Below are 138,889 nucleotides of genomic sequence, written 5' to 3'. Positions count from 1 at the left end.
GTAAGGACTCCAGGAATTCGATGATCTTGGGCTCGTTGGATTCGTCTCGTCGAGCCGTTCGATTCGAGTATAAGCTCGTCAAAATCGGAGACCGTTTGGTTACTCAAATTGCGGTTTGAATCTTCCAACAACGCTTTGAACCCTTGATTCGGACTCATTTGGGCTCGGATTGGGTTGATCTTGGTGTCGTTGGGTTCGTATTTCCAAGACGCTCAGTTTGACTGTAAGCTCGCTGAAATCGGAGTTCGTATGCTCCCGAAATTAATTTTTGAAGTTTCCAACTAGTTTTTGCCTCGAGATTCGTGCCCGATCAAGATGATTTTGTGATGACGTATCAGCTTTCAAAAAATTTTGTACTAAAAAGTTATTTTATAAAATAATAAAAAAATTATCCCTGTTGCGGGCTAGAATATACACGGAGATAGAGTTAGTAAATTTCCATCTCAGCGTTGCACGAATATTCAGCACACAAACATAAGATAAAATAACACTAGGGATTTCTACGTGGAAAACCCTAAAAAGGGGACAAACCACGAGGCCACGCCCAGTTGAAAAAGTTTCACTAGTGTTTGCTTGGAATACAAGAGACTAACTCGTCCTTAAAACTTAGGACGATCAGATTACAAAAAATCTTTTCAGGATTGAAAATCAGTTACAACATCGGACAGAATTACGGCGTCGTTCCGAAGTTGAGCAGAATTTCGGTGTTGTTTGAAAGTCTGGAAGAATTCTGGCGTCGAGCAGAATTCTGGCGTCAGTTGGGAAGAATTCCGGCGTCACTCGGGCGTCCGGCCAAATTCCGGCATTACACAGGCGTCGGGCAGAACTCCGACGGTGGTCGTGAAGGAGTTATTCCCACCTATAATTCTCTTCTTTTCTTCTCTTCTTCTCTTCTTCTTGCTTCTAGCTTCTTGCTTAGGTCCTCTCTCATGAGAAATGAGTGGTCTATTTATAGATTTCATGGAGTGGCATAGCTTGTAAATAGATATGAGATCAGGGGCAAATAGGGAGTGGTCGAATGGACGGCTGATATTGAATCCTTTGATCGTGAACCGTTCATCAGACATTTGAAGGTCTTAATAATGTCGGAATTTGGCAATCTTGGGCTCGTTAGATTCGTCTCGCCGAGCCTCTCGATTCAACTATAAGCTCGTTAAGTTCAGAGACCGTTTGACAACTCAAATTGTGGTACGAACGTTCCAACAGCACATCGGGCCCTTGATTTGGACTCATTTGTGCTCGGATTGAGTTGAATTTGGTGTCGTTGGGTTCATATTTTCAAGACGCTCAGTTTGACTATAAGTTTGCTGAAATCGAAGTTCAGATGCTCCCGGATTTAATTCTTGAAGTTTTCGGTTCGATTTTGTCTCAAGATTCGTGCCCGATCAAGATAATTTTTGAGAATATATCAATCCCAAATGAAATCTCATGATCCCAAACGTTGCAGTCATCCCAAATAGACTATCAATTTTAATTTCATTAAATTTTGAATAATAATCTTATGAGTTTTTAGCAAAAAAATAAAAAACTGGGGAAAAATTGGGTAAAATATCCCAATTAAAATGTATTTTTAAATAAGTGCAGTGTAAGATTTAATTGATTATTTATATATTTTACTCATTTTATAAATTTAATATTCACCACAAATGCATTAAATTTTAGTTTTTTCCCCAATCAACAACCCACAAATGCATTAAATTTGTTGCAAAACATAAAGCAATTTAGAGCAACTAAAGTAAATACGAATTAAGCTAAAAATTTATAGAATAATTTTAAGTTTAATGATACCCACATATTTTATTGGATTCAATTTTTTAAATAAATCTAAAAATGAAAAACTCAAAAGTGGAAAGGAAACCGAACGTGTTGACATTTTCTCTTCTTCAAATAAAAATAAAAAAGGAAATATTTATTAATAAAAAACTCACGTGCTGAATTGCTGAGGTTTCATTTAATTTTTAAATAATAGTTTTGGTCTTTTGGGCTTTTTTTTCAATGATTTGTTATAATAAATATTTGTCTCAACCTGCATACCATTTTTTAAAAATATTATAAAAAAATAATCTGCCTCATCTTATCAATTATTAGTACTAATTCATCAAAATTATTATATATTAATATAAAAAAAATCCTCCTCAATCTTTTTAAATTTTGTCCTTATGCTAACTTCATTTTATATTCTTTTAGAAAATATAATTATTATTTTTTATATGTGATCACGGGAGTAAAACTAACATATTTTTTGAGGGAGAGATTATTACGTGCGGAGTTCGGACATAAAGAATCATTTGTTTTTGTGACTGTGAATAGTTTAAGAGCAGTAAAGCCCAGTGGTGAACAACAACTGCGTTTTTAATGTTCACAGTCACATAATCGAACCGTTCTTTGCATCCGGACTCCGCACGTAATAATCTCTCCTTTTAAAGATGGATAAAATAAGATTGTGAAATGTAGAATATTCTATAAAAAATAGAAAAGTAATTTTTTTTTTAGAATTTGATTAAATGCATTTATTGAAAAAGGGTTAAGACTATTTATTTATTAATAATTTAATTTTTTAATTCTTTATGATCATTTTATTTTTTTATTTGAGGGGCGTTATCTTAATAATTAATATCAGAATTCTATCTTTTAAAAAATGAAAGGCCTTATAATATTTATTAGTAGAGAGGCCCAATTAGAAGTTGGGCTTATGGGCCAATGAGCCCCCATTTCAGCTTGGTCGCTCTTAGGTGAGTACAAAAATTATTTTGTGTGGATACGGACACCGTCCGGAGACAATCTAGAGCACGCCACATAACTTTTTTGCTGTGTACCCCAAATGTGTACTGTTGTGTACCTGGTGACGTGGCGCATTCTGATTCGTCTTCGAACGATCCGGTGTCCGCACAGAATAATTTCTCGTTGTCAGAAGGAGAACAATATGTTGTCCTTTTTCAAAATAAATAAATAAAATCAACTGAGGAGTGAAGAATAGACTTTTAATTTTATAAATTTGTTTAAAATATACTTCTTTCAAATTTCTTGGAGTTAATGAGAGCACAGATAGGTAAGTTCTTCATTTTATTAATTGACTTTCATAATTGAATTATTTATGAAAAGGACTGCTAATTTGACTTGAAATGTAAAAATAGTTTAAGTATTAGTTTAATATTATTTTTTTCCTGATGTAAATAACTAGTTGGTCAATAAGTTATGAGGGTCAAACTAAGTATGGATGAGATCTGCCTATACTCAATCTAAGTAGTTGAATATATGTTATGAGAGTCAATAAAGGATCTGAATGATGTAGACCCAATTCAAAAAATTCAGATTCTGATTAAATTGTTAAGAGAGAAGGTCATGTTCAAGTCCAAAATTTAAACCCGTTTAATTAGTGGTTGAATTCAGGTTAGGTATGTCAAAACGGGTCAATGTGTCAGATTAGGGTCCAACCCGGCCCAACCTATGTCTAAATGGGTCAACCTAATCCCGACCAGATTTTGCAAACAAGTTAGATTTATTAACCCATACTAGAGCTACAGCGTTGGTGATCGAAAATCAGTATGGATAGACCAGACTTGAGCCATGAAGCACTGAGGCGAACACAGACCCAATCCCAGACGAACTTGAGGACGGTGAGGAGAATTCAGGTTTCCAGGTCAACCCGAACTCAACCCCATTTTATAAACGTGTCGGAAAACGGAACCCAAACCCGAGCCGTATGGTAAACGGGTTGAACCGAACACTAACCCGAAATTTTCCTGGTCGGATCCAAGTCGGGTTTTGGTCAGGTCAATTTTTGACACCTCTAATTCATGTTTACCCACGTACCAAATCGTAACTCGATTTTGGCTTGACGGCTAGTAATAATTTGCCTTGCAAATGTTAAATATGATTTATTTTTTGCATTTGAATCTTCAACCATTTGTTGCTATTGTCATGATGTAACAAACATATTAAAATCTATTGTCAAATGGCTACATAAATTTTTCCTTAGTGCGTTACCAAATGAATTTTGGTCACAAGATTGATTGAGAACTTGTTGAGCAAGTTAGGTTAAAATCTTAGCAACCTGATCGGACATCTATTTTGCATAACTTAAATTCTCTTTGATAGTATATTTGTTTAGAACTTTTGTTTTATTTTAATATTTTTTTTAAAAAAAAAAATATATGAAGAGGTTTTACTATGCATGAACTTTTATTCATAACTTTACAACTCTTTGCTACACAATTGCATAATAATTAATTCATCCCTTAAATAAAAAAATTTATGTTTTCCAAGCTTATTTTCATAACACCTAATAGCTAAAAAATGTGATAAATCATTACTATAATTACATCACTAATTGCTGAATTTAATATCATACAAAGTATGTGTTGAAAAAAAAAGAGAAAATAATTTTATAAGATTTATTTTCAATTTTTTTCATTATTTAATTCATCATTTTTTATAATGAATAATATGCATCTTATAATTTAATTAAAACATATATTTTATCATAATAAGTTGGCCATTAAATAGAGGACTTGCTATAGCCTATAGTAACAGTTGATTGGGCTAGCATCTACTGTGTTGAGTTAGCAACAAATTATCCAATAAACCGATGATTTTTTCTAATTTTAAAATTTTCTTTTATAATACTTAATTACATAATTAAATTTTTAATCATGCCTACTTTAAAATTTATCCTTTTTCATATGACATTAATGTGATTGATTAGTCAAAAGTTGAATCCATGCATGCATGGAAATATGTGTTTTTTTAGAAAATAATGAAAATATGTGTGATGAGTTACAATGGAAAGAACACAGATATAATTTAATATTAATATGAGCGTATGAATAAATCACATTTTTAGATTTTTAAAAAGTAATTATGAAATTAAGGCTTCATTTAGAATAGTTTTAGTATCGTCTTATAAAACAATTTTTTAGCTTTTAATATAATTTTTTTAAAAAAAAATATTAAAAATTATTTTAAAAAATAATAAAAAAAATGTTTCAAATGAAAATTTAAGTGTAAAAATATTATGATAATTAAGCAGACATATTGAATGGTACACAGAATCTCTCGATAAACTAGATTGGAATGACAAAATAATATTTAATTTTAGTGGCATCAAACCCAATCTATTGTATCAATGACTATGATGACTCACATGGAAGCTGTGAAATTTGACTAAAATTTCAGATTTTATTATTATTATTTTAAAAAAATTTAGCGAATTAAATCTTAAATTTATACATTGTACATACAAATCTTAAATTCATAATATTTTGATTGCAAATCTAAATTAAAATGGTTGCTCGAAAATTTAAAATTAGAATTATCAAATACAAAATAATATTATTGTACAGAATATATTAAAATAATAATAATAAAAAAAAAAAAACATTTAGACACTTTTCATCAAAAAAATATATCATTCCAAAGATTTCTTTCACCAAAAGTGGAATATTTAATCATTTAAAGTGGAAATATAGCATGCATAACTTTTAGCTTATTTCAAAGCTATTTTTTAATATATAAAATAAAAAAATACGAATATATAAAAAAAATCATAACTTTTTTGCATGATTTAATTATGTATCAAATATGAAAATATAGCATCCTATTTGAATATAAAAAATGCTCATATAATAAAAACCTATTCAATTCAGGAGAAACTATTCGGTGCGGAATATGAACGGGAAAAACCGTTCGGACATGCTTCCCATCCAAACATGTAAGTGTACACAATGTTTACATTTTTATACACTATGTATCAAATTTTTATACATATTATTTGTACATAACGTGTACATTCACAGTCCGAACGATTCTTCTAATTTCTCTCAATTCAAATAATTTCTGTGAGCATTCAATGATATTGACTAAAAAGAGATTATTTTGGAGAGGTAAAAACAATCATTTCAATTGTTCATAAAATTGGATTAATGATGATACATAATTGAAAATCAGGAGATAGCTATTTGTTTAATCTACTTTAAATATTAATGTTTTAGATAAATGATGACAAATCTTTGAAAATAAAATAATTTATTTTCAAATGAAAAATAATCAAATTCCCTTTCCCTGTAGAACACTAAGAAAAGCTTTACATGTAAAGCACTAAGATCTAAGAAACATAAGAACAAAATTATGTTTCTAGCTTACTTTACATGGAACTCTCTTTGAGTTCGAGCACTATAGCTTGCAATTATTTTGCATGCAATCATTGCATTGACGAATTTGCATCAGATTTTATTGATCCCACCTTTCCTGCCCATTTAGATTTCGTTTGCAACTAATTTCTTACTATTTCTTAAAACGGCTTTCAAGTACAAAAATAAAAAATTTTTATACTAAGAAATTTCTTTAAGAAACAGAAAGAAAACCGTCCCAAACAAAAACTTAGATTTCGTTTGGAACAACTTTCTTACTGTTTATGAAACAAGTTTATAGTACAAGAATTTCAAATTAAAAAAAAAAATTGTATTTAAAAACTATTTTATAAAACAATAAAAAAATTATCCCAAACAAAACCCTAGTCCATAAATTAATCCCCTTAGTAATTATGGGCCGCATGTGTTCATGATGCAGGTTCAAGTGATGCTACAATAAATGTAAAAGTAAATCTAAGAAAAAAATAGTTTGTTTTTATCATGGGTTTTCTGTTGTTGGTTGTTACGGGGATGGTCATATGTTTGCTGGTGGTAAGCTTGGTGTTGGTGCTTGGTCCGAGTTTATTTTTGGATGGGGGGATTTGTTTAGACTTGGCTTTAGGTTTTGGGGACTCTTGTTTTATAGGTTTGACGGCTTTCCAAACTATAATGAAACAATTCTACATTCCTCGGGTTGGCTTTGCATTGCTGGCAAATTTGGTGGTAAGTTCCTAACTAGTGGTTCTTCATTGACTTGTGGGTTGTTGCTTATTTCTTTTGAGAGCCTCGATTGGTTGTTTGGTGGCTTCCTACCTCCAATGGATGGTTCGTCCTTAACTGCTCGGTGGTTGCAAGATTGACATTATTGAGTCCGTCTGGATTGTAGCTTTCGTTATTTCTTGGGTTCATTTATACTGTTTTTATCATTTTAGCTCGTCCTTTGGAGTTTAGGCTCTCCATGTTTATTATTGTATTTTGGTTTGCTTTGGTCATTATATTTTTCTTTTTATTGAATAAAATTTGAGCTACTCCCTTTCACGTAAAAAAAAAAAACAAAAATTCCCTTAGTAATTATCATATTATATATCATTTTTCTTATTTGAAAGAAACAATTAATCTATAACAAATCTTTATTTCTGATGAATATTTCTCACAAAATTATTACTTTATAAACATTTATCATAATTTTTTTAAAAGCTGAACTACACAAGTAAATGAATACATGCATGGAATAATTAACAAACTCCTTTTAGAAATGTATAACAGATATTATATTAAATATGATTAAAAAAAAATGAATATTCGATTAATATATTTCAATGCTGGATCAGATCCATATCAATCTGGGCCAAGCTTGCCGCTTAAAGGTCCAATTCCTGATTCAAACTTTGTCTTATTGGGCGGCCCTTTTATATGGCCGTAGACTAAAAAAAAATTAGCAAATGAGGATGCCCTAATTTAAATTACACAAATGAACTCAATTGAGTTAATCATGAGGAGAAAATCCAAAATTAAGAAGCAAATAATCTGAAGCCCTCGAGAATAGAGCTGAGACTTGATGGTAGATGATTGCAGTAGAAAAGAAGAGAAAAACAAACAAGCTAAGCATAGAGCTCACATGCCCACAGTTCCTCTCTCTTTCTCTCTCCTCCATTAACCACAATTACAGTCATAAACTCACAGATCCTATAATTATATGTTAGTTTGAATGCTTGACCTTGAAGTGGTTTAATCATTTTTATTATAAAATTGAAATCGTAATTGAGCTTTAATGTATCATAAATAATTACATATGATATAAATTATTAAACATATAATCCTATTGCAAAACATAAATAATTTATGGAACTAGAAATGTTAGGGTTGTCAAAATCGGATTTTGGGTCGAATATGAATTTGACTCGACACTTTTTAACACAACTCAAATCCGACCCGCTTTTACAAACGAGTCAATTTTTCGGACCCAAACCCGACTTGTTTTGGGTATGTTTTACTAAAATATTTTAATTTAATTTAATTTATTTAAAGCTAAATCGAATTACGATAAAATTTACTTCAATCAATTTAAAATAAACTAAGCTTAATTCAGTTTGAGCAACATGGTTTATTATTTTTTGAAAATAGTATTTACTTATTTCATAACAACTTTCTAAAATCCTCCTAAATCAATTAAAAATGGGTCAAACAAGATTGATTTCGGATTTCGGGGTCAACCTGAACTCAACCCGGTTTTAAAAACGAGTCGAAATCCCAAACCCAAACTCAACCCGGTTACAATTCGGGTCAAGTTTTCGGATTGTGTCAATTATGAAGCCCAAATGTTAATATCAATTTATTAATTTAATCAATTATTTATATTCTAATGACATTTATATATTTATTAACATACCCTTCATAAGTGAATAAAAAATGTTCATACTGTTTCCATATATATATAATACTACTTCCAAAATACACTCCAAACACTTGCCTTCTTAAATAGCTCACCTTTGTCTCCTTTCTTGCACGTGGCATTCCTTTCTTCTCCTCTCTTATTAAAAACCAGCCACCCCTCACTCAGAAGCATCAAATTTTACTTTCTTCTGCTGTGTTCAACACTGAGAAGAGATAAAAAATGGCATTGGAAGCCGTGGTCTTCCCACATAATCTCCTAGGCTGCAATCTAAAGGACTTATATGAAGAAGAGCAGGCGTTCTATGGGAATTGGGACGTTTCTTACAGTTCTATGAAGCAGGGATTTGAGGAATGGAATACACATTCTTTGAATTTATCGCCACCGACGCATGAAATTGAATGTGCAGTGGAGGTGGCGGCTGCCGGAAAAAAGGATGAGTTGGTGGCCGGAGTTGAAGAAGAAGAAGGGAGTGGAAGAAAGAAGAGGAGAAGGAGCAAGGCCATGAAGAATAAGGAGGAAGTAGAGAGCCAGAGAATGACCCACATTGCCGTGGAAAGAAACCGGCGCAAGCAGATGAATTACTATCTTGCTCTGTTGCGATCTCTCATGCCTTCTTCCTATGTCCAAAGGGTCTCTCTCTCTCTCTATCTCTCTCTCTCTCTCTCTCTCTCTCTCTCTCTCTCTCTATCTCTATGCTTTATGAAACAGTTTCAAAAAAAGATCTTTACCAACCAAATTTCTCCAAAGAAAGTTGTTCTTCTAATTCAAGTTTCGTTCCGGACAGCTTTCATACTGCTTTGAGAAGCATTTAGAAAGCCGTCCCAAACGAAAGCTCTGGCTAGAAGCATCAGTTTTGTTCAACATTAAACTAGTTAAGAAGCCCTATCCAACAAACCTTTTAAGTGCTTTCAATGATGCAAGAACAATTTCATTCTGCAATCCCATTCAAAAACTTTTTTTTGCTACTTACTTTTGTTCAGGGTGATCAAGCTTCCATCATAAGCGGTGCTATAAACTTTGTGAAAGAGCTAGAACAGTTCCTCCAGTTCCTGGAAGTCCAAAAACAGCTCAAGCAACAAATAAAATCAGAAGAACAAACCTTCTCTTCCAAAACCAATCCACTGGCTTGTTTCTTAACCTCTCCCCAGTATTCTTCGCCGCCATCGATAGCCAACATCGAAGTTGGAATTGTGGAGAGCCATGCCAACCTCAAGATGCTATCATGCCGGCGGCCGAAGCAACTCCTGAAGCTGGTAATGGGGCTTCAGAATCTTCAGCTCACCATATTACACCTCAATGTTACTTCTGTTGAACCTATGGTCTTATATTCCTTCAACCTCAAGGTAATTATAAAGAAGTTTCAGAGCTCATTAGCCTATTGTAGTTAGATTGATGGTTTGATTGTGTTATGAATCGTAGGTAGAAGATGACTGTCAGCTGAATTCAGTGGATGAAATTGCAGCCGCCGTTCATGAAATTGTGTTGAAGAACCAAGAAGAGGCAGAGATTTTGCTGAGATAATCTTATTCGATTGTATTGTAATTGTACTTTCTGTTCTTCTCATAGTGCTGATAAGTCATTCAAGCTGCTATCTACTTTAGATGGATCTGTAAATAATGTGTTCAGAGTTAATAAAAGCTTAGATTAGAGTAACCATATGTTTAAAGATAGCTTCACTTTTCATGTCATTTATTATATGAGTAATTTGTTATTCTACATGAACTTATAAATATATAATTTTTACCAATACCATTAAACAAGTAACCAAATAAAATATGATGATGATATAAAGATAATTATACAAAAGAGAGAGTGGTATGCTAGTTAAGCATAATGATTTTATTCACTCAAGAACTTAATATAAAAATCATTAATTAAGTAAATCACCACATGAGCATGAAGACATAGAAGTGACAAGTAAATGTGTAATTAAACTATAGAACAATTGAAGACAATCAACTTGGCATTAGGATCCCCACTAAAGCTTGCTATTACAAACTACTCTCCTTCAATCTATAAGTAGAAGTAACCTTTTTATACCAATTTCTTTCTTAATGGGTAATGCAGACACCCTATAGTTCCACCGCAAGGCAGGAAGCAAGTGACTCCTAGTTCTCCCCAGTCGAAGTATTAATTAGTCAAGACGAGGAACCTAGTACTCCTAGTCCTCTACATTAAATTATAATATTCCTACTTCAAAGTGAAGAACCTACCACCCCTAGTACAACTCAGTAGGTAATAAAAAATATTTTTAAACCAAAATAATTTTACTTAAGCCTTGGAGGTGACTCAATGGATATCACCTATGACTATAATTTATACAATCCCTTAAAAAATTTGATTGCAAGATGTTCACAATAAGAGCAATCAAATACAATTAGACTTTTAAAAGATTTGAGTAAGAAATGCAAGGGCCAAAGGAGATTTTGATTAGAAGATGAACAATTTGAAGTTCTCTCCAAATTTTCTCCAAATGATCTCATAATATAAGCTCATTTTTTCTTATTTTTTGCATTACTTAAATTTTTTTAATGAAACTTTTAGGTCATATATAACAATTAACACTATTAAAAATATGCTTAACTGGCATATAAATATCAAGTCCACCTAATTAAGTATTATTACCAGTTATATTTACTGAATCATTCATAATAAAAAGTTCAGTAGATTGCACAATCTGATACACATTGTATTGTACGATTTACATATGTTAATATTTTGATTTTATACATTGAAAAAACTAGTTTAACAACTAATTTGAACTAGATCGTACTATATGATTATGAATCATATATTATTATTATTATCATTTATACGATCCATATAGTGTCATACGATTTATATAGTACTATAGGATCTATAAATCATACTATACAAACCATATAGCATCATTGATTATCCAATGCTCATAATCCATAGAAACATGTTTTGTAGCTCTCAATATATTTCAATAATCAAGTTATCATTTTTAATGATATTCTAAAATAATTTTAGCAATATAGATAGCATAAATGATATTAAAAAATAATTTTAATTTATAGTGTTCATCTCTCCTTAAAATGCTCTATAAATAAACTTAATATTTATACACAAGACTTGGCACTTTACACTTTGCACTTGAGGCTTGCAATCAATTAAATTTTATATTATACTTATTATAATAAATATAATATTTTTTAGATCCATCATAATTAAAATTTGGTCAAGATATTCTAATCTCTTTTTTTATAATTTATATCTCATTCATAGACTATATGTTCAATCAATTAAATTTAGATTTCACTATCTAAAAGTGAGAAAAAAGATGCAGGATGCCCCTGCTTAATTATTTTTCAAACAATTTTTGAAACCTAAAGTTCCGTTATAAAAAGCTTTCTATCACTACCAATCACAAGAGCTACACACAAAGTTTCTTCTACTTGATTTATGGAAGTCACGAAATTAGCAAAAGTACTTACTATTTAGATCAAAAAAATTATTGAAATGTTTCCTACTTCCTAGTGGCAGATCATCTACTGTAAAAAGTTTCTTCGAGCTTGTATTTATAAACAACATATTTAGTTGTCAAAGAACAAACTACATTTGACAAATTACACATAACAACGAAAAGATGAACAGAATCCCTGAACCACATGCATCACGGATGCTTCACACAATATTCTTCACGTCAATAATATTCTCTTGCTTGACGGGTTTTTACGTAAAATCCAAAAAAAATAGGGGAAAAAAAAAACCATTGGCCTAATGGGACCCCTAACAGCCCATTATACCGTTGGTCCCATGGACAAAATAATTGATAAGGATGGCGGCATTTAAAAGTAAGCTAAAATTAGGTATTTAAATGAAGGCGTGAAACATTTTTATAAATAATAACATTTTGATGGTTTCAAATTCAAAATAACAATCTTATTTGAAGACCTTATACTGTTTTATGTTTGATTTAACATATCAAAGTATATTTATATGTTTTCTATGGTTGATTTAACAGAATTGGAGGAAATGCAATTGCATGTTCATCACTTCACACTTTATATTTGGTTTTGATTCCAATATATTAAATGATAGTTTAGTTTATCTAAATGACTTGATTAGAAAGTATTAGAAATGATTTTTCTTTATTAGATTTAAATGAGAATTTGACTCTTAAAAGGACACAGTGAATAAAAAAAAACAAAAGATTCATGTAACCGATCCCACATAGTGAGATAAAGACTTGATGTTGTTGTTGTTGTTATTATGTTTATCTAAATATATTAATGGACAAATACATTATGTTAATTGACAATATTCACTTCATTTGATAATATAGTACTGTACTTAAAAATATCAAATGCAAGCTGATATGGTAGGTATTTGTATAATGTTCTCTGCAAAAAAAAGACTAAAGTATTCTAACGCCACCCAGTAGAACAACACATGGCATGATAATATGATATAGTCCAATAACTTCATGGCCAAAAACAATGATGATAAATTATATTTAGCAGGTGTAAGAAAAAACTCAGAACCTATCAGAATATTAGAAGTTAGATATTATACTCTATTGATGAAAATTTTGCTAGATCCAACTGCACATATCTAACTATTCTTTCTGATGGAGCTCTGTTAAAAAGAGAAGTGAAAACAAACAAAGGAATCTTGCAGAGGTTTTGATTTATTTACCTGACAGCTATTCTCCATGTCATGAAAAGCTCTCCAAGTACAGATGAAAACTGCTCTGCCCAGATGGATTAATTACTTTATCGGGCACATTGGGAAGATTAAAGAGGCATCACAAAAGTTAAAATTGAAAACAATTGCATCCTGCAAATTTCAGACAGAAATCAAGTATTTCAGAAGTTATTACGAAGGAACCAATGAAAGATATACTGTTAATAAAATAAAATAAAATAAAAAAATATCATCTACCAGGATTAGAAGACTGTTGGAGTTCTTCACAAGTAAAATCAGAATACATAGCTATTCACATGTGATGTACTTCTTTTCAAGTTCCGTGAGAGATTTGTCATGCTAGAGCATGTGAAGTTTAAGAACGAATTATCAGTTTGTATATTGTCAGATAACAGAACACCATAGCATGAGATTTCAAACAAGAAGTGATGCAAGATCCAGCTACAGTTTTTCCAAAGCAATAACGTTTTTTCTGTAAACTTCTGAGTAATGCTATAAAATATATATAAAACACAACGGTGGCTACTCACCTTCGTCTAAAAATCCACATGATTTTCATTATGGTTTAGGATTAATATTCATTGATATTCATATAAGGACTTTTTTGTTGCAAGTATTTGAAAATCAATTATTTTCTAAATAAGTATAACAACAAACAACAATAATAACAACAACAACAAATCTTTATCATACTTTGTGGGGTTGACTATATCCTAAATATAATGTAAAGCAAAATTAATAAATTTGAAATTATTTGTGATGTTTAGTTGCTTGCCAATAAAATTTCAAGAATTTAGTTTTTGTTCGCAATTAGAATCATTTTTTTTTTAATGTTAGAGCACAATTACAGGTTGAGCAGAGCGGAGTCAGGTCTGATGGTAGGTTTGGTGATGGGGTGACCTGGTGGGTCGATGAGGATGGGTAAGCTAACAACGTTGTTCATGACAAGCTTCAAAATGGCGATGGTCGATCACGACAATCTTCAAAACGTTAGTGTAAAAGATGGCCAAAACAACAAAGGTTATGGGTTTACAAGGCAAGCAATGTTGGTTAGATCAATCAGGGTCAGAAACAATGTTGGTATCAAGAACAATGTGGAGTTCGTAATGTGGGTTTCAAGCCCTAGGTCATGAGCAAATAGGGAAATGCAGTGTATTTAGAAATCTACTTATTCCGGTGATTTCATAATATGCAAAAAATGAACTAAGAATTGAAATTCAAATTCCTCAAATAATACCTTTGTTTTTTACTTTACTCTCAATCAAACACAGAATAACTCAAAACCCTTGTATTTAAAATGCGTACACTTAAAATCCCTCTAATCAAACATCCCCTTAATTTCAAATCGAAGAAAGCATGATATTGTCATCCTCATTTTGTGATACCATTTTATTTAGTTTTGGTAACTGTAACCCAGGCAACATAGTTTAAACTAAAAACAAAGGTTTTTTTTTAGATTTTGTTGGCATTGATCCTGTTAACATGAAATGCACCACCGAATATAAAATTTTCTACGTTTTCTAGTTTTTTGGTTATTGGACCTAATCGACATGGACTAAACCAATAATAATAATAATAATAATAATAATAAATCGGAAATCAAGAACCAATCAAAATGAACTGATTGGCTCATTTAAGACTTCCTACAGGTTTTTTTTTTGTTTTGTTTCATTAATCCAAATCTATTAATCATGGACTAAACCAGGCGGCACAAGACTTAATAAAGGGTATTATAGATTTTGATAGCCCAGACCCAAACGACATGGACTAAAACAACTGATATAATACTTAATAATTTTTTTTTATATATTTTGGTAACATGAAGCCGATCGTTATGTATTAAACCGGCTCACATCAACAAGTACAAGACATAGAAAACTAAATTTTTTTAAGGATTTCAAGCAAATAATGTTGTTCGCCTCTTCATTTGATTAGCTTTCTTTCACGATCAACACATAAGAGTGTTAAAAATCCAACAAGGAAAGCCATCTTATGCCAAATTGGTGTTCAAATCTGAAAGAGAAGTTTCTATTTGGCATTGAATCAAGCCACGAAATTTCCCATTTATGTTCTGTTAATAATCCAAAAAAAAAAATCACTGGCATGGAAAAAAAGACCTACAAAAATCAAAATATGCAATAAATAGATGTGAAATGAAAATAAAGTCGGTACATAATTGAAACAGCAATCTGGGCATAGGAACAGAGAAGGACAAAAATAGATGCCTTAAAGTAGTTCAACTTGAAACGCCAATGCTGAACATCATCAACATCCTCAAATATTTGCAAGGCAAGCTAAACGTGGTCCCCTGTAATATTACAAATATAAAAAGAGACGCTTGTCCCAAGTTTTGTGCCTTATGCATCCCCCCCTCCTAAGTTAATCCAATTACTATTAAATGATTAGTTCAATCAAAGAAACCAACAAGTTTTTGAAGGACCACAAAAGTCAAGCTTAATTGGGGGTATTAGCTACAATTCAAGAGAGATGTCCGCAAATTTGTTAAACAAGCATTGCATTTCAATATTGGAAGCCCCACTAGAAAAATGTGATAGCTATGTTAGTGGTAGAATTTGATTACCAGCATTTTCTTGAACTAATTCGTTCAAATATTGGCCCCTTAACCTCCACGATGATATTGACAACTGTAGTGTGATAACCTAAGAGCTCTGTATATTACATACAGGACGTGTCTATGTTAACGATTAAGATATCTTAAGCGGATGTCCTACTAAAAAAATCCATCATAAAACTTTCATAACAACAAAGCTAAATCAGTGTTAGTCACCACTTCCTACCTTAAATCAAGAAATAAGAAACAAAAAAAAAGGTATCTACACGTAGGAAACACATTAATCAATCATCAAGAAATTACAAAAGAAGGGCAAAAGGTAATGAACTGCAACTTGAAGTTCTGTTGTAGAACATACCAAATGTGACAATACCAAATATTTCCATTAATTATTCTTTGTTTTTGGGTCAATCTGTGTGTATGTAAGTTTGACAGGTTCTGCAAAAGGTCTCAACGGTTTTCAGTACTCACTTCACTATTTTCAGCATTAATGCCTAAAGAAGATGACTTATTTCTAAATATGTTGGGAATACAAACTAAAAGAATAGATGATGGGGACATCAGAGCATGGAAAGTTTACCAGAGGCGTGGTCGTTGATCTAAGACCACGATCGCGCCAATATATTTTTGAGTCCTCATATGTACTTGTTTTTATTTATTTGCTTTTGTATTCGTTTTAGTTATTTTTCTCTTTTTACCCCTTACTTAAGGGTGGTCATGTGTAAGCCCAATGGACTAAGTCGTCTTTTTATTTTCTCGTCCAATGTATGAGGCTATCTATAGCCCTTATGTTTTCTTTTGAAAGTTAATGAATGAATAAATTATAAAATTTTCTGCATATTGAGTTCTTGTAAGAGCTTGACAGGTTTTAGAAAGAGATCCCTTGGAGAGGGAAGTGAATTACCCACCAACCTTGGAAGGATCCGGGTTCGTGGTTAGTTTTATCTTTTTCTTTTCTACTCTTCCTCCCTTCTTTCTTACTCCATCCCACGGTTCACCTAGCTCCAACCGTCGGCCCTCCAAACCCGTCGGTTTCATCCCACCACCACCACACCACCAGCCACTACCAATCCGCCGTTTCCCCCATAGCCACCGGCCTAACACCACCATGCAATCAATCATCCTTCTCCCCACCTAGCCGTCAGTCCCACACCCAAATCCCTAGCCTAACCACCGGCCCTAGCCCTTCTCCTTGCTTCCAATTCCAAAATTCCCCATTAATACTTTCCATATTTCACCCTACCTCAATTGGAAGGCTTTGGGCCCCAATTATTCAGTGAAATTTTGAATTTTAAAAAACTTTCCAAACATAAGAATCTATTTTATGAAAGTTTTCAAATTCAGCCCCTTTTTGAATTTCAAATTAAATGGGAGTTAATTAAACCCTTCCTAATTTAATAATCCAAATCAAGAAGGCTTGATTTATTTTCCAAAACCCCTCCCTCTCTCTCCCTATGCCGCCGTGCCCCACCCCCCCTAGGTCCCCACCTCTTAAAATACTTTCTAACTTCAAGCCCTCCCCCTTAGGGAAGAATTCAAAACTCCCCACCCTCTCTCCTAGCCCTCCCCCCCGCCCATCCCTTCCCCTTTTAATTCTTTACAAAATTAAGAATTAATTAGGAAAACAAATTCCTAAATTTCCCTCCATCCCACCTTCCAAAATCTGAGCATATTTCTTCCCTAAGCCCCATCTTTGGGCCGGCCACCTCTCTCCCTCTTCTCCACTTGAATCCTTGAGAGAAACTTCTTTTTCTCTCAAGAAGAGTTCTTAAGGGAAGCGAAGACCTTCGTCGCCAACACTTCATCCTTACGGAATCGATGAATGGCCGATCCCGATCTTGACTCCGGCTTCGTCTACAACAATCAAGGAAACGTCGACATCCTCTGGTCAACATTCTTCGACGTCAACCTTGAAATAGACAATTCCGCCGAAAAATATCTGGATCGTATCATCTTTACCTTGGCCGAAGCAATCGAAGAGCAGCTTGCCAATGTTCAGTGGCAAAATCACTTCCGTTCCACGACAAGGGTGAACCTTTTCCCCTATTCAAATTCTCTTCTAATCCGCTGCTCTTGTAGGTTGTGATTCAAGCACAAGGAGTCGTGCCAAGCTCTCTGCCTTTGCTTAGTAAATGTAGGATTTGAGTTTTGATTTTATATGCTTTCTAATCTCATTGTTAACCTGGAGATTCTATTGAACATCTACTTAATGTGCATCTGTTGAAAATTCTAATTACTTTGGTGATTCTCGCTCTTAGCATGTGATTTGGCCTAAGCGAAGCCTCCCCTCTTTTGTTTTCTATTGTCGTTTAGTGGCTAACGTTTGAAATGAGCATATACGTGAAAAGGTTGGAGTAGCTCCAGTGAAAGATAAGATTAGAGAGAGTCGTCTTAGATGGTTTGGTTACATTAAATGAAGGCCTCCCGATGACCCGGTTAAGAAAGTTGAGATATTAGATTTGACTTATGTTAAGAAAGGTAGAGGTAGACCTAAAAAGACTTGGTTAGAAAATATTAGAAATGATCTTTTTTATTAGATTTAAATGAGAATTTGACTTTTAACCGGACACGATGACGAAAAAGGATTCATGTAGCCGACCCCACATAGTGGGACAAAGGCTTGATGTTGTTGTTGTTGTTGTCTTATTCAAATACGTGCAAGTTCTTAACGCATTCATTTCAATCATACTTAGTCCTGCATCAATAGAATAAATCAAAAAGAAAAAAACTTGCTCTTGGACCAAGCAATAACCTTGAAAACACCATCAAAATTTCTGAACCAGATTAATTAGAAAGTATCCGAATTCCACTAGCATCTGCAATGCATATTTTATCCAACCAGAGTAACCAGTCCCTAACAAAAGGAAGTTAAATCACCAATTACTAAATCCTTGAAGAGGTTAACTGGATTTTTTTCCTACGTCCAACAAACACATTCCTTTAACGCTTTCACAAGGTTTAGCTAGAGCATCCATTACATACATCACATGAAATAATGCAACTCATAAAAATTAGTGAAATGCACACTGCTATGACAGCTCCCTTTGCAAGAGACCGCCATCGTGATCACTATACCAATAAGCCCTTACCAAACAACAAATGTTGTGCCCCTCTTTAATGTGAAATCCATTTAGCAAATCCTCATTTTTCAAATAGAAGAGTTTGAAACAAATATAAAAGTAGAACGTGAAAAGATTTCATATAGTATCGTAAGGAACTGAAAAGAAACAAGCAGCCCATCCATTCACCGTTTTTTTCCCCTCATGGTTTAGACTATCTAACCTTAGTTATGCAACAGCGCACCTAGTTCCATGACCTAGCAGCCCATTCAAAGCATTCCTCAGCCCAAGACATTATTCAAAGCTTAGTCCTCTATTATTTTATTTCTCTCTCAAATTTGTTATTTACTTTTAGATTGTTATGCCCTTTTTTTCCAAAAGAACATTCAAACTGTTCTTGTTAGAAGAGTCTTTTACAAAACTTGATGAGAAGAGCATAGGGATAAATATTTGCAGCTGTAATTTTCCAAAAAAAAAATAGTGAAGGAACTCTTCAATTTTTATGCTCCATTGAAGGTCAGGATCCTCTACGATTCACCTAAATAGTGCCTCCGACTTCTCAATACACCAAAATTGTGTTAGAGTTGGAATGCCTGAGCAATTGCTAATGGAGGCAAATAAAGTCACCGCATAAAGACGTAGATATGGACATGCAAGCTCATTGGGCATTCCTCACAGCACTATAGTAGAGGTTCAACAACCTTTCTTTGGACATGTAGAGGATCAAAGTTGTTGTAGGTAGAGGAACAAGCATCATTAATTAACTTGGGGTTGGGAAAATTGAATCGAGTAATCAAGAACAACCACCACATGAAGTTCTATAATCATCCACAAGGAGAGCTCGATTCAATAGATAGCCTCATAGACAAATTTATTGATGATTCCGCCAGTTCCAAGCTTGATGCTTCTTCATGGAAACCTCAAAGATAGGAAATGTCTGAATCTGACACAGTAGGAGAAGTGGGGACAAGGGTTTTTAACAAACCATGGTTTGTCGTCACCAGCTAGTGGGAGCAGCTATAGACCCATTGACGAAGTAAGAGCAAACAACTTATTCACTCTTGGTCCTGGATGCAAAAATTATTGAAGGAACAATCCCTACTTAGTACTTATCGATTATGACTAGCTTCTAGACAAAGAAAAATTAATTTTCACAAGTAGGGGTGCTTGCTTGGTGAATGTACCAAACAATTTTATAGGCACAATGCTCAGATTGATCTAACTGAGGTAGAAAGGCACCATGTTCATTACCATAGAAAATTAAAAGACTCCATAAGTGACCAGTTAACCCTCCAATCTATTTGGAAGTTATCAGAGGCAATGAACATATATTCCAAAGAAAAGAGCAATACATCTTAAAATTCCAATAGGTGTTCCTCCAACCACAGGGGTCAGTATAACACTAATAGCTATGCTTTCCAATAGTGTGAGAAGAAAATTGTCCTCCCATCTCTTAAGCCTAAACCTGGTTAATAACAAGTCAATGCTCTACACACCATTTCAACTCCTAAGTTTTGTGCTAAAATAAACAAAGTGAAGTTATTATAATTTTGATTGCTAACACACCACAAAACTCCAGTGTCTTTCGTCTAAGAATGATGGCTTACTGAATGAACTCTTCTCAAGTATGGCTCAACAATTCTGATCCTGCTCTTACTCTTCTCAATTTTGAGCATGTTTTTGAAGTTGAAGTTGATGCTTGTATGATTGGAAATTTGAAATTCAAGTTATTTCATGAAGGCCAACTCATTAAGTTTTTAGTGAAAAATTTTAATGAAGCCAGGAAAAATGGACAATACTAAGAGTTGCATGCTTTTATGAGAGCCGCACACCACTAGGAACATTATCTTATATAAAAGGAGTTTATTATGTATATTGATCACCAAACTCTAAAATACATGAATTAAAAAAAAGTGTCGTATGCATGCTCGATGGATCTGCATTTTTCAAAAGTTAACTTCCCACATCAAACATTATGTGGGTCGCTTCAACCGAGTGACTGGAGCTTTAAGCAGGAAGGTCACCCTCTTTATTACTATCCAAATTGTGCCCATGGAATTTGAATCACTAAAGTACTTATATGTCGACGATGTAGATTTCAATGACATGGTTAAAATGCCTTCAACATGTAAATACTAATGACTTTCATTAAAAAAAAAAATTGTTCAGAGGAAGGCCAACTAAGTCAATATGAGAACTAATAATACAAGAGATATATTATGGTGGACTAGCATACATATGGGACGTGAACCAACCATTGAAAACTATTTTTGCCATGAATGTGGAGAGGCATAGCCAACTTCATGCAAAGGTGGGAAATATGACAAACAACTGAAGGACAAGCTCAAAATACTTTCCTTTATACTCCATTGCCCGTCCGAAATGATATCTAGGAAGACAAAGCATGGATTTTGTATCCCGGGACTGCTAATGGCATAACTAAAGAAGGACTCGGTGTTTGTTTTAGTTTTAGATTCTCAAACTTGACTTATTTTATAGCATGTTGAAATACTACTGATGCCATCAACATATATAATCATTTCTTTCAAGAGATTGTTCAACTACATTGGATACTCAAGTTCATCACCTCTAAATGTAATGTTAAGTTTGTGAACCACTTTTGGCAAGTGTTGAGGAAGAAATTTGACAACAACATATGAGCAAGCAAAGGTCATCAACTGCACCCTGGGCTCCAATATCTATAGCATCTCAACTAAAATGTGGGATCAAGCACATGCTCAAGCCAAATTTGCCTTTAATAACAATATTATTTTACCAAAGCAATGGCCACACTTATTCATTTTCCACACTAAGGTAACTAATTGCATAGTTGATCCATTGAGCTGCCCAAGAAATATGCAAACAGGAATGTTGAAGTTTTTTTTTTTTTGGAGAATGTTATTGGTAAGGTCTAAAAGAGTGACATGAAGTTTTTTTTCAAAATTTGGAGAACACTATTGATGTGCATTGATAAGTAGATAACCTCCATCACTTAAATTTTGAGTTCCATGGTTAGCAAACCATGCACATTTATTTAAACATCAAAATAGAATTAATAAATTTAACTAGCAAAAGACTTGGCAAACTCAAAAGAGTGATAGTGAGCTGAAATTCAAACAAGCTCAATAGGTTTGCAAGTGAATATGGCCTGGATAATCTGAAAAAAAAAAGACTTTCAATCGGTCTTACTAATGGATTTATTAGAGGCAAACTCATTATAATATCCATCAATATATATGATAAATTTCAATAATTTTGAAAATGATGCATGAAAATTTAATCTTGTGCTTGAAGGTTTCTAATTTTGATTACATTATAACATCCATCAATACGAATGTCACAAATTTTCACAATTTTGAAAATGATGAATGGACATTTGATCTTGTGTTCTACTAGGAATTTAAGGAGAAAAGGCATTCTCCTTCAAGGAGGAAAATCACTACCCTTTTTCTGATGTGTATTTTTGTCTTCTCCTTCATGTGGGAAATTCACTACCATTTTTTATTTTTTATGTGCATTTTTATCTTCTCCTTCATGCAGGAAAGTAACTACCCTTTTCTGAAGTGCGTTTTTGTCCACACACACAAACTCATACAATGAATTATAAAAAAGGAAGTGATCACATATTTTCCTTAATCTTCTTTCTAAGCTTAAATGCCATTGATCTAACTATCTTATACTCAACACTTCCTCTAGGAATAAAATTTCTGTCAGCTTCCATGACTTATGCCATCCCACACACAAGAACTCCAATGCATGGGATGAAGATCACTGCTCACTATTTTCCAATAAAACAGTTAGAAATAGCGCCATCATTAAAAAGAAACCTAGTAAAGCAATCAAACAAACGGCATCATCAATATAAGGATTTATAGCACATAAAAACTCACTCATCTCTCACAAGGTTAATTTAGCTAGCTTGGCACCTTCTTGTAATTTAGACCAACCAAAGAGAAGCACATTCCGAATACTTCAATTGAAGTGATGAAATTATGTTAAATCTATCTATGAACTTATAATTTCCATTGGGGAAAATCAATCAAATAAACATTCCGACTCAATGTCTTATAAAACTTCATTTCAATCATTAACCCATTATAAGAATTACGAAAAAAAATGGCAAACAAAAAAGAAAGTAATAATCAGGATACGCCCAAAACAAAAGGTTGGTAATACCAACATTTTTTGCTCAAAATCCTAAACAGTGCAACATTTGTAAGTTTAAATGACAGGATCCATGTACAAGTACAGAAGAAAGAAAGGAAAGGAGAGGGTAAACCGTTATTTCCAATTTAACAAATGAAGTACCAAAGCGTTTGCTCGATCTCAAATTTTTGGATTGAGAGCCTAAGCCTTACATTATCCCCGCAATTATGGAGTGAATTACATAACAGATAACATAAAAATTCTAAACTATAACCAGGGCATAGAATAGATCTCAAGCTAACCTCATCGCAACTCTTTCTAGATGAATTATTCGCATCAGCTAATTTTAGAAACCATAGAAAACCACAACCTTCGCTAATCTCAACTTCTTCATAACAATTATATGAAAGAAGTTCATTATCCTCAGCTGCAAACAAGAGATAAAGTATCAATTCTCAATCACACTGGAAGGACTGAGCTACTGCGCGATCTCCCATATCTTGAAAAGAAGAAAATTCTTCCACTTGCAGAGTTAGACCCTCCTCCAACATCCAGTGCTTTTTTTTGTTGACTTTCCTCGCTAAAACTACTGCCCTGCTTTGACCTATTCAGATTAACCCCATCTTCAGATCTCCCTTCACGATCCATTCTTAAAGATAAATCACTTGCCCGAAATGAATCCATAGAGTTGGACATCCACTCCTGCCCTAATACATTTTCTGGCAAACCACCTCGATCTCGAAGCGTGGAGCTCTCGATGCAATCCAAAGCAGTATCAGTAACAACCATATCTTCATCCTCTTCTAGCTCTTCCAAAACCCTAGAAGCAGAGCCGAAATCATCTCCTTCTGAGGCGACAGTAACGACGGAGTCGATGATTTTAGCCCGGCAAAGAGGGCAGCTAATATGAGATCGTAGCCAAGTATCGATGCATAAGACATGGAAAGCATGACCGCAGGCGGGGAGAAAACGAACAAGTTCGCCCTCGCAGAAATCACCGAGGCAAACCGAGCAATCTGCGGCAGTACCAACGCCGGATACGTAGGGTTTCGCGGAGATGGCATTGATTGTAGACTCATCAAGCCCGACGGTGCGAATGCGCCAAACAGGGTAATCGGCCTCACCTTCTTGCGATTCGGAGATACCAACGTTGCCGACTGAGGGGAGTTCACCTTCGCAGCGGCGACGGCGTGCGAGCACGGTATAGTAGGTAAGTACGAGGAATATGATGGCGGAGGCGACGGAGACGATGGGGATGATGACGTTGGCAATGAGATGGTGACCGGAAGAGGAGTCGTCGGAGGAAAGTGGAGAGGGAAGCGAATGTTGGGGTGACGGAAAGGCGTAGCAATCGTGCGTGCAACCGCTGGAGTTCTCCGATTTGTTGAAGATCAGAATCTGACGGCGAAGGGCCATAGGCGCGGGAGATCGCAGAGACGAAAGTGGCAGAGAGGAGAGGTGAGGTGAGGATTATGAAGAAGCAATGTGAACGGTGTAGGATGACGTGTCAGCTGGTGATTGGAAGGATGGGCTTCTGTTCGTATAATGACAATAATGTGGAAGTTGGGGCGGAGACTCTGATGTGGACCACATAAGTGAACCAAATAGAATAGTATTGCCACGTTTGATACGTTAGGGAGATGAGGAAGTCAACGAGCGTAGCTGGGTTGACTTTATTTGAGAGTGCGATTTTTTTTTAGGAAATGAGAGTGCGAAGCTAAGATACGTTTTCAATGGTATTGATTGAACAAGCGTGCTAATAATTAATAAAATATATTTATGTGCTCATTATTTAAAAAAGTATAAAATTTTAAAGTATGTATAATTCAAAATTAAATTATATGATTAAATATTAAAAAAATAAAATAGATAAAGTCATATGTCAAATGAACGACTTACTGCAAATTTAGATATGTTGAATCAATTATGATAGAAGCAAATTGCTTGGGGGGAGGGGGAAAAACCCTTTTTCAAGCTTTGATCATGGATATTTATTATTTAAATATTAATGCATTATTTGAATGATTATATATATATATATTAGTTATCAAAATTTTAATATAGTTCAATTTATTATATGGTATAATACAAGATACATTAATACATGTAAATTATCCTGTCTAACTTATTAAAGCAACATGCCAGAATAATTTTTAAAAATAAATTATTTTCAAAATCTAAAAGAAATTATTATAATTTAAGGAATTTGAATTAATATATCAGTAATATGAAAATTTATAATAATGTTAACTTATTTTTATTATAAAATTTCAATTAAATTCATTATTTTATTCAAAGATAAAATTGTATCATCTTATATTTTATTTATCTTATAACGTTAATAGAATTGAAATTTTTAAGTCAAAATATTCTAAATAAATTTTCATATTTACGAATATATCATCTAATTATTTATAATTATTTCTAGTATATCACCCATTTGAATATTTTTTTTTTTTACTTATTTTGTATGTCAACATCTAATTATTATGATATATAAGTCAAAAAAATTAATAGAATGGGATGGTTATTTTTAATTATAAACAAGGTTGTGAAAATCAGACTGAACAATGAACCGGATGAAGGATAAGTTCATGATTCCATTGGCCAAACTGGGGACTGGGGACGAACCAAATGATGTTTGAAATAATAATATTATTAAAAGTTAATAAAATTAACATAATAATATGACTATCTAACATTGATTTTAACAAATATTAAACTTAATCTCAGCACATTTGATTGATTTTAGTAAAACACAAATACAATTTGCATAGAAGATGTGCCTTTTTCTTTTTGAAATATAGAAGCAACTTTATTCCAAGCTTTTGGAAATGGTGCTTGGGCGAAATAGGGCATCGGCTGCTACAAAATTACCTAAAATATCCCTAACATAATTAATTAATATATTAAAATTTTGAGTGTGGGCAATTTCCTGAATGATTTAAACTCTCATGGTGCTCTTGTTAATGTACACTTACATTTATAAATCGACGATGCAAATTAATCATAATCTTCTAACTGAAAAATGTGATGTAGGCAAAAATTTCAAATGAGTATTTATTGGTGGGTTTTTTTCTTCTATTAAGCTTGGCCCATTTATCCTTGGCTGCTTGGTATTTGGAGTTATCAGCTGTTGGTTTTTTTGTCTGGTCGTGCCTCTCCTTGGTGGATGTTCGACTGTTGGATGCTCGATTCCTGAGCTGGCCGTGCTTTTTCTTGGTGTCTGTTGGGTGTTATGGCTGTTGGTTCTTGGGCTGACTGTTGGGAAGCTGGGCTGCTCAGTTCATGGGATGGCCGTGCCTTGTTCTTTGGGTTTTTTCCCTGTTTTGATTGGGTGAATGGGTGGCACTTTGTGGGAGGTTGTTTGGTTTCCGTTTTTTCCTATTGAAGGGGTTGTTTGCTGCTTTTTTAGAGTGTTATGTGATGATTTTTGGAATGAAATATTTGGGTTTTCAATTGCTCGAGAGCTATCCTCTTCGACTTCCATGTCTTCTTAAACTTCGTCTCAGATTTCTACCTACTTCTTCTCTCTACGGATTTGTATCTTTCTTATCTTTAAAAAATTATAAGTTGCAAAGTAGTTATGTTGTGTATTGTCCTATTGTAATGGCTTCTAAAAGTAGTTAGAAGCTTTGTTCTATCTTATTTAGTGTATGTTTTGTCATTTGGAAGGAATACAAAGTTTTTTTTTTTTTTTTTTTTTTTATTTTATATTTCCTAAATGAGGACGAAGGAAAATACAGCCATCTTGGCGTGAGTAATAAAAGTATTAGGTTGTAGTGGATTTTTCTTTCTTTGAGTCTTTAATAAAAAATGGAAAAATCATGATATAATAGAATCTATTTTTGACAAAAATCAGCCAAGTGATTTTGAAGTCTAAATTCCAACAAGCAAATGAGTCACATCCCAAGGAAACTCTACCAATTCACTCCAGAACAAGTTTTATAAAATTCAATTTTTTTTTTTTTTTTGTGCTGAAAAATCTGAGAGTAAGAAGCATTTACTTTTAGCCTAGTTTAATCGAGAAAAAGAGATGATCGTAAAGAAATATGTTGCTTTGATTTGGGAGTTGAATTTGGCTCAGTCTGCGCTTGATGGAGGTTCTAAAGTCATCTCATCAGGAGATGAGATTTCTCCATCAAGAGAGAATTGATGTAGGCAAAAATTTCAAATGGGTACTTATTTGTGGGCTTTTTTTCTCTTATTGGGCTTGGCTCATTTGTCCTTGGTTGCTTGGTGATTGGAGTTCTCAGCTAGCTGTTGTTTTTTTTGGCTCATCGTGCCTCTCCTTGGTGGCTGTTCGGTTGTTGGTTGCTTGGTTCTTGGACTGGCTATGCTTTTCCTTGGTGTCTGTTGGGTTTCCTAATTGTTTGGTTCTTGGGCTGACTGTTGGGAAGCTGGGTTGCTCGGTTCCTAGGTTGACCATGCTTTGTTATTTGGGTTTTTTTCCCTATTTTGATTTGGTGAATGGGTGGCACTTGTGGTAGGTTGTTTGGTTTCCATGTTTCTTATTTAAGCGGATGTTTGCTGTTTTTTTAGAGAGTTAAGTGATGATTTTTGGAATGAAACATTTGGGTTTTCAATAGCTCGTGAGCTATCCTCTTCGACTTCCCTATCTTCTTAAACTTCGTCTCAGACTTAAAAGCTTCTTTCTTCTCTCTATGGTAACTCTTTTATTTGTATCTTTTTTCTCTTTAAAAATTTGTAAGTTGCAAGGTAGTTGCGTAGTGTATTGTCCTAATATAATGGCTTCTAAAAGTAGTTAAAAGCTTTGTTGTGTCTTGTTTAGTGTGTATTTTGTCATTTGGAAAGAGGACAATTTTTTTTTTTGTTGCAATCTTAATTTTGTTTTTTTTTTATTGCATCAAAATGGTACATGGATTGCCAATAGAGACAAAAAAAAAAAAAACTCTTTTTTGATACAATTCATAGAATAGAAGAGAATATTAACAAACAGAAATGCTATGAATAATTTTTTTCTCAACTCATCTTACCAAGAAATCATTGTAATTTATCCACGTTTAATGTTTAGCATTAAGTACATAAGCAAAAATAAAATCTCTGTTATGCCAAACCTCATGCTTCATATTGAAAAAAAAAAAAAAAAACGTCAAAGAGATTTCAAATGGAAATGCCAAGGGTTGAGAGCGAGCGAAGATGGCTTCAAAAAATACCTCCAGGTCGGTCATTACTCAAATGCCGAAGATGAGGGCTTTAAATTGTAGAAAAATACTGATGAAGGTTTCGAAATGCTGAAGTTGAAGGGAAGATTAGAAGAACAAATGAGGAACAACCGAACGACTGAACGCGCGTCTGCTTCCTTTAGGGCAAGCTATACAACGATCCTTTTGACCTTCATCGATCGTTATACAACGATCCTTCTAAACTATATCGCTCGCTGACTACGGTCCTTCCGACCTCTGTCACCCGTCGACTATGGTTCTTCCGACCTACATCGCTCGCCGACTATGGTTCTGCTGCCCAAACAAACATGTCAACATTGATTTTTCCAACTCCCACTGTGTAATATACTATGTATGATGTATATTTGCCACATCAAGCTAAGACCTTCTTCTTAAGGAAGGGCCTTATTTTGTAATGGACATGGATTCATTCAAACTGGGTCAGACCCCCTGGTTTTTCTCACTTTTAGGGGTTTTCACGTAAAAACTCTGGTGTTTCTTATGATCGTTACACCCTCTGTTTCATCTGCTTGTGTGCTGGATATGGGTGTAAACGAGTCGATTTTTAGCATTATCAAGCTCAGCTAATTACTCGGAAAACGAGCTCGAACTCGAGCTCCTCAAACTATAAGCTCGATTTCTCATGCATCCGATTTTTTATTTTTCCCGTCCACTTCTTAATTTTCTGCGTGGCATCCCTCCAAATGGAGTTTTTATTTTTTTTCCCACCTAGGAATGGCTGCCAACTTTTTTTTTTTTTTGGAAATGAATGTCATCTGAAAATGTTGTCATAATGACAAGCTGCAAAGGACACTTTGCATTAATAAAAAGCAGAGCTTGGTATTTGGAGTTATCAGCTGTTGGTTTTTTTTTTCTAGTCGTGCCTCTCATTGGTGGATGTTCGGCTGTTGGTTGCTCGGTTCCTGAGTTGGCCGTGCTTTTTCTTGGTGTCTGTTGTTTTTTCTGGCTGTTGGTTCTTGCGCTAATTGTTGAGAAGTTGGGCTTCTCAGTTCATGGGATGGTCGTACCTTGTTCTTTGGGTTTTTTCCCTATTTTGATTGTGTGCTGGATAGGGGTGTAAAGGAGTCGATTTTTCATCACTTTTAGGGGTTTACACGTAAAAACTATGGCGTCTCTTATGAATGTTACACCCTCTCTTTCATCTGCTTGTGTGCTGGATAGGGGTGTAAATGAGTCGATTTTTAGCATTATCGAGCTCAGCTCATTACTCAGAAAACGAGCTCGAGTTGAGCTCAGAAAACGAGCTCGAACTCAATCTTGTCAAACTATAAGCTCGGTTTCTCATCCATCCGATTTTTTATTTTTCCCGTCCACTTCTTAATTTTCCGTCCCTTCAAATGGAGTTTTTATTTTTTTCCCACCTAGGAATGGCTGCCATCTTTTTTTTTTTTTTTGGAAGTTAATGCCATCTTAAAATGTTGTCATAATGACAAGCTGCAAAGGACACTTTGCATTAATAAAAATCTGCCTTCACTTGAAACGATGCAATGAAATTATATGAATTAACATTAAGAGCAAGAGACAACTCACCTTGGCATGTTGGTTGAGAGCTTATGCTTCAAACTAAGAGGTCTTGGGTTCGAGTCTTTGTGTATGCGTTGTGTGTGTGTGTGTGTTTGTCTTAAATGACCTAAATGTCCAAAAAAAAAAAAACATTAAAAGCAACGTTTGAATATAATATATAAGCCGACTGCCATTAGTTTCTTTAAAATACCCTAAATATTATCATTTCAAGCCGGCTCGCGAGCTCACGAGCCGAGCCTCATCAAGCTCGAACTCGAGCTCGAGTTTGAGCTCTCGATAAGCTCGGCTCACTTACAACCGTAGTGCTGAATCTTCGTACAATGCTAAGATGTTAAACTTTATCACTCTCTACCGCCGCGAATATTCGAGGACATAACAATCATTAAAATAAGGAATTTTTAAAGCTTCAATGTTTAAAGCAAAACACAAACAACTTCAAGAATTACAAGGTGATGTAGCACCCAACACAAACTCTTAGCTTTTAGACAAGTGTAACAACACAAAATTTTTTTTTCCATTTTTTTTATTGGGTCACATTATTGAGTAAACCAAGAAAAATAAAGACAAAAAACTAATCAAGCATAAATATATAAAAAAAAACATCTATGAAAAATATTTCCAATTAATTCAACTAGGCCTAATGGACGAATTAAATAATCTAAAAGAAACCTTAAAGCTGTATAAAGCTATTTACTCTATTTTAAAAATTAGGTCAGGTACGGGTTGACCTGGAAATTCGGGAATGACCCGCGTTGACCATGCCTGACCGAAGCTACTCGCACCGCTTCCCGAGGCAGCGAGGCCAATCTGCATCCCCACTGTCCCGGGTCGCGTCCGCGTTGGTCTGCCTGTCGCTCTGACCTGCCTGACCGCTGTTGACGCGTCGCATCTCGTCGTCCCCACTGTCCCAAGTGACGATGCTTGACAGATGCCACTGCGTTAGTAGTCGGCCCGCCACTTCCAACACGCCGCTGTCGGCGTTGTCGTGTCCCTGGGTCTAGTTGGAATTGGGTCTGAAAAACTGACCCATTTGCAAAAATAGTTCGGGTTGACCCGAATAGTGTCGATTCAGTTCCGAGCTTAAGATCTTGAGATCTACAAATATAAAAGTATTTCATAGAAGACAATTGAATTTTTATGTGAAGAACCCTCAAGGAAAAAGACCATAAAATGGCACGAATTGTTTCACTAGATTATAATTTTTTTTTTTAACATTGAAATATATTAATGATCTCAAGATCTTAAGCTCATTATATTTCTATCATCAAGTTGCTCATTTTTATCATAAGAATACATATATTAGATATTATTTGTATCGTTAAGCTTCTTAACATACTTCAAGTACCTAATTTAAGCTCATTAGATTTCTATCATCAAGTTGCTTACTGAAACTTCCAGTTTGACTATAAGTTTTGTTGAATCAAAGTTCGGATGATCTTGAATTTAATTTTTGTAAGTTTTAAATCTAAATATTGCATTGATATTTGTGCTTTATCAAACTAATTTTTTTTAGCGATTTATCATTTGCCCCCATATTTTAGAATATAAAAGTCAATGCTGTTGAAATCATAAATTAGGCCGTTAAAATTTTTTTTGGTGCAAAATTGTAATTTCGAAAAATTCTAAAGCATGAACAATTCTCAAATGTCAAGATGGACCTTCCATATGGGTAGAGTTCTCTCCAATTTCAAGTCTAGCTTTATATCCAAAACTTCTAGCTTCCACTCTAAATTCAAGATCAAACACCACCCTTCCTATAGAGATTGTGAGTAACATTTTCATCAGTCTAGCAAAATTTTCAAGGTACTCCTTCGGATGATCCGTATTTATTATTTCAATTATAGAACATTTTTTTAGTAATTAAGTGTCTTAATGATCTCAAAATTGAGTGATCTTAGGCTCATTGAATTCTTCAGGTCGAACTACTTGTTATAATCTTAAGCACACAAATATAGTTGAATTTTAAGTATTCTCTAGAAGTTTTCAACCACATTTTAAGTACCTAATTTGGGCTCATTTAAACTCAGATTAAATCGTTTTTGCTGTCAGTGAATTCTTCTAATCGAGACATTCAATTGGACTATAAGCTTTGTTAAAATCAAAAGTTTAGATAATTCTAAATTTAATTTTAAAAATTTTGAATTCAAATATTGTATTTACATATATGCTCAATAGGATGTATTATTTGATGACATACCAATTATAATTTGAAGTCAACATGACACCATACCTTGATATGAAGCACAATGATACAATTGAAGTCAAATAACTCCCAATAGGGACAATTGCTTCAAATTAGAGTGGCAAGCAATCTACGTCGTCGAACATGATCAGAAAGCCATACGATGTAGCTGGGATGATGGATCAACAAGATGAGGAGCGACAAACATAACAAAGCACAACACAATGCGCAGTTAAGATCGAGTCTTCGTTTGGGACAACTTTCTTACTACTTTCTAAAGCAGCTTTCTATTACCAAAATTTTCTGAATAAAAATTTTTTGTACTACATAGATATTTTAGAAAGCATTACAAAAATAATCCCAAATGAAGCCGGAATCATACAAGAAGAACGATAGATCATCAGGACTTGAATGGAGAGAGGAAAATGCAAGCAACTATGACTTTCAACGTAGTTTGATTCAAAGGGCCGGCAGGGCCGGCTTGCAGAGCATGAGAAGTCGTATTTGTTCTTTGACAACATCTACTAAATTGAGATTAATTTCTTCAATTCAACAAGCAACCAATACTTACACGAAATACTTAAACCTTTGCATTGATAGATCTTCATACAAACAAACATATTATATCATTTTTGTGATCAAATGGATCTTGATACATCAAGAAAATGCATAAATCTTCAGTAGATTATCTAAGAAATGTCATCAAATGGAATAATATTTGTCAACAATGCTTGCAAGGCATTGGCAAAGCTCATTTGGCTTAGAGAACATTGGCATATGATCTGCTCCTTCGATCTCCATAATCTCTTTCACAGTGCCATTATTCTGAATCATCCATCGCTGATGCTCCTTACTGATTAATGCATCTTCATTGCAGATAATATACATCTTATCGACAGATCCAAAACCTCCTTTTGCCAACAGTGATTTCTTCTTTAAATCTTCAGAAAAAGTTGATGTAGTTCTCATCATTACACTCGCCAGAGTCAGATCCTAACCATTCGTTACAGTTTTTGTTAGCTGAAACAAAGATGTACGTTCATCTTAAAGAAGTTTAGATAATAAGACAATTACCTCAAAGGAGCTGTTTTGATAAAGGTAGGTGGCGAGAAACTTGGAATCGAAACATATTGTAATCAAAGGTTCTGATTTTCCTGGAACCACGACGAGATTGATCTCAGGTTCTATCTTTCGATTCAGAAGTTGTTGAAATTGCTGTATTTTTTAAGTAAAGTAATATTAGAAATGCTTTTTCTATGGGTAATTAATTGAATAATTGCACTGGCCTGCTGTTCATAATATGTATTACCAGGTCGATAAAATAAGAAGGTTGATGAGTGGTATCAGGCAAAAACGCAGTAACGAAGACAGCAGCGGCGATCTTTTCAGGAAAGGCATCCATGGCGAAAGCCAAATTCAGACCGCCGAAGCTGTGACCGACCAAAATAATCTTTTCTCCTTCTGGAATTGTGGACATGAACTCAATTAACGGGCTGTTATAATCATCGAAGGTGGAGACGTCTTCAGGAATTTTTCTCGAATCAGCACCAGAAGCAGCAAGATCAATAGCTTTTACTGAATATCCCTTTGATAGAAGCTCAGCCATCACCTTATACCAACACCAAGCGCCATGGCTGGAGCCATGAACGAGAATGATTCTCATTGGTTTCTGATCACTCATTCTTCCTTTTTTTTTCAATTACTGGTGATTCTTGTGATAATATGTAGTTGATCAAGCCTTATAAGAAGAAAATTCAACATCTAAAACATTAAGTAATCTTAGAAAATCAATGGGCTTTGTCATTTAAAAACCTGCTCTGGTCAGCGACCTCCAGCTCAGGAAGAAGAAAAGATAATGTAAATGGCATCATTGATGATTCACAGGCTGTTCGGTCGAGTATTTCGAGGTTGAATGAACCAATTCTTGATAAAACGACAAAAGAGTACCATGAGACTGGCCAATTTTCCATGAACATAGCTAGCTGATAATATTGAAAAAAAAAATTCTCTAAGTGTAGGATATTTAATATTGTTGAAAAAAAATTATGTGAAAAGGAGAAATAAATGATGCCAAGAGCTTTCATGTGAGAAGAATATTATTAAAAATATATAAAAATATTAAAACTTAATCCCACGTTAGCTAGTCAAAAAATATGTTTGTATAAGAATATTATGTTGTTCACTCGCACTAAAATAATTTTTTTATTTTATCTTTGTATTAAAATGAGCTTAATTATGATTCTATTATGTTGAATTTCGATTCTTTTAGTTTTATGATCCATGATTCGTTGTGTTCGGGCACGAATCTCGAGGCACATCAAAGTTGTAAACTTTCAAAATTAAATTTGGGACCATCCAAACTCTAATTTCAATAAACTTATAATTAAATTGAATGTATTGAAGAGACGAACACAACGATGCCAAAATCGGTACAATACGAGCCCAAATGGATCTGAATTAAGAGTTTGAAGCATATTCAAAAGGTTCAAAACATTAATTGGATGACAACATGATATATGAATATGACATGCTTATAGTCGAATCGAGGGGCTCGGCAAGGCATAGGGACTTGCCAAAATTAAGTTTTGTGAATTATTGGATTAGTAATATTGAGATTTTCAAAATAATATGTTATGATTGCCGATCAAAGAAATTGCATATGGTGAATTTTGTCAATCCATCATCTATCCTAGGGGTGTCAAAATGGGTATTCGGATCGGGTTCAAGTCGAATTCGAAATTGACCCTGGTCCAATTCAGCAGGCCCGAACCTGATCCAGTTTTATAAACGGGTTAGAAATTCAAACCCAAGTCAAACTCATCAGGTTATCGGGTTGACCCGACCCAAGCCACAAGTATTGAGTGTGATAGCTTGCTGGAATCCATGAGGGCGGACTGCACAAGGGTCGAGCGGAACTGCGGGCAAGGGCTGACCGTGTGAGTGTCAAGCACGAGAGCGTGCAGGACTGCGGCCTGCGGGCGAGCTTGGATCGTGTGATCGAGCTCGACTGGCGAGGTTGAGTCCGCATTAATGCCGTGAGTTCGCCAGTGCACTACGCGGGTGTGTGATGCTTGTGCGACCTGAGATCGAGGGGGGACTCACCTACGCGCAGTCCAACAGTAATATGATCGAATATGCAATAATTTAACATAAAAAATTAGGGTTATAGTTTGGAGGAGGTCAAACTATTGAAGAGAGCACTGACATTTGATTTAAAAAATAACACCCATAATAATTTTATTGTTAGTATTAGTATTTTGAGCTCAAATTCTATATATATGGGACATAATAGTTTAAAACTAATATGATCGAATCTCTCAGACCGAATGATGGCATCTTTATCATTCCAACAGTTATCTCTGTCAAAGTATATTAAAAATTGCTCTTTTGTTTTAAATCTAAGTTTAGGCATAATAAAAATGATGGCTGTCATTAATAAAGTTCATAAATATGTAAGAATTCTTTAATTGTTGTGAAGGGCGAATTGCAATTGACCTCATTAATTTAGACAAAATTGCAAAGAAAAAAATTTTCATTTTTTATCAAAATTAAAATTAATTTATCTATTATTATTATTATTATAAAAAATAACATCTTATTATTTTAAGATTGTTATATTATTATTAAAAAATAACATGAACTTAAAATGACTTCTTAATAATTAGCGCTCAAGAATCAAACTAAAAGCTGAGTCTACAGCCACCGGATTTTATATAAAACATAATTTAAGAATTTGTTTGGAACAAATTTCTTACTATTTTCTAAAGCAATTTTTAGCATAAAATTTTCTTAAACAAAATAATTTTTATTAAAAAACAATTTTAAAAATCACTAAAAAAGCTATTCCAAATAAAACTTAAGAGCTGAGTTAATCACGGATATATGAAGCCCTCAGCTAGCGAAATATCTCTAAAAGCAAAATTAATTTTGCAAATCTCTGATTAATGATGAGACATCATGACTTTGAGAAAGATTGATCAACAATTAAATATATAATTAATTAAGATGAAGGCTTAATGACCAGGCTTTAATTTTTAATCAACTTGAAATGAAGAGGGACTAAACTATCATCCTTCTCTCCCTTTGTTTCTTAGAACCATGTAGAGAAGACAACCTTTATAACTTTTGCAATTAGAAAATCAATATCTATATGCAGATATTCAGGTGTGTGTTTTTATGCAGGGATTTTAATAGAATACCAATTGAAAAATATAAATTTTTTGGTATAAGGACAAAGAAGGGCCTAGCTTTAATTTAAAAAAAATAAAAAAAATTGTTGCATGCTGGTGTTCTAAGAAAAATATTTGATCAACTCTTTTTTTTTGTTTACTTAAATTAATCCACCCCTTGTATAAATGAAAAAAAATTCACACACAAATATTCCCCTTGGTACATCAGCAAAAAATATTCTCAATCAGGCACGAATCTCGAGGCATATTCGAATTGAAAACTTTCAAAATTAAATTTGGGATCATAATAAACTTATGGTCAAATTAAACGTTTCAATGATATGAACTCAATGACACCAAAATCGGTACAATCTGAGTCCAAATGGGCTCAAATCAAGAGATCCAAACATATTTGAAAGCTTCAATTGGAAGATGAAATGATCTCTAAATATGTCTTGCTTATAGTTTAATCGAGCGACTTGACGAGACAAACCCAACAAACCTAAGACCACTTAATTCTAACATCATTAAGACATGTAAATGCTAAAAAATTGTTTTATGATTGAGAGAATAAATATGGGCCGTCCGTAGAAGAACTCTGAATTTGCTCAAGATCTTCTCCATTTTTAAGAAGTATGTTACGATCAAAATTTATAAATAGGCACCCTCTCCCTACATGAAGGAGACCTTTGGAGGTCGGGGCTTTGGGATCTAGAGATTCAAGAGAGCCTTAAGACCAAGGCTTTTAAAACCGGACCGGACCGGCCGGTTCAACCGGTTGAACCGCGAACCGGGATAAACCCGTTCGAACCGGCGGTCTGACCGCCGAACCGGTTCCGATTTCTGATAACCGGCCGGTTCGGATCTAGATCCAACGGCAGCGATTTGAGGAGGGAAAGCTAATACGCGGAGATGAAAAAAAAAACCCTCATTCGCATCCCGCTTTCGCATCCCGCTCTCGACTCTTCGGCTTCGAGCGACAGAGGAAAAAAAAAATCTCATTCGCAGCTCTGGACTCACCGTCTCCATTCTTCTCCTTCGCGAATCAAGAAGCCCGTAAACCCTCGATGTCTGACTATCACCACAAGACTTTCACAGGTCAATCGTCGCTACACATACACTTGGCCACTGCCACTGGTCGTTAGTCAGGCTTTCACCGCCAGACCTCTGCCCGACCATCCCCGTCAGACCTTTATTTGTCCATTGCTATCTAGTTTATGTTGCCCGATCACGATCCTTTCGACCTCTGTCACCCATCAACTATGATATATGTATCACAATCACCCAATTACAATCCTCGTATCTTCATCGCCAAATTACGATACTTGGATCACCATTATTTGACTACTATCTTTGACTTCCATCTCTTGTCGATTACAATCTGCAGACCACCATCGCCTGACTACAATCCTCATACTACCATCACAGACCATAATCCTTCCAACTTTAGTTGCCCAATTACAACTCTTCGATCATGTTTGCCCACTAATCATAGTTCTTCTAACCTCTTTTGCCCTCCGGCTACGATCCCATCGATGACTATCGCCCGTCTATAGTCTCTCTAACCACTGACACCCGACTATGATCCCTCCGACCATCATTGCCTAACTACAATCCATTAGACCTCAGTTGTCCGACTATCATCCCTTTAACCACCGTCTCCTGATTACAATGCTTTTGACCTATGTCACATGACTATGGTTCACAGAACAACATCTCCAAACTACGGTCCTAGTGATCACCATCGCTCTATTACAGTCCCTCTTGCCATCGTCATCCGATTATGATCCTCCTCAGCCTCCATCACCATCCGACCAAAATCCCTTCAACCTGATGATCAGTTACCCGACTACGGTCCCTCGGACGCCTGACGCGAAACTACAATCCCTCTAACTTTAATCGCCTGCCAACTATGATCCCTCCCACCACCTTCGCCCAACTGTGGTCCTTCGACCAATGTCATTCTCCTACGATCCTTCCGAACCTTCTGAACATACAAACATGCCAACGTTCTCTTAAGAACAACTCTCACACCACATTTGGATTCTTTGAACTCCAACCATGTAATATGCTTTATATGATACATATTGTTACATTGTGCCAACACCTTCCTCCAAGGAAGAACAAATTGTAATCAACAATAAATATTAATGGAATCATTTTAACTAGGCAAGACCCATAGTTTTCTCTTTTTTTGATTTTGCATATAAAAATCCTGATGTTTTGTGATTCTTGCACCTCATTTATTTTTATTTGTGTTGGATCTTCATACAAAATTAAAACTTTAAAACTCCGTATCTCTCAACCAACTCGAATGTTCTGGCACATGTACTCCCCTCAGAAGTCACCGAGTCTATTTTAGCATTTGAGTCAAATTTTCAGATAAACGGTACTTGCTAGTGATGATCTCAAATCAATCAAATCGAGTTCTAGTGTTAAGTTCTAAAATTATTTAAATAAATTAAGTTAAAAGTTTGCAAAATAAAACAGATAAAATGTTTTTATGAAAGGTAGAGGAAGAAAGTACGAAGTTTGTACTGAGCTATTTATTTTTAAATTTGGCTTTAAGAAAATCCATATATGACATGATAAATAACATATTTATACTAGTAAATGGAAGATTCAAAATTCAACTTTCAACTACTTCATACCATTTAGAGATTTCTACAATATATATTTTTTAGATAATCATTGCCTCATTGATTTTTTATTTATTCTTCCAAACAGGCATACAGTGAGAGATAAGAGTACGGGTTTGTTTGGGACGGTTTTTTTCCTGCTTCTTAAAACAACTTTTTAGTACAAAAATTAAAAATTTTGTACTAAAAAATTGCTTAAAGAAGTAGTAAAAAAAAAAAACCGTCCCAAAGACAATCGAAGTTGCATATTCATATGCTAAAATATAAATCTGCATAGTATTAAAGTGCTTAATGAACAAGCACCAAATGTTCATCACCTCTTCTTATTCTTAGCAACACCAGACAGTGATCACTTAGCATACTTGTCAACAATGCCTGCAATGCATTGGCACAGCTCCTTTGGCTTTGAAAGCATAGCCATATCATCGGCTCCATTAATTTCCATCACCTCTCTCACCGGATTGTTCTGAATCATCCATCTTTGAAAATCTGCACTGATTGAGGCATCGTCGCCACAAACTATATAAATCTTATCGACAGATCCATAGCCTTCTTTGGAAAAGGCTGATTTCTTGCTCAGTTCTTCGTGGAACAGTGATGTTGGCCTCATCATCATACTCGCCAGAGTCAAATCCTGATAATCAGCTCATACTCACCATATTTTTCTCATAAAATATTTACTCTGTACGTAAATGTTACAATTTTTTTTTTTTAAAGAAGAGAGATTTTGGCTACGTTGGGATGGCTTCTCGATCTTAAAACAATTTTTTATATAAAAATTTAAATTTTTACATTAAAAACTGCTGTAAGAAGCAGCAAGGAAGTCGTTTCAAAGGAAGCCTTTTATCTTAAGAAGAATATGTTTAATTACCTCGAAGGTACAGTTTTGATAAAGGGAGGTCGCCAGGAATTTGGGATCCAAGCAGGTGATATGCAATGCGTTGGTGCTTCCTGGGATTATGACTTCCTTGAACTCAACATCTTTGTATGTTTCGGGTGACCGTTCAAAGTGCTGCTCGCTCAAGCAAAATAACTAATTAGTAAGCTACAAATTAGAGGTGTCAATATTTGACACGACACGAAATCAGACCCGTTCCGACCCGTTTACATACCCGGGACGGGTTAGAGTCGACCTGTTTGAACCCAGGTCAGTTCCGGGCTCGACCCAAACCCGACTCGAAACCTAATTTTAACACCCCTACTACAAATCATATGTTCGTAAACTAGTAATTAGCAAAACTGGCATAATAAATTAAAACCTGATCAAATATATAAGAAGGTGGATGGTTAGTGTCAGGCATCATTGCCGATACAAAGACTGCAACGGCTATCTTTTCAGGAAACTTATCCATGGCTAAAGCTAAGCTTATGCCACCAAACATGTGCCCAACAAGAATGATTTTTTCATCATCAGGGACTTTGGAAATCAAGTCAATCAACGGTTGGGAATAATCATCAAAATTCGTGACATCTTCAGGCAGCCTTCGTGGATCAGCACCACAGGCTGCGAGATCAATGGCTGTAACTTCATAGCCTTGATTTCTCAGTATGGAGACCACCTTGTACCAGCACCAAGCTCCATGGCAGGACCCATGAACAAGAATGATCCTCATGGATTGGCTTCTGCTCATCTTAATCTCTCTCTCTCTCTCTCTCTCTCTCTCTCTCTCTCTCTCTCTCTCTCTCTCTCTCTTCCCCCCCTCTCTCTATTTATATACTATTCGATCACCAAGGAAAAATTATTACATGCTGCGCGCTCGGATTTGTCTGGAGGCGAATCCGAACACGCCACGTCACCCGGAACCGGTGCATCCGGGTGATGTGGTGCATCCAAATTCGCCTCCGGTGGATTCAGACGCAGCACGTAATAATTTCTCTTCAGCTAGGCAGGCCATGGAAGTGCTGTTAAATGTTCAGTTAACTTTCTCGTTAACTTCAATGCATGTAAAGGGTAGAAGAATCAGAAAGGCGATTATTACGATGTAAAAATTGGAGTCAACAGAAAGCTCAAAACATTGCATTCATTCTCTGTTGTCCATTTGCTCCCAACATACTGTCGGTACTATGTGTACATGTTTGCATTTATGAATATATGCATAAGAAAAATAGAATGATCAGCATAAATCTAAAAAGAAATAATTGACCTTAAAATAATTAAATTGGGTGATTAGCCGGTTAGTTAATAAATGAATTGGGTGATTAGCCGGTTTCTAGCCTAAGGTTTTATTTTGAGACAACTTTCATGCTGCTTTATTTTTTTATATCATAATCATATTTTTTTTTGACACAAATTTTTCGAGCTTTCAAAAAAATTTTATAGTAGGAAGCTGCTTTATGTAACAATTTTTAAAAAGTTATTTTTTCACAATAGTTTTATAAGTTACGATCATCCCTAATGAACCTTTTTTTTTTTTAACAAAATTTTATATATTAAAAGACAACCAAAAGGATACAACAGCAAAAAGAAAATTAAAACAGACAAAAGACAACAATAAGGAAAAAATAAGCTAAAAGCGAGCTCAGAATTTGGTCAAGGCTCCCAACGTCCCAGTCATCCCACACGGACCCTCCAGTAAAGTGTAAGCAAAGAACCATCGAACCATCCCGAACAGCACACCATGAAACGACATGCAGCAAGACGGAGAAGACGAAGCGGCTAGGGCAAAAGCCCTAGCCATCCTCCGGGAGCGCAAGCGTGACAGAGAAAAGGCATTTTTTTTTATCCCTAATGAACCTTAAGGCTTTGTTTGGGATGACTCTATCACTGCTTTGCTTTTAAAAATGCAACCATAGTTTTTATTTGATCAGTGTTTTTAAGAATTTTTTGTGCCAAGAAGATTCTTTTTTGCAACAACTTTCAAAAAAGTTACCTTCTCCATGTTAGTTATGTCTGGAATCTCATTGTGTTAATCAATTGAGTTGTACTATATTACCTCTCCTCTAACCCCTTCCTGCTCTACGCTTCTAATAATCAGGAAGACTACATGGTCCTTAGGGACAATATAAGGGTCATCACCCCTCCTACAAACACGCTATGGATTCTCATAGGTGATTTCAACTGTTGTAGGCTCTCCTAGGATAAAACGGGTGGTAAGACCCTTTAGCATAGCAGGTTAGCTAATTTTAACACATGCAAGCTTAAGGGAATTAGCTTCAGTGGAGAACTTTTACACATGGTATAATCGACGTCTTTATAATCCTATCCACGTTAAGCTTGGTCGTGTTTTGGTGAATGATGCTTAATTGGAAGGATAGTTTTCCCTCTTCTTACTATTATACGAAAGTTTTGTCTTGCTTTGACCCTTTCCCCATGGTCTTACAATCGGGTTTTGAGGTTCATAAACATCATGGATTCCTATACAAAAACTACTAGGCAAAGATTGATGCTTTTTTGGAATATGTTTTTCTCGATTTTTTCCTCCCCTGTTGTCGGAAACCCTTGAGTAGGGGTGTCAATATTTGACACGACATAAAAATCTGACCCGGACCCGACCCAAAAAATTTGGGTTGGACCCGACCCGATTTCAAAACAGGTCGGGTTCGAGTTGACCCGACGGGTTGCCGAGTCAACCCGAAAAGCCGTTTAATTTAAAAAATTAGGATTCCCGCCCGCTGCCGGCATCAAGTCCATGGAGCTTAGAATGAGCATTAAATCTAAGAGTCAGGCCAACTCCAATATTGTTGCTTCTCATTTCTCTGACCTGTAAGATAAGCAAGCAACTTGTATAACTCAACTTGAAGCTGATGAACCCATGAATTTGGGTTTAAATACTTGCTTGAAGCATGTAAACCATTGTGTTTTTTATTTCTCTAGTATTTGGGCCAATTAAATTATTCAAAGAGCAAAGGCTAGATGGTTAACAAATGGTGAAGATGATCTGAAATTCTTATATTCCACAATTCGTATGTGCAGAAACTACAAAAGCTCCTCCATTTATTTGGCCTTAGCGGGTTCTTCCTCTTTTGTTGATGCTACTACCTCTATAATTAACCATTTCCACTTTATAATCCCCTACCGCCCCTCACGCGGATGTTAGCAACTTCCCACATGGTGATACTCTCCCTACTAATCTTGCAGCCTCCCTCACATTGCCTATTAATGGATCAGAGATTAAAAATGTTATTTTCTCTGGCTCATCTCTATCTTCTCTAGGACCTGATGGTTTTAATTTTGATTTCTACAAGGCAACTTGGTTAGTTGTGGGGTTGGCTATCTGTAAAGCGGTTAAGTTTTTTTTTTCCAATAATGTTACATGTCAAAAGGTGTTAAGGCTACTGCACTTGCCTTAATCCCTAAAACTAGCCATGCCAACACTATTCATGATTTCTTCACTATCTCACTATGCAATGTCATCTACAAAATTATAGCTAAAATTCCAACTGCAAGAATGAAACCCCTCATGCCTGCTATTATCAAAGAGAATCAACTAGGTTTCATTCACCAGAAGATTTCCACTGATAATGTCATTCTTGCTAAGGAAGTTTTACGTCTTTCTAGAAAATCTTCCAAGTTTAAGCTTATGTGTGCTAAATTGGATATTTAAAAAGCTTTTGACAACGTGTCTAGAAAATTTTTGTTAGAAAGGATGAGTCAAAAAGGTTTTCCCTCCCTTTTCATTCAACATATTAGAGCCTGCATTACGGATGTACTCTACTCTGTTTGCATTGACAATACTCTTGAATGTTTCTTTAATACCAACTCTAGCCTCGGGCAAGGGTGCCCGCTAAGCCCATATCTCTTCTGCATTATGATGGATGCTTCCTCATGCCTCCTTGATAGTGAAAGCTACTTTGAGGGTCTCTCTTTGGATGACTACAAGCTTTCTCATCTCATGTATGCTGATGACTTGCTCATTTTTGGTAGATTCTATGTGCAAAATTGCTCAAATATAAACCAATTGCATTCTACCTTTACCAACTTCACTGGCCTCAATGTTAACTGCAAAAATAAAAAAATAAAAAAATAAAAAAACTGTATTATTCTCCCCCCTCTTGCCCTAATCCATTTGTCATTTCCTCCACCAACAATATCCATGTCCACCCACATTATCTTAACTACCTTGGCATACCTATATCCTGACTTAGAACCAAACTATCTGATTTCTCCCCTCTCTTGGATACAATTAATAACAAACTTTTCGGTTGGAAAGCTAAATTCCTCGGATTCACTATTTATAATTCAATTGCGTACTGGATTAGGTGTTCTATTATACGTAAATCTACCCTCAAATTCATCAACAAACTTTGTGCTAAATTTCCCTTCCTTGGTAACCTTGAGGCTAGGAACATCATCTCATTTCTTGGTCAAACACTTGCCTTCCTAGAGATAAGGACGACATTGCCCTCTGTCCAAGCCATACAATACAATTACAATTGCTCTCTTATCTTCAGGTTGTACAAGACAACCTCCTCTCTTATCTTCAGCTAGAGCTAAGTTCCAATTTAAGATTTCTCATACCAGTCCCATCTCTGTTTATTAGGATCTCTGGCCTTATGGGACTGCTTTGTTTAAGTTACATGAATTTTCATTAATTTGGATTTTTTTTCATATCTAATGATTGTATCTCTGCAATCATTAATGATTAGGGTTTATTTTTACCTATGGAATTCCTTACAGCCTTAGCTCATGCTTTTTGGTCACGGGGAGTTTTTTGTGCTGCTCTCCCACTTACTTGTAATCCTCTTTTACTTGTAATTTCTTTTCATTTTTATGAATGAGAAGCCTAACTTTATCCATAAATAAATAAAAAATTCTGCTAAATAGTATTATTGATGGTCATAAATAAATCAAATCGACAAGTTCCAAGCAGAAATCTAGATCTGGTCTTAATATAATATAAAAAATTATTTAAATTGGCTAAGACTATTTAGGTTTTGTGAAATGAAGTTGATAGAATTTCTACACGTCTGTTGCTTGCCATTACCATCAGGTTCAGGGAGGGGTGTAAGCGAGTTGATTCGAGTCGACTTAAGTTTAGGTCCTTATCAAGCTCGGCTCGTTAGTTGGAAAGCGAGCTCGAGTTAGTCTCACTGTAAACGAGTTTGAGCCGGCTCGCGAGCGATGGAAGGGATTTTTAAATTTAGGCGAGATTTTTAAAAATTAGGCGGGATTTTTAAAATTTAAGTGGGATTTTTTAAAACTTAGTCAAAATTTAGAAAAAAAATATGAAATGTTTAACATTTAAATAAAACTTGGACGCAGAACGTCGTCCGGAGATCAACTAGAATTAATGCGCCACGTCAGCAGTACAGAGCGGTACCGAACAAGGGGTGACGTGACACATTGTGATTTGTTTCCGGACGACGTTCGACGTCTGCACATAATAATTAAACCAAAAGATGCGTCCCTAGCTCCAAAGGCGATGTCCCCATGTTTAAAGGAAAAAAAATCTAGAGGGTTGGAAAAATGTAACTGAAAAACTTATTTTTATTATTTAAAAAAAAAATAAGTTTCTATTATTCACTAGTATGTTGGAATAGCAACTCTGATTATCAATCAAGAGATCTTGAATTCGAATCTTATATATTTGATGCATATATGAATTTATCTTAATATAAATTATTACTTATTGGGTTCAAAATAACCCGAAAGAGCAGCCCACATGTATAAAAAAAAATGTATAAAAAAATGAATTACTGTAGTGGGTTATAGACACTTAACTGAAAAATTATTTTTATTTAAAAATAAAATAAAGTTTCTGTCATTTTCCCATTGAGCTCATAGATCATACAATATATATTATTAAAATCAACACATGAACAGAAGTCATCCTAAATTCTTATGTTCAAACAAAACATAGTCTACGAATATTATATTTCGTGTAATTCTGCAACTTTTGTGCTTATATTTTTAGTATTTAGAGATTTATTCGTTCGGAAAGGCTGTAATATTATTTCTTAAAATATTTTTTAATATAAAAATTAAAATTTTAACTAAAAAATTGTATTAAAAAAACAGTAAGAAAACAATCTTAAAAACAAGACGAATTATTCTGTGCGAACACCAGACGAAGAGAATCATCCAAATTTGCTGGGCTTTTATTGTTCTTTTATCGTGCTTCTATAAAAGTACAGTAAAAATGCATTCATAATTGAATATTTGCTGACGTTTTACTATGTTTTTTGATGCCCTTCTGAAAAAAGCAACAAATCCTGACGGTTCTTTCTGTCCGGCGTCTTCACAAAATAATTTATCAACAAGGCCTTAAAAATTGCGTCAAAATTCACATGATATAGATGCGATGAAAATTTTAAAATCATATCAGTTATGCTATCTATTTCTTTTTTGTTACAAACAAAAAAAATAAGCAGATCCTTATAAAAAAAAAGATCAAAATGAACACAGATCGTTTCCATTAAGAGCAACAATCAGAAGACTTCCAAATCAATCTCTTCTCACTGTTAAAAGACGACGATACATTTAAATATATATTTATTCATAATGCCCCCCGACATGTATTTCACACATAAATTAAATATTATGCAGATAGATTTATATATATTTATGAAGAATGGTTATGAGGTGTTTGCAAAGTTCCTGAGGCCTCGAAAGCATGACCATATGATCTGCCTCAATCTCCATCACTTCCTTAACCTGATTATTACTAATCATCCAACGCTGGTAATCTTCAGTAATGGCTGCATCTTGCTTGCAGACGATGTATACTTTATCAACTGAGCCATATCCTTCTTCAGAGAGAATGGGAGCCTTCTTCAGATCCTCTTGGAACAGTGATCCAGTTCTTATCAGTGCATTTGCCAGAGCCAAATCCTTACTTACCAGTTACCATTAAAAAAAATTATCATTTGCAGAATTCGAAGAATAAAAAACCACAATAATCTTCATTAATTAATGATTCACCTCAGGAGCACAAAGTTGGTACAGATGCTTTCCCATGAACTGAGGGCCAAACAACATTGTGATGAATGGTTCTTCTCTTTTTGGAACTCTCACCTCTTCGAATTCAGTATCCATCCATGCAACAGCTGAAATAGACTCCCCAAGCTGCTTTTGTCACACATGAAAAGGTTAATTTTTCAGCAGAAAAGTAATCAGCAGAAACTATATTTCTGGCATTTTTCGTCGGAAGAACAGCCGGAAATATTTGTGGCGAAAAAAATTGCCGGTGTTGTTTTCTGACGCGATATTTCCGGCGTATTTTGATTGTCATACCTTACTAAAAACAGATGGAGGGGGAGAAAGAGTATCTGGCATGAAAGCAGATACGAAGACAGCAACGGCTATTTTTTGAGGAAAAGTTTCCATAGCGAAAGCCAAATTCAGTCCTCCTAAGCTATGACCGACAAGGACGGCTTTTTCTCCTTCTGGAAGTTGAGCCAAAGTTTCCATCAAAGGCTGGGAGTACTCGGCGAACGTGAAAACATCTTCGACCATTCTCTTTTTGTTGATGCCCGATGCGGCAAGATCTAATGAGAGAACAGAATGGCCATCGGAGCGCAGAGCGGCCTCCACTTTGTACCAACTCCAAGCTCCATGACAAGCACCGTGTACTAAGATGATTTTTAGTTGCTGCTCTGGAATCATCTCTGTTTGGCTTCTTGAACGAGGAAGAAGATGCTTAATGAGAGAGAAAGAGAGAGGGAGGAGATGGAGAGAGTAGCTGCAGGAATTTCTTATTCCTTATTCAATTCAAATGGGCTTTGCAAGAGGGTACCCACACCTCTCAATTTATAGAGAGATTATCTGTGCGGACACCGGACGGGAGAACCGTCTGGTTCACGTTCAGTTACCGAGTTATACCGAGTACCGAGTATCACTCTGTATAAGCTCGATGCTGGACGTGACGCATTTTTATTGGGAGCTGGAATCGGACATAATAATTTTTTCAATTTATAACAATAGGAGGAACAACCATCTTAAAGCCGAACAAATATATAACAATTTCCTCCTACGTACACCTCTCATTCTCTCGAGAAATTATTGTGTGCGGAATCCGAATGCATTCGGATTCAAATCACTATGCGCCATGTCACTGGATGCACTGGGCCCCGGAGTGTATCCGCTGACGTGGCAAAGGGTGATTGGAATCCGAACGCACACAATAATTTCTCCATTCTCTCTTTTTCATTGATAATCAGAGCTACAAACTAGCAGATTAGCGTGAGCTGCTTCTTTTTGTCCTTTGAAAAATCTAAAGCTTTTGTTAGTTTATGTGGAAAAAACGGCATGTATACTAACCAATTAATTAGGTCCCCTATTTCACCTTCTCTTCCTTCTTAATTTGAAGCACGAGTTAATTTTTGAAAAAATAAAAATAAAAAAAAGAAAATTTTCTAAAAAAAAATTGCAATAAAAAAATCCCAAAGAAGCACATGCTTTTGAACGGATGCAATTATTAGCTATGATTAATCAATTATTTCTTCTTTGTGTAATTTGTCCTATTTGCACCGGATAGATTTAAGTTTTGTTTGAGACTGTGTTTTTCGTGCTTCTTAAAATGATTTTTTAATAAAAAATTAAAAAATTTATACTAAAAAATTACTTTAAGAAGCTATAAAAAAGCACTTCCAAATGAAGCCTAAGTTTCTACGTACTCTTTTTTATTAATTAAAGTTAAGCTCTGAATCTCATTTCTCATAAAATTTTTAATTGATTAATAATCAAACATGAGTGCTATTTACCTCATTCAAATGAAAATAAATCCTGTATTTACATATATACCTACCAAAAAATTTTATAAAAAAATTACTTTAAGAAGCTATAAAAAAGCACTCCCAAATGAAGCCTAAGTTTCTACGTACTCTTTTTTATTAATTAAAGTTAAGCTCTGAATCTCATTTCTCATAAAATTTTTAATTGATTAATAATCAAACATGAGTGCTATTTACCTCATTCAAATGAAAATAAATCCTGTATTTACATATATACCTACCACTGAACTCTTTATATGCAATATTTAAAATGTCTTATATACTTATCTATCATGGTAATTTATGACATATAAATACAATCTAAATTATGAAGGAACTTTCCACACTATCCATGATTGTAATACCTGACCTAATTTTAGCCATGAAAATGATATAATAGAGCTATAATCTCCTGATCATATAAGTATAGAACTTGGTCTTTCACTGTTACTCGCATCCTTATTAGAATGTATGAGATTATAAACTAGAGGAAGATTGTGTGGTTACTATCACTCGGATGAACATGGTAATTCTATCTATTTCCTTAAGTGGGGAGAAAATAACTACGAGTTCTGCACCTCTGGGGCTGGTTATTGGTAGGTTTCTACCGACTGTTGTCAGCTGAGAGCGGCTGTGATCAACATCAAGAGGTTGGCGGTGATGGCGGTGGTGGCTGACAGTAGGAATGATGGTAAGTTTCCATTGTATTTGTAAATAACCAAAAGTAGAAGAATTCCAAATACATCAGATTTGAACTAGACGATGAATTAATTACTTTTAATTGAAAATTTTATTTAGTATTCCTTGTACTTCAAACTAAACACTAATATTTGTATTCCTTGTACTTCAAACTAAAGACTAATATTTCTAAACTCTTGCATTTGAAATAATTTACACCGCTTTTATAACAAACCAAACATCCCTTCAAATTTAGATTGTAATATGAAAATAAAAGAAAACACATGTTAAACATTAAATTTAAAAAAAAATTAAAATTTTAACCAAATAAATTAAAACAATTATACAAAACGCCTCTTCTATAAATTAAAAAAAAAAAACTATTCCTTTAATTTTATGAATTCGCACGTTCCTTCTTAAGTAATTGCCCATCTTGTTATTTCTAGGTCAAATTAATAAAAGAGAAGAATCGATAATAAATTTAATGAGGGGATCTTGGCCCTAAAAATTTGGAGAAATGATAAGCCAACAAAATAGTTGGGTCTACCTAATGCTTATATTCCTATTTCGGCTAAGATTTTTTTTAATCAATTAAGTTAGCTAATAACTACATGATATATTTATATTACATACTTATTTTATAAATAGAAAATAAAGTCATTTTAGTTTTTTTTTTTCTAATTTTAAATAATATGCTTAGATTTTAATTTTCATCCAATCTCTTTATATAAATTAAAGAAAAAAAAATTGTAATATACAATTTTAATCAAAATTGTGCCGGCATTTACTCACAAATGTTTTTCGGCACATTCAAATTTCATGCAGAAGGCATACCCTACAATATTTAGGAATGTGAATTTGCATTCAAGTCCCTTAAAACTTGGAAATTTTTTCCTGATTAAATTAAATTAAATCAACAAGCTTAATAATAATAAACTGGACAGCTTTTTTTTTTTTCTTAAAAAAAATAAAATAAAATAGTTTTTATTTGATCTAAATGCACATAAACCTCAATCTGTGCAGTACTTTATATTATTTTACGTCACATAGGAGAAAACAAATTTGTTATGGCTTCCCTTCCTTGAAAGGTGCTACAAAAGCCTTAGAAACGTTGACGAGGAAAATCTCATTCTGGTATTAAGATATGGTACATCGCACTTTATTTTATTGGTCAAAGAATCAACCAAATAAAAAATATAATACTATTCACCTTATTTTTATTGATAGTGTAAACATTTTGGATAAGGATAACTAGGCTTAAATTAATGAGGATTTTTAATAATTATTATATTTATTTGAAGAAAAATATAATTCATAACCAATTAATTAAAATTTATATTACATTCATCTACAAATAAATCCAATGATCATTAAAGTCCTCCATGCTAAAATTGAATAAGCAACTCCAAAATTTATCAGTATTGTAAGCTCTATGTATCAAGATGAATTTGATGGCACTCACTATGCAGTTATTACTTATTAGCGTATATTTTCTGGAAAAAAACCAATATATTGCAAATCAATTAAAGACACATCAGAATGTCAAAAATTACCAGCTACCATCCATTGTCAATCGCCACCGCTCGCATTGTCATAGGGTAAATTATTGGGTCAGGTCACCAGACGTGTTTAAAGCCCAATGAAAATACGCCACATCACCTCCTACTCGATACTGCTCAGTACCGAGCTCAATACGGCTCGATACTCAGTACTTCACAGTACTGTGAATACCGAACGTAAGCTATGTCTGATGACTTGATCCAATAATTTCCCTTGTCATAGGCTGCCACTCACCACTCACCATCTACCTCAACCACTATCCTCGCCATCGACCACCTTCATTTAACTATTATTCCAAATACACTCTATTACATTTTACTTTTCTTCAAGACAAATAAAAATAAAAACTCTCGCATTTGTAATATACTCTACCAAACAAGTGAAAAATATTTTCAAAATTTACAATATAAATAGCCTCTCAGTATAATCAATGTCGGTAAATCATGAGAAATTATTCTGTGCGGAGGCCAGATGCAAAACACTGTTCGGAGACCAATCAGAATGCACAACAACAACAGTAACAAGCCACGGTACCGAGCTATGGTACCGAACAAAAAGATGACGTGACGCATTCTGATTGATTTCTGGATGACGTTCTGCATCCGCACAGAATAATTAATCGTCAATCACAGGCTGTGATCCATCATCCAAAACAACACTCACATCTTCCTGAGTTCAAGCTAAAATAAAATCTAACATAGTTATTTCCACCGACCACAAATAGGCTGCATATAATTTAAAGAGCGTTCGAATGTATTTAAAAGGCTAATAAAATCCTTCCATCAAACTTCTGTATAATCTTATATGGCGAACATTCTCCAGAAGCCTTAACATGCTACTTTTATCTTCTTCAAAGCATCTCATCTCATGGTTTAGCTTCAAGAATAATTGAAGAATATGGCGCCATATTATACACAGATCCATTGAATAACTCTCCTTCAGAAACAAAATCTTTAGGGGATTCAAGATTTGTGTCTACCTGCAATTTAGAAATTTTTTGAAGTAATTTAAGGAGAATATTTTATTTCATTACACATAGAAGGATTGATTAGAAGGGGATCATACCACTCTGTGCCATCGTTTACCATTTGGTGGTGAAGGAACTGCAATTTTAGTGAAATAGTCATGCGCATTGAAAGCAACATAGATATCTCCTCCAGAATTATTATTATCATGGAGTCTGTGGAAAAATAAAAAACAAAAGATTCGAGTTATGTTAATGCATTAGGAGCAGTATAATAGGTCTTTTGACCATTCTAGCGTATCAAAATGGCTACAAATAGCAATGGATGGAAAAAAGATCCCTCACGTGAATGCTAGGAATCTGCTATCAGGATTATCCCAGCTGTCCTCATGCCAACTCACGTCATTCTGCATGACAAAAACCCATTAATGATGAGTGCTGAAGCATAATATGTACACACACAATATATGCTGGTCTCAAATCCAAGTAAAATCCTGCTTGATGGGCTTAGGCTGCAGTTGGAACTGCTTTTTTACTACTTTTTAAACAGCTTTTTACTGCTTTTTAAAATATTTGAAGTAGAAAGCCGCTTTAGAAAGCAGTCCCAATGAAGCTTGAGTTTCTCAGCTAACGAACTACTCGTGGATTGGGAAACAATGAGAAAATTGATATTGAGATATTCTAACAAGGTGGGACTTTTAGATTGCTTCAATAACTATTTCCTAAGATCTAGACTTCAAATTGAGTTGAGACTGTTGAAGATTACGGTTTCGTTTGGGAATACTTTCTTAATGCTTTCAAAAGCAATTTTTTAGTACAAAATTTCTAGTTTAAAAAATTTTGTACTAAAAACCTATTTTAGAAAACAATAAAAAGCAATCCCAAGTGAAGCCGAAGCTGATCTCAATGCCAGGTCATTTGGGGGGATCATGCCAAGAAAAAAATTAGTTGAGAATATCTTGATTAAGTTGAATTATGATGGATTTTGAAAGTTTTGAATTTACTCTAAGATGACTATAATACAAGAGTTGATTGATTATTATATATTAAATTCATTTTAAAATAAATTCAAAAGATCATAAAATCCATCCTGACTTAATTTCTTCCAGGAGCCTAATCCCAACAAATCCCATTCATAAGCAAAGTCACAGTTTTCTCCTATTCTGGCTGATTAAAAGAAGTGTTGTGTTGCATGTGGCTTCAATAGAGATAAGAAGAATTGAATAAAGTTGCAGTCATAAAACTCGTTAAATTGCGTCTCTTAATTTTTAAAGAAGGATAAGAAGTGATTTACTTCTTTAAGAAATCGGTCACGTCTCAGTATAGGATGTGTGCGGCGGAACTTTATCATCCCCGAGAAAAACCTAAAAAGAGAATCTCTTTTTGCCTCTAACTGTTCCAGTAAACAAAGAAAACATTACTTCCCATCCTCAACAATGAAAAAAAAAATAAATAAATAATTGAAGCTTTCCACCTCTACCCATTGGAAATGGTTGATGGAAGTATCGTGCCCGTAGCTATTATTATTTCCATGCCTTGTATGACCATATTCATCTCCCATCAACATCATTGGCGTTCCCTGCATAAAGAAACATGTGTATTTAGGAGATTAACATTTGGGTTATTTGTGTGGATGTATTAAAAGTGTAGACTAAATCAAATGTAGGGGTTTTGAAGTTTCAGGTTTTTGATTGAAAGAAAATGAATTACTAGATAATTTATTAAGGGATTTGAAACTCATTAGATAATTTATTAAGGGATTTGAAACTCATTTAACATTCGTCCAATTTAGACAATTCCAAATACATTGTATAACTTAATCAGTACAACACTTCAACATCTCTGCATGAATCAACATCGTGACCTCCCCTTCCGCCACGTCACGGATGCTCTGTGCAAATCGATACAATGACATCCTCTCTTGAGCGAAGACGCTTCCACCCACTCTAATGAAACCTCCCTAAACACGACCCCCCAACACCCTTGATGATGCAACCTCACTCCCTCATGGGGCGCTAACCAACACCGGCTCTGATGACGCTGACCCCAACACCCGCACTATCATAAGTAAACCACACTCTAGAGAGAAAGAGAGAGTTGAAATCATCAAGTAGAGAGGAATGAGAGCTAAGTGGTGATTGTTTAGTACCAAGGCTAGTTACTTAAAAGACTAATGAAAGTCTATGCATTTTTTTTCCAAAATATTCGATATAAAGACCCAATCTCTCTCTCTCTCTCTCCCCCCAAAAAAAAAAATCAAACATATGAAACTAAAGGTCCAATTACAAGAGCCCAAGAAGATGCTAAAATAAGAGTCCAATCAAGGTCCATTACAAAAGGCCACTCATAAAGAAATAATTAAATTAGAGTGATGGTGAAATAGATGGGATATTATTAGTAGAATTCAAGTTGAATGTTTGCAGTGTGTGTGATACAAAAGTCCCCTCAAACTTAAGAAAAAATTCTATAAGATGGCGGTTAGACCTGCAATGCTTTATGGTGCAGAATGTTGATCATTAAAAGAGAAGCATAATATTAAGTGTTGCAGAGATGAGGATGCACAGGTAGATGAGTGGCTTTACTCTTAGATACAAGATACAAAATGGGCATATACATGAAAAGGTTGGAGTAGCTCCAGTGGAAGATAAGATTAGAGAGAGAGAGTCGTCTTAGATGGTTTGGTTGAATAAAACGCGAGCCTTCCAATGACCCGGTTAGGAAAATAGATGTATTAGATTTGAATTATGTTAAGATAAAGGTAAGACCTAAAGACTTGGCTAGAAAATATTAGAAATGACCTTTCTTTATTAGATTTAATTGACAATTTAAATTTTAACAGGGCACCATGAAGAAAAAGGATTCATGTAGCCGACCCCACTTTGTAAGATAAAGGCTTGATGTTGTTGTTGTTGTAATAATTGAATTTTAAAAATAGAATATAGAAGGCTTGGATTTTTTTAGGGAGCATATATGATTATCCATTTAATGAATTAATAAAAGTGGTTGTCACATTCCTCCATTAATGACTACCTACTCTCTTTTCCTCCAAAAAACTTTCCTCTTATTTTTTCATTTTGATTTATTATTGTAACTCTATAAACAGTGCTCATGGGTAATGATAAATTTTAGCTTTTGAATTAGAAGAAAATTTTGTAGAAATTTATTCTTTTTGGTTAGTTCTTGGTGGCCTACTTTGACCAACCTTGATGGGATTGATTAGTTATCCTTTTTTATTTTTATTGATATTCTTGTTAAATCTTTAAATCATATTCCCCTACACCCTAACCATCTTTCAACATCATTCAACCACAACTCAAGCATTAAAAAAAAAAAAAAGTCGACCCAACCCTCTTCAAAATCTTTTGACCTAGCTTAAGATTTTTTATGTTAGTCTCATTCTCCATATCACCACAAGATCTTTAATCTTACAAAACTCTATCATCTACACTAGATCATAAGTCCACATTTTAATCTAATCTTCTGCCATCATTTTAAGTCATTTACCCTTACTCAAAACCCATTCTCTAAAATAAACATGCAAATCAACCCAAACTAGCCCAATAGTACTAGTCTTGGCATACCTTTCACCTTACCCCTCCAAACTCTTATTTTCACCAAAAACTCAACATCACTTATTTAGATAATAAAATAAATATTTCTAAATATTTTTATAAAATAATCCCACTAAAAGGCCTCCAACTATCATCATATTTAGTATTAAAGCAAAGCCTGGAGAGAGATAATTTAGTCAAACTTTTTTACCAAATAGAAGAAGCTTTCTTCTTGTGAACTTGTCTTCAAATTTATGAGTTATTCCAAAACTTATGAAGAGAATTAATTTCTTTTTATAATAATTTAAATTTATATTATTAGCATGGAAATGAAGTACATAACTTGCAAACCGATGGTGATAACATAAGATTCCAACAAGTGAGCTCTACCATATAATTCAGCTTTTTTCCCTTAATGTGAACTTGTCTTACAAAAAAGATTTCCTTGAGAGAACACCTTGGTGAGAAGGTGCTCCACACTTCAAATAAACCCCATAACTAGTACAAATTTAAACTTCAGTTATTGTTCTTTTTACTTTCTTTGTTAATGCTTATGGTTAACTCGACAAGTTTATCTAAATTAACTTGTGATAACTTGCTTTCTAAGGAACTAGAGGCTTGGTTGTCTTAAACATTTTTCTTTGCATTAAAATTACATGCATAGAAATACTAGTGTTAAACTTTGTGTTTTAACGCCTAAATAAAAATTTGTCAAAAATACTTAAACTGTCAAATAGCTTAGGACGTAAGAGATCTTGCACACCCTCCTCACCTGAAAGTTCTCTTAGCTTGAAATTTCACATCGATTACACATTTATATTGTCAAATACCATTTTTCTCGAGTGGTTTTGCCGCCAAATGGCACCATGAAATATCGGTTATGGCCAGAGCCAATGCGTTCCTTGTTAGCATCAAATCTTTGAGATATGGATCAATAGGATATGATCGATAGGGCACAAAGCCCTCTGTTAGCTAAGGTGGATTCAAATTTGTCCCCTTAGACAAACATTCAACCCCGGTCTACAAGGTACCCTTGGACGAAGCAACCCATGGCTGCCGACAATGATCCTTCTGTCAGGTTGGGTCGACTACCTCCTCTGACTAAGTAGACCAGGGACCATGATGGCCCGGGACGACGAAACCATGGGATCTTGATCGGGTCTATCATCTATTCCCCAACCATCCGCTTTAAGTGCAGGATGGTGAAATTTCTACTTTAAATATAAAATCTTCAAATTCTCAAATCCAACATTCTCAAATTTCAATACCCACTGCTGCTACTATATGCCAGATAACACGTATTCTATACGTATCTGATTGACGACTAGCCTTAATCGAAAGTTCTCTCTCGTGATCGGGAGAGGTAATTAACTATAGGGGCTTGCGCCTATAGGAAACCAGAACTCAGATCATAAAGTCCTCGTAAAATGAGGGCGAAATCTCTGGGTAGTGTCTTATCTACAAACCCATCTGCCTTCCAAAATTTACCCCGAAACTTATTCCGTTAAAACTCCCCTCGCTCGAATAAAAAATAGAAATCGCGTGGAGGGGAGGCCGGGGCCGAATTTTTGGAGCCCACAATTGATGAATCCCAAATTAATGTGATGACATGTCTTACGATAGCTAAAAATGAAACATAAGACAGAAGGAGAATATCTTTAATATGTATGTTGTGTATAATGCAAAGATGTGTAAGTTAGTCATAGCTCGGGGAAGTGCAATGAATGTTATCTCAACCCACATCCTTTCTAGAGCCAACCTAAAACTTGAACGTCATCCCGAGCCCTTTCATGTTAGTTGGGTCAACCGCACCTCTCTTGCAATCACTAGTAGATGTCCAATTCCCATAAAAATTAGTAGCTATGAAAATCAAATTGAGTGTGATGTTCTTCCCATGGACATTGATCATATTCTTTTGGGAAAACCTTAGTTCTATGATTTGAGTGTTATTCACGATGGTAGGGAAAATATGTCTTCAAATATAATAAAATGATCATTAAACTCTTACCGGTGAAACCTCTAGAGAAGACACCCTCTATAGTATCCCTCAGGACCACCTCTGACCTACAACCCAAGCCTAATCCAAATAAAGGAGCAAAACTTGACCTAATTGTCATAGGAAAGCCTACTGCAAGGGATAGTAATATCAATTCTGAGACAAGTTTTAGTACACATATTCAACCTTCTTCTTTGAACTTAACCACACAGACGATAGGATTTAGAGCCTAACAAAAAGAATTTCCTGATCTAATCCTTCTTCACCTATTACAAGTAAAGGAAGTCACACCAGACTCTAATGAGACTCACATATCTGCTAAGGTCTACCCATTTCTCTCTGATTTTTATGATATTTCCCTTGATGATATTCCAAATGAATTACCCCTTCTTAGAGACATTCAACGTGCCATTGATTTCTGATGTGATGCTAAATGCAATAAACAAGAATTGCAATTAAGATATTAATATAAGTGATGAACTTTACTTTGCTAACAAAAACCCTTTGTTTGCTCAAGTTAAAGTTTTAAGAATATGGCGTTGAAAGATTAAGCAATAGCAATAGACTACACGTGGAGATTGCTAGAACTTGCAAAATAATAACCAAAAATTTAGGTAATGCAAATAGCCAAATATAACAAAGCCTCAAATTTAAAATATATATCCTTCACCTTGAAGTCCTTCACTCGTTCTTGAAAGTGGTGGCTAGCGGAAGAGGATCGTAAGTAGACTCAGCGATGCCACTAGTAGACAGGTGATACCGAGAGGGTTCGTTGCCGGGGAAGAAGCCGGAATTGGAGGAGCGGGTGGGTGGCCGTCGATGGTCCAATCGTAGTCTGGGATTTGTCTGTCGATGACTTGCACGAGGGTGGGGAGGATCCGATCCAAGTAAGCTCCAACGGTGTCGTCGTCGTGGTCAAATCCCGCGTCGAAGAATGGTGATCGTAGGATGTTGATATTACCGTGGGCGTCGAACACAAGTCCCCATTCAAATTCGGGGTATGGTGGGATTGAGCAGGGAAGACAAAAGAGTGGAGGTGGGAGAGCAAGCCGTGAGCAAGGGGAAGGAAGGGGGTCACGGGTTGAGAGGGGAGAGGGGCCGGGTGGAGCTATGTGGGAAAATAACAAAAATCTGAATTTAATTCAGATTTTGTTTCAAATGTGGGGGCTTAATTTCAGTTTAGATATTTCAAATTTGGAATTAGTCAACAAAGGTAAGAAATAAGAGTGAGTTATTAAGAAAATTAATGTGGGAGAGAGACGAGGGAGGGCCGGCCATGTGGAGTGGGGAGAGGCTTGAGATTTAAGTAAGTGGGGACCACTAGGAATTAATCAAAATCTGATTTTAATTTCAGATTTTGATTGTCTCATGTAACTCCCAATTTAAATAAAATTAAGAGGGAATTTGAATTTCAAAAGATTGTAACTCACCTTAATTAATTCCCTAATTTAATTTGACTTAATTAGGAAAGTCATCAAGGGAGGGAAATTCAAAATTCGAGGAGGGCTAGAGGGGGCCGGCGGCAAGGGCTCACGGGTGGCCGGCGGCAAGGGATCCACGGGAGGCCGGCGGATTGCTTGGCGGATGGCTGGCCGGCAGGAGGGGCTTTGCAGGCGGCGGGTTGGGCTTTGTAGGCTGGCGGCAACACCGGATCTCCACACAATAAACTTGGGCGAAATCTAGAACTCACAAAGAGATCTAGTTTCTCCGTCGAACTCACTAAGAGATCTAGGAGTGAACTCACAAAGATATCTATAATAACACCTACACCATTTCTAGTACGACTCCTACCCGAATACCAAAGTTTAAATTCTAAACTATATGATATTAAAAGGTAAGTTGAGGAATTACTAAAAGGTCTTGTTCAGGAGAGTATTAATCCATGTGCAGTCCCAACTTTATTAGCCCCTAAGAAAGATGAAACATGGCGACTGTGTTGATAGTCAGCCAAAAAATAAAATTACTATCAAATATAGATTTCCTATTCCGCGATTAGATGATATGTTGGATTTAATCTCAGGAGCAAATTTTTTTCTAAAACTAATTTAAAAAGTGGCTATCATCAAATTAGAATTAGGTTAGGAGATGAGTACAAAACTACTTTTAAAACCCCTAATGGACTTTATGAATGGCTTGTCATGCCATTTGGACTTTCAGATGCCCGTCGCCTGTTTATGAGATTAATGAATATGGACGTTCATAACTGCACAAAATGACCATACAACATTGATATGTTTCAGCCTAGTAAAAGATGCTTCTTTTAAAGAAGCAGCATTTGCAGTGACATAATCTAAGTAGCATGGAAAATAGGCTAAAACATGGATACAATGATAAGAATATTTGACTAATTCATCAAAGAATCCCAGAAAATTATGCATACATTCTTGACTTCATTACACAAGAAAATTATAAAAGCTGATTCACAATTCATTTAAGTTTCTAGTATTAACTACATTCAAGGACAGAATCATTGGATTTTCTCAAACAAAAGTTAAAATAGGCCTACAAGAAAACTTAACTGGAAGCATAACCAATAATTCTTGCAAAAAGACAGCGAAAAAAAAAAAACGTTGAGCACCACTACCTGAGAGATCATCAGTGCAACATGAAAGTTTTTCATTTGTCGTGCTCGCAAATTTCTGATATTAATATCATCAGTTTCACCTGCAGAGGTTGCATGTCTACTACTTAAATCAGTAAATCACAATATTTTTATCAGCAAAAACATGCAAAAGGGCTGTGTCACTTGATAAAAGTAATATAATCGAATGCAAGATATTTAAATCATTGTTGGCATTGGAATTAGACCATTGATAAATAAGTTGACCGCCAAATGTGAAAACTCGAAGTAAATTAGCAAATTTAGAATGCTGGAAGGTTTTTGCAATGTGGTTTGACAATTAAGAATAGCCAAGACCTTACAATTGTACTTAGTCTCTTGACAGAAATGAGTGACACTCATTACAAAGAAAGACTTGTGTATGTGGATACATATACATATATGTATCAGAATTTTATTTAGCAGGAGAATGCCCACTTACGGTTGATAGAACTTTATAAATTTCACCTTTAAATATGCAATTAAACCATCAATCTCTTCAAATCATAAAGAATAGGTTCGTATGTAATGGATTTTAGATAATTTAATCACAATCACATGAAAGAGTTTTCATAGTGAGTGGTTGGAATTGCAAAAGGACAACTTTGCAGTTTTATAGGTTAGCACGTTCCAAATCAACGAATTCAAAACATAGTTTGTCTGAGATGCATAGATCATGTATATTTGATGACTTTCATTTTTAAATAGTATGATAAAGTCGAGAGTTTATGTAGGCTTCCATTATCTGCACAAAGAGTAAATACCAAATATTAGCAGTTTTCAGATTCACAAATAATAAAAGCGGGATTTGTTAACTATGCCCATGTAATGATGATGACTGACAAACTTTCCCTTGAAGACGATCATTTTTCCTTTAACGGTTATGTTTTAATTCATATATATTTTCCAGCGAACAGGATAAGAACTATAGCCAGATCTGAAATGAAATGCTCAAAATAATACAAACAAACAACTTCGCATATTACAAAATCTTAGATAACTTTTTGTTTTCTTTAATGATGATGACTGATAAACTTTCCCTTGAAGACGATCATTTTTCCTTTAACAGTTATGTTTTAATTGATATCTACTTTCCAGCAAACAGGATAAGAACTATAACCAGATCTGAAATGAGATGCTCAAAATAATACAAACAAACAACTTCGCACATTACAAAATCTTAGATAACTTATTGTTTTCTTAAATGAAAACAAAAAATATAAAGAAAATCCACACATATGATAATTTAATAACCTTCTACTGCGCATAGAAATTCAGATTGTATCAAATGTGAGAAGAATCAACAACACATGAAAACCAAATCAACATCTAGGTAATACAAATTGTAAGGAACCGTAGATTACCACTCTAATCAAGTATGATTAACAAGAAAATTAGGTTTAATTAATAGGTTATTTAGGTAAATTATTTTCGAATAATAATTAGGATAAATTATGCATTGCTTTAATTATTTTGATGAATGAGCTTGACTTGAATTGAGCATAAATATGTTCAGGTTGGATTTTTTTTCAGATAGGGAGTTGTCTACATAAGAAATTAATGCTAATAAATGATGTGGCCTTCTTTTATTAGTGTCAAGAGTCAATCACGCATATCAATATTTAGAAAATAGTCAGTGTACAAGGAAAAGAGATCACGAAATCAAAAGAATGAAGCCTGTCACTTGCAAAAGGATATAACTTCTAAAAATCTCTATCCATCACTTTTTTTTTACTCTTACCATCCTTTTTTTTTTAATTTTTTTAATTTTTTTTTTTTTTTTAATTTTTTTTTTTTTTTAAATCTCTATCCATCACTTGAGCTAGTAGAAAAATCAAAAGTAATTGCACATCCAAAAGCAATTTATTCAAGAACACTTCACCAAGTTTTTCTACGCCTTGAACTTCAAAAAAAACCTTTTAAAACTTACAGTAAAAAAAAACAAAATCTGAAAATAATAGCCTGGCAGCAATATGTTAGGCCGGTTCATCCTGAACCGGCCTAGCAGGCCCTTGGGCCGGCTCAAGTCTATAGGAGGCGGACATGTTCCGCCTCCTTTGGAGCTTGCCGCCCACACTAGTGGGTCCCACTAGAAGCAATTTGAGGAGAGAGGATTGGGCGGTTAGGGTGAGAGGAAAAATTTGAATTAGGGATGTTTGAATTAGGAAATTAATGTGTTAATAGAATGGCTTGTTTAGGGTTAGGGTTATGCATGATTATTGAGTTCTTTGGAGTTTTTCTCTTAGTGTCTTAGGCTCTAGAACTTCTAGAGATTCTAGTTATGCCATTTGGGCTTACCAACGCCCCTGCTACTTTCCAATCACTGATGAATAGGGTGTTCAGACAGTACCTCCGGAAGTATGTTTTGGTGTTTTTTTATGACATCTTGGTGTACAACAGAACTGAGGAGGAGCATCTGAAGCACTTGAAGTTGATCTTGGGAGTTTTACAATAACATCAGCTGAGGGCCAACCTGAAGAAGTGCTGCTTTGCCCAGACTAGTGTAGAGTACTTGGGTCATATCGTGTCCAAGGAAGGGGTGGTGACCGATCAGTCAAAGGTAGAGGCTATGTTGAGATGGCCCTTACCTAAGAATCTGAAGGAGTTAAGAGGATTCTTAGGGCTGACGGGGTACTACAGTAGATTCGTAAAATGGTACAGTATTATCGCATGGCCACTGACAGAGCAGCTAAAGAAAGATGAATTCTTATAGGGAGAGGCAACCACAACAACATTTGAGAAACTAAAGAAGGCTATGATCACTTTACCAATCTTAGCTTTACCAGACTTCACTCAGGCCTCCATAGCGGAGACAGATGCTTCAGAATACGAATTGGGGGAAGCACTCATGCAAGATCAGCAACTCATTGCCTTCTTCAGCTAGGTGTTGGCAGCCAGAGCCAGACTGAAATCAGTCTATAAGAGGGAGTTGATGGTCATCGTTTTAGCCATCCAGAAGTGGAGACCCTATCTGTAAGCTAGGCATTTCATTGTCTGAACAGATCAGAGTAGCAGATGGTGACTAAAGAGCATCAGAGGTGGTTGTCCAAATTGTTGGGGTATGATTTTGAAATCCAGTACAAACTAGGAGGGGAGAACAAGGTGGCATATGCCTTGTCCAGATGTATGGGGAGCTGCAGACAATGGCAATGTATGCTCCTTTGATGCTGGACTGGGAGACAATTAGGGAGGAGAGCGCTAAGGATGAGGAGTTGGGAAAGATCAAGTTAGATTTATTGAGGGAAGATGGTAGCCACCCAAGGTACTCAGTAGAGGGGGATAGAATGCTGTATCAAGGAAGGTTCGTGATGCCCCGGACCTCAATCAACATCCCAAACTTACTCCAGAAATTTCATGAAAGCGCGGTTGGGGGTCATCCAAGGGTTCAGAAGACCTACAGGAGGTTAGCTTCATAGCATTACTGGAAGGGAATGCATAGAGACGTAAAGGAGATGGTGGCCAGGTGCGAGATATGTCAGAGGAACAAATATCTGGCTATGTCGCCAGGGGGACTACTACAGCCGTTGGCGTTACCGAGACGAGCATGGGAGGAGATATCCATGAACCTCATAGATGGGCTGCACTGTTCAGAAGGTTTCATGGTGATTTTGGTAGTGATGGATAGATTGAGCAAGTATGCTGATTTCATCCCCCTCCAACATCCTTACGCCGTGGTGAAAGTGGCTTCAGCTTTCATCAAAGAGATTGTCAGATTGCATGGAGTACCAGAGGCAAAAGTACAACACCTCTTTTCATTTTGATTCTCAGATGATCCTGTGTTGTACGGAAGGGATCCTCCTCATTTGGTGCACTTTGGGAGTAGCAGTACTATGATTTCTTCAGTGGAGGAGTACTTGGGGGAGAGGAATAAGTGTTAAAGGAGTTGAAATGTTTACTGAGAGCTCAACATATTATGAAGAAACAAGCTGATTGGCATAGGAAGGACATCCAATTTGAAGTAGGAAAGAGGGTGTTCTTGAAGCTATGACCATACAAACAGAAGGCAATCGCCAACAGGAGAAATGAGAAGCTTGTCCCAAGATACGTAAGACCTTATATAATATTGAAAAAAATTGGAGCGATAGCATATCGGCTGAAACTACCACCAACGGCGCTATTCATCCGATTTTTCATGTATCACAATTGAGAAGAGTCATTGGAGATTATACAGTCAGCTCGGAGTTACCGGTAACACTTACTGAGGATTTGGAGGTGATTCTGAAACCCTTAGAGTTGATGGGGGTTCGCCAGAAAGAAGATGGAGTTAAGGAAGTGCTAATCAAGTTGAAGAATCAGTCTGACTATGATGCAACATAGGAACCACACGAGAGGTTGAAACAACAGTTTCCTAGTTTTCACCTTGAGGACAAGATGATTCTTTGGGAGGGCAGTATTGTTAGGCCGATTCATCCTGAACCGGCCAAGCCAGCCCAAGGGCCGGCTCAAGTCTATAGGAGGCAGACATGTTCCGCCTCCTTTGGAGCTTTCCACCCACACTAGTGGGTCCCACTAGGACCAATATGAGGAGAGACAATTGGGCAGCTAGGGTAAGAGGAAAAATTTGAATTATGGATGTTTGAATTAGGGAATTAATATATTAATAGTATGACTTGTTTAGGGTGAAGTTATACATGATTATTGAGTTCTTTGGAGTTTTTCTCTTGGTGCCTTGGGCTCTAGAACTTCTTCTAGAAATTGGGAGAGAAGGATCCTCCTCTCGAATTGAGGATCAATTGTATCTTTGCTTCGTGTTTGTTGCTTTGGATTTCCCTAATACAATCCACTGATTTTGGGTTGATTTCATCACGTTCTTGTGTGTTTTCTGGCTGTTTTTTTATCAATTATTGCTAGGGTTGATTGCGAACTCAAGTATTTCCTCTTGGATTACTTGCGAACTCAAGTATTTCCTATCACAATAATCTCATAATTCTCATTGTTTAAACTTTGTATATCAGATATAGCTTCAGCCGTAAAATAACATCACCCCAACACTAGATCAACCAACAATCTCGAAGTGATTGTGGTAGAATCAAAAGCCGCATAACCTCAATGAAGCTGGCTAGAGTGGGGTTAACATACATTAGAAGTCATTCCGCTGCAAAACTCCAAAAGCCAACGCCTAAAGCTCTGTGTATGGTCAAAACATCATAAAACTAATAAAATTTCATAGAGAAGTGGTGGTCAAGCCAACGAGGTGTCCAAGAAAACTTCCGTTCTTCTTCGAAGTTGGTTTTTAAGTTTATTGCCTTCAAATGCCATATAAGGATTTTCCATCCTCTTCAGCACTAAAAACCCATATGAGAAGACATTATGCACTTGTATAAATTCTACAATGAATACATAGCATAAAAATTTTAAAAAGTAGATCATTCAAAATTCCAACAAACTAGTTTTTGTATGGTTACAATATAGCAACTTCAAAATCAACTGAAAATCGGTGCAAGGATTGCATGCAACTTACAGAAAACCTTTACAATTTTTATTTTGGAAATTGCTACAGAAAATATTCTGATGTAGAGTTTCATCAGCTTTCCAGCTTATACATTTTTAATGCATGATTGAGGCAGAATTTCTTTTTTTATAATGAAAAGCTAAAAAGAAAAAACCACTTTTCATTCGTAGAGAGAAAATAATTAAAAAAAATTTAGAAACGGGAAAAAGATCAAAATGATCCATTGAATTTTTATGAATGACCAAAATAACCCCCAACAATATTGAAGGACTATTTTGATCCCACAAGTACTCTTTAAAAAGAAATTATAATAGTCTCATGGTGAGACTATTTTAATTCATCTTTTAAGAAATTGAGAGACCAAAATAGTACTTTAATATAGTTGGGGACTATTTTGATTCTTTTCTCATTTAGAAAATAAAAAAGTTCACAAAAAATTACTACAGAGAAAAGAAAGTTAAATATTAGCTTTAAAAAGATTTTGGGTTTGTAGGAAAGGTTTAAAGCTTTACTTTTTCTCTAAGATTTCATATGCTTTGTTTTCATGACTAGATTTTATAGACAAATATGCTTAAAATTAAAGTGATGACCCAATTTTGTTTATCATCCTTGACAGTATTAAAAAAAAAATGCTGTTCCATTCATTTCAAATGTTATAAATAGATGAGAGCCAGAGGATGCTCCAAATTAACATTTTTAGGATTAACGAAGAATTATACATTAAAAAATTAGTGAAACAACAACCCCAAGTTTTTATCACATAAAAGTGGACTCCAGATCTTGCTTCAGGGGAGGGGGGGTCAAACCAAATCCTAAATTTTTGTTTTGACTTCTTTTGGACTTGCTAGCTCATTAATATTTTAAGCTGAAATTTATCTCATTATGAGCTGTTTTTTAGTTCATTTATTGAAGAATTATTAGATTCATTCCCCTTTTTATTTGTCTCTTTGGTTTCTTCTTGTGTCTCTTTGATTTCCCCTCTAGTGCCTCTTTTCCTTCCCTTTGTCTATTTGTTTTCTTGTGCTGGCTGTTTTCCCAAGCCTTGTCCCTTGGATTTCCGTGACTGGCTGTTGGTTTCCTGTGCTGGGAGAAATTCCGTGCCTTTGCCCCCTTGGTTCTGTGGTTGGCTGTTCGGTTTTGGGTTCCCTGCTTGGTTCCACAGGCTGCTGCTTGGTTCCACGGGCTGGGATGCTTGGTTCCACGTGCTGGGCTGCTTGGTTTCACGTGCTGGGCTGCTTGGTTCTGTGTGTTTCTTTTCTCTGTTTTGCTGAAATGTTTGGGATTTGCTGAAATGGTTGTTGGCCTTTCATTCCCTAGATCTAATAGAATTATTTATTGTTGTTTGGGGAGGGGGGAATTCCATGAGTCTTTCCACTATTTTCTGTGCAGTTTTTCTGCTGAATTCCTGCTGTCTTTTGGTCTTCTATTTGGTGACTTATGGCCTTCTATTTCCCTACTTTAATTAGTAGTTTTGGTGGTTGTTTGGCTGCCCTCTTTCTCCTATAAATACAAGATGTTTTGGGATAGAAAAGAGAGTTTATGTGAGCTATTTTTGGAAGCCATAACCTGCGGGTTTGCTTGGAAAAGCTTGCGAGCTTTGTCCAACTTCTCTTCCTCTCCTCCTTTGGAAAGCTTGCGAGCTTGTCCTCCTCCTTCGTCTTGGCTTCTAACCTCTTTCTTCTCGCCGCAAGTGCCACCTCACCTGTATCCTTCTTCTATTGAAATGAAGCTCCTTTAGGTTTGTTGTGTCCAAGTTAGTAAAGTATTTGTAAGGTGTTTGTGTTCAAGAGTTCTAAGTGTCCTTTTCTAATATTATAAAAGTGTCTTTGTTTCCTATTTTGTATCTTTTTGAGAAGAATTTGGTGTATTTCTTTAGCATTTTCTATATCTCTTTTATATAGGAAGAATTTATTTTTTCTAGCAAAAATTTGGGGTTCTCTCCCAAATTTGAACCCCAAATTTTTGCTTACATCAAGAGAAGAGCATGTACCTCATGTCTCACAATCATATTTAATATAATGCACATTTCCGTGTACAAAAATAGGAATTTCTTCTTGAAAGCATTCCATTCATACCTCTCAAACATGGCTAAAAGCTACTTTGCCAAAGAATATAATCCATAATACCAAAACTGGTCACTGATATTAGCTCAAAATAATTTGTTAGAGTAACTAGTCTTAAACATGCAATGGTCAATGAACTGATAATGCATGCGTCAATATTTTTGGTTGCTAACGTTGTCAAGAAAATAGAGGCATTAATCAAGCTGTTTTATCCAACATTTCTTGTATCCATTGACCAAGAACTCATGCCAATGTCAAATTTCAGGATAGAAAAGATGTTGGTAAAAAGATAGAAAATATTGTAAGAAATGGATAGACTTGAAACCATAAAACAACTTAAATTTGCTCTTAGAAGTTTCAAATTTGCCCTGCCAGAAACTATACTACAATTAAAAAGATAGAATACAACTAAAATGAATTACCTTCAAATCCGCAGTTCCAACTAAAATTATCATTGCATCCATCATTTCCATTTTCTCCATTAGCATCATTATGCTACAAGAAAGCAACAAAAAAAAGATCATTGAGAATACAGTTGCCCTAACATTGAATTATCTCTATTTTTCTTACTTTCAAGTGTTATCTGCAGGACTATTTATAGGTATTAAAGGTTTTATGTGAATACCTTAGAATTGTATGAAACAAGATCATACAAAGTAAAACCATCATGAGCGATGACAAAATTGACGCTATGATATGGCTTGCGTTGATTTACCTGTTGAATAAGTTTCACAAAATAGTAGTAAACAAATAAAGTGACGACTGCAATTTCTAAGAGTGGCATAATCTTGCATCAAAATAGTAATAGCTAAGATGGAATGAAATGAAATAAAAAAGATTAAAAAATGAGATACCTGGATAAGTAACAAAACTTTCTATTAGCCAAGATCAACTTAAAATTGTTCCCTTAAATAAATACTCATTCTCTCAACCATATGCTTCAAACTAAGAGATGATAATTTTTATGGATCATAAATGAAATTGCTGCTAATAACGGTAAGCATTTAATGCCTACGAACTAGTCTTAATTAAAAGTTCTCTATTGCAATATGGTGTGATAATTAACCATAGGGCTGTTATATCAACACAAAACTTGGAATAAGTTTATAAAGTCCAAAATGGGCAAAATATTTGGGTAATATCCTATTCATAATTCAATCTGTCTTTTGAAAATTTGACCCATAATATAGACTCACAAAAGAGTCGAACACAAATTTTGGAAACCCATAAGTTGTTGCTCATACCAAAAGGTACTACTAAAGCTGAAGGAATTGCAGATAGATGAAGTTGTTGAATAGGATTAGCAACGCGCATTTATGTGTAAATGGGCAGCTTTGCTAGTGTAAAATATATATAGGAAATAGTTGCCCATAAAAACCATCTTGGTTTAAATATTTGTGATTTCCATGCCTAGATAAGGATTTAAACCTTTGCCTCTCTTTTCTTTACAATTTTTCTTGTCCCCATTTTTATTTTTTTCTCTCGGATTACGAGATAATGCGATTAAGTAATATAAAAATAAGATTAATAAGCACATAAATAAATGTATTAAATGAGCACTCAAATTTAGCATACACAAATGAGAGTATTATACTAATGCAAAAAGGTTGCATTTACCAGATAAATAATTATAAAACCTTAGCTATTGTTTGAATTTCATGGATGCAAGAAAGATAGAGATTTCTTTTACTATCAATCAAACCTGATATAAGTCTGCAGATCCTGACACACGAGTTGCAAAAGATCCCTTCATACCAGTGTCACCCTAAGAAAAAAGAATAATGCAGTAAGTATTGGTTGACAAGATAACTATTACTTTATTATGATAAAAAAAGGACTTTGTTTACTGAAGCACGATAAGAAGAAATTAATACAAATCAAAAGGAATGCAATCTTCACCAATCCTAACTATAAAAAGAGATTCACACCCAACGTTGCAACAAACATAGGGCTTGGAAGAGGTTAACGTATGCAGCCCCACCCCAACATTGCAACAAACCCATGACATCTAGGTCATAATGGAAGCAACCTAATCATCACTCAAGATCAAACCCTAACCGAACTAGTAATATATACGTTTTATTTAATAAATAAGAATATTGAATCAACCACTAGATCCATCTAAAATCTTCAGAAAAAGATGGTTCTAAACATATGGAAGACTTGCAGTTTTCTTAGCTGATATCAACAAAGATTTAATAAAAAGTTTACGATCTATATAGCATCTTATAGGATAAGTACATTCCATGTGCATTTAAATTAAACATAAAAATTACAGTACAAGATATGAAATATTTTAAATAGATTGCTCCTCAAACATTGAACTTAAATTTATTATGGTAAACATATGAGCTAACATATGTCTCCTGGTAAGGAAACAGATCTCCAATTCGATGTCTAAGCATATGACCTTCAAACACAGAACCATGACCATTCATCATCTTCAAAATTAGCCATATAAAAGATTTTAAAGTAATTTTTATGTTTTTCTAATCATTCATTTGATTGATACAATTTTTTAAATGGAAGCTTTCAATCGCATAAGTGAGTTTCACAACTCAAATTCCCAGAATGTATCAAGTTTAGGATATCCATAGCATACCTTACAGTTTGGAATAGTGATTTACATATATAAAAAGAAAATATTATGAAGAACTCGGTAAAAACATCGTATTGGGAAAATTAAATCATCATTATCAGGACTTAAGGTTATTAAAGCACCTTTTTCTGACTTGTGTCATGCCATACTTTATGATATTAAGCAATGGTGTCTAATTATGTGCTAGCTAGAATTGTGACTTGTAAACCTATATATATATATATATATATATATATATATATTTATAATGAAAATTTCTCTAATAATGAGAGAATATCGATACATAATAATGAATCAAATGGTCATTGTAGATATGGTAATAAAAATAGTTATGTTTCGTAGTATGATTTAGGTGATCTATTTAGTGAACACGAGACATGACAGAGCTTATTCACCAAATTGGTTATAGCATGATTTGAAATATTAGAATTGTTCAACATTCTTGAATGAAGTTTACTGTAAATAGCAAGGAGTAGGTAAGCATTATGCATGATGTTCCGGTACTATAGTAATGGTATTGTATAGAAATGCTCCCCAAGTTTATGATTGTCGGAAAATACCAGTGTGGAGGTAAAAGTGTCTTAGATATGCAACAAAAAATTGGACAGTCCAAATTGCAAAATGCACACCGAAAGCTCCAAATTTTCAACTATTTTTGCTAACTGGGATCCCATTTCCTGTCAGATATAATTTAGACAGATTTACAACCTCTGCCACATCTCCAGATCTTGAAGGAAGAGTTTTAGCGTAGGATGATCATAGAATGATTTGATTCAACACGTTTCTTATTACTTTTTCTATCTTATATTGATTCGTGATAGTTATAGGCTAACAATATTTCAATTCAACACATTTCAAATCTTTTTAATGACGGATTTTTTGCGATCATTGAGAATTGATGTAGGATGATCATAAGATGATAGGACTTTTATTCAACATGTTTAATATGAAGTTTATGATGATTTGGGCAGCCTCCAAACATATTGGCATGAACGCTTCTTTGCCCACATTCCGTTGGTGCAAAAGGCTCCCTCTTCCCCATCAACTGAATGTTGGTAAAAGTCTTCGTGCTCCTGGTTTTTACTGGTCAACACCTATCCCTCTTAAGTCAGTTTTATCTTGTTCTTACTGAATTCATGTAATTTTTTCTCTACTAAATTGTATTCCGTAGCATACATCTTTTTTCTTTCATCAATGGTTATGGCCACTGCCCATTTATTAAATTCAAGCTTTCAATTCATTTTCTAGCTTACTCGTTCACCAACAACTTCCACATAGTGCACAATGCTACATGGCATGCATGTCATCTCATTTCTGAAGCTATGAATTATCAAGCAATGCTGGTATAATCCAATTTACCTTAATAAATCTCCGAATATCATCACGATACTTGCCGTTCCATTCAGCCCACCTGCAGTACTTCAGCAAAAGAAATTCAGAAAAGCACCATCTAATTTCAATACAAAGGCAGAACAGGCACATGTGTTGTGTTTATTTCAAAAACTATTCTGAGAAGCTTGCAAAAAAATAGCTCCTTTTTTTTTGAAAAAAAAAAAAGTTCTTTTATTTTGCTTTGAATTTGCCTAGCCAGGTCTCCCCATATCAAGATAAAAATTGAAAGCACTCCACTGAAGATATTAAGGAGAAATAATACGAGAACGTATAGATATTATCCTAAATTTTATCTGAAGGATAAGAGTTTAAAATAACGAATCACTAGGGATATCAACGTATATAATAGCAAACCAGCATAAAATGTTCTAAAGTTCTAATATTTGATAATGGACCAAATTGTCCACAAGTTCAACAGAATCAATCTCCTCCTAGTAGGTTTCTTCATAATTTAACTTTGTTTTGCAAAAGATCATTTAAATTTTGATGACTTGAAACGTCAAATTAAAAAAAGAAAAAAAGAAAAATAAAAAAGATAGCAATTGATAAACACAAAAGCATATTTGGGGAGCAGAATATCAACCATTAGGTCACATAAACTTGAAAACTTTCATATCTGCAATATCAATCATTTTTTTTCTTTCTGAAATGAATAGAGACAGTGAAAATGTTCAGAATCACAAGAAAAGCACTACTTCAATACCATAAGTTTTACCATTTTTGAAAAGAAATAAAAATAACACGAATAAGACCAGGACACAGTTCGTTGCTGATGACAAAAAGGACCTTCACATGAACTACAACAGTACAACATCAAGCAAACTTAGTCTATCTTCAGGAAAAAAGTTCCCATCAGACAGCTCATTGCAATAAAATCATTATCATTCATGAGATTACCTATCCCAATTCGGAAACCTTCCAACCAAGTACAGGCCACCACAATCCCAAGGTTCAGCAATTATTTTACATTTGGATAGGACAGCATCCTTTGCAATTGCCTGATTGATGGATCATAGAAACAAGAGGGGTGTTATTCTTCGTCATTGACAGAATTTTTTCAATGTACTCAAATTTATCAAAAACTAATAACATGTGACAATCAACCGAGGACTAAAAATATCAAAATATGTTCTTGCTCGCTTTAAATTAAAATGCTAACTGACATTTTCAAATCATTTCAACTTTAAACTCATAATATTATGTAAGAATGTCACAAAAGAATTTCAAAGAAAAATGCATGTCTGAAGCCAGAATCACCCATCCACAACCATGAATAAATTAAGCTACACCATTTCAAATCAATTTTTCATTGCAAGTCCAATCAGATGTTAGTATCTTGAATTATCCCTAGGAATCCTCATTGCTACAAGTTCATCTAAAGCAGGAGATATTGCTAATTCATCATCCTTAATCATATATAAACTACATGGGGTAAATTTTTCCAATCTTTAATCTCCATTCAATTTGATTGAACTATAGGAGTTCATCATCGGGTACCTACCCCTAGTCAGTTAAAGGTTCTGTAAATTCAACTTTAGTCTGAAATGTTTTTATATTCATTCAGTTTCTTTTGCGTCATGGAGTAACCTAAATTAAAAATAAAGATTTTCTGAAGACCTCTGGCTATTGTATAATGAAAACCTCCAGTTAAATAGGATACTTGAAATTTTTCTGAACTGCGACGTCCTAGTTCAAGTGCCAGAATTGACATCTTTTATTCTTAATCTCTCTTTCCTTCTATTATTCCATGTTCAAATCATTTTCGTTTCACTATTTTGTCATTGGATGGCAAAGAGAAGTCGCATTTATTTACTTTACACATGTAGTGGAGATCTAAAAGTTTATAATGGTAGAGCGCCAAGAAAATAAATGATCAGAGGTTTTATTTTTAATTATCTTGCAATGCAACGCTCACTTATTTTAAACAGTATTCTAAACATGCCTCTGATTTTGTGATCTATGAGAACGGGATGTCCTCTCTTGGATTATAACTTCAGATTTAGGTAACCGATTGTCTAGTTCGTTTTAATTGGGTTTGCCTCTAAATTGGTAGCTTGGTTGGTATTAATTAGCTCCAGGGTTGGCTGTTCTTATGAAGACCATCAACTTGGACTCGTACATCATTATCCAATTCATGACTTATTGAAAAAATTGGTCTTCACGCACTAAGAGCAGCAACGTGAACTTGATTGCGGCCTTCAACGGTAGCTTAAGTGGTATTAAACCAGTTACTGAATTGGTGATATTCGCTATTTAATCAGTTGCTATCAGCTATAGTGATCAATTGTTCTTGTTGTAAGAACACAGAGCAAGCGGAGAGGAGAGGAGACACCGACGGAGCAGACAAGAAAAGGAAGAAGACCCAGATGAACAGAGGAAAGGAAATGAATGTATTATTAGATTAAATCCAAACGTACAGGTGGACATGTATTTATAGATGTACATAGGTAGAAAAGTAAATAAGTACAGAAATAGTATAAGCTAAGTTGAGGCGTCCTGATACTTGTAGCTTAATTCTAGAGCAATTCTACCATGCCTTACAGAATCCTTCTGTAGCCGTGTCCTTAGCTATCCCATTCCGTCATTTCTCCACACCACGGGATTAACAATGGCGCAATTATGGCACCATTTTCTGTGGAAACTATGGATGGAATCCTCTTTTAAGTGGATGATACCATTTTGAATTTAAATCAAACTAATAAAGAGGCATCCAGTCTAGAGACTTTTTATGATTATAAATAATGAAAAAAAAAATCTTAGGCGTGTAGGATATATAGTTTTTGATTGATAAAATTTTACTGAGCTATCTTTCTGATAATCATAGATTGCACACACATGGGGAATACTGTTAGATATTGATCATAGATTTATGATTGTATTTTATTTAGATTTCTTGTTTGGCTTATATAGCCAATAGTGTAGCTTTTGGTGTTATTTTTTAGTGCTTAAAAATAGAGGCTTTAGGTTGTAATAGGATGGGTTGAAGAAATAAAGTTTTGCATCTAGCTCTCCCCCTCTCTCCTTCCCTCTCTCCCTCCTCTCTCAAGATCAAGAAGAAGAGGAAGTGCTTCTTCCTCTCTAGAGCAAGTTCTAACATCTGGTATCAGAGCCACGATGGTGGCGATCTCGAGGTGAAGGAGAGGTAGTTTTATTGTCTAAGAAAACAATTCAAGAATGAAGAGGGAGCTCTGCAAGATTTGTTCGGGTTACTGGGGTTCACGAACTCACGCAGCAAGTCGGAGTTGGACTTGCGTGTATTGTTTTCTGCAAGTTAGAGCAGACCAGAGGCGGAATGGGTGAAGACTGCGTGGGCTGATGGTTCGCGACAGTGAGATCACAAGGAAGTTCGCGAGGCGATCGCCCAGGTGTTGCAGGCAGTTGGAGATCGGGGTCGGGTCGGAGAGTCCGACCGTGTTGGTTTTGGGCTCGGCGAAGGGAGCACGGATGGCGGAGGCCGACTTGGCCGCTGGTTTGACCAGAGAAGCTGGAGTTGGCTTCGATGGCGGCCTGGTGCCACGATCTGAAGTTTGCAATGGAGATCGCGTAGGCTGGGCACTAGGCGGAGGCGAGCTACTGGCCCGTGTGCAAGAAGCCGGCGACATGTCCAAGCAGAGAAAAGTCTTGAGCGGCTTGTTTATGCGGGTGAGGGAATCAGAGGCAGGCCAAATTTCACGTGGGCTTCTTGATTGCCAGTTCTTGAGTGAAGAGGTCCTGTTTGCGTGCGTGGGTTTGGAAGAAGACCAAGGAAGATCACATGGACGTGTTTCTTGCGATCGACTTCCGTTTGCCGGCCAACAGGAGCTGTCGAATGCAAGAAGAGCAGAGCTGAAGGAATTCTTGAGCAGTTGCACAGGAACAGTTACAGAGGAACCCTTCCATCATATTTCTGGGAAGGACATTCAGAAATAATTAGAAACAACTCAGAAGGAATATTGGGAATAGTTCTGGCTCTTTGATTTCTTCAAGAAGAAAATGAATCGGGCGTAGCTGGTTGGACTACAGGTCATGTGGGGTTCATTTGCATGAAGAACTGAAAGGCCATGATTCATTTTGAGTTATGTGGGCCATTCAGTTGCTATTACTGTTTTGCATGGTGTTTCTAAAAGATCTAATTAGATCTTTTTGAGGTGGAGTTTTGGACTTCAGGTGGAGTCCATGAGATAGAAGTGGAGTCGGCCTGTTCTTGAGGAGCAGTGCCGGGAGTGCGGGGCCCTTGACGTGCGACGTCGTGCGGTGCATGAGGAGGTCACATAGGAGAGCAGGGCACTGGTGGAGGACAAGCAGGTTACAGTCCGGACGCGGCAGTGTAGGGCGTGGGATTGTGATGAGCATGGCGCAGATGAAGGCGCAGGGCTCAGTGCGCGGGTGGATACGCGCAGAATGCGGTTGGAGTCGGACCACATGAGTGCAAAGTGCGGGAGCGGAGTTGGAGGCTTAGGGCGCGGGCACAGGGGTGCAGGGTGCAGATCGATGCACAGGACGCGGAAGCAAGGCACACAGGGTGCTCAGGGAATTGACTGTGTGGGACGCAGTGCGACTAAAGAAGATCTGTAAGGTGATGGACGCTATTTGCGGGGAAGATCGACGGGGTTGTCCTTTGTGGACATCACTTATCTTTTTGTGTAAATCTAGGATCAAGATGGAGATTGTTAGATATTGATCATAAATTTATGATTGTATTTTGTTTAGGTTTATTGTTTGGCTTGTATAGCCAATAGTGTAGCTTTTGGTGTTATTTTTTAGTGCTTATAAATAGAGGCTTTAGTTTGTAATAGGACAGGATGAAGAAATAAAGTTTTGCATCTAGCTCTCCTTCCCTCTCTCCTTCCCTCTCTCCCTCCTCTCAAGATCAAGAAGAGGAAGTGATTCTTCCTCTCTAGAGCAAGTTCTAACAAATACAACCTCCTTTCATAGTGGTTCATCTAAGCTCTCGAGTGAGGCTCTGACCTACATTTATATGCATTATAAATCCTAGATCCTGAGCATCCTACACAACAACAACAACAACAAACCTTTATCCCACTACGTGGGATCGGCTGCATGAATCTTTTTTTCTCCATTGTGTCCTGTTAGGAGTCAAATTCTCATTTAAATCAAATAAAGAAAGGCCATTTCTAATATTTTCTAACCAAGTCTTTTTAAGCCTACCTCTACCTTTCTTAACATAGGCCAAATCTAATACATCTACTCTCCTAACAGGGTCATCGGAAGGCCGCCGTTTTACATGACCAAATCATCTAAGGTGACTCTCTCTAATCTTATTTGTCACTGGAACTACTCCAACCTTTCAACGGATATGCTCATTTAGTATCCTTTTCACGGATATCCTAACCATCCTAATCAACAAGAAATTCAAATTTGTTTTTGTACATGAAATCTTAATCATTACTATGCTTTATATAATTCAAGATATTACGATTTATTTCCTATTTATTATAAGAATCTCATCACCTAGTCATGCCAGCTTAACTTTGATGTATTCTTCTGTTCATCACTAATAATATGTAATAGCTTGAGCTAGATAGATTTACTAATTTTACATGTTAATCTATGCAAAGAAAAAGTACCTTAATAATTGGAGGTGCATCAAGGGCTGTGCCATCCGTGCCTCTGCAAAGAACACTTGCAAGGTCAAAGCGGAATCCATTCACGTGATATTCTTCAACCCTATAGAGATTCAGGAATATGGGTGACTTGAACCGATGTAAATGATCGTTAAAAGAAAAAAATATTAGTTATTATATAACATAAAAATTGATGTTCTCCGGAAAGTATTATCTCAGTCAAATATATAAAATATGACTTTTACTTGAAATTCCAAGCAAGAGTAGTTTCAAGAACTAAAATTTATGTTTTCTCTTTCTTAAAGGTATCTAAATGTCCCAAGGGAGAATAATATTGCAGAATATCTCTAGATGAAAACGTGTGCAGGAGATGCAAATCGACATTCTGAGTCTGATTTTATTTTGCTTTAGTAGTTCTTTGATTTTTAGACCTTTTTTTAGTTTATTTGGGTATAATTGTCTATGATGATGCTTCTTATAGAGAATGGATTATATTCTCAGCAGTGCTAGTTTTATTGGTTCATTGTTGATTATTTCCCCAGTTTGATTCACGATTTTGTCCATCGAATCTTTCTATTCAGGTTCTATGATTGGTCCATGACTTGCACTTTTAGCTTAAAAGTCGATTAAAGAAGTAGCCCTTGGTTGCTATCGGGTTTTTCTATTAGGCCTTTGATTCTGAATGGAATAGCTTGGTTGCTCATAGGATTAAGAGTTTTGCTGGCCAACAAGTCTTCAATGAGCAGTAAATTTGAAATGGACTGTTTGATTATTGATTTAGTGAATTGGAAGGTTCCCGTTTTTGCTCCTAATCAGTTCTCTAACTGACAAAAAATGTGTTCAAGCTATTCCCAAGATAATATACGGCCACTTGCATGAATTTTGGGATTTTCAATTTAGTATAGCGGTTATTATTAAAGGGTGTTGAATATGTGAAGGTCTTTATGCAAGTTGCAATATGAAATTATTGTTTTTACACAGATTTAGAAGCCTCCTCCTTTGTCGATTTATGGGTTTAGCAATATTTGTGTGCATGATTTCTCAGTAATTTTTGAAGAGATCAAAGGAGAAATTAGGCTGTGAATAGTCAACATTGATGCTTCTGATCACATGACAGAAGATGACGCGCTTCTCCAAAATTATAAGCCATGTAGTGGTCACTCGTCCAACCATATTGTTGATGGTTCAAATTCTAAAATTGCTGGAATAAAATTACATCCAACTTATTAAAGAGTTGTATCTCAACTCTAACCTCCATGTATCAAACTTGGATTGTAATCTTTTGTCCATTAGCAAATTGGCTCGTGATCTTCAATGTGTGATTATATTTTATTCAAATTTGTGTGTTTTTCAAGATTTGAAATCAGGGAAGATGATTGAGAGTGTTGAACTGTGCTCCAGGCTCTATCTCCTCCTATGTGACAGATCCTTAAACTAAGTTTCTCAAACAAGTTGTGTCCAATCTCAGAGTATGTTAGAATCTTTCAATTATGTGTCCAATTCCAATATCAATAAAGATGGTGAAATTATATTGTTATACTATCATCCTAGTCATCATACTTTGTTTATCCTACAAAATTATTTACCAAATTATTTATCAATACAAATTCAACATCAATTCATTGTGAAACTTGTCATGTTGTAAATTATATTTAAATAATATATCCTTAAATTCCATACAAACCTTCAATTGCATTTTCTTTGATCCATTAGTAATGTGTGGGATCCCGCAAGAATAAAAAATATTTTTGTTACTAAATAGTTTGTGACATTTGCTAATGATCATACAAGGATAACTTGGGTTTTCCTTATGAAAGAAAAGTTTGAGGTCATGCCATTTTTTAAAGCCTTCAATCTCATGGTTCAAAATCAATTCAATTCTAGAAATCAGGTAATCAAGTTAGACAATGCTAGGGAATGCATCACTAGTAGTCTTCATACCTACCATCAAAATCATGAGATTATCCATATAAATTCTTGTGTTGAAATCTCTCAAAAAAATAGGGTGGTTGAATGTAAGAAAAGACATCACTTGGAGGTTGTCCGGTGTCTTATGTTTTCTTCTAATATTCTAAATTATTTTTGGGAGGAAGTCATTCTCATAGCTACCTATTTAATCAATCGTATGTCATCTAGTCCTTAATTTTAAAACTCTACTTTAGATTCTAGAGTCCTTAATTCTAAAACTCTATGTTAGATTCTTCGAGAAATTTATCACTCAAGGTTTTGATTGCATGGTATTTGTTCATGTGTATCCTCAACATTGTATCAAATTTGATCCTAGAACTAATAAGTGTATTTTTTCTAGGGTACTCTCTAACTCAAAGATTGTATAAATATTATTCTCCAACCAACAAAAGATTTTACACCACCATGGATGTTTCTTTCTTTGAATATGTGTCCTTCTATCCCAAATCTCATGTTCAGGGGGAAAGCATGAATGAACATCAAGTTAGGGAGTTTTTTCTCGAGTTTGTGCCCTTCGCCCACTCAGAGTCATCAAGCTCTTCTCAACCCATGCTTGTGCCCAAAGACATTACACAAGACTTGTTCACACCCATGCCTATTTAATCATCAGTCCACCCCACGAATGTTTCTTCTACCATGCCTGCTCAATCTATGGCTCCACAACTTGCTAATGAGAAATTTTAAGTCTACATCAAGAGGAGGAAAAGTTAGGAACTAGAACACAAATCACAGCCTACGTTGCACCGATACACCTATTTATGAAGGCGTGCTGTATCCGATACACCGATACACGGATATGCCTCCGATACTCCACCGATACGTGCCGGATATGCCAAAGTCGTATCCAATTAAAATACTATTTAATTTCAAAAGGACACGCGTATCCGATACGCGTGTCCGTTGAAAAAAAAAGAAATCCGAAAAAAAAAGACGTGTCGTATTTACCTCCGCGGTTGCGAGCAAGATTCTCTCATTTCCGATATGGATTTGAGTCTCTTGATGATATGAAAATATTAAAATTTATTAATCTTTCACTTGATGAGCATGAATAAGAAGCTATGATATTTATTGAAGATGATATAGAAGTTTAATGACAAACCGATGAAGAAGATAATTATATCTTTCCTTCTATTGAATAGTTGAAATTTCATGTGCTAGATAATTTATGTTTATGCTTTTATTGTTGTACTAGACATTTAATACTTACTTATATTTTGATATTATAAGTTAAAAGGCTACAAATGATGTTGTTGTCTTTTTTTTTTTGTAATTTCAAATATTATGCTTTGATTGCTTTCTTAATTTTTATGTATGATTTAGAAATTATAATGTTGTGTCCGCGCCGTACCTGTATCCTGTATGTTTAAGAATTGACGTGTCCCGTATCCGTATCGTGTCGTATCCGTGTCGCCGTATCCGTATCGGTACAACATAGATCACAGCCAGCATGTGGCCAAGATATTGACTCGATTTCAAATCCACCTGAAGAAAACATAGATACAGATAAGGCTGGAGATGCAAATTCCCAACATTGACGACTCTACCATGCTGATTGCATTGAGGAAGGGTGTTAGAAGATGTATCGGTCATCCAATTGGGAATTATATTATTTAATAAGGGCTATCAACAAATTGCAGTGTGTTTGCTACTTCTTTTGATGATATTCAAGTTCCTAGCACAATACAAGAGGCATTACAAAATTCAAAGTTAAAAAAAAAATCAGAGTGAAAAAAGGCAGTACAAGATGACATTGATGCACCATGGGTTGTTACTGATTTGCCAGCTAAGAAAAGGGTCATTGGGTTCAAGTGGATTTTCATAATAAAGTACAAAGCAGATGAATTAGTTGAGAGATTCAAGACTCGGTTGGTAACAAGAGAATTTACACAATCCTATGAAATAGACTTCTAAGAAACTTTTGCTCATGTCACAAAGCTTAACATTATCAGAATTCTTCTCTCATTAACTGTCAACCAAAAATGATACTTTGAACAACTGGACATAAAAAAGACCTTTTTAAATGGTGACCTTGAAGAGGAAGTCTACATGAAAATCTCACCTAATTTTGAAAAAAAAAAGTATGACAAAGAATTAGATTTTCAAACTTAAGAAATCCTTATGCAGCCTTTAACAATCTCCCCGAGCCTGGTTTGACATATTCATAAAAGCAATTTTGAAGCTAAGCTACATACAGGGTCAAGCTGATAATACTCTATTTGTCAAGAAATCTCACGCCGAGAAAATTTTTATATTGATAGTCTATATCAATAATATTATTCTATCCGGGAATGATGTGGAGGAATTACAGAGTTTGAAAAACTATAATTCAAAAGAGTTTGAATTTAAAGATCTTGGAAATCTTAAAAATTTCTTTAGAATGGAAGTGGCTAGATTAAGAAAGGGCAATGCTATTTATCAAAGGAAATATATTCTAGATCATCTTAAGGAGATCCGGGTCCGGTATGCTTGGATGCAAATCCGTTGATACTCCTATGGATAATCAAAAAAAAACTTGGCACCAATAAAGAAAGTACATCTGTAGACAGTGGGAGGTATCAGAGACTTATTGGACATCCAATCTATCTTTCACACACTTGACCAAATATTGGTTTTATAGTGAGTGTTGTAAGTCAATTCATGGGCAATCCTACAGAGAAACACATAGAAACATTCTACAGGATTCTTAAGATACTTGAAAATGACACCAGAGAAAGGTTTATTCTTTAGAAAGATAAAGAAATGTAACACTGATGCGTATTCAGAGAAGTAGAATGGGCAGAAGACATCATTGAAAAACGATCAACTTCTAAGTACTGCTCTTTTTTCTGGGATATATTGTTATGTGGAGTAAGAAGCAATCAGTGGTAGCCAGAAGTAGTGCAGAAGTTGAGCACAGAGCACTGGCACAGGACATTAGTGAAGAGATTAGGATAAAAAGGGTTCTTAGTGAATTGGGACAAATGAGTTCATCTCCTATTCTGATGATGTGTGATAATCTGGCAGTTATCGACATAGCTATGAATCTCGTGCGTCATAACAGGACTAAGCAAGTTGAAATTGATAGACACTTCATCGCATAAAAGGTGACTAGTGAGACAGTTAATTGAAATACATCCCTACCAAGCAACAAATAGAAAACATCCTCACCAAAGCTCTACCTAGACCTAATTTTGAAAATTTAATTTGTAAGCTTTGATTATATGATATATATTCTTCAGTTTGAGGAGAAGTGTTGAATACTTGAAAGTCAAAGTTAGAGAATTTATTTTAAAAAAGTATTTTTAGGAATAAAAGGAGAGATAGATTATGATCTTCATCTATGATTTTTCTCCTAATTTTTAAGAAAGAATTATTCTCCTATGATTATATTTTTTAAAAATTTATTCTCCTATACATAGCAGGTGACTAGTGAGACCGTTAAATTGAAATACATCCCTACAAAGCAACAAACAACAGACATCCTCACCAAAGCTCTACCTAGACCTAGTTTTGAAAACTTTATTTGTAAGCTTTGATTATATGATAAATATTCTTCAACTTGAGGGGTAGTGTTGAATATTTGAAAGTCAAAATTAGTGAATTTATTTTAGAAAAGTATTTTTAGGAAAAAAAGGAGAGATAAATTGTGATCATCTATGATTTTGTTTCCTAATTTTTAAGAAAAAATTACTCTCCTATGATTATGATTTTTAAATTTTAAAAAAGAATTAAGCTAATTAGTTATTTCCTTTATTAGACATATTTTAGTGTGTGTGTGTGTATATATAGTACACCTTTCTTTAAAGAAGAAAAATAACAAATTAAGAAATTCCTTAAATAAACCTTTCCTAACTCCCATCGAATCAAATCAGTCATGTTTCCCCAAATAAACCTTTCATAATCTCCTCCCAATCAAATCAACCCTCTTTCCCTAAATAAAACTTTCCTAATTAGTTCTCCCTTAATTCCTCCTTACATAATGAATAACAGATCCTCCAGAACCCACAAGGACGTATCAATACTCCCTCCCCCCCCCCCCCCCCCCCCTCTCTTTCTCCCCCCCCCCTCTCTCTCTCCAAAAGACACATATTGTCCTCAAGGTGGAAAGAATGGGATCCGACTCCTGATCATCTCATATGGCTCCCATGTGACTTCATCCGTCTTTCTCGATAGTGCATCCACAAACTTGTTCTCCAGTCTTGGGTAATACTGGATCTCAAAATCATATCCAAGTAACTTGGATAACCACCTATGATGCTCCTCAGTCATCATCTTTTACTTCAGTCAAAACTTTAGACTCCTCTGGTTTGTCCTAATGATAAAGTGTCGCTCCAACAAATAGGGTCGCCGCACTTTTAAATGACTAAGACAATTGCCATCAACTTGCTCATATGCAGACTTGAGCCTCGCCCTGGTCGTGAGCACCTGGCTGAAATAGGCAACGGGCCAATGATCATGCATGAGTACTGCCCCTAGTCAGTTTTTTAATGTATCCATCTCCAGCACAAAGGTCTACTGAAGTCAAAAAATGATAATACTGACACGTTGGTCATGGCTTTCTCAAGCTGCTCGAAAGCCTGTGTTGTTGCTTACCCTCAACTAAAATTGTCCTTCTTCAGCTACCCCATCCATGGTCATGTTATCATCTCATACCCTCGCACAAACTTTCAGTAATACCCGGTGAGACCTAAGAAACCTCTCGACTCCTTCAGGCTCTTTGGTAAAGGTCAATCCAACATAGCCTCAATCTTAGATTGGTTTGATATTACCCTTGCTCTGCTAACCACATGTCATAGGTAATCCACCTGTGACTGCGCAAGGGGACATTTCTTCATATTGACATACAGTCAGTGCTCCCTCAAAATAAATAGTACAGTCGTTAGATAACCCACATGCTTTGCCTCTGTACGACCGTAGATTATGATGTTGTCAAAGAAGACTAAGACAAATTTCCTAAGGTATTGTTAAATAACCCAGTTCATGAGGAACTGAAAAGTGACTGGAGCATTGGTAAGGCCGAAAGACATCACCAAAAACTATAGTAACCCTCATATGTCCTGAAGGCTATATTGTGCAAATCCCCCAACTTCATTTTGATTTGGTGCTACCCCGACTTTAGGTCAATCTTCGAGAAGATGACCGCTCAAAACAGCTCATCCAAGAACTCATCAATCATGGGATAGGAAACTTATCCAACACAATTTACTTGTTTAGGCCTTCTAATCCACGCAAAACCTCCAACTATCATCCTTCTTTTTCACCAGTAGAACTGGGCTGGAAAAGGGGCTCATAATGGGACTAATAAGCCCTGCCTCAAGCATCTCTTTGATGAGCCTCTCTATCTCATCCTTCTGAATCAATGGGTACCGGTACGATCAAACACTGATAGGAGAAGCTCCCATTTTGAAAATAATGGCATGCTAGAGCTCCCTGGGTGGCGATAATCTGCTAGGCTATTGAAAAACCATAGGAAACTGATGCAGAAGTTGTTGTACACACTCAGGGACCTAGACCGACTTTGAATCTCAGACCTCCTATAGGCTCTGTAGCTCCATCAAGTAATCCAGCCCTGCTCCCTATATCGCCTTGACCATGAATTTGAGTGAAATCATGATTTTGCACAGGCTGGAATCTCCTCGCAAAACCACCCTCTTCCCCTCCACCTGGATATCCATGTTCAAAGGTTTTCAATCCACCTTCGTCTCCCTGATTGTATGTAACTACTTCATCCCTAGGATCACATCAGTGCTCCACAAATCCAAGGAAAGAAAATCCTCCACTATATGCATACCATGGACTGTCAGCACAACTCCTACAGATCCCCCTACACCTCTCCACCTTCCATGTCCCCATCATGACTCAAAAGCTTCATGTGTCCACCAACTTCAATCCTAACTGATCCACAACTAAATTTGACATGAAGTTGTGAATAGCCCCGCTATCCACCAAGACCATCATTGACCTCTCCCTAATCTATCCCCACACTTTCATGGTGTGATTTGGAGTAAATCACGCCACTAAATTAAGGGACACTTTAGCCATATCAAGGTGTATGTGCTCTCCTCCCACTTTTGATTTCTATTCCAACTCCTTGATGTCGATCTCTTCCTCATCACAAATCATAAGGACCTGGTGTTTGCGGTTCTTACACCGATGGCCTGCTGTATACTTCTCATCGCATCAGAAGCACAAACCATCACTCTAATATAGTTGAAAACTTCTCCATCCTGAATTTGATTTGCTCCACTTAGCCTTCCAAAGAATCTACCTTCTTTGGCCATCTCTACAAAATCTCGCTCTGATACCAGTTTGATGCATGTTGGAAGTAAAAGCAACAAGTAGATAAAAAAGAAAAATGTAGGAACCAAATAGTAGGGCTGATTTTTTATTATTTTTTCAACAAATAATAAAAAATACAATTGATCTATTATTCGAGAGGTAGATCAGCTCTTCCACAAACCCTAGGTGTCATTAGAAAAATCCCCAAAGAAAAACTACAACAAACACAATCACGTAATGAAAATAAAACCACCCAATTAACCCTAATATAAACATTCCTACTTCCCTCCCAAATTTGAATTCAAAGCAACCATCTTTTCCTAAGTAAATATTTTCTAATTCTGTCATAATCAAATCAACAATCTTTCCCTAAATAAACCTTTCATAATTCCATCTCAATCAAATCAATCATCTTTCCCTGAATACATCTTTTTTAATTTCCACCCAATCAAATCAGTCCTCTTTCCCTAAATAAACCTTTCCTAATTAGTTCCCCCTTAATTTCTCCTCCTTAAATATCGAATAATTTATCCCTGGGCCCCACAAGGGCGTATCAAATTTCAAGAAGTTATGATTCTAAACATCTCTTGAATTGAGATGTTTACAAAGGACAATTAAAAAGAAGTATCTTATCTATACTATTTTTAGATTGCGTAATTCTTATACATAGGGTTATGAATGAGAGGTTAGAATATCATCATCATGATCATAGTTATCCTATCCCAACTATTTGGGATCAGCTTTATGAATCTTTATTTTCCATTCACTCAAGGAAAACTAACTTAAAGATGAAATTTTTAAAAGATTGGTAGAACAAAGATGAACTATATCATATGCAAAATTTAGTGGATCCTAAATTAATAGTTATCAACCAATATTATTAAGAAATTAAGTGGTACCAAATATATTGTAAGGTAGTATCTTGGATTTTCTATTGAGAAGAATGGAGATATGTATGCACATTTAGTTTAAGAGCCAATTCTTGATAGTTTAAAATGAAGAACTAGGTCATGAGTATATTTCAATAATAGAATATCATGTAGACTTATGCATCTTATAAAGCTACAACTGCACCATCTATTCTACATCTATGAAGATGTTCGTCAACAAAAAAGTCACTAATCACTAATGCGAGCATGTCAGAAATACAATTTTTTAGAGGGATGTGTCATAAAACTAGAAATGGAATATTAAGACATTATTACATTAGAGAGATGATGGGAGTAGCGCAATTTGTGAAAACTAGACTTTTGATTTGGGCATGACAAAAAAAGATTGCAAAAGATGCACCAACAAGATGAGTTGATAAAATAACTTTTGAATTTTATGAAGAAAAAGAGATAGACCATGGTGGCATATATGGTTAGAAGTTATAAAGAAGATTGTACATAGTAGAATTAACACGTCATTGAACACTTAACAAGAGTTGATTGAGAATGAGGATCTCCAAATAGTTAGGATAACATCAATGAGGATGCTAATATGATAATAAATGATGATATCTTTGACAATGAACAGTTGAGAAGATAGCATTATATCTTTATATGTCTATATACCAAAAAAAAAAAGAGGAAACTTTGAAACTGAAATAATCAGATATTAAACTGCAAGTATAAAGGCTTCAATCGATTCATTATTACAATATGAAAAACCCATTGTAGAATTTCCAATGTTCCCCTTTCACTCCCCAATCTCCAATATTCACAAAGCAATATTCTCGAACTATAGGACCAATAAAAATAGAGCATACCAAATAAAATAATAAAGGAACTCTTGGAACTATACTTCTATATGGTGTTTTAGCAGAGACCAATATGACTTTTTCAAAGCCAGTGAAGAATAGGTCTGTTAAATCAGAGATGGTGTAGAAATGAAAGAAAGCACATGATGTGGAGTGGAGCCTTCAAGCAATTCATTATTGCATGAAATTTCTTCTACATTTTAGCGTTAGCTACTGGTGTTAGAATTAGGAGTGGCCAACCGAAGCCAAACCCAATGCCATCTAGCTTCCTTCTCTACCTCAAAGAAATGCATCTCTTCCATAGAATCAATCCATCCCAGAGCACAACATGGAACGGAGCTTGAATGTCCTTAATAGAATGATTCAAATTTATCATTCTTGGCTCAAGCAAGTGTTCAAAGAAATATGCTGTGCTAAAGCAACCAAGTAATAAAATCTCCAGTACTATGTGCAATAAAAATCTCAGTAGCATATACCAGCTTTGATAATAATCAACAATGAAACTTTCGTTGAAACTGTTTGAAATGGCCTAAACCCATGCAAATGATCGAAAATAGCATTACACGAGTTCATAACTTAATAGGAGTTGCATCAGATGGAAGTTTTAAGTACAAATAGAAAAGGGTGGGACGGTGAGGTTTCTTGGCACATGCATGACTAGTACACATAATCAGTTAAACTTCCATCCCTGCATATATCACTGCTGAGAAAAATGAACATAAAACGAAATATGTGCAAAATTTTAGAAAATTAGCTGTCCTAGTAACGTTTATAAAACAGCTATGCATCAAATTTTTAGAAAGAAATCTTTCTAAACCCAATGCAGGTATATAGATTGTTGGATGACGTAAAGGAGAAAACAACAGAAATCATAGCGTCAGATATTACCAATGCCTCAAGCTGTCCAGTATGAGCTCCATGACCACGGGATGGTTACAGTTCAGTGTGTTTCCTGGACCGCAACAAAAGAAACCAAGCAATAGGTTAAGAACACCAGTCCAATGCAGAAAAAGCAAAGAACACACACCAGCTAAGCAGAACTATCCAACTTTTGTGGCTTGAGACATGAATTCTTCTTTGCCAATCATTCTTATATTGTAGCAATGCGAGGAAGGAGAACAAAAAAGGATTGAAACAAATGAAATAAGGCGTAGAGAAATAAGCTTACTTGTGGTAATGATTGATGAAAGACAATTACTCGGCTTATTGTTTACTGGCAACAAATCAGGTTGATAGAGATAAAATTTGATTAGCTTAGCTACAACAGATAACCCACATAATCTGTGAAGCGAGCGAGCAAAGAACATTGGATTTATATGTAGAAATTTATGAAATGAAAAACTACGAGGTCTAGCTGAATCGAAATAGCTTTAACTACTAATAGAAGACCTATTGAAAACCACCCTTTTCTAGACTCGGAGAAGGTGTTATAAGGAAGAAGTAAATACAAAGCAAGTGAAAGTGGGCTATTACTGGTATCCTTGGAAACGAATGAAATGACATCAAAAGGCCATGGAGGTTACTACGATTTTCCACCTAGAGGTGATAAGGTAATGGAGGAGGAAACGAAAAATGATCACGGAGAAAGGCAAGGCGACCTTAAATGATCTAATAAGATGCCACAAAAGATAGTCAGGTTGATCCTCCTCTTAGGAAAGCAACGTGGTATAGGGCAATATGCGAGGATGCACTGCAAGGTCAAAGAAATCACTAAGAATAGTTGGGATGATCCTCATCCTTAGATGAAGGTAGCATGACCTTCAGAAGATAGACAAGGCAGCACATGAAGATCGGCACTACCTTAGGGCATCATATGTGGCAAAGCTAGAAGGCCCAGGAGTCCACTGATGGATAGGATGATCCCACTCCTAAAGGTGAAGAAGGCAAGCAAAGCAGCTTAGGAAGGATGGGACGTGGCTAAGGCAACAAAGATAATCCTCATACATGAGTAAAGGATGGCAATACATAAAAGTGATGTAAGAGGGTTGTGGAGGAAACAAAGGGAAGTCGGGATGATCCTCCTAGATGTGTAGATAGCATGACCAAAAGAAAACAGCCAAGGCAATGCAAGAAGGTCATGGAGGTGATTGAGAGCAAAACAAATAACTCTCTATATGGACTTGGAGACTACAAAACCAAAAGGCAATGAAAAAGGCAACATAAGACAATTATAGATGAAACTGAGGGTAATTAGTACGACCATTATTATAGTGGTAGAAATAAAGAACAAAATAAGGCATATGATACGTACTTCATAAGGCAGTTAAATCTCCAAGATTCTCCTACAATCTTGAAGTTTAGAATGTCCATAAATAAGTATAATTGTGATTTATTTATAGATTTTTTTAAGGGTATTTCAAACTTTATCCAGATTATTCTAAAAATGTTTTAGTCATATCAACAACTCATGCGAGCAAAAAATATAGGGAGCCTATATCTCTTGATCACAAAAGACACGACGGACTTCTTCGGACGAAATTGACTAAGAACGAGAGAAGTGGGACGAACAAACTCTTACATTTCAAATAAAAAGAAATAAAAAAAGAAATTAAAAACACAAACTCGACTCGAGACAAAATGACGACACCCTAAAGTTGCTGCACTTGGAGAAGAAAGATACAGGTGGAGTGGCACTTGCGGAGAGACGAAAGAGGTTAGAAGCCCGAGAAGAAAGGGTGGAAAGAGCCCGCAGGATTTCCGGAGGGGATGAGAAAGAAGGGTGGAAAGAGCCCGCAGGATTTCCAAGCAACCCGCAGGTGATCGAAGACCAAAAGACACTAACATTAAATTCCCATAGGAATTTTAAACAACACAATTAATTAAAACACTAATGCTTTGCATGAAAAAACACACCCAAGTCAAGGAACCGAAGAGGCAACCACGGGAGACGAGGAAGCCGCACGGAACCAATGGGCCATGGCCTCGGGAAAGAGCCCAGGCACAGGAAAACCAGCGGCCGGCCGGAATCCCATGGGGTGAGAGCAATAAAACCATGGTGGAATTCAAGGAGCCACACATGGGAAGACTAAACAACTATCTTGGGATTCCAAAAGCCCTTTTTGGAAACCCAAGAGACACCATAAAAAGAAACATTAAAAATTAAATAACATTTAATAAAAAGTAAGATAATAAATGAACTAAAATGTTAGCTCATAATGAGCTAACCCTTAGTTCAATAAATGAACTAAAGTCCAGCTCATAAATGAACTAAAAGTTCAGCTTAAATATGATAAACTACTAGACTCATGGGAAGCCAAAATTTGATTTATTTTGGACTAATGTTGACCCCCCCTTTGTCTACATCAACAACAAATAGCATAGATCTCAATTGACCGAGTGATCCACCCTCAGGTTGGCTCGAACAACTTGCCCATGGCTCGAGTGACCAACTAATAACAAGTAAATATTATGGCCAATAATATCTCTAATTGATAAATAAAACATACCATTTGTAAATATTACATCACAAATCCAATGAAGTTGATTGATAAAAAATTAGATGGTCAAATTGATGGCAACAATTTAGAAAAATTTCAAGGATCAAACTTAGGGTCACCAAAACTGATGACAACAGGTTATCATTTTTGCGCCACAATATTAAATCTCTTTGTGTAATCTTTTGTCGCTCAAAAATAGAGATCTATAAAGGAATTGCATGAATCCTAGAAGTGTAAACTTCTAGAATGAACTAGACTAAAATGAATGCAATAAATCAAATAGCGTCGCCACACTGCTCCTATGGACACTGCAAGAGGGCAATATGCCATACCCCCAGGTAATCGATAATGACAACAGCAAAGGAATCAACATCGCACTCTCGATCATGTGTTGTCACCAGTAAAATAGTTTCGAGGTAATCGTCCTGATTGGGCCAACCATTCATCATTGGTTTGCCTTATATAGGCAACTCAATAGTCTAATTTAGGATTTTTTGTAATTGTTGGGATCATTGGACTAGACGGTCTTAATGGAAATGTTTTCGCAAAATTTAGAGTTCATTCGACTTCAAAATTAACTTTTTGAAGTCAAATTTAATGCAAGTTTAACACTCTTAAGTTGCTTTCAGATCCCTACCTTGAAGTAACAAATGATTACATGTGGTTTTTACCTTCACCAATGGGTGCATATGTTAATGACTGCTTTCCTATACTTGATTACTACATTAAAGCTGCATATCTTTACAGGCGTCAATGGCGTCAATGCTCACTAAATTGTTATTCTGGTTGTTCTTAGAGGGAAGGGCAAGAATAAAGTTCAGCCCGAGTAGTGACAGATTCAGTAAACTAAGATATTGATGACCATACAAACTGTGGAAGGATGTGAAGATGAGATTCTCTAGGAAGCTACTAGTGATTTTATCATACAAGATCTCTATCAAACACAATCATGTTTGGACATCAACATGAACATCCTCTAGGAAGTATAATCTAGACAAGATTCTTCACTAATGGTATGATGGATGGTTGGTAAATTAAAATCAAGAGCCACATTGGTGTTCTTGTCATAGCTTTATATGAAGAAGACTTGCCCAAATTAGCCCAAGTCCTTTGGGGAAATTGGCCCAAGGCTTTGGGGGGGGGGGGGGGTTCAAATATTGTAAATAATATTTTGAGTGATTATTGGCTTCACAAATCACCCATTAGTGATGTGAGGTGAATGCAGCAACTTCAATGATATCCCCAACTTCAATGATGTGATGTGATGGTAAAAGGGTTATTTGGATGGTAATAAAACAAATATTCAAGGTTTGGAAGTGTTGAAACCTCTACACTATCAAAAGTAAAGTTTTCCATGGAGAAAAATGGGTAAGAATTCCAACTCAAAGGTTTGTGATGTTAAAAAGTTATGATATTTTTAATGCGGTTTTTCACTACAAAAAATTGTCTCTTTGCTAAGATATCGTAGGATTGTTGGAAGGTTAGGCCTTTTGAAGGTTATGAAGGATGTAGGGGAATATTTGGGAGAAAATTTGAAGAGGAAGAATATATTTGGGAGGTGAGGGAAGCTATACTTGGGCCTAAGTGGTAGAGACAAAAATTGTGTTGGGAGAGAGGATAAATAAGGGTGAGAAAAGATGACTAAGGACTCACCAAAAACCTTAGGGATCAGCTATCAAGCTTCACCAAGAGCAGAGCAGCTACTAGATTTTTCACAAAAAATTCACAAGCAAAAAACAATTTTATTCTATGAATAAAAAATTATAGAGCAAAGTCTTATTTAAAGATCTTTTTCAAGCCTAGACAATTTTAAAAAGCCTTAGGAGCTAATAAAATATTATTAGCTTGATTGATGACTTGTCTTGATATAAGAAAATAAAATAAAGTTAAAGCATATAAATACATGAAAATTTGGATTGGCCAAATAAGACAAGCATAGTGGCCTTAAAAGTAAGCAAATTATGAAGATTTTTTTACTTATTGATTGATATGACCCACCTAACTACCAATCATGGGACCTTAATTTAAACTTCTTAATTAATCTCCCATGATATTAAAATGACAACGAGTCATCCATAGGCGTGCATGAAGAGTTACACATAATGAATGGCCCAAATTTTCACACAGAACCTTAGCTTATAGCCTCGTCTTTATACTTTGCCTTAGTGTTGCATCGGCTCCATCGAATCTCAAAGATATCTTCCCAATAGAATTATAGTTCGTATGCTCATCAATAATACCTAGGGTAAGCTTCTCTACATCTTTTTTGGCCATCCAAGTGTCCTCAAAAATATGTTGATTTTTCCATCAGACCGAGAATATAGGTGATGCATCTGTTAATGGGGAGAATTCTTCTAAAATGAAGCCATAAATATCAAGGAATTGTTTGGTACAAGAACATAAAAAAATTAGACTTATGTCACCAGCAATATGAATATCTTTCTATTATTGAAGCTACATTTACTAATAAAGCAGTATATTCTCAATAGTAAAAATGAGACTTATATACATATCAAAAAATAATTAAAGAAGATAAATATTTGATCTAAATTATTTAAGGATTTTGATTGAGTTTGAATGGGCCACAAGCCCTAACAAGAAGCTTCCTATATTTAAGGGGACAATGCTCTAGATAAATTTAAATTAAGGCATTATCTTCTTCATTATATTCATGTTTAAAATTTATTGCATTTGCATAAAATAAATTACTTAAATGGATTTGCAACTTTATTTGTTCATGTAAATTATAAAATTTTGTAAAAAGGGCATGCAATATTTAAAAATAAATACCAATCAGATCAATTAATTTCATCCAGTTATAGCCATAATTAACTTCAAAAGGTGTTTTATGAGCCGTTCTAAAAATAGTGTTATTATATGCAAACTCAAAAGTAAGTAGATGCAAACCCCAAGTGCCCAAGTGTCAATATTATTACCTACTAAGCATCATAGCAAGTTGCTTAAAAATCTACTAATAACTTCTACCTGACAATTTATTTGGAGGTGAAATGAAAATAAAAATTTTAATTGCATTCCAAATAATTTTTATAATATTTTTTCAAAATTATAAAATAAATCTAACACCTTTGTCTGAAACTATTGTTGATGATAATCCATATAGGCTAATAATTTCTTTGAAGAAAAGTCTGGTTTTGTGGGAGGCATCATTAGTTTTTTGAACATGATAAAAATATATCATTTAAGAGCATTTATCAACAAACACAAAAAATGTATCATGTTTATGAGAAGTTTTTGACAATCCTATACTGAAATCCATGTAAAGATCCTCTCAACTAAATAGGGGACTAGTAGAGCAATGTATTATCCAGGTTTTTACATAGCTATTTTGACAAGTTTATGAGTGAGACAATAAGCAATAATACTTTAACATCTCTTTTTAAGGAGGCCAAAAAAATTTTGAATCTAGTAGCTAATGATTTTATCAGCCAAAGTGTCCTGCTATACCATAGAATGAAGTTCAATTATCAAGAAATCTCAAATAGATGATCTAGGGATATAATTTTATTTTTTTTCAAAAAAGATATGTATAAAGAATAAAAAAAGGCCAATCAAAATAAGAGATTTATCCAAGTGATCATGATAAAAGATGAAAATCATGGTTGCAATATAGTCATATTTTATTTTTGAAAAATTAGATATTAGTAATTCTAAAGAAGAGATGACTAAAGTGACTTCTGATAAGACATCAATAGCTTTATTCTTTATAATAGGTTTGTGTTTCAAAATGAAAGAGTACAATTAGATAACTTAAACCCATTTAGCATGCTTGTAGTTAATTTTTTGTTAGGTGTTGATAAAATTAAGGACATGTTGATCAAAATGTAGGACAAATTCATTGTAATATGTAGTGTCTCTAGCGTTTAACGTATTAAATAATGGCATAAAATTCTCTCTCATAAGTATAGTGTTACTTTGCCTCATTTAATTTTCACTAAAGCAACCAGCTGATTTTCTTGACTAAGCATGCCATTTATGTCGATTCTAAAGGCATCACAAGAGACTTCAAAGAGCTTAGCAAAGTGAGGCAACAAAAAAATAGGCTAAGAGATCATAAGAATTTTAATCCGGTCAAAGGCATTGTCTGCATCAGTTCTTTTTACAAACTTATCCTTAAAGATGTGTATGATTAAGATCATGATGGTGCTAAAATCTTTAAAAAGCCTCCTATAAAATGTGGCCAGTCCATAAAAACTTCTAACATTGATGAATGTTTTTGGTGTTGACCGCTACTTAATTGGTTTGACTTTAGCATAATTAGAGGGAGCCTATTAGTAAAAATGATGAAACCTAAGAAACTAACTTTTTTAAGAAGAAATATTTATTCATATTGATGTAAAGTTTTTTGGCATTTAAAGTTTCAAAAACAAGTCGATGATACCCTAACTGTAATTTTTCTTTCATGCTATAGATTAAAATTTTATCAAATTATATCACTAAAAATTTACTTATAAGTGAATTAAGTATTATAATCATGCATGAAGGCATTAGGAGCATTGGAAAACCCAAATGGCATAATTAATCACTTATATACACCACTTGGTATCTTAAAACCAACCTTCCATTCATCAACAAGCCTAATATTAACTTGATGATACACTTAAAAGATCTATTTTAAAGGAAATGATTGAACTATAAATAAGATTGCACTTGTCATCTAATCTAGGGATGGGAAACCTATAATTAATTGTGATATTATATATAGCTCAAGTAACTATGCATATTCTTTAAGAACATTTATTTTGTGTAAGAAGGGCAGGAACGACAGAAAGACAAAAACTTTCTTGTAAGAAGCCCTTCTTAAGGATGGTAATTACCAAACATTGTAATTATGTGTTCAATTAGGTTTATTCTAAAATGGGTAGGTTAGACCTTTTTATAGTGGTAATAACTTGGAGAAAAATAATTTTCTCTAGAGTCGTCGAATAATATCCAACTTTTTAAGTTTTTTTTTCTTTTTAGATAAACATCCATATACAATTTTTTAAAGCATTGAGATAGCAATAATAACCTTTCTTAAATAAGAAACAAATCTTAGTTAAAAGGCAACTCTATCAAATTCTTCCGGTCAGGAAAATTCATATACTGTTGTAAAAATTGTTGATCTCTATCGTAAGCAACATGTGCCTTCAAGCTCCTTGATCTTGGCTTCTCTGGAACCCTAATGATGAGGACATCAGAGATCAGCGGCTACGATCTGGAGTTTATTTTTTGATGTGTTTTATGTACTAGTTTATTTTATATTTATGTTTTTTCCATTTTACCCCTAGGGGTGGTCATGTGGTGTTGTAGCCCGAAGGGCATTTTAGTCATTCTTTCTTTTCTTTTCTTGAAGCCTATTTATAGGCTAGTTCTCTTGTATTTTGGCTTAATGAATGAATGAATTATAAAAAAATTCCCGCACATGTGTTATTTGGAGAGTTTTGAGAGTTATAGGAGAGAGATTTGAAGAAATCCCTAGGGAGGGAAATCAGATCACCCACCAACCTTGGAGACGGACGGATTCGTGGTTCTTCTTCCTTACCTTTCGTTCTTTCCTTTTCCATTCCCTTCATCCTCTTCCATTGAGCCACCTACATCCCCAACCTCCTAGCCAACGGATTCCCTAGCCACAACCCACCTTGCCACCGGCCAATTCCCCCCACCAACCCATCTCCCCTCCACACCCAAACCGGCCCTTCCTCTCTCACCACCAAACCATTCAAACCACAAACACTAAACCTAATCCTAGGCTAGCCACCGGCCATAACATCTTCCCCAACACCTCCAAAAATTCAAATCCCTTCATTACTTCTTTCCTTTTCCATATAAACATTTTGAGAAAGCTTTCAATCCAATCAACCAATCAATATTTGACATTCAAATTGTTTCCTAAAATAGAATTCTATTTTAGGAAACTTCTCCAATCAAATCCAAAACAAATTTGAATTGGATTGAAATTAATTCTTCCCTCCTTAATTGGAATTCCCAAAGAGGCAAGCATTAAAACCCTCTCCCCAATCCCCTCCCCTCCTATGGATGCCGCCGGCTCACATGCCTCCTTCCCCATGTAATTTCTTCCCAAACTTGGAGTAGGGAGATTGAGAGGGAAACAATTCAATTTTTAATCCAAATTTCAGATTTGAAACATTTCCTATTTGGTATGATCTATATTAGGAAAGTACTAACTCTCAATTTCAAAATTCAAAATTGAATTAAAGGAGTGCTAAGTCATCCTTCCCTCCTAATCTATTTAATTCAATTTTAGAAACCCTCATTAAGCTTCCCCAAAAGACCACCCTCTTTTGCAGCCGTCGGCCCCTCCATAATTCCCCTTTTAAACTTCAAGCTTACTTGTTGTCCAGAAATTCCTGGATGCTAGAGGAGGTTGTCCTCCCTTCCAAACCTGGGAGAACTATTGTCCAAGGCCACCTGCCTGCTGTCCAACCCTTGTGAAGCCATCGTTACTGCCTGAAACTGTTCGAAATCGCTGTCCCAGGTTGGCTGCTTGTTGTCCAAAGGTTCGAGCTTGGGTTGTTGCTGTCCGAGCCATCCAAGAGGCCGCCAACAGCTGCTCAGGCTTGCGAGGAGGTTGAAACTTAGCAAAGGTTGAAATCTTTCCTTAGCTCATACCTTCCTCGTTGATCCTTACTTGTGGTTTTGATTGATTCATGTAAAATCTTGCAACGCTCCGTTAAAGCTTAATGTTTAGTAGAGATTGTGTGAGAGATCTTTCATAGCACTACTCTTATTGTTAGATTTGGGATTTCTTGTTGAAACCTATCTCGTATGCAATGTCAAGAGTAATTAATTGTTATATGGTTTTTACTTTTCGCAAGTAACTTGGCCTAAGCTTGTGTTACTGCTCTTTGTGTTTTATTTTATTGTTCACCATAAAGCTCTAATTAACTTGCTCTTAATCATCAAGCATGCAAAGTCTTTAAATAAATCATAATTTCATATATGTCCTGCATCACCTGTACTCTGATACCAATATGATGTAAGGTTTACAAGATCTTTACAATGAAGGCAGCAACTTGATTTGTATCCTCTTGTCGTGGTGGTGAAAGGGTTATTTGGGTGATGGTGAAATGTGTATTTAGGGTTTGAATAGATTTGATGCTGAAACTTTTGGCCCTTATGAAAAAATGTAGGCACTGCAGATCAAAAATTTAGGATGTTAGTAACCTAAAATTCATGTTTTAATGAATTTTGAATTAGTGGTTAAGTTGTGATATTTTTTAATTCAACTACTCACAAGAAAATTGTCTCTCTATATTAAGATTGTGGCAATAGTATCATGGAGTTACTGAGGAGTTGAGACCTTGAAAGGTTGTAAAGGATAACGGGGAACAATTTGGAGAGAATTTTGAAGATGATAGATGCATTTTGGGGTTGAGGAAAGCTAGGCTCAAAGCTAAGTGAGAAGACAAAAACTGTGTGGAAAGAAGATGAATAAGGGTGAGAATAGATAAAGAATGACTCACCAAAGCCCTAAGAGATCAGCCACCAAGCGTCACCGGAGAAGCATAAAAGCCACCAAGCTTTTCTACATGAAATTGCACAAGCAAAAAAAAATTATTCCATGAAACAAAAATTACATAGAAATGTCCTATTTATAAGCCTTTTTCAATTCTAAACAACTTTCAAAAGCATTGGACCCAATAAAATACTATTATATTGATAGATAAATTTCCTAATACAAAAAAAAAGAATAAGAGAAAAGAATTTTTAAAGCTTCCAAATACAAAAAATTTTGAATTATACAAATACGGTAAGTAGAGTGATCTTGAAATCAAGCAATTTAGAAAAAAATTTACCTCATTGAATGGTATGTCCCACCTACCCATCAAGGAACCTTAATTAAACCTCTTAATTATTCTTTAATAATTTTTGAAGTGATTATGGGTCATTCATGAGCTTGCATAGAGAGTTGTACATGATTAACAACCTAAATTTTAATGTAAGGCTTTTATTTGTAGCCTTTTTATTGGCCTTAGTCATGGTGTTGCATCAATTAGTACGATGATTTATTGACTAAGCCTTGATGATTATATAGGCGGGGTATGCTGAGGAAATAGAGTTATGAGTGATGTTGACAACTTAAGTGATAGGGTTGCTTGAAGGTTGCAAACAACATAATCAAATCTGAAGTGAATTATAGTGAAGCTGTTGAAGCAAGCAAAGCAGCTGACTATGGAATGAGTGGGGAAGCAACTTGAAGATAAGGGATCAATGTCACCAACAATGATGCAAATCAGCAAATGAAATCCTTTTTCTCTATTGTGTCCTGTTAAGAGTCAAATTCTCATCTAAATTTAATAAAGAAATGTCATTTCAAATATTTTCTAACCAAGCCTTTTTGAAAGCACATTCCAAAAAAAAATACAAGATGTTAGTCTTATGCAGGCTTTTATTAAATGTGTAATTAAAGTTTTGTAGTTTTTGAACTGTATACAATTTCTTTTAATAAATAATATAAAACTTTCATTTATTTAAATATCAAGCTATTCGAGCTGAGCTCGCAAGTCGACGAGTCGGATCTTATTAAGCTCGGACTCGAGCTCGTTTAATATACAAGCTCGATTTTGAGCTCAATAAGCACGACTCGCGAGCTTGTTATTGAGGCGAGATCAAGCCAGCTTGGCTCATTTACACCTCTAATATGACATCACTATATTAAGGTTACAACCTAAGCCCAAATGATCTTTTGATGGCAAAACCTACAAGTTGTGAGGTATAAGGCGCATGAAGTTTTTTGTTAGCCAAGATCAACTTAAAATGGGTCATTTGTATAAGTTTTTCCCCAAATCCATGAGGTCTTTTGGCCAACACACCCTAAGATTGTTGATAAGAATTCTTCAATCAAATTAGTCAACTACCTTTGCTAACTAGATAACCAAGGTTAATAACAATTTTGAACAATAGAGCCATGAGATTTTGAAAAGGATTGTTATCATTTCCCCACCATCTACACTAAGTAAATAGACATAAACCTTTTCCTGCAACACAAAATAATGCTAATAAAGTAAAGTAACATAGAGTCTATAAACTATCTTTAATCAAAAGTTCTCGTGATCAAGAAAGAGAATTAATTATTATCTCGAACCAAATCATAAAGTCCTCAAAATGAAAACTCATCTTATCAGATATCCAATGTCTATTGAAAAAATCATTCTAGAACCATTTTAATACAGACAATGCCATATAGGAATTTTCATAGCCCATAAAGATCTACAACTATGTAGTTAATGATAAATAATTAAGAGGTTGGTCATGCACCAATAAGACATGAAAATAGAATTAATGGGAAAGGACTATAAAGGATAAATTCTAGACCAAAATTATATGGTAAAAAAAAAAGACTGATCTAGCATTAACACCAAATATAGCACTTATAGAAATGAATAGAAGAGTAGGATTCATAAAACTTACAACAAAGCTAGGAAGCTACGATAATGATCAAGAATTTAATCACAGATAGCATATCATCAAAGGCTCTTTAGCATCCAAGTTGCAAATAAAAATAAGGATGCTTGTGATAAATATTTTGCAATTGTGTTATTATTTTTACTGACGCTCTAGTATAATTCCCCTTAAGGAAAATCATGGTAACGTTTAGATGCTCTCGATATAACTATCTGAATCCATTCATAAATTTATAGCAAACAAAAGAATGCAAAATTTCAAAGAAGATCAACTCATCTGAAATATGTTACTAGAACTTCATTGATAGAACTTTTTAAAGAATATGAAGAACGTTTGCCAAGTGTATGTGAAATACAACTAAAAGAAATGTCTATCAAGAAAAATTTTAACACATTTGCCAAATAATATTCTTTAGGGTTTGATGAAATTACCACAGCCAGAGTAATTAAGCAGTTGGGCATTCTTTTGCAGATCCGTCATGTAATAAACCTACAAGAAATAAAGAATTCAAAGGGTGTGAATGGAAAAAAGTGAATGCCAATTTATATCCATGTATGCATTTGCTGCCCTGACAAGATTGCGCACACCAGTGCAATCTGCTTCTTCAACAAATGGTGTGAGTCCATTTTATAATCTTAGAAAATCACTTTAAAAAATAAGGATTTTAATTAGCACCTTATTATCAATACCACGAAATGAAGTGGTATATGGGTTATTATCATCTGCTTCATTAGTATGGTTGTAAACCACATCTAAAATGACCTGTAAAACAGCCATGATGAATTTTAGTTGAGCTGCAAAAAAATAGGTACAGATAGCAAGTAAACATGCGTGGGTGGAATTCAGTGTATCATGGGTAATAGGAGACCTGGGTGATAGGAGAATAGGTAGAATACCTCAATTCCAGCATTATGAAAAGCTTTGACCATTTCTTTGAACTCTTTTGATGCAACCAAAGGTCCAGCTCCTGTGGTAGCATATCGGCTCATGGGAGCAAAAAAATTCATTGTGGAATACCCCCATGTGTTGATCTAGTAAATTAACATAATGTTAAATTATCAAATCTGAGTAGCGGTGACCAGAACATTAGATGTCAATAATATAGGGAAAAAGGTTTTACTAACACTAACATATTGTAGAAGCTTGGGTTAATATAATGGAATAAAAAGAACAACAGGGACAAAGAATGAAGTTAATTTTAATAGTGGGGAACTTCTAGGGAAGAAAATGGATCCACATAAGACTATTTTAGATGAATGTAACTTCCGGTAGCTCCCATGAATATGAAAGATAGTTGAGTTCCCATGAATATGAATGATAGTTGGTAGGTTTCTGCAGCAAGTAAAAAAGATGCTAACCATTTTCGGATACTAGTAGGAGATCACTCAACAAAAGCCACTCCCTCCCTCAGACCTCCTTAATGTAATAATAAGAACTCAATAGTTTTTCTTGAGGTTGATTTGGTATATTTAACTAAATTTCTTCTGATGTGTCAAAATTTATTTAGATCCAAATTCAAGATATCCTGTGAGTGCAAACTCTCATAGTTAAATCTCACTCTTACTCTCAAGACAGTATTTTCAATTAAGTAGATTTTAAAAGCTCCTATTTTAGGCTAATATTTAGTAGTTAGATATGAATTTAATTACGTGGGAATAATTGGGAATGAAAGTGAATCCGATCAAAATCCATGATTCTATAATCATTGCAAAACAGTGGATCCAAAATATATCAAGGTCAGAGAGTTTTGAAACATGATGTCCAAGAAACCTAATGAGCAACAATGAGTTTCCTAGTGTCTACAATAAGATAACCTGAGAAGATAATTGGAAATGCGTGCGTCGAAGACATGCTTCAAAAGTTAACATTGACTTGTTCATTGGCAAAGGTTGTGATGAGGACATCAGCAAGAGATTTCGATATGTGTACCATCGACGGAATCGTAGATCGATGGCTACGATTCAGAGCCTTTAGTTTTGATGTATTTTATCTTTTCTTTAATTTGCCTTTCAGTTTTCCTAGTTTACCCCTATAGGTAGTGAGTTCTTATTGCAGCCCCGAGGGCATTTGAGTCTTTCTTCTTTTATTTATTATTGAGGCCTATATATAGAGGTCTTTTGCTTTGTATAAGGTTAATGATGATTAATAAAATTTCATATTTCTGCCTCCTACTTTCTTGTGAGTTTTAAGAATGAAGTGAAGCCTAGGAGTGGCCAACGAAGTACCCAACAGCCCCTTTCTTAGGTTCTTGGTTTTTTTTTTTCCCCCCAAGCCGACAGCAACTTCCCCCCCTACCAGCCCCATCGCCAGCTTCCATCCATTCCCACCACCGGATCCCATCAACCCCTCCCCATCCGCCGGCAACCCTCAACCCTAAGTGGGATTTTTTCAAATTCAATTAGCTCTTAATTGCTTTCCTAAAATATCCTCAATTAGGAAAGAGTCTTTATTTGAATTCAATTAACTTTTGAATTCAAATATTTTCCTTATTTATAAAATCTAATTTAGGAAAGTTACTAAATCTAAGTCTAATTTAAATTTAAATTAGTCCAACTTCCTAAATTAAATATCTTGATTTGGAGGCTTTTGATTGCTCCCCAAAATCCCTCCCTCTCTACATACCCTTGCCCATGCCACCTCTATCTCGTGTTAAATCCCCCTTCTCTCTCTCCAATTTGCTCATTAAATCCTAATTGAATTTCCTCCCTAAATCTCTCCTAGCCGCCACCTCTTCTAAAAGCCCAAAATTTCGGAAAGTTTTGAATTTCAAAACGGCTTCCCTCCCATAGAAAATCTGAAATCAAAATTTCAGATTTCTCCTACAACCTTTAGTCTTCCTTCCATATCCCAATCTCTTGGAACCCCACCCTAACCTAGCTGAAACCCTCCCCTTTCCTCTCACCCTCATAACCTCTCCTCCAACACAAATCCTTCAAGGATCGAGTCAAACAAACCGACGTCACCTCCATGAATGGTCGATCCTGAAGTCGACCATGGGTTTGCATACAACTCCCAAGGGCAAATCGGCATCCTTCAGTCGCCCTTCTTTGATCCAGACTGGGAATTTGAAGATTCAATGGAAAGCTACGTAGATCGCATACTCTATCACCTCGCCGAGACAATTGATGAGCAACGCCCTGGACAGTGGCAAATCATCGGCCGACCATCAACTTCCCCTCCTCCGGCTACTTCTCTGGCGAACAATACCTTACGCGTCACTTGTCTTATGGTAGCATCATTAGGATTACTTCTAACATTTCTCCGCTAAACACCACTTACAAGAGCGAGAGTGAGGGAACATAGGGTGAACACTTCTGATTGTTAAGCCGTGGATTTTTGTTTTACTTTGTCATTAGTCTTACTTATTTACTTTGTTATTATTTGCAAGCATCATTTCAATCTCGTTGTAATCGTATGCTATTACATGACTTCTAATGAAAATTCAAGAATCTAACTTAGTGAAACATAAGTTTTATAATTGGCAAAGCTTTGTTCACATTATTATTAATTTCGCAAAGCAATTCTCGTTTTCATACATGTTTCACATCAGGTTGACACTGACTCATTTAGAGGTATTAAGTATTACTAAAAAAGAGCTAAAAGACATGGCATGACCACCAATTATCTATGAGATTCGATTATACTCGAAGAAGCAAGTATACTTAATTGTTGAGTTTAGATTTGATAAACGAGCTTACGATCATGGGTGCTAGTAAAAGTTATTTTTTATTGGGGATTTTGTCTATTGGTTGGCCAAGGAATCTTGTATAGATGAGTTTGTTTGTTTTATCTTAGTCAAGATTAATTTGGCTGAGGCCTATAACCTCAAGGCTGAGGAAAGCCCATATAAGGTTCTAATTTAATAAACTACGAAATTTATGTTAGCCCAATTAATTAGTTTGGGGCTCATTATTTACCTCTTATCTTTGTTGGAGGCTCCAGCTTATTAAGTTCACCATGTAGAGATATTTGGCCAAATGTTTTAGATCTCTATCTATCCCAAAAGATGTTCTAAAGATAATAAGCAGTTGGTGATCGAGATTCATTTTTTGATAGAGGAACTTCTCATAATCTCCACTATTTATTGGCAACATGCAACTATGGCTTAATCTCAGGGTGGCATGGGACATCCATCTCATGCCATCCTTAATATATTATAGAAGATAAAAATCTACCATGAAAACTTTTCAGAAATATAATCTCATGAACTCGTACATGAATGCATGCTTTCCATTTGGCTTTGGAAATATGGGAAACTTCTTCGTTATGGAAGGAGTATAAGTTGGCTGGCTCTCAAATGTGGCAAACTTTTTTTTTGGATTGGTTTTACTAAATTTGTCTCAGTATAATGTAATCCTTAGTTAAAGAGCTACTCTTTGCTGGAAAACATAGATCCTCAGGTTTCTTCCCTATTTAATTCACCTTTACATTCTCATGTTAATGCTAGGAAGTTCCTCTAATATTTCTAACACTACTTGCCTAAACGTTATTAAGATCATTACTTTACAAGAGGAGGTTGTGGTCCTCTGGAATGGAAACATAACTTTCACCTTAAATATTACAAGAAAAGATATCTATTGGAATGTTTAAGAATTGAAAGAGGTTGGTAATTCTCGCTCACATTTAATCTTTTGCTTCCACTATATTCTCTGTGGTTTACAAAAGGAATTCCCTTTCTAGTGGCCGGATCAATCTCTTTGAGGCTTCTCTTCTTCCAAATTTTAGATCAAAGTGACTCTTGCCACAACCATAAACTTATCAACAAAATATTATATCTTTTGACTGTTTTGGTTATCATCTATAACCTTTATATGGGTCAGTATGCTTGTATACATAACTCTATCATCGCTTCGCCTAAAAACCATCAATTGAAGATCGAACTCCTTATTTATCATGAACTTTTAAAAGTGAGTTGCGAAACCCATAGTGATCTTCTAAGTTGAATGACTTAATTGAGTAGGATGAACCATTATTATGTTATATCTTCTCTTTGTTGGTCTTATATTGATTTATAAGGATTCTCAGTTTTTTTTTTTTTTTTTTGCTAGCAGCCTGCCACCCAATTTCCTGATGATCATGTTGCTCAAAGTTTTTTGATCTAAGTTCTTGTAGCTTTTGCTCTCTACAAAGCTAACCTTTGTTGATCCTTTGTTAGTTTTGCCTATTCCTGAGGCTTCACAATGCAATGCTTAGTTCAATTATATCTAGCTAGTGGATTTTAAGCTCTCTTTGTGGCTAGGAAGAGGATGATGACGTCAAGAAGTCCTATAGGCCACCCTATTCCCATCCCTAGATTGCATTAATTTGCCGGTAAATAAACCTATATTTCAAGTTCTTATCCTAATTTGAGGATCTTGGACTAGCTTCTTTGCCCACATCCGTCCATGATGTGGGAACCCTTGTCTATTTAACACTGCACCTGGGAGCCGATGCAGCGGCCCTTGCTCACTTGTCGGTGTATTCAAGCCATACAATGCGTCATTTCCAGGGAACACTCTAACATTAACACAATGTATTAAAGGATCATTGACATGATTATTCGACAAGTCTTGCGCTAATTGTCGACTATCTAGCGCAACCTTCCACTTTTCACAACCAGGACTTGAGACCTAGCAACACTTGAACAAACACATTGCAAAAAAAAACAACCGCGTATTTTTTTTTTCCTATTCTATTCTCTTTCAGTTCTATATATATATATTCCTTTTTTTGAGTTTATAAAGGATATCATATAGCCTTTAAATGTATTAGGATTTATATAAAAGCGCTTAAACTCAAGAGCTGGAAGCCAGCCAAGCCATAGGAGGAGAAGAAAAAAGGAAGAAAAGAGAGTGGGGTTTTGAGGGTTTTTTGTTAATATGCTTTAATGCTTATATGAGAAGTAACTGTGAGGTAAAGTTTATTTTGCGGTTATTTCAGATAGCTTTGAATTCTAAATTAAAAAAATGTTATAAATTGATAAATTTGTGTTTAGCTGGCTATTTACAAAAGAACATAGTTTAGAGTTAACAGTAACGAGGAAATGGATCCTGTATTCAATCGTCTGTCAGGAAAAAAACTCACATATTAATTCAATAAGCAAACTCTATCTTAATCATTTGCAAGTAAATTCAAATGTATTGAAAATTGGATATAAGCTACGCGATAGTTTTCATATTGAAAGCGCAACATTTTCGTTCTACAATCCATGATTATAAAATCACACGTTAAATTTACATAATGAAAAATACATGTTAAAGAAATATGAGTGTATTGACATTTGATGCAATTTTTGCATTTTAAAAAATAGGACAACTTGCACTTACTGGTTACAATTTTTTTTGCAATGTTAATTAACGTGCTTATAAAGAATGAGATATGTATTTAAATGTGCAGCACTGAAAATGAAACAAGCATATGAAAGGTCATTTATGAGGGATAGGTTGGCCATAATATGATATGATCACCTGTATACGTGGACAACAAAGGTGAGCCCTTGGAGGCAAAAGGGTCGCCAATTTAAATATAATATAATCACATGCATAAATGGGCAAATAATTTTAATATGGTATGATCACATGTATAGGTGTGGCGACAAAGACAAAGACGAGCCCATTTACAGGCAAAAGAATCCTCAATTTAATATGATATGACCATTTGTACCATTGGGGCTACAAAGACGATCAACAATCTGCCTCAAGGTTTACACCTCACCTCACTAAGCAAAACATCTCAACTCCCGATTTCACCTTTCTATATCTTGAAATATAGATGATGTAAATTATAGTTCTTCATGAAAATTTATTGATACTAGTATGCCTTTCATCATGAAAAAGAACTTTTTTTTTAAAACCAGTATATAGGTCATGCAAATACTCAACACATAATGTCATAAAATAATCAAATGCATGTCTAGGAAATGTAACAATAGGCTATATAATGGCTAAATTATGAAGAGTATAAGAATTAAAAATATATATAAAATCAAAGTTTATGAAATGTTGCAAGTATAAAATTAGTTTCTAGTTTCAAATTAAGAGAATGTTTCATATTCAGGCCCATACAAAACTTGGATTAATAGAAGGCTTATCCGACGATAGTGATGGTAAGTTGAAGAAAACTCCACTTATACAACTTTGGGCAACCCGCATACGCAACTTGGATCAATAGAATAAACTCAATTAGCATTACAAATTATTTTCATTCAATCAATCATGAAAAGTTAATAATAAACACAAACCATCAATCTCTATTTATAGAACTTGGGTTGCAAAGATAATGCAGAATAATTTAAAACCAAATATTAATCTGATTTTAAATTAAATATAATCGTTGGAAACATTTAAATTCAAGCCTAATATTATTCAAAGGAAGATAATTCATTATATCAGTAAATTAAATAAAAATTGTAAAAAATTCTGCAAGAAATGAATATTGAACTTAAAACTATTATGGTTCAACCATGTTGCAGCATGATTTGATTTCTTGTAATTGACCTACAAAAAATTGGCCTTTTCGCGTCCATGTAAAATTGTTTAAAGGGTCATAGTTTATCAGATAAATGATGTAAGATAATAATTTGTTGATCATGTTTGTGTTCATGTTTGTGTTCAAATGTTCATTAGAAAGGGGCTCATTATTGTCAAATTCTTAAATATGTTAATTGATAAGATTTGAAAGTTAAGTACTAAAAGAGAATAAAAAATGAGGAAAAAATTTGTTAAAGTTATTATCAATGTCTTTGTACAAGAGATTTTTGTTTACATAGACTTGTTCAGAGGCCTTAGATAAGGAAATTAATCAAACTAATTACAAAATACATAAAATATGAATGAAATAATCCACATAGGAGCCGATGCCTTTGAGAGTTCACGGATAGCGATTCGTTCAAGGGCAGCATTCCAAGGGTTCAAATGTCTCAATTCTTGTGCTCTAGAATTCCAAACTATGAGGCCCACAATCCCATGCAGGAGGCACGGAACAAGGAGAGGTGAAGCAGATCCCTTACACACTCCCTATCAAGCTACCATGAAAATACCACTTGTGGGAAGCTTGCTAAGTAGATATTCAAATTATTATTGTTGTAAGTAATTTTGTGAGAGCATCAGTAATTTAATTTGTTGTATGCATGTAGATCATACATATCACACCACTGTTGTTGTGTGCATGTAGGTGGATTAATCTACTTAGCCCATACATATCACACCAGTAGAGCTATTCCTTCTCACCTATTTTAGATTTGTAAATTTGTTATGCATAAGAATACTCTATTCTAGCTCTGGGGCTACTTTTGTAGATGAATGCTTGGGCTGTTCAACACTTCTTCTCCTTTGTCTTCTAGATGGGTTTTCTTTAGATGAGGAAACTTTATCATCATACCTTATGGGTGATACAGCCTAGTGGGCAAGCTGTGGGGCTCAAGTTATAAGGACCCTCTTCAAGGCAGAGTGATGGGGACATCAGAGCATGGAAGGTTTATCAGAGGCGTGGCCGGCGATCTACGGCCACGATCGAGTCATTGTATTTTTTTTTATTTATGTTGTCATGTTATTTTCTTATTTATGTAGTTTCTTATTTTCAGTGTCGTATATTTGTTTTATGAGATTTCTAGTTGTACCCTTTTAGTGAGGGATGTCGTATGTAAGCCCTGAGGGCATTTTCGTCTTTTATTTCTTGAGTCTCATGTACTAGGCTATTTATAGCCCTTTCTTTTATTTTTCAAGTAATGAATGAATGAATGAATGATTACAAAATTTCTTCCTTGCATGAGTTTGGAATTCTGCTTCACCTCTCCTTGTGAGAGCTTGAGAGTTTGAAAGGAGAGAAATCCCTAGGAGAGAGAGATCGGATCACCCACCAACCTTGGAAACGGTCGGGTTCGTGGTTTTCTTTCTTATCTTTCTCCTTTTCTCCTTCCACCACCCATACCGGACATCACTCCACCCAAACCATCTCCAACTCCAAGCCCTCATCTCATCCTAACCGAGCTCCACCAATTTTCCCCCACGAGCCGCCGGCCACCTTACCCGAACCCCCCTTCTCCCGCCGGCCCTAGCCTCCTCCTCACCTTAAATTTCATTGCCTAATTTGGATTGGAGTCATTGGGGCAGATTTTTTAATTCAAATCTAAACAATTTGACATTCAAAATTTTCCTTAATTTCTTAAATCTATTTTAGGAAAGTTTCTAAATTTATCCTATTTGAATTTCAAATTTAAATTGGAGTTAATTTGAAACTTTCCTAATTCCTAAATCCAAAATAGGAACCCCCAATCAATTGCCCCCAATCCCCTCTCACTCCATGATGCCGCCGGCCCTCCCTTCCCCATCCCATTAATGCTCCTTTAATTACTTCCTAAACCCAATCCTTCACTTAGGAAATAATTTCAAATTCCAAATCTCCTTTGGCCAAAATTTCCTAAGCTCATACACCTCCTTGTTTCTTTCCAAAATCAAGTCTTGCAAATTGGAAACAATTGGTTTATGTTTTACTTCGTTGTTTTAAACTACTAGTAGTTTTCTTCACTATTATTATAATCAAGAGTTGTGCAAATTCCTAATAAAAACATTGCATTCTTATGTAGTCCTGCATCACCGAGGCTTCAAGGTGAGACAACCTTTCAAAGACATAGGTCCTCTTTTGAGGGACCGCTTCAAAAATGGCGGTTATGGTGGCTTGCGCTTAATGCACGGGAAAATGTGCATGTCATGAAGGCATTTGAGCAGAATTAGGTCTCCCAATGTGCCCTAAAATAGTAGTAGCCCTGGCATTGGTTGTGAGCAACTATAGTCACGGGTGTTGATAATAGCATTAGTCAATTAGATGCTGGCTCTATGTCCCAACTAGACTGTAAACGAGGTAGTCTAGAGATTCATTCTATACAAATGAAAAACGAGATTAGAAATCAAAATTTGATGCATCACCACTCGGTTTCAAAATACAGAGACTTAAGATAACAAACTAATATAAACAAATGAGCAAGCTATATCATAAATACAGGAGTTTATAAACAAGCGCTCATTTAGGACTTCATTTTACAAATGATTTTTTTTGTTACTATAACTTATATACAATATGGAATGAGAAAATTCCCCAACAAAGTTGCCAAAAATCTGTGGACTTAGAAAATTCACGCCCCCACACTCTCCGCATTTAGGGACGATTTTAATGAATTTGAGTTAAATTTTTAGTACGTATATTAGATTATAAATAAAATGCTGCCAAGAAATTTCATCCTCATTTCGCAACGACTTTAAAATCTGAGTTCAAGTTTCTCATAGGTGCAAACCTCTATTGTAAATTAACCCTCCCAATGATGGACTAACACTTTCGATTAAGACTAGTCGTTAGATAGATACTAAATATCGAGCATATAATAACAGCAAATTTGATGTTTAGAATTTAAAATTTATCATCTTGTACTTAAAATGGATGATAGGAATGATGACAATCCATTCAAGATCTCCTGATTCCATCATTTTGAGTTGTCAATCTCTCATCTACTTAGTTAGAGGAGGCAGACAACTCAAGCTGATCGATAGAATCTTATCATCATGATGGCTTATTTGGTCTAAGGGTACTTTGTAGAGCTGAGTAGATGTTTGTCTAAGAAGACATTCAAGTCTGGCCTTAAAAAATAGCTTAATTCAAGCACTTCTACATTACCACGTTCATTTTTTATTAAACTGTACATGAACCAAAGCATGCCTATAATTCATAGGATAAATATGAACGTTTCCAATGAAAAAAAGGAATTGAATTAGATAGCATCTGCATAAGATAAGCTTGTCAAAAAGTACAATGATTATTCAACGCAAACCTCAACACATATATGCCATATGTCTCCAGTTTTGTTCTTTTGAGGATCTAATGGAACTTCAATCCTGCTTTTGAGCAGCTTTACAACACCATTCCTATCAGTAAAAGTATTAGAAAATTTTCTCAGAAAGTCCGGAGTAAAATTTACATTGTAGTTGGTCAAAACCAATTTCAAAAAAGAACACTTCATTGAAAATCCAAAAACTGAAATCCAACAAGCATACTAAAGAAGAACTCAATTAAGAATCAGAAATAGTTCATACTTTAGAATACAAAAAAGCCATGCCTCCATTGAGTGTGTGCAGAAAAGAACCATGCACATGCTCAATCACGAGCATACAAGGTACTTTACATAACATGTCAAAATTGGTGAAAAGAATTTTGCATGTCCAAATTAAAGCATTCCGATGCATTTTTAAAAGAAACAGCAAATTTACACACTTGATAGCATGATTTATCACAGATTATAACAACAGGATGGTTTTGGTGCTAAATTTCACTTGTATGATCAGAATCCAAATGACCATCAAAATAAAGATAATTTTAAAAATTCAATGGGTGCAAATAAAAGAAAAGCAGCATAACCAATTTCTAGGCACCACTAACTAGAGGCTTTTATACCTACTAACCTTCAAATAAATAAGTTCAATTCATATTATGATCATTTTATGGTAACCCAACATAACGTACACAGATATTCATGTATCATCCCTCCTCATATCATTAATAAATATATATATATAGTTCAATTTTCAAATTTTCTCCTACATACAAAATATACAAACAACTTCACCGCCAAAAAGTGAGGAAATAGCACCTCTCGGAGATGGATATGCAGAGAATTACTGAAGATGCATGCTGAGAAAACAAAGCAAAATTGATTCCACCGTCAACTATTGATGCTCCAAGCGGATGAGCCCTACCGACAAAATATTTCAACGGGAGACCAATCTCTAACATCTCAGAATCTTTTTCCTGGAGGAAAGAACTTAAACCATTGCTATGTTGAGAACAATTACAAAACATTTAGATGAAAAATTGCAATACAATGCATCTTATCCATGCATAAAAAAACTTTGAATGATGACTAACTTTCCTGTCAAATACTTTTTAAGTTCAAAGGGGAGATCAACTGTATTATGATGGTTGAAATGCATAGTTCAATTTCCAAAATCAGAAAGAAGAACAAGAGACAAGAAAACGCTAACTCAATTCATCACCAACATTATTATCATCAGCCACTCCCCAATATATGAGGCTACAAAATCAAATATGGATTCATTCATAGATTTTTGCTTAAGTTTCATTATTAGAATTCCATACATTAAAATCTGTCAGAATTTTAGTAACAATTTGCTTTATTACATTAGACTTGCTTAATTTCTTTTTTTTTTAAATAAGATTCAATGAAAATGCTCAATCTATGCTATATAAAATGTTAAATAAGAGGGCTTATGATGCAGGGCAATTCGGTTTTTCTAATGCAACTAATATGATACATGGTATAAATACATGCAAGGCAAACTAAGAATTCAGACATCACAAGCTGCCAAATAATTCAATCATTTGCTTTCCTTAATGTAAATAAGCGCTATTAGAATTAAAACTCAAACAATAATGTAATAATCAAAGTAATCCACGAAACTAGAAACCCATAAATGCAATGAGAAAATTGAATTTAATTTCCATAAGTTGTAATTCAGACTTGTCACTTTTATCAAAATCAAGAGCAATAAATCAGCAAATAACAAATTATGTAGATAAAATAAATAAAAAACAAAAAATAAGGAAAACTAGGCCTCAAGCCAATAGAAAGAGATGATTTCCTAGGAATTAGATAGTCACACTAAAACCACACTCAAAGGAATTACATAATCAACTAGCACTCACAAATGTGAAACATAAAAATTTTACTAACCTCATAAAAACTATTTAAAAACATCTTATCCCCTAAGCTAGTAAATATAGTTAACATAAAATAAGTTAAAATAAAACTTAAATTAAATTCCAAAAGAAAATGAACCACTGGATTTTAAATTTAAACCCATCTAACATTGTAGATAACCAGCAATAGTTCTCTACTCCCGCATCAACATGAAGTGTGTACAACCTAAATACTTCTCTACTCCCACATCAACATGAAGTGTGAACAACCTAAATACGGCAACTCCAAGATGAAAGTTCTACACAGGTGCAACTTCACAAAAACGCATGCGTTAACACAACTGCAAGAACCATGTGCATGCAAGCCTTTCACAAAATGTAAAACCAACAAGGCTGGACCGCAACCATAGCCCCTATTCATAATTATCCAAATGCCAACATAGACACAACAACAATATCAAGCATTTATCCCACTACATGGAGTCAGCTACATGAATCATTTTTCTTTATTGTGTCCTATTAGGAGTCAAATTCACATTTAAACCTAAAAAAGAAATGCACTTCTAATATTTTCTAACCAAGTCTCTTTAGGTCTACCTCTAATCCTCTTAACATAAACCATATCTAATACATCTACTCTCCTAAACGGGTAATCTGAAGGCCGCTATTTTATATGACCAAACCATCTAAGACGACTCTCTATAATCTAATCTGCCACTATAGCTACTCCAACCTTTTAACGTATATACTTGTTTCACATTCTGCTAAAGCTACTCATCCACCTTAGCATCCTCATCTCTGCAACACTTAATTTTATGCTTCACTTTTAATGGCCAATATTCTGCGCCATAAAGCATTACAGGTTTCACCACCATCCTATAGAATTTTCCCTTAAGTTTGATGGATACTTTTCGATCACACAATAGGCATGATGCATTCCTCCACTTCAACCAACCAACCTGAATTCTACTAATAATATCCCATTTATTTCACCACCACTTTAAACAATAGAATTGAGCTATCTAAAAAGTGTACTCTTTTTAATAACTTGATCGCTCAAAATCACAATCCCCCACTAGATCTATTACTACTAAAATTACACTCTATGTATTCAATTTAGATCTACTCAAATGAAAACCTTTAGACTCTAAAGTTAACATCCATAAATTAAGTTTTCTTTCAACTCCTTCTCCGGCCTTATTAACTAGATGAATATCATTAGCAAAAATCATACACCAAGGTACATTCACTTGCAAATGTCTAATAAGAACATCCATGACAAAAGAAAGAATATATGGGCTTAGAATTGATCCTTGATGTAATCCAACTGAAATAGAAAAATACTTGGTCAAACCACTTTGTGTTTGGACACAAGTAACACCTGTAGCATATATATCTTTAATGACTTAAATATAAGTATTATTAACTCCTTTATTTTCTAGGACTCTCCAAAGCACTTCTCTTGGAACATTATCATGTGTTTTCTCAAAATCATAAAATATAATATATAGATCCTCCTTATTCTCTCTACACTGCTCAATCAAACTTCTTAATACATGTATAGCTTTCATAATAGGCAAGAATCAAAATTGATGTTGAGAAATATTAGTATCACGTCGTATCTTATGCTCAATTACTCTTTCTCATAGCTTTAATGTATGACACATTAATATAATTCCTCTGTAATTCGCACACTCTTATGTATTACCTTTATTCTTAAAAATAGAAACCAACACACTCCGCCTCTCATCTAGCATTTTTTATTCAAAATAATATTAAAAAGTTATAAGTCAAAAAATTCAATCATCTCCTAAGCATTTCCACACCTCTATTAGAATTTCATCATGTCCAACAATTTTTTTTCACACTTCATTTTTCTTAAAGCCTCTCTAACTTCAGTTTTGCCAATATGACGATAAAAATAAAAATCACAATTTTCATTTAAAATGTTTAAGTTATTAAAGCTCAATCATATTCTCACAATCTTTATTAAAAAACTTATCGAAATATCTCATCCACCTATCTTGAATGCCCTCTTCTAACAAGAACATTTTTTATCTCCATCATTAATACACTTCACTTGAACTAGATCATTACTTCTACCTCATTACTTGGCTAACTTATACATATAACTATTGCACTCTTTAATATATAATCTATTATATAAATCATTAAATGCTAAATTATTTGCATCGTATACAGCTTTCTTAGCATCCTTACGAATCTCACTACATTTTTTCTATTTTTCTAAGCTTTCACATCTAAACAAATTTTTATAACAAAACTTCTTATTTTTTATCTTTTCTTAAGCATTTTGATCCACAACTAACAATTTTTACTATTAGGAGTTTTCCGTTTGACACTCCAAACATATAATTTGCAACATTTAATATCACTAGTTATTTTTTCCCACATACTATTAGCTTCATCATGCACCATCAAACCTTAAGATCTAGAATCCTCCTCTCAAAAATATTTTGTTAGCATTTTTCAAATGTCCCCATCTAATTCTATGATAACATTTTACTTTTTTTTCATATTTCACCCCTTCATCTTAAAGATTAAAACTAATAAGTGATGTTGATTAGATAAACATTCACTCAGTATGACTTTACAATCTTTACAATCTAAATGATTTATTTTTCTTATAAGAAAATAATCAATCTAAGTTTTATTATATGCATTCTTATAAGTAATGAGATGCTCATCTATTTTATTAAATAATTTATTAATAATTACAAAATCATAAGCTAGAGCAAAAATCTAATATAGTCATATCGCCTTTATTACTCGCTCCAAACCATAACTATTATGAATGATATTAAAATCTTCCACCACTCTATAAATATGTCCATTTAAATCTCCTCCAATAAAAACACTTTCTTCAAAAAATATTCATTTTATTAATTCTTCTAAGTCATTCTTAAATTTTAATTTTGAACACATCCAAACATACTTGAGAAATATAAACACTTATAATATTAATAATCTTACTATTAACAACAATCTTTAAAACTATAATTTTATCTTCAATTCTATTAATTTTTATAACATTATCCTTCAAATTCTTATCTATAATCACATAGACAATGCCTCAAAATTTCCACTGGCCAAGGAAATAACCTCAGACTTTAGAAGGAATAAAATTACCAAATGTTACCCCAAATATGAATGTTCAGAACAATGGTTGCAATAACCGGCCAACCACAACATCATCAATTATTTGTGGGAATTGAACTAAACTCGATTAAAATTGGAATTATGCCAAGCTAGGTAAAGTTATGAAATAAAACACAACTCTTTCTCTGATGTGGCACAAACATGCAAGGACGATTATATTAAGGAATTTGCACGCTTAATATTTACAGCACAATAATTATATCTTTATAGTGATTTTGAACAACAACATAAAACATAAAGAGCGGTGACATAAGCTTAGGTTAAATCACATGTGTAGGAGTTAAGAAAGTAAAACAATCAATTAGTCTAATATTGCATACATGGAAAGTTTCAACAAGAAATCCCTAGACTAATAATGAGATTAATACTATGAAGGATCCCTCACACAACTCTATAATTTATTAGGCTTTAGCGGAGAACTAACACGATCTCAGTGAATCAATTAAATTCCACAATTGAAAGTAACGAGAAAAATACAGAGTGAGGGAAAGAGTTCACCGAAGGTAGCCGACGATGGATGGATTGATTGACGTCCCACTATTATCCACGATCCGGTTGGAAGGTGTTCCTCAATTGACGGTGCCAACGTGAAGACGATGCGTTCAACGTAGCTTTCCACGGAGTCGTCGATGTCCAAATTGAAATCAAAGAATGGAGATCGAAGAATGTCAGTCCGGTCCAGAGAATCCTCTACGAACCCATGATCAACATTCGGGTTGGCCTTGCATGATTGTCTAAGAGATAAAGTAGAGAGTGAGAGGGGGAAGGGATCGGGTAGGTTCGACCAAGCAAAGGGGAAGAAGGGAAAAGTGTTAAATCTGAAAATAATTTCAGATCTAGTGAGTAATTAGAGAGTAATTTCCTTGAAATTTAAATTTGAAACGAGTGGGAATTAGGAGGGAAAGTGGGGATGGAATTGAATTAATTAGATCATTAATTTATGGGACCTAATTAATTAGAGAGATGAGGGGGAAGGGGCCGGCCAAGGAGAGAGGAGAGAGAGAGAGGGGTTAAGCATTAACGAGGTGGGCCCAAGCAATTAAGGGGATTGAATACTTAAATCTGAAATTAATTTCATATTTAAGTTAATTGGGTGGTTTCCCTAAATTAAAGGAGGAGAATTTAAAAAGAGTTTTGAAATTCAAATATTTTGAATTTGAATTTAATTCTCGTCCTAAATTAGTGGGGCTAAATTAAGAAAGCATTTATGGTGGATTCAGATTCAAAAATTTGGAGAGAATTATGTGACCAGCGGCTATTGTGGGGGAGAAGATGTGGCCGGCGGCTTTAGGTGGTAGAGCAAGGGGTAGGTGGGTGGAGGCTTCAAGCCGGCGGCCAAGGGCATGGGCTAGGTAACTTAGATCCACGAATTTGAGCACTTTCCTAATATGGATTATGTCAATTTAGGAAAGAATTCAAAATCTGAATTTAAAATCAGATTTTGAGTTGGAGCTCCCTTCTAATCTTCATGCTCCACTTTTGGAAAGAGGCAAGACACTCAATTTTGGATCCATGGGAGGGGAAGGCCGGTGGTTAGGGTTTGGGGTTTGGGTGGAGTTTGGCTAAGGAGGAAGGGGTGTGGGTTAAGTGGAAGGGATCTTGTTGAGGTTGACTGGCGGCTTGGGGACTTGAAGTGGCCGGCGGGTGTATGGGGAAGAAGAGGTGGTCGGATGTAAGGGAAAGGAAGAGACTAAGAAAATACTAAGAGTACTAACCGCGAGTCCCAGAATCCACCGGCGCCTGACGGGTGATGCGTGGCCCTCTCCTAGGGTTTCTCCTCTCAAGAACCCACAAAGAGATCAAGAATAAGAAAGCTGAAATTTTTATTCATATTCATCATTAACCCATAATATAATAGAACTAACATATAAATAGGTCTCATTGAAAGAAAAGAAACAATGACTAAAATGCCCTTCGGGCTACAACACCACATGACCACCACTAGAGGTAAAATGGGAAAAATAAAAATATAAAATAAACTAATACATAAAACATATCAAAAAAAATAAACTCTAGATCGTAGCAGCTGATCTCTGATGCCCTCATCATTCTCTCACCATTATCATTGGCATATTCCATATTCTTAATTACAGTAATAATATGAATAAATAAAAAATGCATAGATTATTGCTTGATGAGATGCCTTAGACAAGAACAAAAATTTCCATCAACTTCAAAACTAATACATTATTACACTTGGTAGTCACCAACAATTCAGCTTTGACATTCAAAGAACTTGAAAGCATATCAGCAACCCCAATTCTGAGGAATAACCCCTTAGTCCCTTTTTTTTTAAATTTCCCTTAAAATTCATGATCTGATAACTATCAAGTAGATAAATCAAGTCCATTATTAATTTCAATAAATAAAAATAAGTTATAAATTTATCACTTAAAGAGAAACATGTAGTAACATGCAAATACATGTATGCATAAAACAAGAACAAAATAATCTAAGACACATGCGTTTACACATGCTTTGACATAAGAACATATGCATGCATTGCATGCTCATGCATACTAGAACACATATGTCTATTGTGTTCATGCAAATCCATACTGTACAAAACACCCTACATAATATAACTTTGTGTGCATAACTTGTATTTACAGCAAATAGATAGTATAAGCCAACAATATTTGATATTTCATGTGCCAAATGCATTAGATCCAGAGAGAAGATGTCCTTAAACACTTTAAGTCTCTATTTTGTTTCAGTAAAACATCTGGGAGTAAGTTCTTCGTACCTCTAAAACACTTCCTTCGATGCCTTGGTTATACACCCCTCCAACGAGACGGTTGGCAAGGTTGATTTCCCTAACCTGTCCAAATCATCAAACTTTTCATGAAATGAAAATAAAATTCAAACCATAAGAGGAAAATTTATGAATCCAGAAGAAGTTTACACAAGACTCATGCCTTGCTAAATATTTCATGAGACCTTGAAGAAATAATAGATCTACACATTCTCACTCTGCACAAACATTTGGGAGAGAAGTTAATGCTTCAAATTATATTTCTTCCGAAATAAGACGGACTACTAACTATATAATTTGAAACAAGAGATGTCAAAGTCAATGTTAAAGCAAGATTAAACTTCTACACAAGTGAATAAGCATATGTCTGCACATCAAACAATAGCCGAGGAAAATGTCCGCTGCAAGCATAAAGCCAAATATCGCACCAATTCAGTATTTCAATTACAAGTAAATTTACAAAGGTCTCATTACATAAGGAAGCCATGTACAGACAGAAACCAGATACTAAGCCACCTCATATGATTATTAATATTTCAAACATATTATCTGTAACCTACAAACTCTTTTGATACTTCCCATTCACATAAAATCCTTCAAAATTTCAGAATGAGTAATGCTGGTAGCATAGTATCAACTTCCTACCAACAAAATTTTGATTTAGATCATTTCAGCCAGTCAACACACTATTCCACCAAAGTCCTACATGGGTCCTGGTTGGGTACCCATGCCCACCCATTGTGACTTCTGGGATGTTGTAGCCACCGATACCCACCCACTTTTTTTCACGCTTTTTGAATGCAGTCCACAACGGATTAATGGCCTTGAGGTCTTGTTGCCCTTTGCTCTAACGGCAAACTTTCAAGCTGCATATCAGAATTTAATGTGGTCGCAGTGCGGTTCAGGAGGATTGTAGTAATATAAGCCATACAGTGATTAGCAATGTAAATCAGTTTATCCCTCGATGTTGAGTACCCACTCATACTCACCCAATAGGGTATGGGTGGGTTCGTGGAGGGTGTGGGTATGGGTACCCAATACAGGGCTTTGTATTCCACCCGATCATAAATCACGTCTCTTTTAACTGTAATTTTCTTCCTCCGGAGACCTTCAAAAGCTAAAGCATGAACGTTTACATGAAGGAAAACATGCTAGGGTTACTAAAAAGCTTCACATTCAATACGACAGGTAGAGAAACTAAAGAGAAGCAAGGAAAGAGAATGAAACCCCATGCCGAGTTCGAAGGGGGATCGAGAACCGTATAGCGAGTTGAAGCCGTGACTAGCATTGCTAGAAAGAGTGGAGACAATGGACTTCACTCCATGGCTTGGAAGGCAAAGCGATCCCATGGAAGTAAAAGAGAAGAGTATACGGAAAGGAGATTGGGGCTTGGGGAGTCTGATCCAGCATCGAAGAGTGCAGAAAACCGGTAAAGTTATACTTATAGGCTATAGCACCACCGTAGCGATCCCGTCACCGGCTCATTGACCGCCATCCCAGTAGAGGAGAGGCGGTTTAACTCTTCGACTCCCCGGGGCCATCGGATGGGATGTTGTGGCGCTAATATTATATAATAATCATAATTTGATCATTGAGAATAATTATTATTCATTCATTCTATTTTAAATTACTAAAATTAAATATAATTAATTCAACATTTTAAGGAAATAAATTTAAGATGACTATCTTATTATTTTACTTTAAGATCATAATCATAATTCTTATTTGACTGCCACTTTTTTACTACTTTCACAAAATTTAGTAGGCTAAAAAACTATTTTTTACAATAAGCTTCAAAAAATTATTTTTTTCACTATTGCATTAAAATCATATTAATAAAAAATTACAATTATTCAAAATATGATGAATTATTATTTGCGGACACCGAACGCCGTCCAGAACCCAATGAAAATGCGCCATGTTACCCCTACTCGGTGCCGCGACTCGATACTGCTCGATACCAAGCTCGGTACTACTTGGTACTAAATGACATGGCTACACCGTGGCTGCTCCTAATTGGCCTCTGAACGATAAACTGTTTGGTATCCACATAGAACAATCTATCCCAAAATAGGCTCTTATATATCATTTGGGATAGCTTTTAATTTTTTTTTATTTTTAAATATATATATTAAAATTTATTTTTAAAATAACAAAAACATTTATAAAACTTTAATCATACTCAATTAATACAAAGTAATCAAAATAAAAGTGATGAGAACATATTTAAATTTAAAACATCAATCCAAATGGCAAAGAGAGGTAAGATCATCTCCAACCGAACTACATATCATTGTATGCAGTCCACGAATCGCTATATTTGAGCTCTAAATCTCACTTCAAACATCGGTAGGTGGACATCAATATTGACTTTTATTGTTCAACTATGCAAAAAAAAAAGCGATTACCTTCGTGCTTTGCTTAGTTTCGCAGTAAGCATGCGAAGCATGAGAGAGATGATTCCTCAAAAAAGAAGTGCGCAAAAAAAAATGAAATTTCATTAGAGATGAACTACCCCATTTTAAAAAATTTAAGGTATTTTAGAGTGGAAAGTGAAAATTTCTGTTGGAGATGCCAAGTAAACTCATGCCCAAAAATGCTTTTTAATTCATTAAAAGAAAAAAATAAAGCGGTGACAAATTTCAAGCTGGAATAGCCACGTGTTGAAACGAACTCTAGAGATAGCTCACGAAGAATAGCATACTTACGTCCACGTGTAGCGTCCGTTTGTTTTACCCTAATAAACAAAGATAAAGAAATTAAAAAAAAAATTATGCGATGGTGAAAATGGACGGAGGAGAATGCACCGATGTAACCCTGCAAGTTGACTGCCCACATCGTGAATTGATTGGTTATTTATTATTTAATCTTATCACGCAAATAGCAAGAAACTACCAATCACATTCATCCAATTAATAAATTATTCATATTTATTATCATTGTGTCACAGAAGTTAAACCTATCCGTATCTCAAATGAGACCAATCAAAATAGGCCGCGCGTATCATGGCTAGATACCTATCGATATCATAGCTCAGTACGAATCGATACCTCAGCTCGATACCGCTGACGTGATTGCTCCTAATTCGCCTCCAAACATAGAGTTATATAGGGCCTCCGAACAAAATAATTTCTCCAATAGACACTTCACAATTTTTCAGAAAAGAATAGTGATCATATCAAACTACGTGCCTTTATTTTGATCAAGGTTGCCATTTCCACCAATTTTCAGACATTCTGCACACAAACACAAATGCTCATAGCATAATGCTATTTTTAAAATTTAAAAAACGAATTGAGACAACTTGTTATTATAACATCAATTAAATAACAATCCTAATTTTATGTAATTATTATTTTCTCATTATTTTTAAAATTTTCTATACTAAAAACTTCTTTATAAAACAAAATAGCCAAATTAGTTTCCTCCCATCAACTTCACAGTCAATTTCATAAAAAAATTACCACCATTACATACAAACCCTAAGATTATCCAACTCTTCAACACTGTCAAAATATTTTTTCAATTGATTAAAAAAAAAAGAGCTAAATAAATCTAACTATTTTAAAAAACCAACCTACAAACGAAATTTTGATGAGAATAGTATGATATATTCACCCCCTTTTACAGGGAAAAAAATTGTTTTGCATGAAAACAGCTGAAAGTAGGATTTTCTGATAAATGTTCTTCAAAAATTAATGTTTTTTTTTCCCTGTTAAATCTGCCACTCATCCTCATCCTCTTAAATTTTCTGTGGTTTTTAGGCCCCTCATGCCACAGTCATATTCGAATAATATTTCTTACATTTTTTAGAATTTCCAAGAAAAATAAACAAAATCGGCAAATTCCTTTCAACAATACTATTTTTACTATTTCTATTATTTTCTCCCTCCTAGCTGGAAAAATTATTGTGTCCGGACTCAGTACCGAGCATACCGAGCGCCCAATGACGTGGCGTTTTTTTATTGAACTCTGGATGCGTTTAGTGTCCGGACACAATAATTACTCCCTGACTGGTGCCTTGATGGAACAAAATTGCAAAGGACAATAGAATTGTAAAAGGATAAAAATTACAAGGACTCGACAATAATCTCCTAAAAATAAATTACTTGTTGTGGGAAAATCCATATAGCTCCAGTTTCTATGGTTGAAATTGTTCAGCTAAGCAAGAGGTGATTGGAATGGAGCACAGCAAGATGAGATATCAATACCAGCAACCTCCATGGCATTGCATACCCACACTGGAACATCGCCTTTCGGAAACTGCAAATCCAAAGGCCAACAAAAATAATACAAACGATCAGAAATATAAATTCAAGCTTTAATAAAAAAAGGAAACAAGCATAAATTTCAACAAGCGTTAGTTGCGCAAGCACTTGAGTAAACTCTCCAGATTTTTGGAAATTGCTTTTGTTATGTAGTTTAAGGCCTTCTGCAATCGAACATCAAGTATGTGGCGTCGTTCGGTCGCTCCAGCCAAACGTCAAATTTTCCGTTGTTTGCTTGTGGTTGAACAGTGCGACGTCAATATTAGTGTCGAACTGTTCACCAGCTAAATGTTTTTTTTTTTAATATAAATATATGATTAAAAATATATAAAATAAAGTATGGGAAATAATATACTATGAAGATTCTTTTTTTGTTATCAAAAAATGGAGTTCAATTGGAGACGAGTTTCTGCATTTTGATGTATTACTGTATTTTGGAGTGAAAATTGAGTTTTTTCAGTTGGAGATGCCCTAAAGACAATGCTGAACCGTTGCCCTACTGGGGGTTTTCCTTTTCTTATCAAGTAGCCTCTCTGCCATTGTAGGATTGTGTTAAGCTTAACGGTCTGCTGATCCTACTCAGATATAATAGGGGTATCCTTCAGCTCAATTGAACTGTCCCAAAGCAACTGGTTTTCAAGCCTTAAAGAGGCAAGAAAACGAGATAACTAAGTAAAGGAGGTGAGCAAATGCGAGAGTGAGGGCGAGAGGAGAGCAAGAATAAGAGAAAGAGTGATGAAGAGAGAGAAAGTGGGAGGTCGATCGAGCTAAGGTGAACAGGAGGTCGTGTAGGTGAAGAAGCCACAAGCCGGTCTCGCAACAAATCATACTCAAAAGTTTTATCTTGTGTGAAAAGGAGACCCGAGAAGACTTTGACATCAAGCAAGATCGATTTGGGAAGGAGGAAGAAATTCCTAGGTCTTTGCTTTCTACTTTTTCTTTTAAAAGGTAAACCTCAACCTTCTGATTTCAGTTCATATTTGAAATATAAGAAAGATTTGATAGAAATGTATGGTAAGTTTTTCAAGAGAAGAAATGTATAATCTGTTGAAGGATCAAGGAACCCACAGGTCAATCGATCATGCTAGAGATCTTCAAGCATACGGATGAAAAGTCCTAATCATTGGATCGATCATCTCATAACCCTTAGATTATAATTCTTGTGTCTCCACTTCCTATTCTAGCTGTCGACCCATTTTGGGACTTTTTTTCTCATTTTGTAAATAACTTCGATTTATTTCCATTGTAGACCATTTAAAAAAGTGTATAAATACTTCCACACTTTGTAAGGAATCAAATAATAAAATTCAAAATAACTTTTCTACTCTTCTACAAAGTTAGGTTTTTGCTTTCTCCACTCTGTTTCTTTTTTTTCTTTCTTCTTGTCGAGATCATTTCTTCTCTGATTTCTTGGACTTCCCTTCCAAGGACTCAAACATTATGAACAGTGAAAGTCAAATTAAAAGAGAGCTCTCGAGGCTACAAGCTTCATATTGCTTAAATAGGTGAAATTACCTGAAATGGTCCCAAATCGTGAAGACATCTGTGATTGAATGGATAAAGATCCATCATTTTCTAGATCCTTCACTGGAGTCAAAATACCCAAAAGTTATACTTTAGGATAAAGAAGATTCATGATCATGACATGGTTGTACAACATCATGTTACCGGAAATCAGTGGATAATATATGATCTTCTCCACCACAAAAGTTAGGGGTGTTGTCAAGCAAACATACTCAAACATAAATGATGTTACCCACATCTATAAGATCAAAACCGAAAATTGAACAATCAAGCAAGGTAATCTTAATGAGATCGTCAGATTACATGGTTTACCAAAGATCATTGTATCTTATAGAGATATCAAATTCACGAGTTCCTTTTAGAAGACTCTCTGTATGAAAATGGACACCAAATTATAATTTTCCATAGACTTTCATCCTCGACGGATGGTCAAACTGAAGTGGTCAATAGGAGTTTAGGAAACTTGCTGAGGTCCTTAGTAGGTGAGCACGTTAAAGACTGGGATTCCAAACTCCCCACGGCTGAATTTGCTAATAACAATTCTGTGAACCGCACCACTGGTCTGAGTCCTGCTAAAATTGTATATGGGTACAAGCTTAGACAGCCTTTAGATCTCATACCCATGTGTCATAAGTATAGGATTTCTGGATTTGCATCTTCATTTGCATGAATTGCATAAAGAAATTGCACGCCATATTGAGAGCAATGCAAATTATAAACTTTACGTCGATCTTAAATAAAGATTCAAGAAATTCAAAGTTGGTGAGTCGGTGATGATCCGAATTTGTCCAGAAGATTTTCCGAAAGGGGCCGTTAAGAAATTACATGCTAAAAACACAGGGTTATTTAAAATAATCAAGAAAATCAATGACAATGCATATGTGGTGGATCTACCTACATATTTCAATATTAATCCCTCTTTTAACATTGAAGATTTAGTATCATATGAGGGTCCAAAGTTTAATCCACCTAATCCACTACAAATTGAGCTTTGTGTGACCCAACCCTGTGAGAACCCAAGCCTTCCTCCACTTCCAAATATTTTCAAAACACTTATTGCAGAGAAAATTGACAAGATTTTAAACGATGACATCATTTCCATGAAAGAGGATGGACGAAGAAGATATTTAGTAAGGTGGAGAGGTAAGCCAGAGACAAATAACACTTGGTTAGAGCGTGAGGCGCTTCAACGGATTGATCAAGAAGCACTAGAGATCTATGAGAGCACCCGGGACGCATAATCAACGGAATAGAGCTCTTTTCCACCCCCGATAGAATGATGAGGACATCCGACCGTGGAAAGTTAATTAGAGAAGGGGCCGAAGATCTACAACTATGATTGGACCACTTTATTTATGAGCTTCTATGTGTATTTGATTTATTTATGTATCTTTTTCCGTTTGTACCCTCACTTGAGGGAGTAGGCTTATGTGACCCCAAGGGGCACTTTTGTCATTAGACATGTCATTGTATTTTGGTCATTTATAGACCCCTCCCCCTCTTTGGAGAGGATGATGATTATTATGAATGAAAAATTTCTACACCTTGTTTCTTGTAGAGTTGTGAGAATTTGAAGTCCCTAGGTGAGGGAAAGACATCACCCGTTAACCGCAAGAAGCGTCCGGGCTTGCAGTCAATCTCCTTTGCAAACTTCCCTTCCCTCCTTTCCTCTTAACCGCCGGCCTCCCTCACCCCCTATGCTTGGCCGACCCCCACCAAACCACCGACTCCTTTCCTCCTAGCCGTCGACCTCCCTCTCCCTCTACGCTTGGCCAACCCCCACCAAACCACCGACCCCTCCTTTCCTCCTAGCCGCCGATCTCCCTCTCCTCCTACGCTTGGCCGACCCCACCAAACCGCCGGCTCCACCTCCCCTCCTAGCCGTCGGCCACCACTCCTTCCCTTGACTCTCAAAATTTCAAACCAAGCATTCAATACTTTCCAAAGTTGGCTCATTATAAATTTGGAAAGTCAATAATTTCATATTCAAGTAAATTGAAATTTGAAATTTCTTTCCAAAATGAGAAGAGATATGTTATGAAGGTTTCCCCCAATCATGCTAACATTAATTTGAAAAAAGGTTGCCTAAATTTCCTATACCCCAATTACTGTCCTAAATTTAGCAACCTCTTTAAACCCTCTCATTAATTCCCTCTCCCTGGCCTTGCCGCCCCCACCCCTCTCTCCTCTAATTATTAATTTCCCACTAATGCTCCCCAATCAATTCCCCTCCCATTTGGGCGTGCCGCCCCCTCCTTACCCCTAATTTATGGTCATTCAAATTCAAATCTCCCCCAATCTTTCCTCCACTTAAAGTGGCCACTAATTCCTATTAAACCCCAATTGATTCTTGTCTTAATTTGGATGCCACCTAGACAAGAAATCAATTCCAAAATTTTGTTAATTGCTGGAATTAAATTCAGAGTTTACTATTTGCTGCCCTTCCATACTCATCACCCCAAGTAAGGAATTAAACACCTCTCTAGGGCCAGCCATAAGCACCCCCATCCGCCTCTCTACACTTCTTCTCCTTCGCTTGATGTTTTCACCTAAGGAAAAATAAATCCTCCTCCCTTGGCCGGCCACATCCCAACCGTTCCAGCACTTTAATCCCTTGTCGACTACAAGGTGTGTTGGCTTCAAAGCGCATGCAAGGACGATCAACGGCCAGATCCTGGAGAATGATGGAGCAAAGTCCAGAAGCTTGAGAATTGTGAACTCTTCTCCTAAACCTTTTATCATTAACTCCTCGATTGTGGCATCATTGAAATTATGAAGGCTTCTACGCTTAGCCCTTATTATGAGCGTGTGTGAGTGGATGCTTATAGTGACTAATCTAATTGCTAATCGAGGGATTTTCTTTGAAAGCTCCACATTAGCAGGGCCTGATTTAAATTGATTATTTTATGCTCCTAATTTTATCATCTAACTGATTGCCTGAGTTTAATCATTATCTTGTTGGTTTCAATCTTTTGCTTAATATGTGGGAAGTTGATTAATTGTTATTGTTCTTATCATGAGGTTGTAATTTCAAATTTAATAACATCACATGTGCATGTAGTCCTACATCACACTGCCTCTATTGTTGCCTCCATTTTGTGCACTCCAAAGCTTGGAGATGTGGGTTGTAGCTCAATTCTTCTCTTTCTCCTCCTTCATCGACTCACTAGAAAATAAGATGGCTTCTCTACCTTCGCAGCCAGCAACTCAATTGTTGCGTTCTCTCCACCACCTCAAAAACTCTTCTTTAATAATTCCATTAAAAAAGACAGGCCTGCTCTCTCCTCCAATTGCATTGCTTCCTCATCACCATACTACAACACCATCACACCACAGCACCACAACATTTCCGATAGATCTCCTTCTCCGCCTTGGTTTACCCAGCAAAATAAACCGGAGCAAACAAATAAGTTGAGATCGAACTTTGCAAAAGAGCTCAAGTCTAGTCCTAGCCCAAGCTTAAACGGCTAAATCTAGCTAGTCACCATAACATAAGCTTTACTCAACTATATTACACCCCTATATAAAACCTGATGTAGGCAAGAGGGGGTCAAAATAAGTTGAGTTAAAATTTTTGTAAGTTTGTAGAGATAAAGAAACTCAAAAAAATTACAACCGAACTTGTTTTGACCTCCCCCTTTGCCTACATCAAAACCTAAGCTAAATGGAAGAAATGCTTATGGTGCAAAAAGGGTGAGCCCCCTAAAAACATTCACAAAGCACAGCTACTATGTTGGTTACTTATGGAAAAAAGTACATCATATATATGGTAAAAATCATTCACTACTTGAATGACTTGCGAAGCTTATATGTAACTGGTAATTAAGAACAAATGTTCTTTCAATTTCATGGTGGGGGAAGATCAAAAGAAGTAGCAGCAATCGTTTTCTTAAGTAGATACCCAATCAGACAATTTTCAAAGGAAAAAAAAATTGTGATCTACAAAAACTGCATGAAAAAATATTTACAAAACTTAGCACAAATACTCCAGTATGCCTGGGGAATTGTCAAAAAAGAACATTTAAGGCGCTAACCAGCATCTTAGATTTTACACAAACACTTGTAACTAGATAAAGTATAAGGGTAAGGTCATAATCATTGCAAGTGGGAGACTAAGACAAACCTGTGTACGTAGAAATCCTTGCACAAACCTATAAAAAGATCACACACCAAATAAAAAACCGGCCTACAAATTTAAGTAAGAGAAAGCACCCGTAAAAGCCTTTAATTCAAATAAAAAGACGTTCACTTCACATACTCTGGGAATCGGCCCTCTATTATTGATGTGTGAAGATCCTGGCTTAACTGCCAACAAGAATAATTTATCAGACTAGAACAAAAAGTACACAGAAATAAATTGTGTCAAAATTCAAAAACGAAGAACAAATATTTTAAGACGGTTAGTTTCTTAAGTGAGAAAATGTTAAACATGAGCCAAACAACATGGCAATTTAGCAATGTGAACACGTCAGATGGATCAAACTGGTGCTAAATAGAATTAGCAAATGTAAGCCCAAATTGTCCTAATGACTTTTGTCAGGCTTTCGTATAAAAAAAAATTAACATTTTCTCACATGAACGGAAATCCCATAAGAAAAACCCCTTGCCTGAGCTTTTTCCTAAATGTTGCATTTGATACTCAACTAGGTGAACAAAAAAATTGATAGAACACCTTCCAAATATATTTTCTTTTCCCGCTTTAAAGAAACCAGGCAGAGCAGTACGCTTGGGCTGGAGGGAAAAAATATGCTTACCCTCATCATATATGAAAGATTGTGATATGATAGAAGTTGAGAACCCATGGCATTTTTGGTAACAAGATAATGAATGTAAGCTCTTGTATAGTTCTTACATACCTGCAAAGAAGTATGTCAAATAAAAAAATCAAATGAACATAATTCATCTTGGTCTGTTCATCTGTTGGTTGGGAGCTTAGGCTACCAACTAAAAGGTCTTAAATTCGAGTCTTGTGTATGCGATGTGTGTTTGAGTCTGCCTTAATTGACCTAAATATCTCAAAAAAAAAAAAAAATCAAATGACAATGATAGACATGATCTATTGTTAATAAGGCTCACCATACATATACATGTCGAATCAATAGGGCGTACATCACTGGCCATTGCCATGTGCGTCAACTTCAATACACCCTTAATAAGAAGCAAGGAAACCGTTAATAATAAGAACAATTTAATTTCCCTAACAGGATGAAGAACTGGAAATATCCTAAGGTGAGGATGCATAAGAAACTAAGTCATTGCAAACCATGAAGCTTATGAACTAGGAACGGAAACAATAACATATTCGAAACTTTGCAAAGTTATAAGCTTCTCTTTCATTATTAAAACATTGTAAAATCAAAATAGTTGGAGACCTCGGGAAGGATCAAAATTTCAAAATAATTGTATCAACATTACTGACCTAAATGGATCATTTAGGTAAAATACAAAGTAATTACATAACGGCATCAATCATTTTTTATGCCAGGTTGCATTTGCCACATCTTCAGCCAAGCCATCGTAAAAGGGGATCAATTGCCTCGAAAAAGGGTTAAATTTTCCAATAATTGTGCTCGCATTAATGATTTTAATTGACAACCAAAGGCTGATACAGGTGAACAGCTGAATTATATTTATTCTATTAATTTATTTGTATTAGTAAAAGTATATTATTCACTTTCGTTTTCATTTGAAAAGCAACAAGTCACTCATTATCATTGCAGCAACCTATCAACCTCAAGTGTTCTTAGATAATTTGCTAACTTCAAATCACTTTTTTCTTTACATCTTGGAAGATCTACTTTTCTGCAATGTTGTTAATTATTCCAAAAAAAAAAATTAATCACAAAGCGCCATAAACATCAGGATAACTTAACGTTTCACATACATAAATGCTAAAACAAATTTTGTATACCTCAATGATGAATTAAAACGTTAGTTCTTCACAATGTGATTGAAAGTGGAAAATATAGCTCAATGGATGAATTCACCTCAGGTATGAGTGCCGTGCCAAAGCGAGCAGTACGTGTAGGATAAACACAGTCATACATATCTGCACCTAGCGCGCTGCAAACTACAATATCTAGCGGATAACCAACACCCTGCAAAATAGAGCAGACTGAATCTTGAAAGAGAAAATCTTCAAGGGGGGCATGAACATGCTTGTTCACTTATTAAATTATTTTCACGTAATAAGAATACACACCATCACATAGCGGGGCTTATCCTCTGGTAGGGCAGCAGTGCACTGTGCTACAACGCGCCAAAAAGAGTCTTTATCTTCACCTCCTGCAAGACCGCCAATAGCATAGCTGTCAAGAAACCAATCAATAATATGAGCTCTTTCATCATGTGTATATTATGCCTCAGCTGTTCCCAATGAGTTCAATGATTATAATGCAAACGTTATATTTTACCATTGTTTTATGAGCACAATAACGAAAACGTGAAGATTTTGTACCCTTAGTACGGGTGCACTTAAAAAAAGCAAATCAAAAGGTTACAAAGGCTCCACTTGATCTCATGTGGGATGTTTACTTTCAATTATAAATATTGAGTGTGCACTTAAAAAAGTAAATCAAAAGATTACAAAGGCTCCACTTGATCTCATGTGAGATGCTTACTTTCAATTATAAGTATTGAGTCTTATTTGTGACAAAATAATCATGTTTGGTCAACTGTTCTTATATCATTGCTTAGTATTTATCATTTTCTCCATTAGTATTTATCATTTTCTCATTAGGAATGGCAAAAAATTTCCCATTATTTTTATTTTACTAGAATTAAAAAAAATCAAAATTTATAATTATTATAATAATAAATAGGCTTTATGCTGTAAATCAGAAAGTTGATAGCGAAATAAAAATAAGACTTTATTTTGTCATCTCCTCTAGCAATTGCCTCCCCCTTCTCCTAATCGAAGGGTTTATCATGCTTTCTTTTTGTTTATCTTTTGTCTCCTTGTTTATTTAAGGGATTCTTCGATCTATTAATCTCCATGGTTCTCCCTCTCAGCAGTCTCTAGTTTCAAAAGTCTCCTACAATCCCCACTTTCATTGCCCCGCTCATAATCATCACTTCAAATAGAATGGCTCAACATCAATTGCGATGGAAGTTATCTTAGTTAGCAAACAGAATAATCCTGTGTGAATTAACATACAGTTACATGCATGCATAACAATGTCTAAACGACTGTTTGTTCACCAAAAAAAAAGTATGATAAAGTTTAAGCATGTTCAAGTTAAACAAAATATTATAATCATGTAACCTTGTCCTCAAGTATGTTTAGTCATAGAGCTTCTAAACAAAAAAGAATCATTTTATACAAAGTCAAGGATGCATTTCCATCAATATTTCAATAAAAGGTATTAACATTATTATATTAATGTGAAACGTAAATGCCATGTACTTGCCTAGGTGGCAAGATTAATTAAATCCCAAATCAATTTGGGGAGGGAATGGAAATCTGAAATTAAATTTCAGATTAAGTGGAATTGGCGGGATGAATTTGAATTTAAATTCAAATTTAATGAGGAGAATTAAATTGGATGAGAGGGAATTGTGGGAGGTAATTATGGAGGCTTAATGAGGGGGCTATTAATGAGATAGGAGAGAGATTATGCCCAATGAGGGGGCCGACCACATAGAGAGAGGGAGGAGATTATTTGTCATAGGTAGAGTGAGGCCCACATTACTAATCAAAGATTCAATAAAATCTGAATTAAAATTCATATTTTGAAAGAAAGGAAAATTTCCAATAATGAGGCTATCAATTAGAATTAATTGGAATTTCAAATTCAAATTCACATCCAATTAATATGAAAGCCTTAAATCAAGGAACTATTTTAGGAAAGTCTTCAATGCCTCTTGGAAACAAATTTGAATTTCAAATTTGAAATTCCCAAGAGGGAGGCCGGTGGCTTGGTCGTCCCAAGGAGTTCGGCGGAGCCGCTGGTGGTGGGATTGGCCTGGGATGGCCGGCGGTGGACTTATGGGGACCGGTGGAGGGGATTTGGAAGGAAGAGAGTTTGGTTAGGTAGAGAAGAAATAAATTGGGTTTATGAAAAAGAAAATCCGGAGCTACACACCTCGAGCAACACAGCCAATAGAACTCACAAAGAGATCTACAAGCGCCACTTCCTCAAGAACTCACAAAGAGATCTTGGGAATCTCGGAACTCACAAAGAGATCCTTCCACTTCCTCAAGAAGTCACAAAGAGATCTTGGGAATCTCGGAACTCACAAAGAGATCCTTCCACTTCCTCAAGAAGTCACAAAGAGATCTTGGGAATCTCGGAACTCACAAAGAGATCCTGCTCCTCTCATGAACTCACTAAGAGATCAAACAAGTAGAATAAAATTTCATTAACAATTCATCCTCCCATTACATAAGAAAGGACCTCTATATATAGGCCTAAGAAACTAAAACAAGACACATATGCCCCTAAGGCTTGTATAGGACGACCCTCTTAAGTGAGGGTAAAAACGGAAAATTCATAATAAAAATTTAAAAATTACAAATAAAATATAAGATAATGTGGGACGATGATAGCCGTTGATCTTCAGCTCCTCGGATAGCCATGGACGGTTGGATGTCCGCATCATATATTGAGAAGGTATTAACAATGTTATATTTGTAAAAAGAGACTAAAAGTAATATGGTAAAGAATGCAATTTTTGTTTTTCAAAGGTGATGAAATAAAGAATGATCCAAGAATGCCAAAAAGATGACAATGGACACTACAATGTCGCAAGTGTGCCCGTAATATCATCTAGCCTTAACTTAGAAATATGTAAGCACAAAAGTGAAAAATTCATAAAAAATGGTAAAAAAAAAGTTGAAAATCTAAAGAGTTGTTCGGTTGCCAGTATTTAGAATCCAGATGTCATCTAAATGCAATGTATAATAAATTCAACATATTTAAAATAGTTTTTTGTGTTTGATAGTTTGTAAAATAATTTCAAGCTATTCTTCTTTGTGTTTGGGTAACTTCAAAGTAAATCAATGTTTTAATTTTTTTTTTTCTATTAAGGTAGGGGGGAGTGTGTGAGTCAATCGAGGTTGGGATCGTCGAAAGCAGAGGCAGGAGTTGTTGCATGTGAAGAAAAATGTAAGGGCGAGGGCGTCACAAACAAGGCGTCACAAACAAGGTCTTCAAATACACAGTCATCGCAGGCATGGTCAATGTAGGCACGGTCACATAGCTATGATGCACCAACACTTCTCTTCAAAGAGGCGTGCAGTGTTTCCAACATGTATCTGACATGACACGCATTTGACACACCTCCAACACGTGTATTTCTACACCCACAACTTGACAGCTCATCTTTATTCGACGTCATCTTAACATCGACGACCAACGCCCTTTCAACATCAACGACCTCTCAACATCAACAATAGATGCTATCTCGACATTGATGCCCAATACTTACCACATAACATCAATGCCCGACTCTCGACAGCATTTTCATGTCCTTTCTCGATGCCTGATACACAACATTGACGTCAAACTCTGGACATCCTAATATTAATCATTTTAAGCACAAATTCTAGTTAAATGGCTTATAATTTCTAAATTATTTTTAATATTATACTTACTCAATGTTATACACTTTTTAAAATATAACAATTAAAATATCGTGTCCAACCCTTATTCGTATCCTATATTTTTAATAGTTGATGTGTCCCGTGTTCGTGTTTGTGCATCATAGTCTCATAGCGATGGTGAAGGTCATCACAGGCATGGTCATCGTCACTTAGAGGAGGTCGAGGTCATCATAGCAGAGGTTGCAAGCAAAGCTTCATGAAATGTGATGTACTCGAATTGGAGAATTTGTAATTCACCAAAAATAAACTATGGGGTGATTTCAAATTCTTCACAAACAAAGGGTTTGCTTTACTCTCAAACAAACAGTCAAAGACTCAAAATCCCTACATTTGATGCAATACACTCAAAACCCTCCAACTAAACAACCCTTAAGAGAGTTGTTGGAATAGTTACTGACAATTATCAGAAATTGTATCATCATTAATTGTATGTGAGTATTCAGAAGTCAAAATAGACTCAAACAAATATATTAACGCTTCATTTGGGACGGCTTTCTTACTGCTTTTTAAAACAGTTTTCTAGTACAAACATCAAAAATTTTGTACTAAAAAACTGCTCTAAGAAGCAGTACGAAAGTAATCCCAAACGAAGCCTAAGTGTAAAAAAGTGATAAAAGCTATAAATCAGATGCTATGCAATTGAACAAATTCTACCATAGCAACTTTTATACAAGACCCATCACAGATTCTGGATCTAAAGCAAAAGTCATTGCGTATGTGACCATAGTATATAATGCAACTCCACGGCAAGTAAACAAGAACTTGAAAAATATAATTTACTTCAACTAGAAAGGTACATATTTGGCCCATCTAGATAACATTAAAGACTTTCACCATTTTGTGTAAAATTGTACATCAAGATATTGGCAATTCCAGTAAAGCCATTGAAAAAAGATCAACACTATAAGAAGTCTGAAAAGAGTACAATGACAACGTAAGTATATCATACCCGGGTAAATTGCGACTAACCAGGCCCTTCACGCATATATCTCTGGAAAGTTCAGTTTATTAGTACAAGTGAAACAACTAACATGAAGTCCTGAAATCTCTTTATGAATTTCCCAACAGTTGCAGCATGTTAATTTATTCAATCACGGTTAAAACCTGAGAAAATTAAAATTTACCTGAGAGTCGGATCAAGTCCTCCCTGTACAATACCGAATAGGTTTTGCACTTCAGGTCTTTTATGAGCTGCAGTTAGTATATGCAAATGGTCCAAAAGCACAAAAAGATCATCAATAAAACACTATCTAGATAGAATGTCATAGCACTGCATCTCATTTCACCTACATAGATTTAAGCTTCATTTGGGACAGCTTTCGTACGACTTCCTAAAATGACTTTCTAGTATAAAATTTTCTAATTCAAGAAATTTTTGTACTAGAAAGATATTTTAAAAAGTAATAAAAAAGCTGTCCCAAACGAAACCTTAATGGTCCATACGTAACAAGTATGCAAAAAAAAAAAAACAGCTCAAAAAATGAAAACATCAACTTTTCATCCCATCGTTAACCTTTAATTGAATTAAAATCAATAACAGCAAAAAAATAAAAACAGATTTCTAACAAAAAAATGTTGGAGGTGATCATACCGGCTATGCATCTGTCAATCCAACGAAGAGTTCGATACATAGCTTCCTCGATTCTAGGGCCAGTAATTGTGGTCTTTACAACATCATCAAGAGCCATGATGATATCAGCTCCTATTTTGTTCTACAATGAAAACTAACATCGAAATAAAATACAACCAATAGAAAGGTTTGGAAAACAAAAAAAAGAGGACGCTACCTATAATATCTGTATATTTTGCTATCTTTATATTTTGACTTGCTGAGAGAGAACCATTGGTCCGAGCAATGGGGCAATGATATTTAGTGAAATTTAAATTAAAAAAAAAAAGGAAATGTATTCATATTGCTGATTAGCAGCATCAATTTCATAAAAGAGAGAGTTTTAAGGAAATGGAAGCTTCATCATAGGATTCATATCATTAAGCCCTATCCTACCATTTGGAGCCCCGTTTATAATCAATATTTTTCATTTGTTCTTGCTAAGTTGTAACAGAGGAGTTAAACTTATTCTTCTCAAATCATCATGCACAACTTCAAGACATGTGACCTTGAGTTTACCAATTTCCATTCTAATCCGCAAATACTTTATTTTATGTATTGTCTGATAAGCAAATTTTTTGCCCTTCATGGTGCATGTCTTACTCAAATCAACCAATTATTTGTTATTTAATGAATTTTTATAATAATATAAACTTTTTAAAATTAATTTACATTGTGTGGCATGTTTAAAAGTTGCGCATCATACCCTACATTATGCATTATGGCTCCATGCGAAACTTTGCACCATAATGAGCCATTCACCATTGACAAAGTATGGGAGTAACTAATCATATAAGCTTCCAACTATCAAAAACCTCAAACTAGATTATAAGTCCTCATAAAATGAAGGCGAAACCTCTATGTAGTGTCTTATCTGCAACATAATCTGCCTTCTAAAAATTTGACCATAAGATATAAAAACTCTCTCAATAGTGATGGGGTGCAAATTTTAGAACTCATAGTTGGTAAATTAGCAACTAATTCAATATTGACAAAATACAAGCAACTTCCAGATGATGTTGTTAGAACCAAAAGTACTTTAAAAAAAAAAACATAATGGTAATGTGCGCAATGAAATACATTTTTTACCATGAAATCCAATTTTTAAGCAACTAAAGCGTCATAAAGTGTTTACCTGGATGCGGATTGATTCTTCCGGAGTTAATAACATAGGTTTACCATCAGCAGGAGACTGGTAAAATAAGCATAGAACACTAAGAGTTATGAAGGAACGCCAATGTCAACAGAAGATGAAAAGTTTTGCCTCTTAATTAAAAAGGAATAGGAAAGTGAACTGGAAACATTAGGCGTCAACATAAACATGCATATCATCTTATTGCTCCATACAAAACAATGACGTAGCAGGAGGAACAGGTTTTCAAACCAGTTAAAAATAGGTTGTAAAAGCAATAATAATTATAGTTTTAAGGGTTAGTCTACTTCTTGAAACAACTTTTGATAACCTCCAAAAGCATTCATGTAGTATGCATAAAAAATCACCAATTACTTGCTAAATATTATGAAAATAAAGAGTCAATAAGGCTAATCAGTTTAGTATTTGCACATTTAACTTGATAATGAAACCATAGAAAATGATTTGACAAAGATCTTGAGGTGGCCTAGGGATAAAGCAGGAGCTTAGCACACAACTTCAGCTTTTACATTCTAAAATCTATATGAAGGATTCCTTCAGGAAGATCTCATGACAGGTAAAGAAAGAGAGGTAAGAGTACCTGAAACGTTACTCCCTCTTCAGTAATATCAGCCAAATGCAGCAGGGAAACCTACAAAAAGAAAAAAAAAAAGCAATATCATGTCGTGGGTCTCAACAACAGCCAATCTTAGCACAAACACCAACAGTTGGAAAAAACTTTTGCAGCAGGAATGTGTAAGAACTGGTAGCATGTAACTTTCTGCTAAACTCGTGGGCATTCTATTTCTTGCTTCAGAAGGAACCTGTGATAAGCATCGAGGGTGCACCAAGGGTGAATAAACATGAAAGATAAAATGATCAAATAAGTACAACATAGGTTGTAAGTTATAACCAAGACTAATAGCCCATAACAAACTATTTACAAAATCTTTAACTTTGGAGCTTAGATTTTTTTCATTTTGTATTAACTATCATCAAAATGAAATTTTCTATTATTACGAATGATTTCACGTTTGTTTTTTGTGTTTTCACGAAACAAAAAACCGTTCATAATTACTTACAAGACATATATTTGAAATATTTGCACATAGGCCCATCATTTTTTCAGAAATTAGATCATCGCTATTTCCCCTGGTAGCCAATTAGATTCATTTAACCATTAGTGAATTTTGTTGCATTTTTTTTCCTGAAATGCGGACTTAAATATTGTTTATTCTCCATTGAAATTTCAGCCCTCATTTGCTAATCCTTAAAAACCTCACCAACATCCCTAGCACCTTCTCCCTTCACTATAACAGGCAGCACAACAAGTGAGGAATGAAAAAATCTTATGAGGAAACTGGTATAATGTTGTCCTAAATGAAAAAAATTGATGACAAACTAAAAAACTTACAAGAAAAAACGTAAAAGAACCAACATGCAAACCACGTCAAAAACAAGGAACCAACTTTGGGGATCTCAAAAAAAAAAAAAAAAGGCAGGCTAGCAGCAACGAGGAAAAAAGAGAAACGTATATTATGCATTAAACACCATTGAACCCAAAAAAAAAAAAACTACTAGGAAGAACCGCTTCTCCAAACAAGATCAAAAAGCACCAAAAGGTAGTATAATAGACATAAAAATAATTTTTCAGACCAGTATAATCTTTCAGAGGCCAATTAAACTACCACTATCAATAGATGTTATAAATGGGTAAGAATTCCACATTCAAACTTTTTTGTTCTTTATCCACAAACGCTTCATTCATGACTCCTTCAACAATACCAAGGTATTAATAAAGACGCATTCTTTAGCATTTTGGGTAAAGTTAATTGAATATTTTACTTCTTCAATCGCACCATAATCCTCTAATTCATTTTCAATCATAAAAGGTCATTAACATATAAAAAAGAGCCTAATTCAGTGCATGAAACTCCCCTAATACAGGCTTTATGGAGGGATTGATGTACAAAGCCTTGCCCCATTGTTTGCAAAGAGGTCGAATCCATAGTTCAGGACCTCCATATCACAGTAGAGATAAACCAGTACTCTTAAGTCTATCTATGCCATAACCCAAGATCCTTCCCATCATTTAATATTTGTTCTAAATCCTCTACATAAAAGCACAACATGCCAGTTGCGACATTAAATGGCATGACCAATATGATAACTTAGGATGCAAGGACAAGAAAATGTAAACAAGAAGAGCACTAACAGCTGGAGGAAATATTGCACGCCAAGGTGAATTAAAAGAATATGAAGGAGAAAACAACAACCATTTGAAAACCACCAGAATCAGTAAGTAATGCTCTTTTCCAGTTCATAAATTTGTGAAGACCGCCGATATCATCTATCAATTCAGCACCAGGATGAAGAGCCAAATGGTATGTGTTCCCCAAAATGATCTGACAACCAATTTCCTCCAGCTGGTTGTTAGTTAGACCCTTTATAGAACCTAATAGAGCATTATCAATGAAGTTAATTCCAGTGAATTATAAAACACATAAGAGGAAATTGATCAACCCAAATTGAAACACAAAACAAG

General features: G+C 35.1%; 9 protein-coding genes across 15 annotated transcripts in view; 1 reads left to right on the top strand and 8 right to left on the bottom strand.

Moving 5' to 3' along the window:
• Positions 1 to 7,314: 7,314 nt before the first annotated feature.
• LOC110116721 (transcription factor bHLH94) lies at positions 7,315 to 10,082 on the top strand. Its single transcript, XM_020850421.2, has 3 exons — positions 7,315 to 9,153; positions 9,504 to 9,866; positions 9,943 to 10,082. The coding sequence occupies exons 1-3, from the start codon at positions 8,743 to 8,745 to the stop codon at positions 10,042 to 10,044; spliced, it is 876 nt and encodes a 291-aa protein (XP_020706080.1). The 5' UTR covers positions 7,315 to 8,742; the 3' UTR covers positions 10,045 to 10,082.
• Positions 9,960 to 24,431, bottom strand: LOC110116720 (RING-H2 finger protein ATL52-like). 4 transcript variants are annotated; one of them, XM_028698588.1, is made up of 3 exons: positions 23,274 to 24,431; positions 13,186 to 13,326; positions 9,960 to 10,091 (listed from the first exon to the last, which is right to left on the bottom strand). In XM_028698588.1, the coding sequence occupies exon 1, from the start codon at positions 24,385 to 24,387 to the stop codon at positions 23,431 to 23,433; it is 957 nt and encodes a 318-aa protein (XP_028554421.1). In that variant the 5' UTR covers positions 24,388 to 24,431; the 3' UTR covers positions 9,960 to 10,091; positions 13,186 to 13,326; positions 23,274 to 23,430. The 4 variants fall into 4 exon arrangements, with proteins under 4 accessions (XP_028554421.1, XP_028554419.1, XP_028554420.1 ...); XM_028698586.1 differs by having other exon boundaries at positions 9,985 to 10,115; XM_028698587.1 differs by having other exon boundaries at positions 9,987 to 10,108.
• Positions 24,432 to 32,506: 8,075 nt separating this feature from the next.
• Positions 32,507 to 33,559, bottom strand: LOC110116726 (methylesterase 1). The gene is made up of 3 exons (XM_020850425.2): positions 33,194 to 33,559; positions 32,959 to 33,099; positions 32,507 to 32,877 (listed from the first exon to the last, which is right to left on the bottom strand). Exons 1-3 carry the CDS (start codon positions 33,545 to 33,547, stop codon positions 32,587 to 32,589), a joined length of 786 nt encoding a protein of 261 aa, XP_020706084.2. The 5' UTR covers positions 33,548 to 33,559; the 3' UTR covers positions 32,507 to 32,586.
• Positions 33,560 to 39,041: 5,482 nt separating this feature from the next.
• Positions 39,042 to 40,323, bottom strand: LOC110116698 (methylesterase 3-like). The gene is made up of 3 exons (XM_020850388.1): positions 39,952 to 40,323; positions 39,564 to 39,704; positions 39,042 to 39,326 (listed from the first exon to the last, which is right to left on the bottom strand). Exons 1-3 carry the CDS (start codon positions 40,321 to 40,323, stop codon positions 39,042 to 39,044), a joined length of 798 nt encoding a protein of 265 aa, XP_020706047.1.
• Positions 40,324 to 46,037: 5,714 nt separating this feature from the next.
• LOC110116716 (salicylic acid-binding protein 2) lies at positions 46,038 to 47,292 on the bottom strand. The gene is made up of 3 exons (XM_020850414.2): positions 46,866 to 47,292; positions 46,554 to 46,697; positions 46,038 to 46,463 (listed from the first exon to the last, which is right to left on the bottom strand). Exons 1-3 carry the CDS (start codon positions 47,235 to 47,237, stop codon positions 46,185 to 46,187), a joined length of 795 nt encoding a protein of 264 aa, XP_020706073.1. The 5' UTR covers positions 47,238 to 47,292; the 3' UTR covers positions 46,038 to 46,184.
• A 3,970-nt stretch (positions 47,293 to 51,262) lies between these two features.
• Positions 51,263 to 100,649, bottom strand: LOC110116694 (isoamylase 3, chloroplastic). Of its 2 annotated transcripts, none has more exons than XM_028698581.1 (16): positions 100,488 to 100,649; positions 100,267 to 100,353; positions 100,023 to 100,080; positions 87,617 to 87,680; positions 76,765 to 76,864; positions 72,095 to 72,195; positions 71,165 to 71,216; positions 68,909 to 68,971; positions 67,832 to 67,921; positions 67,629 to 67,701; positions 59,677 to 59,756; positions 53,020 to 53,124; positions 52,840 to 52,938; positions 51,891 to 51,952; positions 51,647 to 51,761; positions 51,263 to 51,560 (listed from the first exon to the last, which is right to left on the bottom strand). In XM_028698581.1, exons 1-16 carry the CDS (start codon positions 100,596 to 100,598, stop codon positions 51,447 to 51,449), a joined length of 1,374 nt encoding a protein of 457 aa, XP_028554414.1. In that variant the 5' UTR covers positions 100,599 to 100,649; the 3' UTR covers positions 51,263 to 51,446. The 2 variants fall into 2 exon arrangements, with proteins under 2 accessions (XP_028554414.1, XP_028554415.1); XM_028698582.1 differs by having other exon boundaries at positions 53,026 to 53,124.
• A 9,575-nt stretch (positions 100,650 to 110,224) lies between these two features.
• Positions 110,225 to 119,710, bottom strand: LOC114580590 (isoamylase 3, chloroplastic-like). Its single transcript, XM_028698584.1, has 5 exons — positions 119,435 to 119,710; positions 118,371 to 118,425; positions 118,199 to 118,273; positions 111,206 to 111,363; positions 110,225 to 110,483 (listed from the first exon to the last, which is right to left on the bottom strand). Exons 1-5 carry the CDS (start codon positions 119,554 to 119,556, stop codon positions 110,375 to 110,377), a joined length of 519 nt encoding a protein of 172 aa, XP_028554417.1. The 5' UTR covers positions 119,557 to 119,710; the 3' UTR covers positions 110,225 to 110,374.
• Positions 119,711 to 121,891: 2,181 nt separating this feature from the next.
• Positions 121,892 to 138,889, bottom strand: part of LOC110116707 (queuine tRNA-ribosyltransferase catalytic subunit 1-like) — a 40,051-nt gene continuing 23,053 nt past the window's right edge. For 2 of the 3 annotated variants that reach the window (XM_020850399.2, XM_020850400.2), the window contains exon 16: positions 121,892 to 122,470. In XM_020850399.2, the coding sequence (XP_020706058.1) occupies positions 122,369 to 122,470 (102 nt within the window). In that variant the 3' untranslated portion in view covers positions 121,892 to 122,368. Of the gene's footprint in view, positions 122,471 to 123,990; positions 124,063 to 138,889 lie in introns of all 3 variants that reach the window. The other variant, XR_003702032.1, reaches the window with a different exon arrangement.
• LOC114580589 (queuine tRNA-ribosyltransferase catalytic subunit 1-like) lies at positions 130,043 to 138,883 on the bottom strand. The gene is made up of 8 exons (XM_028698580.1): positions 138,621 to 138,883; positions 136,946 to 136,996; positions 136,348 to 136,404; positions 135,195 to 135,315; positions 134,728 to 134,794; positions 134,553 to 134,594; positions 130,202 to 130,284; positions 130,043 to 130,097 (listed from the first exon to the last, which is right to left on the bottom strand). Exons 1-7 carry the CDS (start codon positions 138,666 to 138,668, stop codon positions 130,278 to 130,280), a joined length of 393 nt encoding a protein of 130 aa, XP_028554413.1. The 5' UTR covers positions 138,669 to 138,883; the 3' UTR covers positions 130,043 to 130,097; positions 130,202 to 130,277.

This window comes from Dendrobium catenatum, unplaced genomic scaffold (genome assembly GCF_001605985.2).
Source record: "Dendrobium catenatum unplaced genomic scaffold, ASM160598v2 fragScaff_scaffold_1116, whole genome shotgun sequence".
Classification (NCBI taxonomy): domain Eukaryota; kingdom Viridiplantae; phylum Streptophyta; class Magnoliopsida; order Asparagales; family Orchidaceae; genus Dendrobium; species Dendrobium catenatum.
The sequence above is the reverse complement of the archived record's forward strand: the minus strand, read 5'-3'. Positions and strand labels throughout refer to the sequence as shown.

Excerpts from the sequence above, each read along its gene's own strand:
- LOC110116726 (XM_020850425.2), bottom strand. The coding sequence starts at position 33,547 with ATGAGAATCATTCTCGTTCATGGCTCCAGCCATGGCGCTTGGTGTTGG. Across the intron at positions 33,100-33,193 it reads CTTCTTATTTTATCGACCTG|CAATTTCAACAACTTCTGAA; the intron begins GTAATACATATT and ends TAAAAAATACAG. Across the intron at positions 32,878-32,958 it reads ATCAAAACAGCTCCTTTGAG|GATCTGACTCTGGCGAGTGT; the intron begins GTAATTGTCTTA and ends ACGAATGGTTAG.
- LOC110116716 (XM_020850414.2), bottom strand. The coding sequence starts at position 47,237 with ATGATTCCAGAGCAGCAACTAAAAATCATCTTAGTACACGGTGCTTGT. Across the intron at positions 46,698-46,865 it reads CTCCATCTGTTTTTAGTAAG|CTTGGGGAGTCTATTTCAGC; the intron begins GTATGACAATCA and ends TGACAAAAGCAG. Across the intron at positions 46,464-46,553 it reads ACCAACTTTGTGCTCCTGAG|GATTTGGCTCTGGCAAATGC; the intron begins GTGAATCATTAA and ends CTGGTAAGTAAG.
- LOC110116721 (XM_020850421.2), top strand. The coding sequence starts at position 8,743 with ATGGCATTGGAAGCCGTGGTCTTCCCACATAATCTCCTAGGCTGCAAT. Across the intron at positions 9,154-9,503 it reads CTTCTTCCTATGTCCAAAGG|GGTGATCAAGCTTCCATCAT; the intron begins GTCTCTCTCTCT and ends ACTTTTGTTCAG. Across the intron at positions 9,867-9,942 it reads TATATTCCTTCAACCTCAAG|GTAGAAGATGACTGTCAGCT; the intron begins GTAATTATAAAG and ends TATGAATCGTAG.
- LOC110116720 (XM_028698588.1), bottom strand. The coding sequence starts at position 24,387 with ATGGCCCTTCGCCGTCAGATTCTGATCTTCAACAAATCGGAGAACTCC.
- LOC114580590 (XM_028698584.1), bottom strand. The coding sequence starts at position 119,556 with ATGGGATCGCTTTGCCTTCCAAGCCATGGAGTGAAGTCCATTGTCTCC. Across the intron at positions 118,426-119,434 it reads CCCTTCGAACTCGGCATGGG|AGTGAGAATGTGTAGATCTA; the intron begins GTTTCATTCTCT and ends ATGTTTGTGCAG. Across the intron at positions 110,484-111,205 it reads TGCATATCCATCTCCGAGAG|GAATGGTGTTGTAAAGCTGC; the intron begins GTGCTATTTCCT and ends TTTTACTGATAG.
- LOC110116694 (XM_028698581.1), bottom strand. The coding sequence starts at position 100,598 with ATGAATTTTTTTGCTCCCATGAGCCGATATGCTACCACAGGAGCTGGA. Across the intron at positions 68,972-71,164 it reads ATATTCGGAGATTTATTAAG|GGTGACACTGGTATGAAGGG; the intron begins GTAAATTGGATT and ends CTTTTTTCTTAG. Across the intron at positions 51,561-51,646 it reads GTAAACGATGGCACAGAGTG|GTAGACACAAATCTTGAATC; the intron begins GTATGATCCCCT and ends TCTAAATTGCAG.
- LOC114580589 (XM_028698580.1), bottom strand. The coding sequence starts at position 138,668 with ATGAACTGGAAAAGAGCATTACTTACTGATTCTGGTGGTTTTCAAATG. Across the intron at positions 136,405-136,945 it reads AAGAGGGAGTAACGTTTCAG|TCTCCTGCTGATGGTAAACC; the intron begins GTACTCTTACCT and ends TTATTTTACCAG. Across the intron at positions 134,795-135,194 it reads GATTGACAGATGCATAGCCG|CTCATAAAAGACCTGAAGTG; the intron begins GTATGATCACCT and ends TACTAACTGCAG.
- LOC110116698 (XM_020850388.1), bottom strand. The coding sequence starts at position 40,323 with ATGAGCAGAAGCCAATCCATGAGGATCATTCTTGTTCATGGGTCCTGC. Across the intron at positions 39,705-39,951 it reads CTTCTTATATATTTGATCAG|CACTTTGAACGGTCACCCGA; the intron begins GTTTTAATTTAT and ends TTGAGCGAGCAG. Across the intron at positions 39,327-39,563 it reads ATCAAAACTGTACCTTCGAG|GATTTGACTCTGGCGAGTAT; the intron begins GTAATTAAACAT and ends GCTGATTATCAG.